Raw genomic sequence first — 144,179 nt, forward strand, 5'->3', positions numbered from 1 at the left:
TTCCAGGAAGTTGCACACAATGAGATAGCTGAGGAAGGGCCAAATTACTTAGGGTGGCCAGGTGGCCTCACACTTCCAATCCCAGCTCTTTGTGAGGCCAGGGTGGAAAGATAGTTCAAGGCCAGGAGTGCGAGACAAGCCTGGTCAACATATTGAGTCCCTGTCTCTACAAAAAATTTTAAAAATAGCCAAGCATGGTGGTGCTTGCCTCTACTCCCAGGTACTCAGGAAGCTAATGTAGAATTACTTGACCCCATGGAATCAAGCTGCAGTGAACTGTGATCGCACCATTGCATTCCAGCCTGGGCAACAAAGTGAGACCCTGTCTCTAAAAATAAAGTAAAATAAACTTAGGGCATTATGACCCATGTTAAGGATTTTCTTTATCCTAAAGCCATTAAGGGATCTTAATCAGGTTTTTCATACAATCAATATTTTGCACTTTGAATAAATCATTCTATTGTGTGAATAGGTTAAGGATGGTGCTGTGGGACAGAAGAGCAGATGTAAAAGCTAATATTTGAAGATTCTAGAATATTCTAGCAAAGCAATGGTGGTAGCTTACACTAAGGTGACATCGAAAGAAGTAGAGACTCAAAATACATTTTGAAGAGCGAATCAGTGAGACATAGTAAGTGTTTGGGTCTGGGGAGTGAGGAAGTGGAGTGAAGATGAACAAGCTTAAAAATTAAATAGAGAAGAATGAGGCCATAAGGGGAAAGGAAAGGAAAAGAACAGCTGGAGTTAGAAGAAGGGTGCTTTGCCATGCAGACTACAGAAAGAGAGGTCTGAAAAAAATAACCTACCTGGAATGCTGCTGCACATAGAAACTGTGCACTAGATTTAGGAACAGAAAGTAGGGGGCACAGTGACCCACAGACAACAGCTCCCTTCCAGTGGCATACATCTACTTCACCATCCAGCTGCTGTTGCACACTTGTTTTCTCCACAGGAACCTATCTCCAAGATCTTATTTGTGGCCTCCGAGATGCCTCTAAGATCCAAACTCATTGGCAGAACGTCAATTATCCATTTGTTCATGTGTTCATTCTATTTACCATGCTTAGCCACCAGATGCAGGGCATTACAAAGACAACAAAACATGTCTACAAAGTATTAATACCACATAAAGCATAATCTCTGCCCTCAAGTCTATAATCAATGGTGTGAGCAATTCAAGGCCAAGCAAAACACATACCAGTGGTGTTGACAAGAGGAAAGGGCTCATTCCGACGGCAGGGATTACCCACATGTGAAGGCATTCTAGTTCATTGGCATGCTGAAGACAAGTAGAGTCAAACTGTATGGAAATCAGGAGGGATGAGGGTCCAGCTGCAGGCAGTTCTCAAAAGAGAAATGACTGGCAAGGAAGAGAAACTGAGGGTACTGCCCACACTCATTAGGCAGTAGGAATGGTGGGTCACTCTAAATTTAAGAGTGATGTGTTGAGACACTGGGCCACAGTGCACAGGTGCCTGTGAGGCCCTACTGTGTAGTTCCCTTTCTCCCCAGGTTTTCCCTTCATACCTAGGGAGAGCCAGTGGGGAAAGTCTCCATAAGGTCACTCCTGCCTGAGTTGCTCTCAGCCCCTGCATATTGCATAGCCTATAGAAAGCCTCCAATTTCCAGCTCTTGAGGGGCACCCATCTACTTGTGAAATCTTTTTCAAGTTGGATGACCTCCAAGATGAGCTTCTTCCCATGTGTCCTGCAAGGAGCATGTATATCCCCTTCTCTTCCTCCTTGATGTCTGGGCTTGCACTCCCTCCTCTTCACAAGACAGCCCTTTCCTTCCTCTAGCAGCACGGCTGTCTGGCCTGGACTCTCAGACCACCCAGACACATGCCTTCTGTCACCTACACACCTCTCTTGGCTACAGGATCAGCCATAGTTGCCCTTTGTGCTTCTTCCTCAAACATAGTCTATCTACAGAGTATAAGCCATCTCTTTATTTATTGATTTTGCAGCCTTTCTTGCTAGCAGACTGCCTAGAAATTTCCCAATTCACCCAGGCAGCATTTGTACAGCAGTCTCAATGGAGAGAGTAAGGTGGAACAGAAAAGACTGCTATTTAAGGCTCATCTGGAATAATTTTTAATGCATGAAACATTCATGCATACACACCCATGCACGCACATGGTCCTAATACATGGCCAAGTTTCCCTTTTATGCCTGGATTATTCAGTCTCCCTTGCTAAACAGAAAACTGTACTATAATTCATTATATTACTTAATGACAATTTAAAATAACTGTTTTCTTAGGAATTTTCACTGATTAACAATGTAATGGGTCTTACCATCATGCAAGTACAAGTATGTGCCCCATGAACTTTCAGTCAATAATGGACTACATAAATGACAGTAGGCCCATAAGAGAATGGAGCTGGAGAATTCCTATCACCTAGTACTTACTATACTTGTTATTTTAGTGCATACTCCTACTTATTAAAAAAGTTAACTGTGAAACAGCCTCAGGCAGGTCCTTCAGTAGGTATTCCAGAAGGAGGCATTGCTACGTAGGAGATGACAGCTCCATACATGTTATTGCCCCTTAAGACCTTCCAGTGGGACAAGACGTGGAGGTGGAAGACAGGGATATTGGTGATCCTGACTTTATGTAGGCCTACGCTAATGTGTGTCTTAGTTGCTAACAAAGTTTAAAAAGTAAACAAATTTTAAAAATAGAAAAAAGCTTATAGAATAAAGATATTAAAAAGGAAAATGTTTTTGTACAGCTGTACAATGTGATTTAAGCTAAGTGTTATTACAAAAGAGCTAAAAAGTTAAAAGTTCACAAAAAGTTACAGTAAGCTAAGATTATTGAAGAAAATTGTTTTATAAATTTAGTGTAGCCTAAGTATACAGTTTTATAAAGTCTACAATAGTGTGCAGCTGCAGCAATGTCCTAAACATTCATGTTCACTCACCACTCACTCACTCAAAGCAGCTTTCAGTCCTGCAAGCTCCATTCATGCATTTTTAACTTTTATACCACATTTCTAGTGTACCTTTTGTGTTTAGATACATAATTACTTACCATTGTATTACAATTGCCTATAGTATTCAGTATAGTACAGTAACATGCTGTACAGGTTTGTAGTCAAGGAGCAATAGGCTATCCCATGTAGCCTAGGTGCGTAGTAAGCTACACCATCTAGGTTTGTGTAAGTAGACTCTAGGATGCTCACACGATAACAAAATGGCCATGAAGCATTTCTAAGAACATATCCATTACCGTATTACCAGTCCAGTTTTGACCAGTAATAATTTGATAGTAGACCCATCAGAAAATTGCACCATTTTAGTGACATCTTCCTTTCCTTCAAGGTCCTGCTGTGGTTGAACGCCCTGTGCCTTTCCAGAGCTCCAACACTCTTTTATGCGGACCTCCTGGTTCATGAGATGGGCTTTCACTCCCTACTTCTCCCCATGTATTAGCTGTTCCTGATAAGCCCTGGTTACCCTCCCAGACCTACAGTCCACCTTGCTTCAGGTCCCCAGGTGTCAGGAAAACATACTGATGGGTTATTATCAACTGCTTAAAGCACCTCCACATTTCAGAAAACATTTCACACAGAAGAGTTCAGAATCCTGGGAATCAGTCCGCATTTTATTTTATAGTACATTCATATAAGTTCCTGCATTTCCAAGGTAACCAGGTCACATTCAGGTTAGCACTGCTGGTAACAAAATCATACAACTACCCTGGCTTCAAAAACAAGGTAGGGCAATGCACATTAATACCTCTTTCCCTTTAATACTGCAGAAGACAATACATCACAAAATAAAATCTCAAAAATCACATGCCTTTTACAATCCAGTGTGAAGGCATATTATTTATGTTAAAATTAGACCACGTGGAACATGAGAATAAAGAGTTTGAAAGCTCTCTAAAATTTCTCCCAATGCCATCTTTCGCTTCTAACTGCCAGTTGGCACATTCAGCTTCAATGCCTTGGGAAGGGAGGGGCAGAGGAAAGCAGGGGGTCACTGAACTCCAAAACTCATGGTTTTCCAGGCTACTTCTATAGAGATTACTTAACCTAAAATTTTAAAGAGTTAATATGCATAAGGGATGGTAATATCAGAAGCACCTGAAAAAAATTCCTCCAGTCACTGATGGGAAATTTAAGCTGTGAATTTTTGTGAATTTTCAATTTCACAGAAAGGAAAATCTGTATCACATCCAGTAATATGTTAAGTTCTGAAGATACATTTTCATTTTTCTGAATAAAAACCCTATATGACCCATGTTCTGGTCTTGAACCAGGTCAGAAAAACACTGTAATCTCCATCTGCAATATTTCCTATAGGCCACCTAAAAGTGCAGCTGCCCCAACCCTTGAAAAGTTTGAGAAGTCAAACTGAGCTATAATAAAGACACAAAAAAATTAGGTAGGAGAAAATTCAAATAGGTGAGAAAGCAAGAAGTTAGATTTGTTTGGGTCTTTTTCCTAGATTAAAAAAATATATAAAATGCTTTGGACCCTAGTCCAACACAGCTGGAATGATAAGTTATTTAAAATACAAGTCCCCATCCAGAAAGACAGTGTGCTTACGTAGCACCTTTCTCTTAGAAGTTCAATGTGCTTTAGGTATGATTACCAATTAATTGCATAATTACATTATTCAGAATATACTCAGACTTACTGTTAACTCCAGTGACTAAAGAGCCCCTGCCACTTGCTGCCAAGAAAATGAGTCCTGAACTTACAAGGTTAGGAGTGAAATTGATATGTGTATTTTTTGACCCCAAAAGAAATACCACCCCTTTTCAAGGCAGAAAAAAATGAGAGAAGAGGGAGTAAGACACTTCTTTAAAAAGCCACAAAACATCTTATGAAAAACCAGAGCCAGTGCATATTTTATAATACAACCCCTGAAAAAAGCCCCCCAGCAGCAGGGTGAGCAGAGGGAGCAGTGAAGATTTTGAAACCAGAGTGACTTGCAGTAACTGCCTAACAATAAATTCACAGAGTAAAATGCAGAATAGTCGACATATAACCAAGGTTTATGTTGTATCTAGAAATATGTTTTATGCTTTAAAAAAAATTGCAATGCACTCCAAAAATTTTTTTCTGATAATTCATGTACAACAGAAGGCACTGTTATCCGCATAAATCCATTGATTCTGCATGGCAAAAACCTGAGACGTGCAAGTCTATCCAATCCTCTAAAACAATCTTGGGCATTCAGCCTGTGGAACATATGGTTTGTCCTTTTCAGTCCAATGATTGTTTTTCTTTCATTTCATACTTACAGTAGCTGTTTAAAATATATATTTCAGGGTGACAAAGATCAAAGGGGAAAGAGTAGATAAAAGTGCTGCCTAATGCCAGATGGTAACTGGTACAGCAGGAGGGCCCTAAAAGCAGCCCCCTCATTTCATCCCCTTGACCCTCACACTCCTTTTGTGAAATAAAATGCAGCGATGACATTTGGTCAGCTGATGTTCTTTCCTTCAGTTGTTGCTGGGCACAGTCCCAAAATTAAATGCGGAGAGGACTCCTTTGTTTTCAAAGGTGAAGCCTCCCTGTTGTTCAATCTTCTTCTTTGCCTCTAGCATTTTTCAAAAGAAAAGGGGAGAAGAAAAAAAAAAGAATGCTTAAGGTGACAAAGTTGGAGACGACTCAAAGGAGCCAGATTCTTTATATGCTTAGAACTGTGAAAGAATGTGACTGGTAGTATTAGTTATCCTGCCAAAGAATAACTAAGAATAACAGACCCATGTCAATAAGGTGGTATGTTCACTACCATCAGAAGATCTGCAAAAAACGAGTGAAAAGAAAATACATCTCAGAGGTGGATCCTACTTCACTGTCTCTACTGCTGAAAGGGGGCCCAGACTTCTCATATCAGGAGGGCTGACTGAGAATCTGCACAGAACTGAAAATCTAAGTCCATGCAGAAGAACCAGCATTCTAAACTCTAGATGTCTAGTTTGCCATGTTTCCTACTAAAATTTTTTTGTAACTACAAAATCTTTTCCAATGACAATCTACAAGTAACTACAATAATCAACATAGAATAATTCCTCCAGCTTAAAAACTGAAAGTCAACAACAAGAAACAATGTCAAATAAAGCCCAACAATGAGAAATGGAGAGCATTCCATTTCCAGGAACACAAGCTCCTTGCAAGAATTCGTCAAGTCCCTTTGGCCCATGGTTGAAATGTTTAGGGGAGTGATCCAACTGATTAAGTCTCCCTCGGCAAGACTTATCCCAACCCTTACTTTGTACCTTTGCCTCCAACATAGGATAAGAATGTGAATGAGAATACCACTAGGAGATACATATTAATGTGCAGGTTTTTGCAAAGCTAAGACATCATGACTGATTAAAACAATTATACAATAATGACAATTCCTTATTATCTTAAAGTGTGAGTCTCCTAACAATTTCAAAAACAGTGTTTAGGTGCCACCTGGCTCATCAAATAAGGCTGTCTGTTGGCACTCTGACACATGCACTCCACTCTGGAGTTTACTCTGGCTGACCTGCCACCGTCCGTCGGTGCTCTGCCAGTGTGTACACCTCCTGCAGTGCCGTCCTCTGATCCTCACTGAGTGGTGCCATCAGCAGCTGGTACCAGGCAGCATCTCGACTCTGCACAGCTATTGCATTTTGGGAGGAAAAGACAGGAGGGTACAGTGACTATTAATTTAGAGAACAAGTAGTAACATGATCAAATTACAAAGAAATTATCCCAGACAGTAAGAGACAAAGAGTATAGTACTACAACACACACAAGGTAATGAAACTTATGCCAACAAAGGATTATTTCTGAGTACCCACTTAGTACCCAGCTATGTGGGAAATCAAAGGAAGGTTAGGACATTGCAAATCTCTAGTCTGCCTAGTTCTCTGTCTGCTTTGCTGTCTTCTATGGATGTCCTCTAAAATCCAGAACACCAGTACTCACTCATTACCATTTTCCTCTGGAATTTTCATACTACCTGCAGCTTTAGCATTGCTACCACCCCAAGGACTCAAATCTGTACCTCTAGGAAAAACCTTCCCCTAAGCCTCCTGGACTGTTCCATTTGAATAGCTCATCTCAAACTCAACACAACTAAAACCAAATTTAACAATTTCCTCCCAAACCTTCTATCTCTCCATTTATCTCACCAGTTCTATTAGTCTCCCAGTCAACTACTGTACATCCTTAACATCCCTGAGCATGCCCTCTCCACACCCAAAGCTCTGCTTCTTTCTTAATGTCTTTCATCTATATGCTGCTTTCCATCAAATGTCACCCTCCCCATTCCAGGTCTCTATACATCTAAATTAATAAAGTGAACTTCTAACACTTGGCTCCCACATCTAGTCCTTTCCAGTTTTTTCTGCACATCATCCATCACCGGGTAACTCCCCTGAAGTGAATTACCACATCTAAAAGGTCACTGCCTCAGAACACAACTTTCAACACTATTCCAATGGGCAATGGGATGGACCACCTCAGTCCAGAATTCAAGGCCACTATAGCCCAGCCCAACTGTATTCCTTCACAGTCTTTAAGCAGTGGCCCCTACATGCTGGTTTAAAGTTGCTTGTCACTTGAGAAGCATCTTTAAAAATACATCTCCGGAGATTCTACTCAAGACCTAAAAGCTTCCTTGGTGATTATGACACACCCATGTCTGGAACTACACTAGGCCACATCCTCCATATTTCCATCTCCACGTTTATGCTGTTACGTTTCCCATGCTTTGGAATATAGTTTCCTGTGTTCTCTGCCTCCAATTCCTGTGAATTTCAATAAGAACATCTAGGTAGTTTTTTCTTCATTAATGTTATTTGTAGCAACACTAAAAAACACCAATATATTAAGCTAATATTGCCTTATTAGTAACAACATTTACATATAAGGATGTTCATTTTAATAACCCTCATAATGGTAAAAACATTGGAAACAATCTTAAATGTCCCACAGTGGAACTAAATTACAATATAACTATGGAAATACTATCTAACCATAAAACAAATAATCTATATTAATGAGATTTAAAATAATTTATTTAATAATTTTCCAAATATCCTCATTGGTTTGTTTTTATTCTGTAAATTTTCCATTTCCATTTTCTACTAGGTTACTGGTCTTATGCATTTGAGGATGGCCTCTGTACACTGTGTACATTACGCCTATTATGCATATGTGGCAAATATTGTCTCCCCCCAATCATTTATGAGTCCTGTAACTGTAATTATACTGTTCTTTGTTGTATAAAATTGGCAAATTACTTACAAAGTAAAAAGCCACTCTCTTACGGCAGCAATTTCATTCTAGGGATTGTGAATAACTAATAGGTTGTTAGCCACAATTTTTAAGCAATGTATGCCTGAAGCACTTCATTCTTTGCTATAAAAATGCTTGCCCATTTATGCCTAAAGGATGAACAATATACACAGATACTCCACATATTACTTTTGCAAGGATGACCTACAGGCTCACCCTGCTACTTCTCAATGATGAAAGCTGCTAGGATTGGGTGATAGGTGTTTCATTATTTTAATTTCTATCATTTCATGTATGTATGTTTGGGGATTTCTATCATAAGGAATAAACAAAAAATTTTTTAAAAGAATCTAGACCAATCTTGGGCAACTATCAAAACAGGAAGAAATGAAGAAAGAGTTTAGAAAAAAAAAATCAGAAGATGTGGGGAGTAAAGACATACTTATCAGAGCTTGTGTAAAAAACTGATATTCATCCACACTATTGTCAAGGTCAAGTGGAGTACTGAACCCCTCAAGCGCGGTTTCTTCCAATACTTCTTCATCCCAATCATCATCTTCCTCCTCCTCATCTTCACCTCTTCCATTATTTGACTGCATTGCTTGAGCAGTTACATTTGTCTCCTCTTCATCACTTGAAATCTCCTCTGTGAACCCATTAATTATTTAAAAGGAATCAAAACACATAAGGACAAAATATAAAACTTCACGACAAAAACCAAAGACTATAAAACTACACTCTGGAAAGGAAAAAATCTTCCACAAAATTTTAATAAAAATAAATCTTATCCCTGGTCTAAAGAGGAGAGTCAAAAAATAAAAATAAAAAATAAAATAAATAAACCTTATCTTTACTGTAGAGTTTGCTAAGTTGAGAATGTCCTTATCCTCCTCACTGAAAACAAGTTCCCTAAACCTGTTATCCAGATGAACATTACTACTGTTAGGCTATGGAAGTTCATTAATACAAGAATAGTATTCAATTGCAGATTTCAAAATTACCTTTGTTTAAAAAAAAAAGTGACTGTACAGTCAGTGCATGTGTTTTAAACAATGACTTCCTATTGAGAATTCAGTCCTCTTAATTAACTGAGTTGATTATAAACTGCTTAGAAATGCCCAAATGAGATCATTTCTGCCAGTAGAAACAGTAAAAATACAGATCCAGCCATCCTACTTCAGGGTATATATCTAAAATATTTTAAATCAATACGTAGAACAGATGTCAGCAGCCCTGTGTTCATCGCAGCATTATTCACAATAGCCAAGTTACACAATCAACCTAAGTGTCCATCAACAACAGATGAATAAAGAAAATGTGGATTCTTTAAAATGAAACACTATTCAACTTTTAAAAAGGTAATTCTGTCAATTCCAACAACATTGATGAACTTGGACATTATGATAAGTGAAATAAGCCAGGCACAGAAAGACACATACTGCCTGTTCTCACTTATATATAGAATCTAAAACAATCAAACTCATAGAAGTAAAGAGTAGAATGGTGGTTACCAGAGGCTGGAGGTGGTGGGAATGAGGGAATGTTGGTAAAAGGGTACAAAGTCTCAGGAAGAATTAGGTTTTTGTTTTGTTTTGTTTTGTTTTGGTATCTATTGTACAGCATGGTGAATAGAGTTAATAGTAAATGTACATTTCAAAATTGGCAAGACTGTAAATTTCAAATGTTCCCACCATTAAAAAGGGTATTTAAGGTGATGGATATATTAGTTTGATTTAATCATTCCACATTATAGTCACAAATCATAACATCACTTTGTACTCCATAAATATATAATTTGCTAATTTATAATAAAAAGAAATAGCAAAAATGTAAAGAAAAATAGCTACATGTCGCCTGAAAAGTTAAAAACTTGAACTACATTATGTATCACCATGGATTCTGTATCTATTTTCAGTGTCAATCTGTTCCTAGCAGTTAGATTGTAACTGAAATACTGGAACAGGAAGGCAGTAAATGCAGAACAAAAATCAAGAGAGAAATCCTGGAGTAAACCCAAACCAGGTAATATTAACCTAAAACCAGGTCTATTAGACACACCATATTGAAGCAGGTAGATTGAACTAGGTAGTTTTAGGAATAAGGCACTTAACCATAGTTTGGACCAAATACACTAAAAAATGCATAGCAAATTATAACTATTAATACAAAAAGACGGAGAAATACCTCCACTAGTTAATCATTCCATACTTTAGCAGGAAGTACAAGAAAGTCTGGGATATTACTAGAAAATTTTCCCTCAAGCCATATAGTATAAGCCAATAAAGAGTTGCCAAAACAAGAAATTAGAGATCATAACATACTGGAAAAAATAAAAGAATTCTACAACTGTTGACACACAGCTAAAAACAAAACAAAACAAAAATCACACATGCAGCACTTCTAATAAAGAAGCATTTCTTCAAAAGACCTACACAGATTTCAGGAAAACAAATTAGAAGCTGTATTTTGTGCTGAGGAGGGGAGAAAAGGGTAGTTTATAATCCCTGGTATATGAACAAACTGGGATGATGCCAATTAAAAGCGTTTTAAATCTACACATGCTAAAATCACAGAATTTAGCATCAAAAATAGAGCTGTATGTTTACCAGGAAGAGTTCTGATTTTTCTCAGCTAACGAAGTATCTGTTTTTAACCAGGAGAGGAAAAACTCCACCTGGAATTGGAGAATGCTACTTCCTAGTCTTTAGCAAGTAGCTCCACAATCTCATCATTAAACAAAACAAAGGTCTAATATTCAACTCTAACAATCTTATTCTGATTCTCAAGTATATCCACTTCATTTATGTACTTTACCTTAATTTATATTTAAATCACAAATATCTCTCTCAAATATAATTTTTGATGAGTCACCTAAGAACCATTCCAAAAAAAGAAAAAAAAAAGACACTCTCTACTAATCTGTGGTACTAACACTTCAGCTCTTAATGTAATGATTCATTTAACTCATAGCTGCTGCCTTGACGAGGCTGTTAGCACAAACAAGAAAGTTAGATACTAGATTGCTAACTTACAGTCAAGACCATTTGATTGTTATAAATGTGTTTCCTAATGTGTAACAACATCTATTAGGCTCCATAAAAAAATCACTGAGTATATTAGGTGTCAGAAGGTACACAAATCTAAATTTATATCACATGATACAATTAATAGCAAGTCAACCAAGCCCAAAATATTTGTTATACGTGTAGCAGGCCGAAGAATGTAAATCTGTTTAATGTCTCCATATAGACTAGTATTCATATAAAATGCATACACAAATCAAAATCAATTGTAACATTCATTTCAATTAGAAGACTTTACCATTTTCTTCCATATCAGCTTTCTCTGCTTTTGAACGATCTTCCCGGTTTACCAGTTGCCTAGTAGCACAGACCTGCTTTAGGCCAAGGAAAAGGAAAAGAATTGAGGGAACAATCTGTCCCACCACAGCATCTACTGCAGGAGGTCGATTTTGCAATTCCAAAAGGATACTCAGTCCTATTATACACATCTTCCGGTCATGATGCCTGCAAATTTTGAAGAAAAAAAAAATGTAGACATGAGAAGTGGAATAAAGAACAAATTCTGGAGAAACTACAAAAAGAAATGTCCAAGGCATACTCTAAGGTTCATCTGTTGGTATCATACAGAGACATTCCCTGTTTTGTACTGTATGAAATCCTATGTAAATCAAATTTTGTAAACCAATTATTTTCAAAGACCTACTGGGAGTCTGCAATTAACATGGTGAATCTTGCTATAATATCAATTTATGATTAATATAAATGTTATATATGGGCCTCGGCATAAGGAGTTTTAATAAAGCAGAAATACCTATATTTGAGAGCATAAAAGTCCTATACAATGGTGGGGGGGAATGAAGAGTTTCTTAGACTCTTCCAACATTATTAGATTGATCTACAAGGTTTCTCAGCACACATAATCTACCCAAACCCTAAGAGGTGAAAGATGTTTCAAAAACTCAGCATCTAGTAAGATAACTTAATTTAAGCAGTCTACTAAAGTCCTGTGTGCTATAAAATAGCATAAGAAAAATATAAGGACAAGGAAAATTTTATTCAGAAAGAAAAAAAGTTTGACCAGTAAACATTAGACATTTTTCTACTAAACACTTCCTCTAAGTTGCTTAAAACTAAAAAATTAAGAATTAAAAGATTACATTGGCAAAACATTCTTAAAATTGTGTGAATAAAAAATTCACTTGCAGTGATTCAATGTGTTTAAAGTGAGAATAATATAACAAATCCAATAATGAATATTCTACAGGCTTCTGTTATTCTTCATTATTTGCGTTCCTTGACTGATTCAAGTCACTAATGCCCAACTAGTATGCTGTAACAGAACTGTACTTGACCTGAGGACCTTCTCATCCAAGCAGCCCCTAAATACGTGCCACATGGATCACAGCAGAAAAGATGATTATCAAGCAGAGCTCAAAAGAATCCAAGGAAGCACAACCCAACGACTCCCAGTCTACACAATAGCAGGGAGACCGCTTCCAGTGCTAATAAAGACATAAGAGAACCAACCGCTTAACTTTAAATGACCAAATCTCTACTCCCTAAATCTTTCTCAGAGATAACTTTAACAACAATTTCTTTGAAAGTATGTTCTTCCCTTCAAGGTTTTAATAACAAATCTCAATCAGGGATAAATTCCAGTGTCCTGCAAGTAGAAAAATTAGAACACACATAGCAGCTTGTAAATACGTTCCCCCATTCCTAACTCCCCATCTTAATCCAGGCCTCCATCTTCTCCTGCCTGTGGCAGCAGTGTCTTAACCACTGTGGGGAGTCTGTTCCTCTCAGGAAATTTTTCTAAATGATCTCTCACAAAACTTAAAAAGAATACTATTAATTTCCAGTTAGATATTAGATAGTGTTTTAAAACGAATTAGACAGCTAGCTCAATTTCTAGCATAACACAATCACTAATCTGTGTTGGGTGACCTGAGGTGGGCACATAACACTAGTTGGAATCTCACTCTTCCTATTTTTTTGAGATGGAGTCTCACTCTGTTGCCCAGGCTGGAGTGCAGTGGCACGATCTCAGCTCACTGCAAGCTCCGCTCCCCAGGTTCATGCCATTCTCCTGCCTCAGCCTCCCGAGCAGCTGGGACTACAGGTGCCCACCACCACGCCCTGCTAGTTTTTTTAGTAGAGATGGGGTTTCACCGTGTTAGCCAGAATGGTCTCGATCTCCTGACCTCGTGATCCACCCGCCTCGGCCTCCCAAAATGCTGGGATTACAGGCGGAAGCCACTGCGCCCGGCCTCACTCTTCCTATTTTTGAAAACTAGGAGAGTGCTCCACATAAAACCAAATTCTCCTACTGGGGCAGCACCTCGGCTACAAATAACAAGCCTTCTGACTCCACTTTTGAGAACAGGCATCTCTGAGATCTGCAAAGAGTTAAACATTCTGTGACATTACATTAGATCTTTGCCAGAGGGGTACCATCCTTAGAAATCCAACTCCATTTAGAATATTTTTACCTACTGACACTTAATCATGGAACCCAGACAGACAATTAATTCTTGTTGCCTAGAGATACAATGATACGCTTGTGTTTAAAAAAAAAAAAAAACGGAAAAGGGCTACATCAAATTTTCAGAGCCTGCATTCTTTCCACTAGATTACCCTGCTGAAATGCATTCTTAATCCTCTAAAAATTAAATATTAAAAATACACTAAAAATAATTCCTAAGACATGAAAATTATCTTTGTACATGTTATTATATGCAAATATTAAAAAGCAAACTTTCCAGAAACAGAAAAGCAGTGTAAAATCCAAAAGACACATACCCAAGAAAACAATCTGTATCATTCATCCATTGATTTATAAACTGTACAGTGATAGGTCCAGGGTTGTGAGGCAACTGAATTCGTTCTAAAGTATGTAGCAGCAAATCAGGGTTGTAGTACAAGGCAGCAATCGCAACCTGAAGACACATAGTACGAAGCTCACTAGTTTTGACCCCTCGAGTTAATCTCTCCAAAACAAGTTGAACGAAGAGTGGAATGCACTAGAAGACAAGCAAAAGAGAGTCAACCACACAGATAGCCCAAGTAACTTTTATAGAAAGCTGAATATTGGCAGAGCATTCTCAATAAATAAGACAGTCTTAATGGCAATGAGACTTTTGACTAAATCATTTTAGAGGTATTTAAAAGATTTATATTATTATAAAAACCTAGAGACTAAATAGACAAAAACAAGTCCTATAGCAGTGCCAGAAAATCTCCTTCCTTCTTAAGTAAATTAAAGTCAGCTGAAGATTGTCCTGTAAGAGTCCACGCTCAAATAGTGTCAATAATCCCTATGTGGACACAGCCACTTGCACATCTAAGGTGAAATCACTGCATGTCATTTTCTTTGACAAATTAAATTGGAAATAAATAAATGGGACTGAAAATAATTATGATGTAATCAGATTGTTTTTGAGAAAGAAATTCCTGTTGATATAAGATGAAAAAGGCTGAAGAAAAAATGGTGGAGCCTGAACATTAAAATAAAATCTGACTCCAATTCTAAGGTGCAATATTGATGAACAAATTTTACTAGAACTATTTCCCAATAGCTATTTTCAGTTAAAGGGGATGAGCTGAAATGATTTGTATAAAATAAAATCTGAGGTCTTACTATAAGCCCCTTTTTAAATTACACTTTAAAAAAATCAAGGTTTTGTGTAGAAATTTAAGAGTTATATTTATTATTTTCTTTTTAGTAGGCCAAATTGGGTATATATTTGGGTCAGCAGACTATTAGTCTGGTTTAGGATAACATATTAAATCAAAATACATGACTACACATACTTTTAAGACTATAAAGCTCTTTACAAAAATGAGATAACTAGTTTAACTCTACGTCTACTTATGCTGATACAACATATTCTGTGTTCTAATTTGAGATAACACATACAAGCTATGTTAAAAATTATTACCATGGTCAAATAATTAGTTGTGGATAAATGCAGCCACAAGAAAATATAAATTAAGTTTGAAAAGCTCTTTTTGAGATGTTTTAAAACTAAAGTTCAAAATTACAGCTGGATGGGAGAAATAAGTTCTGGTGTTCTATAGCACTATGGGATGACTATAGTTAACGGTAATACATAGTTTCAAATAGCTAGAAGGAGGACATTGAATGTTCCCAACATGAAGAAGCCATAAATGTTAGAGACAATGGATATGCTAATTACCCTGATCAGATCACTACACATTATATCAAAACATCACTATGTATTCTATAAACATACAATTATGTCAATTTAAATAAATAGAAAATAAAGTTTCATTTTAACAAATATTTACTATTACACACAAAACCATAAGAACATAAAGGAATTGCGAAGTTTTAGAACTAGTAAAACTAAAAGAATTCCATTACATTAAAACAAAATCGATTACGGAAGCTGGTTGGACAACTACGTAAATGCACAATTAGAGCACTGTGCAGCTGCAGAAGGAATGCAGAATATCTCTGTATGCTACTATCAAGTGATCTGCAGGATATGTTACTTAGTGTAGAAGGCAACACAGAAAATGTATAGTATGCTACCGTTTACCTAAGAAGGCAAGGAGAGAGTATCTTTTTTTGTTTTTGTTTTTTAATGAAAGGATGAACTAAAACTAGGGGAAGAAACGGAGAAGGAGAAGAAGGGTAGAGGGATAGGGTGCAAGATGGACTTCTCTGAATATACCTTGTCTTATAAATTAGACCTTAGAACTGTGTCTATGGTTCACATATCCGTTACCAAAAAATTAAGCTATTTCTTTTTTTTTTTTTCTTTTTTGGAGACAGAGTCTTGCTCTGTCACCCAGGCTAGAGTGCAAATTAAGCTATTTCTAAAAATTAAGATAAATTGAAGTAAGTGAATCAACCAAATAAGGATTATTTTAATAACTTTAAAATTTAATTATTTGACTGTATTTTCACTGTATATTGCTAATAGATGAACATATCTTAGAGATAAAAAGAGCTACTAAAAAAAACAAACAGTAGTAACCATTTCTTGGTAATAATGTTGGTATAATTAGTCTGAGACTAAATGTATCCATTAATGGGATAAAGGAAGCAAGTAATTAAGATGAGAACCAGAATTTTTGGTGTGGGAGATACAGAACAGATTCAAGTAGGTTAAGGATAAAGAATGTAGTCATGAATCTGAATTAGAAATACCTGTGTGTGGCTAGGCGCAGTGGCCAGGTGCCTGTAATCCCAGTACTTTGGGAGGCTGAGGTGGGAGGATCACCTGAGGTCAGGAATTTGAGACCTGCCTGGCCAACATGGTGAAACCCCCGTCTCTACTAAAAATACAAAAATTAGCCGGGCGTGGTGGCAGGCGCCTGTAATCCCAGCTACTCGGGAGGCTGAGGCAGGAGAATCACTTGAACCCAGGAGATGGAGGTTGCAGTGAGCCGAGATCGTGCCATTTGCACTCCACTCCAGCCTGGGGTACAAGAGCGAGACTTCATCTCAAAAAAAAAAAAAAATCTGTGCATATTAGAGTATTAGAGACATAAAGATGGAAATAATAGGCACGGGGACTCCAAAAGAGGTAAAGGAGAGAGTGGGGCAAGGTTTGAAAAATGATCTGTTGGGTACCGTGTTCACTATCTGGATGACAGGTTCAATAGAAACCCAAACCTCAGCATCACACAATATATCCATATAACAAACCTGCACATGTACCCCCCAAATCTAAAATTAAAAACAGAATTATCTGTGTACATTAATGTTTTATTGACTAAAAAAAGCCAAACAACATATTTCTTGGCTCTATTTTGTAGAAACAATGACCAATCCAATATCAATGAATATATATAGCGATATATTAGTTATATACATTAATATGCATTAGTATATATGTAGCTAATTATATATCAATTTATTAACATGATATATAAATAGTACATATTTTATACATATACACACATATATACTATACATATATATGTTTTAGATATATATGTATGGCAATGAATATCCCTTGTGCCCAGCTTGTAGTCTTGAATACCATTTCCCAGGCTAGGACGAGACATCTATAAGATAAGCCTGGAATATCTAGTCATACCAAGACAGCAAGGAAACTACCAAAGACTATTAGAATCAGGTTAAAAGGGCTCATAAGACAAATTCAAGAGGCTCCCATGGGACAAAAATGAAACTATGTATACTTAAAATACACTGAAACACATAGAGTAAATTTGGATCTATACATTCATAAGGATACTAAAAATTTTAAACACCAAACAACATAATAAAACATTTTACTGATCATCTTTGGAGAATGCTAGGTAAGAAACTTATCTTGAATAATGGTAAATAAAGGGAAATACTCAAGTTGTTTCTCAGAGTAACCTGATAATTTATGAGAAAACATTTCCCTTTATAGCAATATTTCACCTACTAAAGAAGAAATGACAGAATTAGAAGATCACCATCAGCAACACTAACATCATGAGAGACCACCAGACATACTGTGCCTCCTAGTAAAATTACACACCATCACCCATGAAGTGCATGAGCCGAGATCGTGCCATTTGCACTCTAGCCTGGTGAGTCAAACCTGAATCCAAGACAACACTAAATGTAATCACTAATTTACAGGAAATTTAGAGGAATTGAATGCCAATCAATACAGTCCTTCAGCTGTACTTGAGTGCATTGTAATGGTAACCTCACTAACAGGAGAGATCACCTTGTGTCCTCAACTTTCTGATACACAAATTCTTGAATACTAACTACTATGGTCTCGATATGGTTTGTCCTCCCAAAACTCATGTTGAAATTTGATCCCCAATGTGGCAGGTTTTGGGAGGTGGGGCCTAGTGGGAAGTGTTTGAGTCATGGTAGTGGTCAACCCCTTATGAATGCCTTGGGGCCATTCTCCTGTTGTGATGTAATGAGCGACTTCTCACTATCACTCTGGCACAACTGAATTACTTTTTGTGGGAATGAACTAGTTCCCATGAGAGTAGGTTGTTATAAAGCAAGGACACCCCTGGGTTTTGCCCCTTCGCATATATCCACTTCCCCTTTGACCTTCCACCACGTTGTGGTACAGCACAGGCCATAGCTTGACGGCTTCTGGCATAGAGAATGGATTCTAAAGTCTTTGGTACGGATTTATTCTATAGTCTTCTGAACCTCTCCCCAACCTACATTTCCATTATTAAAGCCTATAGCTCAGAACCCTCCAAAATCCAGTCAACAGAACTAAATACTTCTTTAGCCCCACTCATGTCTTGTGCTTTACTACCTTCTTATTTTGTTAATATCATAATTTCTTTTCACCTCCACTGTATCACCTAAAAAGTACATAATAACAAAGGGGAAAAAGAGCCTTCAAAGATACCTGTCGGGGACAGCTGGTAGTTCACACCTGTAATCCCAGAACTTTGGGAAGCTGAGGCGGGAGGATCACTTGAAGCCAGGAGTTAGAGAGCAGCCAAAACCACATAGTGAGAACTCATCTCTACAAAAAATTTGAAAATGAGCTGGGCATGGGGGCATATGCCTGTAGTCAGTCCCAGCTACTCAGGAGGTAAGATGGGAGGATCACCTGGGCCCAGAAATTTGAGGTTACAGTGAGATACGACTGCACCATTGCACTCCAGCCTAGGCAACAGAGAGAGATCCAATCTCCATTAAAAAAAAAAAAAAGTTTTTTTTAATAAATATCAGTAAAACTTTATGATTTTTTAGAAAGGTCATAATTTTTTTTGTCACTAATACCCCAATAAAGCTTGGGCGTAGGCAGAAGTCATTCTCAAAAATAATGAAGATTTTGGTGGTAAGTAAATAATAGGAAGCTCTATTGAGAGCAAAAAGATGGGCCAGCAGTTCACCAGAGATGGCCAAGGAAGGAGACAGGCAAAGCAAGCCCCCTCAGGTCCAAACAAATCTCAAAGATGAACTTTGCTTTTTGGTTTTTTTTTTTTGGAGATGGAGGAATTTTGCTCATCACCTAGGCTGGAGCGCAATGGCCCGATCTCGGCTCACTGCAACCTCCGCCTCTGGGTTCAAGCGATTCTCCTGACTCAGCCTCCCAAGTAGCTGGGATTACAGGCGCATGCCACCATGCCCAGGTGATTTTTGTTTTAGTAGAGACAGGGTTTCACCATGTTGGCCAGGCTGGTTTCGAATTCCTAACCTCAGGTGATCCACCCACCTCAGCCTCCCAAAGTGCTGGGATTACAGGCGTGAGCCACTGCGCCCCGCCACAAAGATGAACTTTGAAAACAGCAAATCGGCCATCATAATGCTTAAAGAATAAAATAAACTACTGTTAAAGAAAGCTATGAGACAATATCTCAAAGATAAAATTACAGTAAAGATACAGGCATTGTTAAAGAGAACCAGGCCAGGTGCGGCGGCTCACGCCTGTAATCCCAGCACTTTGGGAGGCTGAGGCAGGTGATCACCTGAGGTCAGGAGTTCGAGATCAGCCTGGCCAACAAGGCAAAACCCCATCTCTACTAAAAAAACAAAAATTAGCTGGGTGTGGTGGTGCAAGCCTGTAATACCAGCTAACTTGGGAGGTTGAAGCTCGAGAATCACTTGAACCCAGGAGGTGGAGGTTGCAGTAAGCCAAGATTGCGCCACTGCACTCCAGCCTGGGTGACAAAAAAAAGAGAGAGAGAGAAAGAGAGAACCAAATAGAAATTCTGGACTTAAGAAGTGTAAGCAAACGTCTCAAATCAATAATCTAACCTGTTACTTTAAAACATTGGAAAAAGAACAACTAAACGAAAAACAAGCAGATGGGAAAAAACAAGGATTAGAGTGGAAACTAATGAAATGGAAAACAAAAATAGAGAACAAAACCAAAAGTTAGCTCTTTGAAAAAATCAAAATTGATAAACTTTTAGTCAATTAAGAAAAAAAGAGAGAAGACTCTACTAAACCCAGGAACAAAACAGGGTCATTACTATGGAACCTACAGAAACAAAAAGACAAGGAAATACTATGACCCACATGCAATGAATTAGATAAATTACGTTGAAAAATTCCAAGATGCAAACTACTGAAATGAATTTAAAAAGAAATGTAAATTATGAATAGATCTATAACAAATAAAGAGACTGAACTGGCCATTTAAAACTACCCACCAAAAGCAAAACAAAACAAAACACAGATAAAAATAGGCCCAGATAGTTTCACTGCTAAATTCTACCAAACATTTAAAAAAGAAGAGCAATTCTTCACAACTCTTTGAACAAAGAGAAAGGATGAACACTTCGCAACTCATTTAATGAGTCCAACAATACTCTGATACCAAAGCCAGATAAAAAACATCACAAGAAAAGAAAGTTAGAGATCAATACATATTATGCACATAGACACGAAAATACTTTTTAAAAACTACCAGGAAATTTAATCTAGAAATATATACAGAGATCATATTTGAAAAGTGTGATTTATACCAGGAATGCAAGTTTGATTTAAAATCTGAAAATCAATTAATGCAATACATCTCTATTCTAAAAGGACAAAAACCACATGATCCTCTCAACAGATGCAAAAAAAAGCATTCAGCAAAATTCAACACCCTTTCATGATAAAAGCAACAAGTTAGCAACAGTCAAGAACTGAATCTGACAAAAGGGCATATATGAAAAGCCCACAGGTAACATCAGACTTAATGGTGAAAGACTGAATGTGTTCCCTCCTAAGACCAGGAACAAGATTAGATGTCTCTTTTCATCACAGCTATTCAACGTTGCACTCCAGCTTCTAGCCAGGGCAATTAGTCAAAAAAATAAGAGGCACCCAAACTGGAAAGGTAAAACTCTTATTTGTAGATAATATGATACTGTTTACAGAAAATCCTAAAGAATCCACTAAACCACCATTAAAACTAATAAATCAGTTCAGCAAGGTTGCAGGATACAAGATAAACATGCAAAAACAATTATATTTCTATACACTGGCAACAAACCTGAAAATAAAACAACTCCATTTACAGTAGCGTCAAAAAGAAAATATATAAAAATATTTTAGGAATAGAATTGAAAAACTTATACTCTGATAACAACCAAATATTGTTGAAAGAAATTAAAGAAAACCTAAATAAAAGAAAGTCACCCCATGTTCAGGGATTGAAAGACTTTTTAAAACAGAAATACTTCTCAAACTAATCTACAGATTCAGCACAATGCCTGTCACAATCCCAGCTGGCTAATTTACTGAAATTGACAAACGGATCCTAAAACTCGTATGAAAATTTAACGGACCCTGACTAGCCAAAACAATCTCACAAAAGAATGCAGTTACAGGACTCAAACCTCCTGACTTCAAAACTTACTACAAAGCTAAAGTAATAAAGACAATGCAGTACTGGAATAAGAACAGATAAGTACATAAATCAAATAGACTGAGTCCAGAAAAAACCCTCACATTATAGTCAACTGATTTGACAAGAATGCCAAGACAATTCGGGGAAAAAATAGTCTTTTCCACAAATGGTGCTGAAACAACTTCATAACTACATGCAAAAGAATTAAAATGCAGACCCCCTCCTCACACTATGTACAAAATTTAACTCAAAATAGATCAAGACCTAAATGTAAGAAAAAAACTATAAAACTCTTAGAACAAAAGAGGATAAATCTTCATGACACTGGAGCTAGCAATGTTTCTTAAATGTGACAACGGCCGGGCACAGTGGCTCACACCTGTAGTCCCAGGACTTTTCTACAAAAATTAGCCAGGTGTAGTAGCACGTGCCTGCAGTACCAGCTACTCAAGAGGCTGAGGTGGGAGGATTTGGAGGTCAAGGCTGCAGTGAGCCAAGACTGTGCCACTGCACTCCAGCCCAGGTGATAGAATGAGACCCTGTCTCCAAAAAAAAAAAAAAAAAAAAAAAAGACACCAACCACAAGCAATTTTTTAAAAAAAATTAATGGACATCATCAAAATTAAAAACATTTGTGCTTCAAAGGACACCATCAAGACAAATTGGGAGAAAATTTTGCAAATGATACCAGATAACAGGCTTCAATGTAGAATATATAACGATCTCCAACAACTCAATAAATAGACAAATAATTACAAATGAGCAAATGATCCGATTAGACATTTCTCCAAAAAAAGATATACAAAAGGCTAATCAGTACATGAAACATGCTCAAGATCATTAGCCATCATAAAAATGCAAATAAAAACCACAATGAGACACTACTTCACAAATGAAATAAGTGCTGGCAAAAACACAAAGAAATTGGAACCCTCTATCATTGCTGTAGGAATGGAAAATGGTGCAGCTGCTTTAAAAACAGTTCGACAGTCCCTCAAATGATTAAACACAGAATGACCACATTCCACTCCTAGGAAATGAAAACATATTCACACAAAAACTTGTACACAAAAGTTCCTAACAGCATTATTCATAATAGCCAAAAAGTAAAAATAACCCAAATGACCAACAACTGATGAATGGATAAAATGTGATTTAACCATACAACGAAATATTATTTGGCATTAAAAGAAATAAAGTACCAATACACACTACCACACATATGAACTTTGAAAACCTATGACAAGTGAAAGAAGCCAGTCACAAAGGACCACATATAAGATGATTCCATTTACATCAAATGCCCAGAATAAGCAAATCTATAGAGACAAAGTCATAGTGGTTGCCCAGAGCTTGGGGCAAGTGACTGTTAATGAGGTTTTTGGGAGAGGGGTGATGAAATGTTCTAAAATTGTGAAACAGTTGCACAATTCTGTGAATACACTAAAAACCATGTACGTATACACTTTAAATGGATGAAATGTATGGAACGTGAATTATATCTCAAAACTATTATAAGAAATACATAAAGCAAAACTTATAGAAAAGAAAAATTCAATTTTACTTGAATATTTCAACATTTTTCTTAGTTACTGAACATACCACAATAGTATCAAAAATTGCATTAATCTTGTTGAAAAAAAGATTAAAAATTTATAACTTATGAAAAATATAAAGTATAAAATTTAGCCTTTTAAAATGGTCAAGAAATATTTTTTTCTATAGTGCCTTAATTTCTGGTTAGAAAAGATACCTAGGAGTATTTAAATAGGATACACAAAAACAAAGGGAACATGAAATCTCTGAGACTCCAACTGAGTAGAATTTACACATTTCCGCCCCTTACATTATTACGTATTTTTCTGTGCATACCTTTTTCAGCTACAATACAAGGCACAGTTTCCAAACTACCTGGCTCTTTTTGTCATTTAAACAGGATTTGCACCAGAAAGCACAATCTATAGGCTGTCCTTTCCATTTTTCATCATAATATAAATGAAGTCAAGCAGGCATGTAAACTTCAAATGTAACCGTCAAGTAAGGCACTTTCCAGACATACATTACCTGATCAATTCCCCTTCCTTTGCACTGAAGAATGATGACTTCCAGAAGTTTAGCTGCATGACACTCTGCATCTTCTCCTGCATCTCCACATAGTACCTGCAGTAATTACAATTTAGCTCAGCAACAAGTGGCACTGCATAGAGGTTAATCAAGTCCACATGCACAAATGTCCCATATAAATTCAGCCATAGGAACCACAGCTTTGCTTGCTGTGCAAGTTTACCTCACCAACCCAAAGAAGAATGGTCAAAATAAATTCCATCTATCATCTCATTTCTTATAAGGAGCAATAATTCACTTATTTGACCTTGGATTAATAAAGTAGACTATATGAGCTAATTTTCCAGATAAATGAAGCTTCCCTTTAAAGGCACCAAAACTACAAAATGAAATCAAAACCAAAACAAAATAATCTTCTTATTAAACAATGAAACTATTTTTCTGTTCCTTTTGAATCCTGGTCTATATGAACCCATGTTTTTCATAACCACCATAATTTCATATTACACACCTTTCAATTCTCCAACATGAACTTAATAATTAGGAATATTTTTCACGGACATTGTAACCATTTATAACTATACAATATGACAGTAGGTGAATATAACAAAGTTATCAGACAGTTCCCCTATTAATTCTGTATTTTCACTATTATAAACAATTCCACAATGTACATGTTCATACACAAAATGTGGAATATGACTGCCTTATAATAAGATTCCCAAAAATGTTCCTAGAGCATGCTTATATTAAAAATTGTTTAAGGTAAAAAGAATTAATGATTCAAATATAAGACATAAGAAAAAGAACAGACTTAAAGAAATAAGGGTGGGCCAGAAATTTAAAATATAGACAAAAAGAGGTAACAGAGAGAACCAAAAGCAAATTCATTGAAAAAAAGACTTAATGAAGTAAGCAGCTTTTAGATAAGTTATTTTTAAGAAGAAAAAAAAAAAGCAAAACATTACAAATATTAGGAAAGAGACAAATACAGACAAAAGACAGATTAGAAATAATACTATAAAGAACACTATATTCTTTACATTTAAAAACTCAGATTAGATGATTTTCTAGAAAAATAAAATTTAAGAAAAATGAATTAAGAAATTCCAGATAATTCTGACAGATTTAACATTCCCATTTAACTTCATTCTCTCCCAAAATGCTATCAAAATGACAATAAAAAGATTTTAAAGATGTATATATACAAAGACAGAAAAAAGTAGAGATAACAGCAATACACATTTTGGAAGCTGGAAAATAGTGAGCTGAATGATAAGCAGATATCAGGCAAAGCCAAGAGTCAACTGTATTTACATAAATTTAAAATGCTATCTCTAGGACAGCATATCACAGTCTAGCTTTTAAATGTGAATGGACTCTGGAACTAGGCTGCTTAGGTTCAAACCGCAGCTCTTCCACTTATTAGCTGTGTTTTTAGAAAAGTTACTTAACCTCTTTGACTGTCCCCATCTATAAAATGGGAATAAAAGAACCTACTTCACAGGGTCGTATGATACAGAAAGAAAAATAATTACTCCCTTTTCTCAAAATTGCATTTACTTGGGGACCATTTGTTTTGGTTTGCCAAAAGGAAAGAAAACAAAAATGTATCTTGTAATTTTTTAAATGGGCTCTGGAGTCAGATTAGGTTCAAATCTGGCTCCAACACATAGTAGCTATGTGATTACAACTATTTCCTAACCTCAGGCACAGTGCAAGAAATTATGTCTTAGTTTCCTTTTGATACAAATGTGATACCTTCCTCATACTGTCATAAAGGTTAATATTATAGAAAGTGCTTAGAAAATGGCTGGTATACAATAAGAATTCAACAAATATTAGCTAGTATTAAAACTAGTATTTCATATTCATAAAAGAATATGAAATATATTTTAACTACTTGATAAGTATAACGAAATCATTGTGAATATCAATTTTACTATATCTGCAAATATACAGGGAAGCTGTGAATTACTAATGGAATACACAGAACTGTTTTACTTGTTTTCTTTCCCTCTTTCTCTATCAGCTACCTCTCTAACAGGGAAAACTGAAGACTGCCCGGTGATTATGATTTAACAACATGGGTTATCCACAGAGGTAAATGAATCATTACAACTCACAGTTCAGCCCCTTCACTTTATACCTGAAGCAGCTTACTGACTTCCCAAAATTTCCCTGACTCTCTAGAACTGAACTGAGACCTAGACCTAAACCAGATCTACTGATTATCACTGCAGAGCTCTTACCAGATTTTGGGTACACCCGTTCTAGTGAGGAAAACAAAAGTGTGTTGGGGGGGTTGTACACTAGCTATTTCACTCCCAGCTCTACAGCCAAACTTTTTGGTTTCTGGTTATTTGAGCTTTATAAAATCTGCCTGCCAGTTTTATGCAATATAGTTTCAGTTTCATATTTATGTGTGTGTGTGTGTGTGTGTGTGTGTGTGTGTGTTTACTTATTTATTTACCTAAAGGAGAAGAAAAACATTATTTAGCCAAAGATCCCAAAAGATAACCAATACTGGGCCAAATCTATCTTGTGGCAAAGACAATATGGTAGACAATCATGTTTGTGTATAAGGATAACAGTAGCCATTATGTAGATTGTAGATTATAGATTATCTTGTTAAATGATGCTTTTCCAACTATTATAATTTTTATCTTATGTTGTTTATGCTCAAATTACCTACATCTAGTGACTTCCAATATATACATTAAATTAAAAAATAAAAAAGATCATTCCATTTGTCACTGATTAACAAAATGTGTGGTTAATTTTCCTAGCACTTTAATCAAGTAGAAAATTCATGTCCAAAAGAAAAAACAAAAAATAAAAAGTACAGATATAGAAGTGGCAAACATTCATAAGCACGACACGCAATATGAAACTTTCAAATCCCAAAGATCCTTTTGAAAATACAAATGAAAAAATATATGTTGATGAAGATAATGCAGAACTAAATGTGTAAGAAACAAACTGAAAAAGTATCCTGAAGCAAAACAGGCAAACATTAGTAAGAACCACTGAAACAATAGATTAGGACATGCTTACCTTCCTACACATTGTAAAAAGAATTTCTAAATGTTTTGGATTTGATAGTAAGGTATCTGTATCTATTGTCACATAATTATGCAGGAGAGGCATCATGTCTGAAAAAAAATCAAAATCCCAATGAGACTTGAGTGACAGGAATAGAAATAAATTATTCCCACTGAAACCATATTTCTGTAGCACCCACACATTAGTATCTTCCCATGCAACCACAAAAGGCTAGAAATGAAAGCAATAAGTCTGATGTGTATTTATAGATGGGGAAAATGTGGAGCAGAAAGACTAAGATGCTCATTATTTATGGAGTAATTGTGCGGAATTTTTTCCCTTTCTCCACTACACACTCATCCCTATCTGACATATTTTATATTTTCTTGCTTATTTGTCTGAGTGATTCTTGCTCATTTGTCTGAGTGATTCCCTACCCTCCCATCATCCCCATTAGAATGTAAGCTTCAAAAGGGCAAAGCCTGTTTATTTTGCTCACTGCTGGATTGCTAAGATTAGAATAGGGCTTGGAATATAGTTGGTGTCCATAAGATACTTATTAAATTAACATATGGATATATGTTCTGGTCATAAACTAACTTAAGACTCAATAAGAAATACAGCCTACCTCCTCTGCCCATATACCTAGGGCTGAAAAACACTGCTACAATAGCCCCAGCTTTTATGTGACCGGGAAATAAAAACGTTTTCTGATCAATATTGGAATCATATGTGTTTTTATTTCAGGTGTCGACAGGAAGTAATATCTAGACACAGAAAAGCAAAAATTTTATATGGTCAAAGCCATACCTGTAAAGTATTCAAAGCAATCCTGCTGAAACACTTCATATAGTATACCTAGAAGCTGCCACATTTGAGGGGAAATACTGTGGCAGGTTAAACTGTATGCCAGGGAAAGAATCTCTTCATAGAATTCTAGAAGAAAGAAAATCTCTAGTTAGAATGCTAGGAAATAGCAAAAGTTAAAACAAAGACCACACAGAGGAGGGTTTAGACTACCTACGCACACAGAGTCTTCCTCTATCCAATGTACTCATAAGCCTCCCTTTCTCGGTATTTGTATCTTCGGCTATGTATCTGTCTCCTTCCATTTCTTACCAAGATCTGCCCCACTGTTCAATAAGGCAAGGCAAAAATTTGTTTTCACTAAACTTTCTTATACTATTGAAAAAATAAAGTTTTTTCTATTTTATAATCTGTATTTATAAAACTGTATTAGAAATAGATACAAGAAGGAATAGATTGTCATTCCTTTTACGTCGAGGATTTAAAATGTACAAATAATTAATAGTATTCTTTGGAGAGCTTAATTATATCAGACTAAAGTATCTACCTAACTCAAATTTATACTTTTACTAACAACTATATACTGGGCAGTATTTTGTCAATTTACATTGACAACTTGTAAAACGTACAGTATTCTTCAAGTTAATCAAGACAAGACCCACTATAAAGTAGAAGAGTCAAAAGGAAATGTTCTTATACTCACAAATGTCATTATCCTCAGTCAAAAGTAAACTATATCTACATGTACAGCCAGGAAACACAAATCTCAACAAAAATTTCAAATAGTTCCTACTATACCACTGAGCAAAGAATTCTCACTTGAAAGGTTTTTCCTCTTATAAAAACTAGTGTTCACCCTGGAAACTTGATTAAAGTTTCTCTAACATTACTTAGAACTTAATATATTCAAAAGCTAGCAAAATAAAATGGAAATTACAAATATTGATAAATAATTTATGTAAGAAAATAATTTGAAAAATAAATTATCTAAATATGGAATTTCTAAAAGTTCTAGCATGGCACTGGGATAAAAACAGACACACAGACCAATGGAACCTAATACAAAGCCCAAAAGTAAATCTACCCATTTAGGGTCAATTAATTTTCAACAAAGGTGCTAAAAACACACAATGGAGAAAGGACAGTCTCTTCAATAAATGGCACTGGAAAAACTAAATATCCATTTGCAGAAAATCAAATTAGATCCCATCTTACACCATATACAAAAATCTACTTGAAATTAATTAAATACTTAAGCTTTAAAATCTGACATGATAAAACTACTAGAAAAAAACACAGGGGAAAAGCTTCATGGAAATTTGGAACACTGGTCCGGGGAATGATTTTTTTTTTATTTTTTTGATATGAGGATATGATCCCAAAGCACACACAACAAAAGCAAAAACAGACAAAATAGGATTACATCAAACTAAAAGGCTTTTGCATAGCAAAGAAAACAATTCACAGAACAGACAACCTCCAAAATGAGAGAAAATATTTATAATCCATATCAAATGAAGATTTAATATCCAAAATATATAAGGAACTCAAACCATTCAGTAGAAAGAAAATAACCCAACTTAAAAATGGGCAAAGGAACTGAATGGATATTTCTCAAAAGATTATATAAAAATGGCCAACAAGTATACAAAAAAAATTTAAAATCACTAATCATCAGGGAAATGCAAATCAAAACCACATCATATCTACGAGGATGTCTATCATCAAAAAAGACGAAAGTTAAATGCTGGAGGGGATGTAGAGAAAAAGGAAACTGTTGTATACTCTTGGTGAGAGAGTAAAAACAGCCACTGTGGAAAGCAGTATGGAGGTTCCTCAAAAAATTAAAAATAGAACTATCATATGATCAAGTCATCCTAGTACTGGGTATATATCCAAAGGAATTAAAATCAGGATCTTGAAGAGATAATGTGCCCTCCTATGTTCACTGAAGCATGTTTCACAATAACCAAGATATGAAAATACCTAAGTGTCCACTGACAGATGAACAGATAAAGAAAATGTGGTATATATACATGATGGAGTACTAGTCCATCTTAAAAAAAAAAAGAAAATCCTATTATTTGCAACAACAGAGATGAACACACTATGTTAAGTGAAATAAGCCAAAACAGAACTTTCAGAAATCCTTTATTAAAGGCCATAGTTTACATTAAGGTTCACTCTGCATTGTTCATTCTAAGGGTTTTGACAAATGTATAGTGACGTATTCATCATTATTGTATCATACAGAGTAGTTTCACTGCCTAAAACTTCTGTGCTCTACCTATTCATCCCTCCCTCTCTCCCATCCCCAAGCCCTGGCAACCACTGGTCTTTTTACTAAAAGATGTACTTTTTAAAAATATTTATTTTTTAATTGACAAATAAAAATTGTATCTATGATTTATACACCATTTTGAAATAAGTGTATTTCGTGGAATGACTAAATCTGGCATCCATTACTTCACATACCTTTTTGTGGTGACACCACTTAAAATCTACTCTTAGCAATTTTCAAGTATATAATACATTGTTATTAACTATGGTCACAATTTTGACCAAAATCTCCCCTCCCTCCACTTCCTGCTAACTAAATTCTGTTCTTTCTATGAGTTTGAGATCTTGTGGTATCTGTCTTTCCATGCCTGGCTTATTTCACTTAGCATAATGTCCTCCAGGTTCACCCATGTTATCACAAACGACAGGATTTCCTTTTTAAGGCTGAATAGTATCCCACTGTTTATATCTACCATGTTATATTCAAGTACTCTTCAAATATTATTCACATATATTAGCAGTGCATGCTCAACTTTTTACTAACAGAGTGAACAATAAAAAGCCTGGAGATAACTGCTCTTAATCAGAGACATGCTTTTCCTGCATCCTTCTATCTGAGTACTACACAGCTTGCATCTCTCTCACACCCACATGACGTGGGGCTAGCATCTTCAAAATGCTTGAATATGATGGAAGACTCACCTCCTCTACAAAATTCCCATCAGCTTGTAACATCTAGCATTAGTTACTGATTCTACTCAGAAGTCAGGTACCATAATAGATAGTAGGACAATTAATTCATACTTTGAGACAGGATCTCACTCTGTTGCCCAGGGGGAGTGCAGTGGCACAATCACAATTCATGGCAGCCTCTACCTGCCAAGCTCATGTGATCCTCCCACCTCAGCCTACTGAGTAGCTGGCACCACAGACACATGCCACCACACTCAGCTAATTTTTTTTATTTTTTGTAGAGACAGTGTTTCACCATGTTGCACTGGCTGGTCTTGAACTTCTGGGCTCAAGAAATTCACCCACCTCAGCCTCCCAAACTACTGAGATTACAGGTGTGAGCCACGGTGCCCAGCCATTTCACATTTCTGATTTTAAAAAATGCCTATTAAACATTTTTCAATCACAGATTAAGGTAACCTCACCTAAACCTCATCCCAGTTCATTTCTAGCAATGTACAATTTAAAATTACCGTCCTTTAAAATTCTAAAACCAAAAATTCTTCGTTGGATGTATAATTTTTTATCTCTGAATGAAAATACAGATATTTAACACTAGAAAGGACATCCAAAAATTAAAGTGATTATGCTTCTCTTTCTCAAAATTGTCCATCTTGTTAAATCTGAAGGGCTAAAATTATACTTTTTTGAGTTCAAATTTTTAAAATTTTTTCAATTTATCTTTTTATTTAACCTTTGAACTTACCAATTACATGTTTCTGCAGAACAAGATCAATGATCCGTAGACAGATATTCTCTAACTGCTGGGTAATCTAAAGATAAATTTTAAATATTAAGCTTAAAATTATCATAATTAATATATAAATTTAATATTGTGCCAATAAAAATATCAACAAGACATTTTTGAGATGGTAACGTGACAATTCTAAACTTCATGTGAAAAACTAAACATGCAAGAATAATCAGAAAATTTTGAAAAATAGACTGACAGAAATGGGGGTAAAATCCATAACTTAACAATTTACATTAGTTCCTTACCATATATTTTATACCAAAATAAATTCCTAATAGATAAAAGATTTCAGGGTGAAGAAATAAACCATAAAAAAAAAGAATAAAAAGAATTCTTGTATAATCCTGAAAAGGGAAAGTGACTCAAAGCCCAGAAATAAGAAATGAAAAGAATGAAATCATCTGACTAAAAAATTAAAGAATTTTGCATGGGGCATGGGGAAGTAAAAAAAAAAATGAGTGAAATATTTTCACATGGTATCACAAAGATCAAATTCCCCTTATATAAAATTAGTGAATTTTTAAAAATTGAAATACAGTAGAAAACAAATGTGTTTCTTTTTTTATAATCTTTGCCTGTGTTTATAAAAAGATGTTCATTATAATACATGGTAAGAGTACAAATTCCAAGTGCAACATTAACAATTTTGACCTATTAAGACTGGCAATGATCACAATTATGGGGCTGGGAAGAAAGACCCTGTTGTATATTGATTTCTGGAGTGTAAATGGTACACACAATGAAGGACAAGTTGGCAACATCCTTCAAACTTACCCATACAAATCACGATGCAAACCAGCAATTCCACTTCATGAGATTTACCCTTCACACATATTATGTGTGCAAAATGACACATAAAAGGCCATTCATTCATTTCAGCAATGTTTGTGATTACTAGCAATCAAATGTCCATTAAACGAGAGACAGTTAAATTATATCCACTAAACCGGGACTGGTGAAATAAATTTGACACATCATACAAGGGAATATTAAGCAACCATTAAAAATATATAACTTTATTGATTGACATAGAAGGATCACCAAGATATATTAAGTTAAAAATGGCAAATAAAAACTGTGTATAGCATGCTATCATTTTCGTAAAAGAAAAATATACACATTCACTTTTTGCTTGTATGTTAACAGAAAAATCTCTAGAAGGACCCAAAAACCTGGTTTAAAAAAAAGGAAAAAAATAGCTACTTCCAGAGAGGAGAATTAGATAGCTGGGGCGTTGAGTGAGAAGGTAAAATTTCACTGAATTTTCTTTTCACATCTTTTGAATTTTTCAACATATGTTTGTATCAAATATTTTAAAATAAGTTAAAATCCATGACGGGTTACATTTTTCATGTAAATGTTCTATTTCAACTGCCAAGTATATTCTAATATTCAACTTAAACTACTGTCTTAAGGTTCAAATGATCCAAAATTTCCCACTTTAAAAAACTGTCAATATGCTTAAAACCATTAAACAAAAATGCATATGCTTAAGCACCTATTTTAGATTCACAATTTTGTGTTTCATACACTATTTGTCAGTGTTTCATAAATGTGGTTTTTCCTTTTAAGGAAATATTGTTTTCAAAGTTTGCTTTTAATAAGTTAAAGCTCAAAATCTTGGTCAGGAGACCAAGATTCCAGTTGGTTTTGCCTGTAATTATTCATGGCCTTGGTAAAGCCATTTAGCTGAAGGCTTTAGATTTTTTTTGTCTTTAGGTAAGGATGCTATATTAGTGTGCCTCAATTTTCACCCATGCCTCTCTTGATAATCACAATAAGTTCACCTGTCCCTTTAACATTATTTGGAATTCAAAATAAATTTAATATCAAGAGAAAAAATAAAAACAGAAAGATGCTGTTTTGTTTTTAAACTATCCCTGCAGCTCATTCTACTACGCCACACACACACTTGTGAAAACTGGACGAGGTGATTTCTAAGGTCTCTTCAAATTTAAAATACAAGTCCTAAGTATAAGACAAAAGAACTATCCCTTAAATTTACTTGTAATTTAATTTGTAACATCTCACTGTTACCAAGAGGACCATATAGTTTCAATACAGAAGGACACAAAAATAAAATAATGAAAATAAATAAAATAATGAAAATGAAAATAAAAATTAAGCCCTTTAGGCAAATGAAGACTAGTCCAGAAGAGTATCAAACATTTTTTTTTTTTTGAGACAGACTCTTGCTCTGTCCCCCAGGCTGGAGTGCAATGGCACGATCTCGGCTCACTGCGAGCTCCGCCTCCCGGGTTCATGCCGTTCTCCTGCCTCAGCCTCCCAAGTAGCTGGGACTACAGGCACCCGCCACCATGCCCGGTTAATTTTTTGTATTTTTAGTAGAGACGGGGTTTCACTGTGTTAGCCAGGATGCTCTCGATCTCCTGACCTCGTGATCCGCCCGCCTCAGCCTCCCAAAGTGCTGGGATTACAGGCGTGAGCCACCGCGCCCGGCCTTATCAAGCCATTTTTAAGAACCAAGTCAGCCAGGCATAATGGCTCAAGCCTATAATCCCAGCACTTTCAGAAGCCGAGGCGGGCATATCACTTCAAGTCAGCAGTTCCAGGCTTGCCAGGCCAACATGGTGAAACCCCTTCTCCGCTAATAATACAAAAATTAGTCTGGCGTGGTGGCAGGCGAGCTACTCGGGAGGCTGAGGCAGGACAATCACTTGAACCGGGAGGCCGAGGTTGAAGTGAGCTGAGATTGTGTCACTGCACTCCGGCCTAGGCAACAGAGCAAGACTCGTCTCCGAGCAAGACTTGTCTCAAACAAATAAACAAAAAAAAAAAAAAACCAAGTCAGCTTCCATTGGCACGTCATAAACACAGGATAAACCAACAGCTACGGCTAGGCGCGGTGGCTCACGCCTGTAATCCCAGCACTTTGGGAGGCCGAGGCGGGCGGATCACGAGGTCAGGAGATCGCGACCATCCTGGCTAACAAGGTGAAACCCCGTCTCTAATAAAAAAATACAAAAAAATTAGCTGGGCGTGGTTGCGGGCGCCTGTAGTCCCAGCTACTCGGGAGGCTAAGGCAGGAGAATGGCGTGAATCCAGGAGGCGGAGCTTGCAGTGAGCGGAAACTGAGCCACTGCACTCCAGCCTGGGCGACTGAGCGAGATTCTGTCTCAAAAAAAAAAAAAAACCACAAAAATAAAAAAAAACCAACAGCTACATGGTTTAACAATGCTATTTATAGTAGCAGCAGCCAGGCATGGCGGCTCACGCCTGTAATCCCAGCACTTTGGGAGGCTGAAGCGGGTGGATCACCTGAGGTCAGGAGTTCAAGACCAGCATGGCCAACATGGTGAAACCCCATCTCTACTGAAAATATAAAAATTAGCTGGGTGTGATGGTGCACACCTGTAGTCCCAGCTCCTCGGGAGGCTGAGGCAGGAGAATTGCTTGAACCTGGAAGGTGGAGGTTGCAGTGAGCCAAGATCATGCCACTGCACACCAGCCTGGGTGACAGAGTGAGACTGTCTCAAAAAATTAAATAAACAAATAAAAGTAGTACTAGCACCTGCTTCCTAAGTGCTCACCTTGTAAAACAATAATTGCCATCAGTGCCAAACAAGTCAACTTGCACTCACAGAAGCAATGAACAAAAATCTAATTTGAGTTAAGGAGAGGCCATGGGATACTTGGGAAGGAGCTGTAGGTTTTAAATGGGGATAAACTGATACATTATCAATATGGTCTGTCTACAAACCCAAATGTACAACTTACTGGCTCTGGGACCATGAGCAAGTTTCTTAAATCCACCTGAACTTTGTTTTCCGCTTCTGCAAAACAGACTACCATTACCTGTGCTAGCTATGTCATGGTGGCACTAGTAAGATCATATCAGCTGATGGATGTGAAAGCACTAGATAAATAGCTCTATAAAGTCTTATCCCAATAACACTCTGGAATTCAGTTGAGTAAATATGCTTTTCAGCTCTTTCACTTATTCCTTTCCATTTTTACAGTACTTGTTATATCAGAATTCTGTTCCATTACCTAACACTTGCCACTGTGATTGAACTGCTGTCACTCTCTACCAAGAATTCTAGATTGTTGGTTCCCAGAAAGCTGGGCTCATTTCTTATTCAATTTGGTATTCCCCAAGAACCTAGCCTGGCACATAGCAGATACGATTAACTGAACTCAAGTTAATATAAAGGATTGTACTATATACTTTATAATATTTACATTATATTACAAATATTATGATGTAATATTATAATGTTACTCAGTCATTTTAATATGTTTCTATAAAACGTGAGGGCAATTTTTAAAGCCTAGCAACATAACTAAGTAGCAATTTAAAAGTGGAGACTTCAAAATTCATGGCCACTGATCACATAAATTTCAGTTAAATGCTACTATTATATCATAAACCACAAAGAAATCTCACCTCTTTATGATCTTCTACAACTGTTAAGATAGTATCAATGGTATGTAAAATTCCCATAGCCATTACTGTTTTGTCTTCAACTTCTTCATATTCATCACTTTGAAGAACTTTGCCAAATATCTCAGCCTATGAAAATAACATTAAAGTATTCCGCAATTAGTAGTACTGTTACGTCCCTGCTTTATAAAAGTTAGCAAAATGGCAGTGTCACACATCTGAAGTCTGCATTACTCAAACTTTGAAGTCTGCACTTTGCTGACTGAATCATCTCTCTTCTTAAAATAACAGAACTTGTCATGTTTTAAATATAGCTATTTACATTAGCTATTATATCCAGAGAGCTAATATTTAACTTCTGGTTGTCACTAAGCAAGTAAAATCACAATCTAGGACAAGTGAAATCAAGTAATAGTAAAAAGAAAAATGCAATAGAAGACTGAGAAGTCAAGGAATCACTTAGAAAATGAAAAAAAAAAAAAAAAAAACAGACATGGAAAACAGGAGGAAAAGTTTTTAAAAAAATTAGAGACACAGTCCAGATGTGATTCTCCACATCAGGAAATACAGAACAGAAAAAAAAATAGGAGAAATTTATCAAAAAAGTAAAACAATAAATTGCCCCAAACTGAAGGAAATGAGCTTCCTGATTCAAAGCCCAGAAATTAAAACTTTAGAAGGCACATATTATAAAATTTCAGAATATTCTAGATGAAAGAAATTATCCTAAATGTGATTAAAGTCTAATGAACTATAGAAATATCAGAATAATTTTTTATCAATATTTCAGTTACAGTCATGCGTCGCTTAACATGGATATATTTTGAGAAATGTGTCGTTAGGCAATTTCATCCTTGCTTGAACATCATTGAATGTACTTCGGCAAATCTAGATGGCATAGCCTATTGCTCCAAGGCCACAAACCTGTACAGTTTGCTAATGTAGTGAATACTTAGGCAATCATGACACAATGGAATTATTTGTATCTAAACATACAAAAGGTACAGTAAAAATACGGTATTATAATCTTAGGAGTGCACCATCGTATATGCAATCTGTCATTGACTGAAATGTTGTTATGCAGCACATGACTGTACAATAAAACTGAACTCCATATTTTGGAGTTTATTTAGATTACTCAAGGTTTCTAAACCAAATTAACATAAAACTGCCCGGTCTTACCAAGTGTTGGGTCATATCAACAGCAATTGAGGCTACCTCTTGACTGTATTCACATATCATCTTCTGGATGACATTAGTAACATCATCATTTTCTGTCTCTCTAACAATGTGCAACAGTTCCTGCATAATAGGCCTCACATGTGGCTTCATATATTCCTTAGCTAATTCAATAAAACAAACAAAAGTAATAAAATTACCATGCCCAGATGATAAAAGGAATTAACTTGGTCACAAGGTCAAGTGACCCAGGGTAATACCTAAATCAGGTTCTAGATACACACTTGCTCTGTGGTAAGTTACAAAGCTGTACCAAAATAATGTTCACCAATATATCAATTTCCCAAGAGTAATATAAGGATAAGAAGTTCTGCACAGGAGAGAACTGTCCTGTGCAGAAACTATCCCAAAATACTAATAGCCCCCACTGAGAAATTCTAATTATACATACACTTGGTCATCAGAATGACTTGGAAAACATGAATCAGTTCTCATGACAAGTTATAAAAAATCATGTACACGAAGACTATCCTGAATACTGATGGGGCCCCTTCCCTGCCCCAGGCCATCTCTACCACCCTCCCTTGCCATGTGTACAATATCCAATCCTCCCACTGAAACACTGTTGAATAGAGGCAAACTACGTTCATGTTCTTCATAAAGCTGAACTTACTTTCAAAGGTTTATTTGAACTTTGATCAGAACACTCTGAACAAATGAGACATCTGTTATACCTCACTAGAAATACTACTTGCTACTTTCAAAACTAGGGGAATCAGAATCCCAGAGGTGAAAGGAATCATGAAGTCATTCAGTCCAACTCCCCTATGTGGAAACCTGAGCCTTGACAGATCACACACCTTGCCCAGGTTTCCATGGCAAGTTAGGAGCAAAATCAAAACTGGGCCCAGGTCTCTTTATACCCAGCCCATCCTAGGGCCCCATAATGATTAACATGTTTCCTAACCTAAAATTCTAAAAACTACAGTCAATAGGAACACCTAAAAAGGACAAGAATAAATTCCTACAAAATTCTGAGAGGGTAAAACCTCAGAATTCCAAACCCTGAACCCTCAGACATGGAGATGCATCTTCATTAGGGAAGAAAGTAAATGAAATTATTTGAGAAAACGTCTAAAAGGTATTTTGGCTTTACCTTGTATCTGGTTAGAAATCAAGGACTGAAGAGCAAGGGCAGCTTCAACTTTGACAGGCATCTCTTTATCTTCAATCAGGCTCTTCTTTGCTAATTCAACTGCATTTCGTAGATTGAGCTCATTATGGAACTTCAAAGAACTAAATGCATGAAGTACCCAGCAAGACTGTATTATTAAAAAAGGTAAGTAGGGAGCTATTAGGATTACAGCATTCTGTAATGATATCACAGATATAAGAACTTCTTAGTAAAATATCAATTCTATGAAGAAATGTTTGCTTTTGGGGTAACATAGTATCCTTAGTTTCTAACTTCTACATCCCCCTTTTTACAAGTAAGGCATTTTCATTACTTCTAAATTACCCATATGCAATAACATTTTTCATAGGAAAGAGAAAAAGAAGCCAAATATGTCTTTGACAAAAATCTATTTACACTTTTAATAAATATTATAACTCATAATTAATTTGTTATATGCAAAAGCAACTCCAAACCAGTATCTGAAATTCATTTGTCAAACTTAGGTAAAACATTATTTTCCCTTACACTAACTGGTTTAGTAAGCTTCCTTTTTTTCACTCACATAGGTACCAAAAATTTTAAACCTGGTATAGATGATCACATTTTAACTATTAGACCACAGAATCATTATTATATTTTACTCTCTGTGTGCATCAAACACAATCAACAGAAATTAATTCTAGTTACTAAAGACTTTTAGCAAGAGAATCACAATTCATATAACTTCTCAAAGGTAGGAGCCCCACTGTAAAAATGCTCATGTGCCCTCAGCGTCCCTAGTCCACATTTGCCCAGATATTGCGCTAGTAACTATTATTTTATAAAATGCTTTCTAGTGTACAAGGCATTGTTAATATATGTTGTTTTTAGCAAGACATTGTGTTGATATATTTATAAAGAAAAATACTAGGCTCTTGAATAAAAGTCCTGTTTCTATTTCTCCATAAAATATATTGATTCTAAAAGAATATACACATAGAGCACAATTTCACATGGATTATTAATCTCTCCATTTCACTAAGGCAAATCTACCTAATATACTGAAAATCAAATTCAATCTTAGCCAATCTAGAATTTCATGTCATTTTATACACAAAATAAATCCATTAGTGAATTTAAATTGTATCACTGCTATAAAATCACCTTTCTCATTTCATGTTTTACATATGCAGCAAGTGAGGCTAGGGTGACAAATGAAATAAAACCAGCAGGAAATAAAATCCATAAATATTTTCCTTTTTTTTTGAGACAGGGTCTCACTGTTGCCTAGGCTGGAGTGCAGTGGCACAATCTCAGCTCACCGCAACCTCCGCCTCCCGGGTTCAAGCAATTCTCCTGGCTCAGCCTCCCTAGTAGCTGGGATCACAGGCGCCTGCCATGAAGCAAAGCTAATTTTTTGTATTTTTGTAGAGACAGGGTTCTACCATGTTGGCCAGGCTGGTCTCAAACTCCCGATCTCAAGTGATCTGCCCGCCTCAGCCTCCCAAAGTGCTGGGATTACAGGCATGAGCCACTGCACCCAGCCCATAAATCTTTTTCTTTAATAGTTTGTCCTTTATTCAGCTGATGTGACCATAGGCAGACATTCTAATTGACTCTATTTCATCTCAATATGTGGTAAAAGGTCAATTTATCCAAAAACATTTATTTGAATAATTATCTTATGAAGATTTAAGATACATGACAGAAATATGAAAAACTTACTCTAGCTCGAAGATATCCCAGGTTAGACAATAATAATGGAAATACATGATTTTGTAGAAACAACTCCATTTGGTCCTTGAATAAACTCTTCTATTAGGAAACAAATTTCAACTTATCAATTTATTTTTCATATGTAAGAATCGCTTCCTAATCAAGTATGTTTACTATGACTTGCATTTAATATACTTCTAATTTTGTAAAATTATTTGACCTGTATATTGCATGTTTTAAAACAAGACAAATATTACCTTAGATCAGTTTGATATTGATTGATTTTGTAGACATAAGATACTTTGTATCCCTTTCACATAGCAATAGTTTCATACGGAAAACTTTAAACAGTCAAATTTTCTTTTTAATTAAAGAAACAGGTGACAGAAAGGAGGACAGTTGTGAACTCAATTATCCAGAGGTAGTCACCAGCTTTAAATTAACCATAACTTTCATATTATCTCATTTGCCTGTGCTTTACAATGTTATTAAGTAAATTAAATTTTGATTATCTTAACCTTCAGTAAAATCTCAGCTAGGGAACCAATCACATGCAGGGCTCCATCTTTCTTCCTAGGGTCAAAGTTCGGGTCTGTTAGGATTTGATAACAGAATGCCATCATTTTTGGCAACACCTAAAGAAATAGAAGAATCCATTTAGTCTACATGAACTTTCATTGTCTTACTATAGTATTAACTATGATGCACAAATTTTTAAAAATAAAGCCATTTTATTATGTTTTATCAAGCAACTATAAGCTCAATAAGAAAAGTACAATTTATTAAGAAAACGAAATAACCATGATACCCCCTTTCCCCTCACCAGGAGAGGAAAAAAAAATTCTTAAGGTGACAAATTATAACGAATAACAACATAATTTCTCAAATACTGGGGATATACTAGAGTATCAAATCAACACAGGCCACCTTTCAGTTTTGGATTTAAAAACAAAAATGAAATACCTCTTTTCTTTTCTTTGCAGCAGTATATAAAAGAGTCTGGGCTGCTGTGGTGGGAGAAGCATAATCTTCAAAAATATCTAAGATTTTAAAAGGTTAAAACCATGTTAGTGAAAATATAATTACTTATTCTAGATTTTAAACCTGACTGACCGCTATTCCAAACCAAAAAAATAAAACCGTCCACATATGACACTGCTTGACAGCACTAAAAAGCTAAGGATATACAGTGGCACCACAACATTGCTGTCTCCTGCACAAAACAATGTTCCTCAAACTCTACAGGTTGTCCTTTCCAACTATTATATTGAAGAAAACAATGCATTTGCACATCTGTTTCACTGAGAACAGAAAAAGTGCTTTATCTCTATCAAAAAACAACAAAAATTCACTCAGCTCTTACTATGTGCCAGGTACCGTTCTAGACCCTGGGGATACAAAGATCAAACAAAAAGGTTCTCACGGAGCTTACGTACTGAGACAAAGAAACAGATTACACATATATACACACATAATAAGTCAGGCTAAGAACAAATGTAAAATAGGGTAAAGAGACAGAGTGACAGAGTATGGGGTGCTAGTTTAAATAGGGTGTTAGCGAAAGCCTCTCCAACTCTGTTAAGGTAACATTTAAGCAGAAATTGAATGAAATGAGGGAGAAAGCAATCCATGGATAAAGCACTCCAAGCAGGTGAAACAGCAAGTATAAAAGCCTTGAGGGACTGCTAGGACCATGCCTGGCTCTGTCGATACGAAGGTTTAGCAAGTTTTGTTGAGTATATGCCTATCTAAAACTTAATATATCACTTAATACCATGAACATTTTCACAAGTTTCAGAATAGGCAGTTTTACATAAGAAACTGAAATCTTGAGAGGTATCTGATATGTCCTTGTTTAAATATAAAAGATAAAACCATATCTAAGTCTACCTCAAAATATAAAATACAAACATAATAAGAACATTTTTGGAGTACTGTACTTACTCTGTGCCAAGCAGTATGCCACAGTTTTAGAAGCATCTAGTATTCTATGCTAAGCAGTTAGTTCATGTGTATTATCCCATTTAATCCTCCCAGCACTATTATCATCACCCGTTTGACAGCTGAAAGCACTGAATTTTAGAGAGGTTAAGTAACCTGTCCACAGTCACACAGCAGGTAAGTGACCAAACCAGCATTCACACCCACGCTATCTTAACATCAAAGCCTGAGCTCTTGTTAGTTCTTACCAAATCAAAAAACATTATTGGGGGAAGTGGGGAGATGTTGGTTAAAGAGTAGATAAAAAGAATAAACTAAAATATTATTATTAATCAGTCAATACATTTAGAGAGGAATGCTTTGTTTCACGTAAATAATTGCAAGTGCCAAACATATAAAAAGAAAACGCAGTAATTGTTCTTCCCTGTGGTTACCCAAAAGTAAAATACACATGTCAAATAAAAGCCACTGCATTCCAGTCTACAGAAGGAAACGATTAAAGAAAACTCACTTCAGCTAGTCAGTTTTGAATTACCCATATCCACTTTTAAACAATAAAATGTAAATTCCCACTGTTAATCAACAGACATAGAGTTCTTATTTTCTAAAAACTGGGATATTTATACCTATCTTATCAGATATGAAGAATATATAAATAATGGTAACTTTCTGAAAGCTAAACAAATACTCTGTACATCACAAAAACACATAGGTATTATGAAAGAAGTAAACACTAAAAGAATGCCTTGCAAGGCAGGAGGATCACTTAAGCCAGGAGTTCGAAACCAGCCTGGGAAATATAGGGAGACCCTGTCTCTGCAAAAAAATAATTAGCCAGGTGTGGTGGCACATGCCTGTGGCCCCAACTACATGGAGGCTGAGGTGGGAGGATCACTGGAACAACAACAAAAAAAAAAAAATAGAGAAGAATGGTTGGCTAATCACTCAAAGCAAACTAGAAAAGCAAAGGCATAAGAAAGGGGAAATAATAAGTTACACATATGAATAATGATTTTCAAAAGAAAAATAACAAATCAAGCAGATGATAAATGTTTCTCATTGATTTGCTTTTCTTATACTTTGTCTCCAAGAGAAAACAGGATCCTCAAATAATATAAACACAAAGCTCTGTAAAAACACAGCCCAAAAAACTAGCATCTGTACCAGTAGGTTTAGCTTACATAGCTAGACACACCTGGCTCAACTAAGAGGAAAGCACTGCTTTATTACAGCACTTTCAGCATGCAGCGCTAGATTTAGCAATCATTTGTTTCAACATTTATTGAAGGCATACTGGAGGCCAAGCACTAGTGGAGGAATGCAGAGGTGTAGAAGAGATAGAAAATGCAAAATTAAGCAAAGAAGGTAAAATTCCTGTCCTCAGAAAGCTTCTAAGTTGTGGGAGATAGGTATGCAAATTAATATTTTGCTATGTTAAGTGCTTGAGTGTTCCATGAAGCAATTAATACAAACTGGGAATAAAAGGGAATAAATCAGGCCACCTACACAATTCAACAGTTTCCAGGAAGATCCAAGTTAAAAGGACACCCAAAGAACTGGACCACACACAGTGGGGCCCCCATATGAAATTTATTTCCCTTGTGGAACACTTAAGTCTCTCAGATAAGCAAGCAAACCAAATTGGGGTACCCCTAAAATATGCAGAAATCCAAAGTATTTCCCACATGAGAACAACCCAATCTATAAATGAGTCTCCCAAAAGGCACAAAAACGGATGGTCCCTGCAGATCAGCATCACAACAGCGTAAGTAACAGATGGCTCCATGGGAACTTGAGCACCCGTAAGAGAGATGAATAAGGTGGCTTTTCATCTCCCACATCTGACAATCTCAAGTTCTCTAGTTCAACAAAATAACATCAAACTCTCAAAGTTTCAGATTATATCATGCAAAGCAGAACCTGGGAGATTTAACAAAGTAATAACATTTGCTTAAAAATATAAATTTAGTTATATTACTTTACATATCCAGCAACTGATGAGAAATAAAACCATCTCAATTACCAAATTTCATCCTTATATACTCATATGGATCTTCTTGCCACAGCTCTTCATCCTCATCTTTATAACACATCACAGAAAAAATCACATCTTCAGAGATATTCTAAAATGAGGGAAAAAAAAGTAACAAATGGGTATAGGCTATTCAAGTTTGAGGAATACTAATAACGTACTTGTTGACAGCCTTTATGATGTTAGTTTTCCAAACTCTGTGTGTGTAAAATGTCAAGTCAAGGTTATATTTACTATTATAGTCCTTATTTTGAAATTTTTTTTTTAACATTTCCATTTTAGTCCTAAATGTCCATGTATTAACAATATTAAAGGGCCAGGCATGGTGGCTCATGTCTGTAATCCTACCTCTTTGGAAGCCCAAGGGCAGAAGGATCACTTGAGGCCAGGAGTTCAAGACCAGCCTGGGCACTGTAGCAAGACCCCATCACCAGAAAAATACATAAAAACGTAGCCAAGCATGGTGGCGTGCATCTTGGAGGTCTCTTGAGCCTAGGAGTTCAGGGCTGCAGTGAGCCATGATCATGCCACTGCAGTCCAGCCTGTGCAACAGAGTGAGATTCCCCTCCAAAAAAATAAAAAAACAAAAAAATAAAAAAAAAAAATTGGAATTTTCTTTACTTCTATTCCCAAAAAAACTAATTTCCTACTCTACAAATGTAGGTTTCAGTTAGAGAAAAGTCCTATCTACTAGCCTCTCTGTGCACTGCTACTAATGTTCTATTAAGCCCTTTTAGGCTCTAACAACAATTTATATAAAAACAGGATCATCTCTTACCACTTATTCCAAATTAAATAATTCTAAGTGAAAAAATTCAGCCTAAGGATCAGCGTTTTCTTATTCCTACTTTACAGCTATGTAAAAATAAAGCCAAAGGTATGAAGTAAGAAGAAATGCTATCACAACTCACCCTTACTTTACAGGAACACAGCAAATGAAATCAGTATCTTTATTAATTGCAAAGAAATTATCACTATTTGATCAAAGTGATTAGTTATGTAGATATCAAATAGTTATTAAGATATCTACATAAATCAAAGAAAAGATATCTGTTGGTAAGACAGGTAATAACACTAAAATTCTGTCCTGGACAGCAAACAGCAAAGTGAAAGATTTTTCTTTTCAGATATCATTTATAAAATTTAAGAATTCACAGTTTGGGAGACAGAGTAGGTATTCAGTTCCTAACATTGTCGAATTATCTAATTATTTGTATACAAATAAGTATTTATTTATTAGTGGCCTATAATTTTCCATTCCCATTTGTTCTTTAGCTAAATAACAATGCTGAATTCTACCTTTAGGCAAACAATTGATATAGAAACAATGATGCTACTGAACTTAACAATCCAAGAAAAGAAATAAAAACCTTGCTCATACCTACAAAATAAAACGGTCACATATCAGTCTTCAATTCCTGCAAAATAACACTACCTTAGTAGAGCTCTGGTAAGTTTTCAAAATACTTTCTCACAAAATACCTTATTTAATCCTAGCAACTTTTAGATAAGGATAGAAAAACACTATGTGCCTTAATAGAGGAGAAAATGGGGCTTAATGAGATTAAGCAAGATCAAGTGAATCCAGGTCTCCCGACTCAAAACTTGAAGGCTTCACTTTTCTCAAATGCTTAAATTTCTAAGCCCTTTATATCTGACATAGGACTTCACTCATTAGAAATTATTAATGGTAAAATGTATACATATAAAATGTAAAATATAGGATTAGTAATACTAACTTTGTCTAGAAAACCTAATTTAACCAGAGAATAATTTTGGAGAGCTGCTCTCTGACACTAACCTGTATGTGTGGCTTCATCTGCTTCCAGGTTACAGAATGAACCACCCCTTGGTTGAGATAGTTGAATGCTTGCTGGAGAACACGGGGAGCTACATATTCTTTCTGTCTATACTGATCTAAAATTTTTAGTAGCACCTATAAGAAAATACAAAATACAGAAGAACATAAACAATTATAAGGTTAAAAGGGGGAGGTGCCATTTTTGGCATGACCTAAAATTCAGAATCCATAGAAAAATTAACAGATTTGGGAGAAAAATCAATCTTTTGTAAGAAAGCTCAGATAAACAGCTTTAATTATTAGATAGGTCCATGTTATATTGAACTAAACGGTGTCTCATTGTAACTTCCAGGCAAAGTCTAAATTTCTATTCCACTGCTAGCTCTTCAAAGTAAGTTAAAACTCCTGTTTACAAAATTACAATAACAGGGGCCGGGCGCGGTGGCTCAAGTCTGTAATCCCAGCACTTTGGGAGGCCAAGGCGGGCGGATCACGAGGTCAGGAGATCGAGAGCATCCTGGCTAACATGGTGAAACCCCGTCTCTACTAAAAACACAAAAAAATTAGCCAGGCGTGGTGGTGGGCGCCTGTAGTCCCAGCTACTCGGGAGGCTGAGGCAGGAGAATGGCATGAACCACGGAGGCGGAGCTTGCAGTGAGCTGACATCACACCACTGCACTCCAGCCCTGGGTGATAGAGTGAGACTCTGCCTCAAAAAAAAAAAAAAAAAAAAAAAAAATTACAATAACAGATCTGACTAAATAAACATTAAAAACTTCCATACAACAAGAGACAGCACAAAGATGTTTCATTATTTCATAAAGACTCCTTCAAATTAGAAGAGAAAAGTTGTTCAAAAAATAGTATTGGCATAACTGATTAGCCCTCTGAAAAAATTTAAATTAACTCCCTCAACTTCACACCAAAATAAACTTCAGATGGGGAACTATTTTAACAATGACAAAAAATGACAGCACAGGATTCCTTAAAGAAAACATGGGAGAATTTTCTTTTATAATCTCAGATCACAGAAGGTCTTTGTAAACATAACACAACTGAGAAGTTATTTTTTAAAAACTGATTTAAAAAAATTATTTATAAGGAAAAAGCCATGCCAAAGCAGCTCTGACTGGCTCAAGGACCTTTAGGCAACTTTCTTCACTACAGAAAGTTGCCTTCCAACTCCTGGTCTCCAGAGCTCTTCACCATATCAAGCTTATAAGTGAGTTGCTGAATAAATAAAAAGCATTCTTTCAAAATAGGTACAGAAATTATAAATTCAGAATATGGATTTTATTCAAGTTTCCTAAAACTCAGGTTTACCAAATTTGTCGGAAGTCCTGTCATCATGTAGAAACCCCTTCTGTGATGCAAGCTAGAAATGGATGATACTGAACATGATTCTTTCTAATACAGATGTGGCTCATACAAAGTAGGGGTGATGGGAGATGGGAAATGGGAGATTCTCTCCCTACACAACAGTGGGGGAAAGAAGAGTCCCTGATAAGAAAACTATTTTTAAGTATCAGGAATATATCCTTAAATAACCATGGTACCAAGAGTTTATAACACGGATATAATGGCATTTTTATATGTGTATACAGGTATACACACACATACATGTTTATGACACTGAAAAAAAATCAACTCACCACACTTCAAGTGGAAATTAACTTTAAGATACTTTAAGGAGTTTAACATTAGTGGACAGCAGTGGAAGGGGCAGAAGACAGCTGACCAGCTTCCTGATTGTCCTGGTTTTATTCACTAATTTTCCCTATAGATTGTCTCACCAGCCAACAAAATAACTTGTGAGAAATTCAACTACATAACTACAGCTTTCCTGAATTGTTGCATTGTACTTTTTAGAAAGCATTCTACTAGGCAAAATGATAACACATAAAAGGAAGTATTCCATCTCAAGACAACAGGTTCTAAGTACTTAACATTATAATGCTGACAATAAAGAGCTATTTCAAAAAAAAAAAATCTAGAGCCGGGCACGGTGATTCACACCTGTAATCCCAGCACTTTGGGAATCCAAGTTGGGTGGATCACTTGAGATCAGGAGTTCAAGGATCAGCCTGGCCAACATGGTGAAACCCCACCTCTACCCAAAAATATAAAAAATTAGCCAGGTGTGGTGATGTGTGCCTTTAATCCCAGCTACTTGGGAGGCTGAGGCAGAATTGCTTGAACCCAGGAGGCAGAGGTTGCAGTGAGCCAAGATTGTGCCACTGCACTCCAGCCTGGGCAACAGAGTGAGACTCCATCTCAAAAAAAAAATCTAGAAACACCTTCTATGTCATTAAAGCTTTTCCCTATGTCTAATTAGTCTTTGCTTCCTCAATATGGTCCTGACACAGCCAGTGGTCAATAATTAATAAATTGTATTGAAACATAAAAATATGATTTAAATGGCAACACTGATCAACCAATTTTCATGGACCACTTGTCCTTTGTAGCTTTTAAAATTTTTAAACATTATATCAACTTGGATTGTTTCAGGAACTAATTTTCACTATATAGAATGGTTCCCAAACTTCCATAGAAATGTTTAAGTTCTCAGCTAAGAGTCTTGATGTCTAATAAGCTCAACTACTCTTCATATAGACCAATTCATATTATATAAGTCTTCTAAAATAAAAACTTAGAACAAAGAGGTGAAGAAATAAAGATCAAAAAACTCATAAGAGGTCAGAGAATTAATAGAAGAACCCAATCTAATACTGGTGACTGCTACACCACTATCAGCTTAAAAGGTTTGAGTCCAGAGTCCAGGATTCAGTTCTGGTGGTGGCTGTCTCGGAACATTTGGTTCTAAAACTAATTGCACTGGAAACTTGGTTTTAAAACTAATTGCACTGTAATAGATTCCCAGAACTGTCCTTTCATCCTCTATAAATATGTAATGAATTAGTATGTTTGTAACCTACTTCCAGTAGATAGAAATGACTTTACTTTCAGTAGTAACCATTCTTCTATTTTAAAAGCATAAGCTTATTACCTGCTGAATGCCCACTGCATAGGTTTTCAAAAAGAATTCAGAAAATTCAAAGTATTCTTTTGTGACATTTCCTGGGCTTCCATATCTTAAATAGAAAGAGAAAATGTACAAATAACATGAATTTTACAAACAGCATGCTTGCTAATAATTTAAATATAGTCCCTTATTCAAAGATGGAATCTACTGGGACAGAAAACTAACACTGCCTTTTTTTCCCACAAGCCACAAAATGAAATCAAGATAACCTGTACTTAGACTATGGGCCATACTGTAAAGTTTCAGACAGAAGCTTTTACTTGCTAAACCAAGAGCTCCTAAAGGGTGAATATTCAAAATTAAAATGTTACAACTGACATAGATTTTTTTCAATAAATGCTTTTAAAATTAAATTTGACATTATTACGGAGTTGAGTGACCATGCAGCTTCTTGCATAATTCTTAGATATTACCAATGGGCTGAACAATGTTATTTTTCCAAGTTTTTCACAGAAGAATAGAAAAGATCCAGAGAAGACCACCCACTTCATTATGATCTCAAAGCCAATGATTAAAGTTAAGCTACTTTAAATAGAGTGACTCTTGGCTCTCGGTGGCTCTAAAGACAAATAATCATATCTGATACTGAGATACTGGCTGCATGATCATCAATGTAATAAACAGATAATTACCGTTCAAACAGCCGAGCTACAATATGCAGTGCCCACTTCTTACACTTCCACCATACCAGTTCTGGTCTATCATCCTCATCGATGTGCAGAGTCTCCTAACAGGACAAAATTACCAGATTAAAGTTCTGCATAGTAGAAGTATTTATGTGAATAACAAAGGCAAGATAAATCTTGATACAGGTTAAGTCATATTAATGTGTAGTTAGATTGCTATACAAATGAAAATTCTTACTTTATAGATTGCTAGGTAGGAATTAAATAAGCAAAGTAAATTTCAACTAACCAATGCTGCTGTTCACATTTACCTCCTATCTTCAAAAGGCCTAAATAAGTAGAGGACAAAATACAAAACACCATGGTTCCTTCAGGACACTCTGAGATGAGGAAAGGGTTCTACATTTTTATCTGGGTGATAACACAAGTGTATGTCAAAATTCACTGAACTAGTCATTAAGTTCTGTGCATTTATGTATGTAAGCTAAACGTCAAAATACTTTGTCTCACAATATGGACAAGAGAAATAATACTGCACATTTTAAGACAAACTAAAATTTTAATAGATACAAGAATTAATGTGATAAATTAAAGATAGTATTATTGCAGATCAAAATGAAACACTATCTTTTCCCTATCAAATGGACAAACTTAGAATTAAGTGTGTACCCATAACAAGCATCCTCAGTCACTGCTTATTAAAGTGTAACTGAGGGCACACTTTCTTGAAGAGCACTCTGCAAGATTAGTGAAAAGCCTTCCATGTTTCTAGTTTATCCAAAGAAAATAATCATATATGTGCACAAAAATTTAAGTACATTCTTAAGAGTTAAAACACTAAAAAATTAAAGCCTAAACATCCAGCAAGTAAAACATTCAACAAAAATGACAGTATAGGCAGGGTGCAGTGGCTCACGCCTGTAATCCAGCACTTTGGGAGGCCGAAGTGGGTGGATCACGAGGTCAGGAGATCGAGACCATCCTGGCCAACACCGTGAAACCCCATCTCTACTAAAAAAAAAAAAAAAATACAAAAAAAAAAAAAAAATTAGCCGGGCGTGGTGGCGAGCACCTGTAGTCCCAGCTACTCAGGAGGCTGAGGCAGGAGGATGGTGTGAACCCGGGAGGCGGAACTTGCAGTGAGCCAAGATCATGCCACTGTACTCCAGCCTAGGCGACAGAGCGAGACTGTCTCAAAAAAAAACAAAAAAAAGACAGTATAAAAGCATTCATAATCATAAAAATATTTGTAAGTTTTAAGTCAAAACTGAATTTCAAAATAGTATCAATAAATACTTCTTTTTTTTTTTCTTTTTTGAGATAGGGTCTTGCTCTGTCCCCCAAGCATAGTTTGCTGCAGCCTCAAACTACCAGTGATCCCCCCGCCTCAGCTTCCCAAGTAGCTGGCACATGCTACCACATCTAGCTATTTTTCTTTTTTCTTTACATTTTGTAGAGTCAAGGTCCCACTATGTTGCACAGATTGGTCTTGAACTCCTGGCCTCAAGTGATCCTCCCAGCTTGGCCTCCCAAAGTGCTAGGATTACATGTGTGAGACACCATGCCCAGCCAACATATACTACTTTTATAAATTAAATATGTTGTATATAGATGCAGAGGGAAAAAAAAAAGACTAGAGAAATAAATATAAAGTTTTAAAAACAGTTTTCATTTTTGGTAGGATTTAAATTGCTTTTCTAAGCTTTCTAAAAATGGTATTATGAATTATTTTATTAATTTATTTTATTATAGTAGTAAATTTTTTCAAAGAGCAGTCAGGGATAATGAATCAGTCTACCACAAACATTCCAAACCCATTTCCCCTATTTTTCTTGAGAAAAGCTTTTTCTTACAGGAGGAACGGTCCTGTCGATAATAGTTCGGAAGATCTCCATCCATGTTGTCATGGTTTGGTTATTCACTAGCTGAAGAGGCAACGCATACTGGAAAAGAGAAGAACAACAACAACATGAATAGTAATTCTTCCCATCCAAAAAAATCATCAATTTTATCTATATTGTAAGGCTAAAATATATGAAACGGCTAACATTTGAGAATGAAAATAGCAATCTTGTATAGTTCAACCTAACTTAAAATAGATTCATATGACTTAAATTTTTAAATTTAGAAGACTACCTGCCATGAGTTGTTTCTTGGGTCTACTTTTTGAAAGGAAAAACAAATGAATACCACTGAGGTCTCATTTATTCAGCATGAGATTCTAAGTGAGTGATGTTTATGACTTACCCCTTTGAGGGTCAAACTTTCCATTTTAACCACCTTGATGAAAATATTTATTTCATTAAACACTCATGAAACTTTTTTTTAATTACTTTCCTCTACACTGTAGCATAATAACTACAGTCCACTTTGTACTACACAGATATATGGCTCACCTCTGCTGTACTGTGAGTTGCAGAAGAGGGATATTGCCTCCACATGCATTCAGTACAAAACATGCTACATGCTACATGCTACAGACATAATAAGAGACAATCTTTGCCCTCACGAAGTTTACACTCTAACTGGAAAAAATGTATATAAAGTCATGCACCACGTAACAAATGTTTCAGTCAGTGACAGACTGCATATACAACAATGGTCCCATAAGATTAGAACAGAGCTGAAAGATTCTTATCACCTAGTGACATAGTAACCATCTTAAAGTCACAGCATAATGCATTACTCAAATATTTGTGGTGATGCTGGTGCAAATAAACCTACTGCATTGCCAGTTGTATAAAGTATAGCAATTTTATACAGTACGTAACTGGTAATGACAACTATACTACTAGTTTATATTTTTACTATACAATACTTTTCATCATTAGAGTGTACTCCTTCTTTTTTTTTTTTTAAGTTATCTAAAGCAGCCTCCGGTAGGTCTTTCAGGAGTATTCCAGAAGGCATTGTTATCATAGATGACAGCTTCATGCATGTTATTGCCCCTGAAATGAAGACACTCCAGCAGGACAGAATACAGAAGTGGAAGACAGTGATATTGATGATCCTGACCCTGCATAGGCCTACGCTAATGTGGGTGTGTCTTAGCTTTTAATGAAAAAGTTTGAAAAAAAATAAAATTCTAAAATATAAAACCTTTTAATATATGGATATAAAGAAAATATTTTTGTACAGTTGTACAACATGTTAATATTTTAAACTAAGTGTTAGTACAACAGAGTCAAAAAGTTAAAAATTTTAAAGTGTGGCCAGACGTGGTGGCTCATGCCTGTAATCTCAGCACTTTGGGAGGCCAAGGCGGGCGGAACACGAGGTCAGGAGTTTGAGACCAGCCTGGCCAACATAGTGAAACCCCGTCTCTACTAAAAATACGAAAAATTAGCCAGGCGTGATGGCAGGCGTCTGTAAATCGAGGCTGAGGCAGAAGAATTGCTTGAACCTGGGAGGCGGAGGTGGCAGTGAGCCAAGATTGTGCCACTGTACTCCAGCCTAGGCGACAGAGCGAGACTCCATCTCAAAAAAAAAAAAAAAAATTTAAAGTTTATGAAGTAAAAAAGTTACAGTAAGCTAAGCTAGGGTTAATTTATTATTGCAGATAAATTTTATAAATTTAGTGTAGCCTAAATGTTCAACATTTATAAGCATAGACTAACATCCTAGGCCTTCACATTCACTCACCACTACCTCACCCACCGCAACTTCCAGTCCTGCAAGTTCCATTCATGGTAAGTACCCAATACAGGAGTGCTTTTTAAAAAATATCTTATACTGTATTTTTAGCATATCTTTTCTATTACTTACCATTGAGTTACAGCTGCTTTCAGTATTTGGTACAGTAACATGTACAGGTTTGCAGCCTGGGAACAACACACAGCCTAGGTATGTAGCAGGCTATAGCATCTAGGTTTGTGTAAGTACACTCTACAATGTTCACAGAGGGACAAAAATTACCTAACAATGCATTTTCTCAGAATGCATCCCCAGAGTTAAGTAATACATGACTGTACATGTACAAAGGTAGGAATAAGAGAAGAAGATGAGGAGATGAAGGGCTTCATGGGCTATATTAAGAAGTTCCACGCTGGGCGCAGTGGCTCACGCCTGTAATCCCAGCACTTTGGGAGGCCGAGGCGGGCGGATCATGAGGTCAGGAGATCAAGACCATCCTGGCTAACACGGTGAAACCCAATCTCTACTAAAAATACAAAAAATTAGCTGAGCGTGGTGGCGGGCGCCTGTAGTCCCAGCTACTCAGGAGGCTGAGGCAGGAGAATGGTGTGAACCTGGGAGGCGGAGTTTGGAGTGAGCCGAGATCGCGCCACTGCACTCCAGCCTGGGCGACAGCGCGAGACTCCATCTCAAAAAAAAAAAAAAAAAAAAAGTTCCAAATGCACTTTATTCTAAGTGCATTTGGAAGCCATTTGGATTTGATATAGGGAACAGAAAAGTAGGCTGAGGGTTAGGCTGAGCTTATGTATAGAATATCCAAGTGTCCTGTACAAATATTATGCTACTTAGACAAGATCTGTTGTATCATACTTTTACTTTATTTGAGGCGGAGTCTCACTCTGTCACCCAGGCTGCAGTGCAATGGTGCAATCTCAGATCACTGCAACCTCCACCTCCTGGGTTCGAGCGATTCTCTCACCTCAGCCTCCAGAATAGCTGGAATTAGAGGCACCCGCCATCATTTCTGGCTAATTTTTGTATTTTTCTAGAGATGGGGTTTCACCATGTTGGCCAGGCCAGTCTTGAACTCCAGACCTCAGGTGATCCACCCACCTTGGCCTCCCAACGTGCTGGGATTACAGACCTGACCCACCGCACCCAGCTGCTCATACTTTTAAAAACAAAATTGTCTGCTCCTTCTCATATTATTGCTTTTTACTTATGTTGGCATTGTAATAGTGGCTCCTAATGCCTTCTAAATTTCTACTTCCCAGAGGAGAATATTAATGTATTAGTACATAATAGATTACCAAAATGGTTACAAATGTTGAGGTTTTTCAGGTTTTTAGCAAGTATAGACTGAGAAAAATATGTAGATTCTGTCCTCTTAGCAAACCAATTAGAGGTAGAGGCTTTAGAAAAATTATTTCATCAGCCTTTGTCTTACTTCCCAATTTCTAGCTGTTTCTCCCAATAGAAAAAGGAAGTCTGGCCTCTGAATATTATTTCAAAACAAGTGAGAGAACATATTTTCCTAGTATTCTAGTTTCTTCTCTTCTCACATTTGCCTCCTTCCCTCTTCTCTTTCCCTGCAAAAAGGCTGCTCTGGGGGAAAAAAAATCTGCCTCAGACTATCCCTATTAAAAGTTTAAAAGATGAAGCTTTAATAAAAATATAAATCTTTATTAAAATAAAATATTTTGAAATAGCTTAAGTATCTAAGTCAATGAAAAGCCAAGGATGGATCCAAACTATCTTGGTTTTTGAGCTCAACAAAACCATCCTCTTCTCATGACAAATTCAACTAGAAAGCATGTAATAGAGTTTAATTCATTCATCAAACAGTTAAGACTGAAAACAATTATTCTACCTCCAATCAGACCTAAATAATTTACCCAAGTCTTTCAAGGATTTGATGTTAAATATTTTTATATTTCAAACATATTTCATCTCTATCTTCTCATTTCTTTCTGGATTCCCATGTTGGTATCCCTTATAGCATTCAGATTTTTTTTTAGGCAGTATTTTAAACCAAGGAAAATGAGCCCTAAATCCTCTGTTAGCTTTGAGTCAAATGCAAAGAAACTACCATCAATATGATTTCCCTATAGAAGAGGGACTCTCTTCTTCTTTTCCTTCTTCTTCTCTTGTAATCATAACTAATCTATAGGCAGGAATGCTACAGGACAGATAAGTCAAGTAATCAGGTTTTAGAGCAGGTAGGTTTACCTACCCTGGTTCTGCTTTACACATGATTTCAGACACTGGAGTGAAAAGCACATAGGGGCAGATATGCCATTGAGACGATCTTGGGCAATTAATTTCTGTGAACCTGTTCCTCATAAGCATTTTTTAAAGAAATATATGGGACAATACAAAATAATTTTTAATAATAAGTGACACTTATTGAGCACTTTCCATGTGTCAGGCAGAAATACAGGACTTCATATTTGTTTTCTGCAATAGAAACCTACCTGAACAAGTGCATAAAAGATTTTCAGGATTTGTTTCTGCAGTAATACAGAATAATAGGAGGAATCAGGAAGGAGCTGCACGATTTGTTGCTGAATACGAGGCAGGAATATCTGCATTGCTATTATAAGAGGTTCTCTCTCTTCTGCTTTCTTATATCTACATAAGCAAAGACAAAAACAGAAAAGTAATTTTTCCCACCCAAAGAACCATCAACAATAAATTACAAAATATTTTTTAAATACATAAAACTAACAAAACAAAATCATTAACATTGGCTTGTAGTTTGTTTGAATTGCTAAAATTAAGTTGAAAAGAAATTTAAAATAACACATCCTGTTTTAGGCACAACACCTAAAATCTTTCTGGAAAGATTTAGACTAGTTTAAAACAATCCAAGACCATTTTGCAGTTTTCCTACATGAATGTTTCTAGTATTTAAATTAATTTTCATCCAGCCTAAATTCTTACTATAAAATATAAGTTGCTATGCTATTTTAAATAGACAAACTATGTAACAAATAATATGGGGGGGAATTTTTTTTTTATTATATTACCCTGAATTGAGCAGTTAAAATAGTTTACAATTTAGGTGCTCTTAGATCACTTTAATTGCCATAAATCTAAAACATGTTCTATAAATTCCATAAGTAGAGTAGGAACTAGCCAGTTTAAAAGAAGAACTACAGGACTTTATATACACATGTAGCAATCTTCCTAGAAACCAGAAAGCAATACTCTTAAGTGTGCTATTAGTCCTCTACCTACCCAAGCTGCTTTTATGGAAGAGAATGTCATTAGCAAAGAAACGTTAACATTTTCTATCTTGCATCCAAAAAAGTAAATGTTTTGGTTTACTTAATATACTCCCTAGAAGACAAATATTAAGGTATCTCTATATCAGAGTTTCCAAGGAAAGCTGTTAATAAATGGTACTGTGCAACTAACAAGTTTGAGATGTGCTTCATATTATATCACTGTCTCAGAGGTTAGCAATATCCATCAGCACATTAAAGTTTATTTCAATAACTGCAGCAAATAAACACATTTAAGCATGTTTAACCCAACATTTCCCAAACTAATCTGATAACCTGTGCAGAACATCCACAACAGACCACTCTTTGCAACTTAATTATTTCTAAGTTACACAAGGCTGCTTTCTTCAGCCAATGGAAACCAACTTACTCATATGTCTTCACCAGTTGATACAGGCATAACAAACTGCCAAGCCAGCTTGCACTGCTCTGTGATTGCAAGTAATAGTCTATCTTGTCGACCACTGCTGGCCAGTGACCAGGAAAATCATGTTTTATGATGGCACGGAGACACATTGTTAATTGGACTCTACAAGGTAGGGAAGAAAAGTCCAAAATCTAAGTAGTTATAAATACTATGTTTCAAAGACTGCTAATATTTTACATAAAAGTTTGTTATCTTCTATTTACCTGTATTATATATGTGGGGTAGGGGAAAAAAGACATATCTAAAAAACATCCTCAGTGGCTCAACTTGTTGAAAATAAACAGAATGGGTGAGTTTCTAAAATGAATGAAACCTTTCAAACTATCTTATCCTAAACACAGTTTAAAAAAATTTTTTTAATAGTTTAAAATTTTCAAAGAACTCCAATGAATCTACCTCCACTCTGTAAAATTTCCCAGTTTATTATATCTCATATTTTGGTTACCATATCCTAAATGGGGAAAAAAATAACACTTCAAACAGACAAACCTAGTCTAAAGATGGTACAAGTAAGTACAAAGAAGGCCTACATAATGGTGGGAAGCTTCTCTATGGGCCAAAACCTTGAACTCATCCATTATCAATTAAAACCCAACATCGTATGTTGAATCTATCCATAGCAGTCTGAGATACTAATTTTTGTACCCCAAGTATAAGAAACAAACATGTATTAGTGAGGCAATTCCTGAAGAGGAGAGCTAAGAGCTATTTCCAAAGAAATAAATGAAAAAGGCAACAGAAGAGACATAAAACAGAAAAAGGAAATATTCCTTTAATAAAACCACAAAGTTAAATGCTAAAATAAGTTATCTGATAACATAGATCAATAATCATTTCCTCAATGAGATTTCAACTTTAACTGGAACTGAAAAGAAAATAGGGGGAAAAATTTCTTTTCTACAAACTATCAATTCAATGTTATCACCAAATATGACCTTACGTGACATTTTCAAATGGTTAGAAAACAAACCTGGCAAAATTAGGATTCCACAGTGCAACTAAAAAAAAAATAAAGCATTTTCAGTTGAACAACCAGTAACTCAGATTCACTTAAACTGGTAAAATTAAACAAAATGATGCCTTTTCTTCACGTTATCAAATCTATTTGAAAAATCCCTTTGTAATACTCTTAAACTTTGAGAATAGGTGGAAGAAATTTCAACAATGATTATAATTAAGCCTTAAGGACATAAAAGCAGCAAAGCCACAGAGAACTGTCCCATAATAAAGATAAAAGATCTCCTTTAGTGCCAGTAGTAGCTGCTCCTTTAAACAATAAATGTCATATTTGTATACAATAAAACTGAAGCTTTTCATTTTTTAAAATTTCATCTTCAGGTTGATTCTCCCAGTCCTTTCTCATTCCAAGCAAAGGATGGTTATGAAAGGCCATCCTTCATGCATTACTGTGTAGAACCACTCGAAGATTAAGGGAGATCTGAAAATTTAAGATTTTGAAAATAAATGGATACATGATGGTACCACAGGGGTATCAGTCCCATGACTGGCATTTGGGCAACCAATGAGAATAATAGTGATTTTTTTTTTAACCAGCACACCTATTTTCTCCTCTTAACAAATTAATTGCTCTAAAAGTTCAATGTTTGTTCTCCTTCCTGTTACCTGTCGTACTTCCTTCCTTTTCCACTGCTTATGTCATGATGGCTATTAGATACTCAGGGCTAACGTTATATTCAACCTCTTGACATTAAAAAATTTCATTCCTCTACCTCTGTTTTCACCTATTTGTCCCTCCATTTTCAAAAGATACCTAATTACTATCTTGTATGTTGAAAAGAATTTGTTTCTCCTATTTTAAGATTGCAAAATTTTTATGACTCTACAGCTGCTCTGTCCAATAGAGCAGCTGCTAGTTACATATGCACACTTTAAATGAATCAAAAGTAAATGGAATTAAAAATTCAGTTCCTCAGTTACACTAGCAACATTTCAAGTGCTCAACAGTCATTGATGCCATGTGGCTAATATTAGATAGCACTGACACAGAACACTGTCACTGCAGAAAGTTCTGAGGGACACTACTGCTCTACAGCATCTAATCTATGACTGTGAAAAACTGGAGACAGTTCTTCTAGTTTATACCTACTCTATCCTGTCTTCTCTGAAGGAAAGCATGCTCAATTCATAAATGTGAATAAAAATACAGGGAAAGATTAAGACAGGTGATAGGTAAAAATTCCCAGAATCAATCTCTCTGTATCAAAGAAAAGAAAAGCAGGTAGTAAAAACACTCAAGAGACCATTACTAAGAATAAAGGTCATTTAAGTAGCAAGACTTACACAATTGTTTTGGTTAAGTATGATTTTTTTTTAAATCTTACCTCTTTTTGTGGCAACATATGGCAACAAAATCTTTTCCAAAATATCTTGAGGCAAAGAATTACAAATGCAAAGACCACTAAGTAAAATAATATTCTTTGAGTGTCCCTCTTTATTACTTTATCTCTTTAGAAAATGAAACATGAGGCCGAGGATTAGATCCAACAGCACCTACCCTCAGATCTAAGCATTTCATGCTTTCTAGTAATCATAAAGATATAGCACCACATACCTCACTAAATCTGGAGACCGAATTATTCCTTCCACAATGTTATCACGTATTTGCTGGCGATCGTTTTCGTGAATGTTGAATGGAAATATTGCTTCTCCTGGTGGAGGTTCTCGATCTGGCCAGTATTGTGTCACCATGTTCTTCAGGTAAATGGCAGCTGAGTTTGAGAAAAAATGCTAATGTAGCAGTACCAAAAAGGATGGCTTTAATTCAGCCTTACAGAGCATGAAAGTCCACACCCTTCTGTGTTAAACATGAAACCCAGCAAAAATGGATACTCTTACAGGTATAAACAACCAAATCAGGAAGGGAAAGTGGATAAGAATTTAAAGGTTTCACTTCAGCTAGTCTAAGCAGAAAACATTTCATTAAGTCAAGACCCAGAGCTTACAGGACAGGAAAATTATCTAGAAATAATGCATAGTAAACATACTTTGAGATCATAAAATCATACTTTTCGCAATGCCTAATTCTGAGGTAACAACAGGTAAAGTTCTACTTTCCTTCATGAAGACGGCTTTTTTTGTTTTTTGTTTTCCCACTGGCTACTATCAAACACTAGCATTTTGGAGTATCTCTTCTTTTTATAGTATTGGTAATTTTCATCCAACCTTTTTGAAATATTTACTACTTGTAAATATAATAGGGAAATGAACATCAGCCGTCAAAAATTTTTGGAAAAAAGCTCAGGAAATTTTTATATGTTCACATCTATCAAAATACATAATCTGATTTTGTTCTATTCTTTTTAATCGTTTTCTACCTTTAACCAAAGGCTTCTGAAAGAAACAGGCTGACACACTGCTACAGCATTTTAAGAAGGAATGTGAAGCTTTTCTTTTCTTTTCTTTTTGAGACGGGGTCTTTCTCTGTCATCCAGGCTAGAGTGCAGTGGCAAGATCTTGGCTCACTGCAACCTCTGCCTCCCAGGTTCAAACGATTATCCTGCCTCAGCCTCCCAAATACCTGGGATTACAGGCGTGTGCCACCACACCCAGCTAATTTTTGTATTTTTAGTTAGACAAGATTTCACCATGTTGGCCAGGCTGGTCTCGAACACCTGACCTCAGGTGATCTGCCTGCCTCGGCCTCCCAAAGTGCTGGGATCACAGGTGTGAGCCACTGCACCTGGCCAGAATGTAAAGCTTTCTAACCATCCCAGTTGAACAGTGAATGTAAGTAAATACTTAATGTGTGTGTGTGTGTGTGTGTGTGTGTGTGTGTGTAAAGAATAAAGATACATGATTTGCAAAGCAGCATAACTTTCTTCCCTTAAGCTTCTCTTCTTTCCCCACCCAACTTTTAACATATAACTAAATTCGTGACCCGGCGCAGTGACTCACATCTGTAATCCCAGCACTTTGGGAGGCCGAGGCAGGCGGATCACCTGAGGTCAGGAGTTCAAGACCACCCTGGCCAACATGGTGAAACCCCGTCTCCACTAAAAATACAAAAATTAGCCAAGCATGGTGGCAGGTATCTGTAATTCCAGCAAATTGCTTGAACCCAGGAGGTGGAGGTTGCAGTGAGCTGAGATCATGCCACAGCACTGCAGCCAGGGCAACAGAGCAAGACTCCGTCAAAAAAAAAAAAGAACAAAAAAAAAAAAACTAAATTGGGTAGTCAAAGCACTATACCATAAAGAATACACCAATACATTCTACATTAGCTAAAACATAAAAGAAATTTAGTGAAATTATGAACTTGACATCTGGTAAGCTCCTCTTTCATTAGTTTTGAGTAGCTAAAGTTCTGAAAAACTGTTCCATCTATGATTTCAATTTATTTGGGTGAAAACAAACATTATATAAAGGGGGATGTGTGTTAGGGCTTTCTTTTTTCCCTAACTTGTTTTTAATTCAGACCACACAGGCTCTAGACTAGGTACCATGTTGTATCGGGTATAGTCATTATATTACGTAACAGTGACTGGCAAAGAGTACACATTCAATAAAAATGTATAGACTATTCAAAAAATAATGAATGAATGATCTAAGGATATGAACCAACCTGTCAGCAGTTCAGACTGATTTCACAGGATTTAGGGGTTTTTTTGAGACAGGGTCTCACTCTATCGCCCAGGCTGGAGTACAGGGGCACAATCACAGCTCACTGCAGCCTCCATCTCCAGGGCTTAGGTGATCCTCCCACCTCAGTCTCTCAAGTAGTTGGGAATACAGGCGTGCACCACCACGCCAGTTAATTTTTTGTATTTTTGTAGAGACAGGGTTTCGCCATACTGCCCAGGCTGGTCTTGAACTCCTGGGCTCAAGTGATCCACCCACCTCAGCCTCCCAAAGTGCTGGGATTACAGGCATGAACGCCCAGCCTGATTTCACAGGATCAATCTTGGCAAAAAGAAAAATCAACTATATTATTCACAAAATCATTTTGATCCCTATAGAAATAGTCTTGAAAACAAAGAAAAGCAACCTTTAGACAGTAAAAATACAGACACGGTAAAATCATGGACTTATTTATGATTTAGTCATTAAATACTATTAATATTAATTTTATAACTGAAAAGTTATAATTTAAAAATTATGGTGCATCAAACAAGACAGGCTTTAAAAAAGGCATACTAATTTGTATATGCCTAAATAAATGTACAATGAGGTAAAATAAAATTGAAAATATATTAAAAAGAAAATTTTAATTACTATGATGGATAATTATGGATTACTAAGGATAAAGGAAAAATACCAAAGATAACTGTTACCATATCAACCAACAATCTAAAAAACCTCCCTTTAATCATTTAATTCAAGTACCTAAATACAAACCATTTGACAGAACTAAGAAACAAAGAACTAATATCATCTTAATCCAATTCATAAAGGAAATATTAAATTTATTGTATCTGTCTGGGTGTCTTAGAGCATCCTTGTATTTTAATAATAGATTAAATAGAGTAGAAAATTTACAAATGGCACTTAAATTTAGGATAGTTATAATGCAGAATTTTATAAATGTATTTCAGATTCTATGATAAAAATGGCTGCTCTAAGATAGTTTTCCTACAAAATCCACTCACCATTTTAAGCATCTAAGTTGAAATTAACTTTCTAAAAACACACACGCACTTTTCTCCTTCAGCACAATGAATCGTCACTTAAGCGCTGGACCCAGAGACACAGCTACAGAAGTCAATTGGGTTTCATAACCTCAAAGTGGAGAAAGTACTGTTATCTCAGTGGGCAGAATGTCATGCTTTTGAGTTGATGTTTGTAAGTCTTGCTGTTTTTCATTGTAATTTTGTAGCCCTTCTCTCCCTTATTACTCTGTGAAAGGCTAGATTAGACAACAAATGTGTCAATTCTATCAAAATAATATTAAATAGATTCTGAGTACAAGCTACAAAGCTTTCTACAAATAAAATGCATGAATGTTAATAAAAGCTTCTTAAAGTGCTTCTGGACTTTAACAGAGGCATCTTTCTGTTTATTTCTAGGTTCTGCACTCTGCAATGCTCAGATCAATCTTAACAAATAACCTCTAAACAAATAACCACAGAATGAATTGTTATATCTTCTCCCTGTCCATCCTTTGGAAATACAAACAAAAAGAAAGAACAAGGAGCAGGCAAACTTATAGAAATCAAAAACCATGCTATTTTTTTAAATGACAGTCCCACATTTGTCACCACTGATGACCTCTTCAGGTCTAATACCTCTCAACCACCATTTTTAAATCCAAACTACTCTCTCCTTCTCGTAGCAACTCCAAAATGCACTGAAGAAAGTACATTTCTGAGCCTAAATTTACATATATTAAAGAAATTTTACCAAAGAGTCTCTTCATTTCAGAGGTAAGAAGTAAAAAATTAGCAACAAAAGTGATTTGAAATTCCAGATCATAACTATCCTAAATTTAAGATAGGCTTCCTTCACCACACATGATAATATTAATAATGCTATTATGCTTATCAACACCTCAAAAGAAAAGCAGCAGACCAAACATTCAAATTTTTTTGTTTTGCTTGGCAACATCAAAATACTTAATTTTTTCCTGTTTCTTGAAAACTCACAGTAAGGTAAGAAAGGACATTCAGCAGTGAGCAAGCTTGATGGTAGCAAGAACACTTTAGACTGCCCACAAGCAAAAGAGAAAAAGTATTTTGCAGATGTATTTCCACTTAGCATTAGCATTTTTTTTTTTTTTTTACAGCTTTATACAGGCTTTCTTTTAAAGCAAAAATCACAACATTCTTTTTTAAGTGTCATGCTAAAGATAAATTATCTGTCTAGGTGTCTTGGAGCATCCTTGTATTTTAATAATAGATTAAACAGAGCAGAAAATTTATAAATACCACTTAAGTTTAGGTTATAATGTAGAATTTTATAAATGTATTTCAGATTGTATGATAAAAATGGCTGCTCTAAGAAGGCTGTCCTAATAAGTTAGGAAATAATCACCAAGATAAACTTTATCTTGTAGTTAACAGATTTGAAATCTAAATTATGAAAAAACAAATTATGAAGAAAAAAATGCCTTTCAATGCTGTTTACATTTTACATCAAAACTTCATTAAGTTGTACAGAGTTGGTGAGGATTTGGGGAACCTAGCATTCTAATGCACTGTTGGTAGAAAATGTAAGCAAAAGCAACTTAGTGAGAAGACTCTAAATTCTAAATGTCATGAATATCCATTAGCCAAGGATTTCCCTTGTTATAACTTATTCTATAAAAACATTCCCACAAGTACCTAGATACATATCAAATGACACTCATTTAGCATTGCTTCTATCAACAATGAAAAAAAAGACAATAAGCGAAATGTCTCTCAATATCAAATTGTTTAAGTAAACCATAGTAATTCTTATATAAGGAAATACTGCACAGCTGTTATAAAGAATGAAATATCTATGTGCACTGACTTGGAGCAATCTTCAAGGGTACATGGTTAAATGAAAAAAAGGAAACTGTAAAATAGCATGTGTAATATAAACAAAAGAATTGGAGAGCCATGCATCAAAGCTGATGGCAGTCATCTTTGGGTGTATTAAGAACAATGTAAGGTATAAACTGTGTTTTTCTAATGTTTCCATGTCATTAAAGGAAGACATTAATGTAAAAACTTGTTTTAAGATCTTTTAAAATGTTATTTCTTAAATGCTTCATAGGAACTTTACAATGGCCCTATAAACACTTAGGTTTTTAAAATAGGTTCCATTCAACAAAATGTTATTCCAGAACAGCCCTATTTTATAAAACAAAGATGAAACAAGTGCGAATTGTGGTTTCAAAAATTTACACAGAAGTCTTGTAAACCTTATAAAAGCAAAAAATAATTCCAACATCAGTGTTTTTCCATAGGATTTTCTTTTTTATCTTAACCACAAAGGGATCTTTTAGGAAATCATATATAGTGTTATAAATCTTCCCAAAGCTTAATATTTCTTTATCTTTTTATTCTATGTTCAAATTAAATACTTTCATCAGCATGTAGATTATGACCCCATTTCTCTGAAACTGTTCATCTATCCTTCTACGTGAACACATGGAAAGGCTAATGTTCACCTAACGTTAATGATGGTCATTTCTGAGTAATGATGGCCATTTCTGAGTGATGAATGTTGGGTAATTTTACTTCCTTCTTTGTATTCTTCTAAATTGTCCAAATTACTTACGTGTATATGTCACTTACATAACAAGTATTTTTAAATATTTATTTTTAATTAGCTATTGTCGTTTACCTCCTTTAGCTTTTGATTATTATCTTTTGAAAATTCATGATCCTCTAAGGCTCTAATTTTTAATCTTCTGGGCTCCAATGACCAGTCCATAAAAAAAACAAGATAAAAGAACAATGTACAACATCATGAAACAACCTAAGATCCCACAGACTTAAAAGTAAGTTTCATGTTTAAAACATAGTCCTGCTCCGCAGTCACCTGGGTTAGGAACACCTGTGCAACACATTACCTCCATGATTTGCCACGTAACAGAGCTCGAATTCACATATATAAATTCATGGTTTTAATCTATGGGCCCAGAGGCTAGGCTACCAGAAATCATAAAACATTAGAGAGATCAGCTATTAAAATTGAGGAAGCTAACAAAAATAAGGGCAAAGTTACAGAGGCAAGGAATTGGTGGGTAAAAGGGAGAGGAGGAAAAAAAAAAGAGCTAGAAGATATTTGAGAGCTCAGTATCTACGTCTAAATTTCTGGGGAAAAAGAAAGTGAGTTTTTAAGTCACTGGAAATACTTCATGAGTGCTAGTGCTTCCGAATTTTTCAATAAATTACAGATATGTAAAATTAAAATAAAACTCTCATTCTACTCTCACCTATAAATAAATTTATAAAGGATAAAAAACCAACTCACCTGCCTGTCGTACTGGGAATTCCACATGGTCAGAGACTATAATCCGAAGTAAACTGGGGGCAAAATTGATAATCTTGTAGGACTGAAATTACAAAGAAATGTTTTATAAAATAGGGCAATATAAGTGAGTAGCTTATAAGTTAGCACCGGTTACTGAATACGTTACTGTCCAAATAAAAGAAAAACTTTTAAACTGAGACAAACCCTTCAACGCAAAATGAAGATTACTAAAATACTTCAAGTCAAAAAACTTTCCTGAGCAGAAACTGATGAATAAAAGAATATGAACATTTTTATGTTTTTTTAACATATTGTCAGAATGGTCTCCAGAAGCAGTATACCAATTTACACTCCCAACAACAGCATATGATAGTGTCCATCTATCTAATACAGGTATCATCATTCCTTTGAAACTTTAAAATTTTATTAATGTTTTAAATTGCATTTTCTCTATTACTAAGGAGGTTGGATGTTTTCCTCTTTGTTGGCTGTTTTTTCTACAAATTCCTTACTCCCTTTATCCTTTTGTAAATGGAGTATTTGCTTTATTCTTAATAAATTCTAAGAGCTATTTATGAATTTAAAATCTCAGTCTTTTATTTGACCCATACATGGCAAGTATTTCTTCCTAGATTATTTGTGCTTCAATTTTGTTTATGGTATTTTTGACAAATAGAAAACAAAAAAACAAAGGCTACAGGAAATAGGAGATCCAACAGAGCAAAACAGAGAAGATAATGTTACAAAGTTGAGCATGAGCAATGGAGAGAAGCCAGTCCAGATTGGAACAGTGTGACTCACGAGACGGGGTTGAGCGCGCTGTCATCACCAGCTGCCCTCTACTGCTGTACTATCTTTTACAGTTAATGCCTAAGTGAGCCTGTGGGGATGAAGCTCCTGCTCTACCCTGTGGCCTGGGTCACTTCATCCCACAGGTGTGCTCTACTTTGATCTGCTCCTGAGTTTGGCGATGGGGACCTTCAAAGCAAAAAAAATACAGAGCATCCACTCCTTCGGATCACGTTATATCCAGATGTACAGTACCTGGACTATATTACAGTCCTGTCACATTCCAGAGTCCACATATGCCTTTGTCCACTGACATTCATTTGAAAAGACTCAAATTCCAGTGAGGCCAAACCAGACAATGACCCAGAGAGTCTGTTCAGCTCACCCCTCTCCTCAGAGCCTGGATCTGTGGGGGTATCCCTTTCAATACACAGCTAGGTTTGGGCATATTATTCATTTTTTTAAATTAAAATAGCATCTATGAAGGTAAATGTTTGATTAAAAAATTAATTTGGAGACAACTGGCATTTTAAAAGTATTAATCCTTTTCATCCAAGAACACTGTGCTTTCCAAATCTTCCTATATATCCTTCAAAAAATTTTGAATTATAATTTTCTTCCTTTCATCCTGTGTAGTCTTCAGATCGCAAATCTGTGGCATGTAAATTCTTTTTTATCCATAATTGAAACCATCAGAATTTTAAAGCAGTTTTTAAGAAAACAGATTTGTTTTAACAGTTGATAGGAGGCAAAATTAACACAGATTCACCCAGCCTTCACCTTCTACATATGCATTATAACTCATGTTTATAACTTTGTAAATACTGAAAGAGCTTGTCATGAATCAAAGATTAAAACATCTATACAGTTTATTCTAATCATAAAAAAACTGATTTCCGTTATTTGTTTTAAAAATCTTATTCCACACATACAAAATAACTTTTACACTTAAATAAATGCTACTTATTTGAAAGTAATATACCTATTGCAGAGACTACTTTTATGTCAACACTGTTGCCATTGTACACATTTTGAAACTCCCCTTTTTGCAACTGTTTGCCATTTTAAAAAATTTCAGAAACCTTGTCTTCTTTCAGCATTGATTCATTCTATATTAACTTGGCCAGCTAAAACATTCAGAGATAAAGTCAGATATATTTTCATACTACTTTACTCAGAAATAGTTACTCAATTTCTTTGTGCCTCTTGAGGCTTCAAGTTTCTAAAAAATAAATAAGACTAATTTCTCAATGATTTCCTGAGGATATTTTGTATCTGTGAAGTTTTCTGCAAATACCCAGTTTGCTTAACTAAATTCTGCATTTATGAGAACTCATAAAGCAAAAAACTGATGTCTCCTCCCATCCTCTGACTCACTGCTCCGCTTCATTAACCTTTCTAGCCCTCCAGCATGCCAAGTTGAGGGACTTTTCTGAACCGTTGTTCCTCTCTCAGCTCTTTGCCTGGCCCATTCCTTCACAACATCCAACTCTCTACTCAATGCCATTCTTCAGAGAATGGCTATACATCCCAACACTCTTGCTCGGGCTTTACTCTCTACAGCACTTACGACCTGAAATTATATTAGTTACTTGTCTGTATCCCCAGCTCCATGGAAACAAACTCTTTTACCAATATCTGCAATATATTAACTCAATAAATATATCTGTGCTATTTATATAAACAAATTATCTTAATAAAGAGTAATGAAAATGGCACGTACACATGCATGGAAAGCAGAGATTCCAAAGCTTGGCAATGAAAGTAAAAACTTATTTCCCTACCGAGGCCATGTGAAGGATAATTTACTAAAAGAGGACACATTTCTGGATGAATTACTTAAGCAAGGTACCTACCCATTCCTATTCCTCTATGCTGCCTCTAATGGGACTTCTGGTCTATAGAAAATAAGATGTATAGGGTTCACTCAATATCCTGAGATAAAACTACAAATACATTTTCCCACAGAAACAATATCACAAATAGCAGTCAGAAAACTACTCACTAGTAACAGAAAAATGCTGGCCTGAAAAAATTATATAGCTCCAAATGAGAATTTATCCATTGGAACACAGGCTGTGGTGCAGAAGCTGCTTATTTTTCTAAACGGCAACTGACAGATCCATCAGTATACCGCAGAAGCTGCTCCCATTCCCTATGCAGAACATACTTGCTAAGGGGAGACCTAGACTAAAGTCAAAGAGGTGGACCATAACCACTTATGGTGATTTACCCACCCATTTATCCAACAAAGTCGGATGTTACAGTGGTGGCAAAGGACAAGCAGGCAAAACCCATCATCATAAGCATGTTTTACTACACGGTTAGGTGACATTATATTTTGTTCTACTTACAGCCGATTCAAAAAACCTTAAAGCATTTCACTATGCTTTATATAAAATATAAATGCTAAATGAGTGGTACAGCAATAAGCTACCTTTAGAAATTGCTGGGGAAATCACAGTCTGTGATGAGGTGGGACACTATGGGGCAGGGCAGAGTGATGACGGAATGGATTTGGATTGAACTACCATCAAGAGTCTACAGCCATACCACCCTGAACGTGCCTGCTTTTGTCTGAAATACCATGGGAAAAAAAAATAGGATTGGGTCTTAAACGTCTCCTAGTTCTGCAGGCTTTCTCATGTACTTTTTCCACTTCTATAACATCAACTGTACTTATATACTGATGAACCAGAAAGAAATGAAGGTTAGGTGAAGGGCAGGGAAGTGTAACCTGATATCAAAGAAACACCTGGCCTCGTTGTGAGAAGGGGCTCATAAACAGGCCAACTCCCCTGTTCATACTAGTGGACTGCAAATTCAGCTCCTGCTTTGTTCTTCCTAACTAACCCCTGGATTACTATTCTTCCAGCCAGCCAACATACAGTACTTTTACTCTGCAAAGCCTGGGACAGGTACTGACTTTAACTTCCCCCTATTCTAAGTGACAGTCCATTTCTTTTTCAGGCACCAGTACATTATCTTTGGGCATTAGTTCAACCCAACCTCCTCTCCATTGGCAGTGTTTTCACTCTCCCTTTTATCTCTGGGGAATCCTGCATTTATACCTACTCCAAACTCCACCTAGATTTCCTATTAAAATAATCCTTTTCAAAGATTCCCAACACGCAGCTTTTTAAAGTCAATTACAACAGAAACATTTACTTAGGACAGTCACACTTTAGTCACACTTCAGGAGGCACAGAATCACCTGGGGGAGCTAGTTAAAAGACAACTGGCCCCACCCTCACAGTTTCTGATTCGTTAAGTCTGGACTGAAGCCCCGTAATTTGCATAATTTGTAAGTTCTCAGGTGATGCTGAAGCTCCAGGTCCTGGGCAACGCTTTGAGAACCGCTGATTTTGGAATATTTATATTTTACAGGTCATCACAACCTAAAACAGCTGTTGCTCCATCCCAGTGGTAGCTCTTAAAGCACCGGTAGGGAAGAAGAAATAAGCTGGAGTTTGGGATCATTAAAATTTTGAAGTGTGGGGGTAACGCTGGAAAGACGTCAAGGCTAATTAGGAAGAACAGGAGACGGAGGAAAAAAAAAGAAGTCTTACACATTTTAGCATTTATAAGAAATTTCTCCAAACACATCTTACTTTGATGTGTCTTAGATAAAGCAGTATCACCATGAAAACTGCCTATTCTTCCCAGAGCACTCTCCCAACAGCACTGCCCAGCGCTCCGGAAAACTCGGCCAATCGGTGTCAAAACAGTCCTGCCAACCCGACAGGAGGAGGCGGTGGGCAGCGTGCTCTACAGCAACACCTAAAAAGGGCTGGGTTTGGAGAAAAGCTGAACTCAGATTTGAATTGTAAGTAAAATTCCCACCTGCTCCCCAAGTCCGCGCACTTAAGGAAAAGAAATCACACCCTGAAAACACTAGCACAGGTTGCAAAAACTGCTTCTTGCGGACCAAGTGGGCAGAACAAACTGCACTGGAGAAGGAAGACGACACGAAAAGGTGCAAAGGTGGCCAACAGGTGCGCGAGCTGCTCGGCAAAGATCCTGGGAGCCCTGCTCCACTGGACCGGGGGGCAGCGGGGGCGGAGAGAGGGACCAGCCGTGAGGCGTCAGTCCCAGCCCGGTGGGGGTGAGGACGAGGGGCGCCGGGGAGGGGGAGCCCGGCCAGCCGGCAGGGGCGCCCCTTCGGCGGAAGAGGGTCGCCGAAGGCCCTCTCCTCACCTGGTTGAGCTCGTTCTCGGCTGCAATCCGCAACTTCGGGTCGATGGTGCCCTTCAGCGCCTGGATGATCCGGTTGAGGTCCATCTCCCCGGGTGGGGGCTCCGCGGCCCCCGGAACAGTAGGCCGGACTGCAGCTTTAGTTTTCGTCTGACCCTCTCAGCCTCCTCTTCCACGACCCCTGGATTACCTCACACCCCACCCCCCGCCACCGTCGCCACCTGCGGCCACTTGCTGCGCCACTCTGACTCCGCGCCCCCTGTCCTCCCTTTTTCCCCCCCACAACTCTCTCTCCATTCACCCTTTTACGACAGCCGGTGGGAGGCGGGAGAAGGAAGAAGAGGAAGCAGAGCTTCCTTTACGGCGGCCTCTTCCCCCGGGCGTGATGCCATGACCGCCTCCCGTCGGCGGCCGCCACGCTGCTGTACGGAAAACGACCTAGGCTTCTTTCCCGGAAAGGAACCTGCGCTCCCGAACGCAGGCAGGCGGCCGCCATGCTCCCGTACGGTAAACAGCCTCCCGCCTCTTCCCAGGTGAGGAAACTTGAGCTGGCCGGGAGTCTCCTTACAGCTGCTTCCAAATTAAGCATATCTGGATGGTGTGACACTTTTTGTTAGTCCGAGAACTGTATGGGCATCGCAACTGGGTCTGTTCCAAGATAGACTTGCTGGGACCTTCAAATCATGTACCTTACAGGAAGACAGGGTTCCTCCGTGTGTGGGAGTCATCTTTCATTCATTCATTCGCTTTCACTGAACATTTGTTAAACATATATTTTTGAACCAGAGTACTAGGATTTTTAGGTACCACATTACAACAAGATGAATTCCATGCAAGTTAACGTGAAGGAATTCACAACCTGATAGATGAGACAAATATAAAAAAGATATTTACAGTGTAGAAATGATAGGGGAGTGCTGGAAAGGGAAGAGCGTGGTCCCTTTAAATGATAGGGATGGGCGAAGTGAAGTGCTGGGTAGAGGAGTGTGTGGTCCCTAGGTCACCAACCTAGGTGAGGACTGGCACGTCTGCTTTCCAGCCCCAATGTTGCATTTCCAAAGACCACCCTGGCCTGCCACTCCCCCATACTGTGCCTATGAAAACCCCAGACCCTAGCAGGCAGGCACACAGGCAGCCAGACATCCAGAGGAGCATAAGAGTGGAAGAAGAGGAGCTCGCTGGCACATCCGCAGGCCATTCACGGGCAGAACGACGCGGAGTTTGGCCTGGGCAGTCGGAAAAGAGCCCGGGCCGCCAAGCGGCCCAACTCCACGGGAAAACCATTTCCCTTCTGGGTGCCTCATCTGCTGAGGGCTACTTCCACTCAATAAAACTTTGCACTCAATTCTCCAAGCCCACGTGTGATCCAATTCTTCTGGTACACCAAGGCAAGAACCCAAGATACAGAAAGCTCGCTGTCTTCGCGACAAGGTAGAGGGTCTAATTGAGCTGGTTAACACAAGCCCCCTATAGGCAAACTAAAAAAGCATCCTGTAACACACACCCACTGGGGCTTCAGGAGCTGTAAACATTCACCCCTAGACTCTGTCAAGGGGTCGGAGCCCCACAGCCTGCCCGTCTGTATGCTTCTCTAGAGGTCTGAGCAGCGGGGCACTGAAGAAGCGAGCCACACCCCCAATGCAGGCCGTGTGAGGGGGACAAGGGAACCTCTCCCATTTCAGAAAGACAAAGGTCACAGAAACTGAAAACTACATCCCTGAGAGTTTTATGAAAAATTTTCAGACCTTCTCAAAAATGTAGTGAAAGGTAAGGAGAAAAGTTATACTGTTTCTCTCCACTGTGGCCATATCTGGCGCCACAATTTCAATGGCATGAAAATATTAAGGAGCTGGTTTTTCCTGAGGTTAACCCAGAAGAGAGGGTTCTAATTACATTTAATAAAGATGATGATGTGGGCAAAACACAGCTGAGGGGATGTGATCTTTTCAGGAGCAGATAATTAAGATAGATTGGGTCAATTAACTGAGTTCAATCGACAGAGTAGAAAACATGCGGCTGAAAACTTGGTGGCTTGAAAGCTTCCCCCTCAGTTGGATGCAAAAGTGCTGCACAGTGAATTTAACATGTCTAATTGCTTCCAGTACTGCCCCTCTTTAATCCATTATTCACACTGTCATCAGAAGAAAGTTTCTGAAAAGTTAATATTACTATGTCTCTTCCTTGATTTCTCATCAATTTCAAGATAAAATATAAACTTCTTAGCACTCCAGAGTCTTATGAACACTATTTCACTAAACCACTCTCTTGGACATCATGATTGTCTAAAATTTTTTTTATCTCTGAAAATCTTAACTCCAATATCCTTTTATAATTAGAACCAATTCTTCCACTTCTCTCTTCCTCAAAAATTCTAAGCTTGTTTTCCAATTCAATCACTACTTCAGTTCTTAGTCTATCCATTACTCACTACACATCATTTTCTGCTATTAAACCCCCAATTCAGCTTCTTAACTCTAGCCTTGACCCACTGTGCAAACTGACATCAGATGTGTTATTTAATCAGATGCAACCATCCTATTCCTATTCCTTGCCTTTAATCAGCACTATCTTCCATTCCCTCAGTGGCGTTTCAACTCTCAGGACTCTTCTCAAGCTCCCTACGCCTTCTCACCAAACCCTGCAAAGATGAGCAAAACCCTCAGGCTCAACAACAAATTCATCTCTGCTTATCCCTCTTCATCTCCTCTCCAGTCTGAACCCCATTCTCTCCCATCTCCTCCAGGACCCTGTTCCATAAATCTCTCCTCTCTTAAGTACATTTTTCCTTAAAATAAATTTTAGTCATTATAATGTGCTCATTGTTGACAATGTGTAAGTTTTCCTACTTTTTCAGCCTCTTTTCCTCCACTGATTCAACCTCAGCCTAAAAACATTTCCCCCAGCAAAAAAAAATAATCTTCAGTAATGCTAATTATTGCTCATTCTTTTCCACTTCATTCCCAAGAATGGTCTTCATTCATTGTGTCAGCTTACTTCCTATTCATGCTTCAACCACCTATCCCCAGGCTTCTCCCCCTCATTTCCCACTAAAACTGCCAAGCAAAGATGAACACCGACCTCTTTAGGGGCATACCAACTGCAAGAGACATTTTTAGGTCTCATCTTAAATTTTCTGTCTCTCTCTCTCTTTCATGTGTGCGTGTGTGTGTGTATGTATAGAGAGAGATTGAGAGATTGGGGGGAGGGCGTCTCACTTCCATTGCCTGGGTTGTAGTGCAGAGGCATGATCACTGCTCACTGCAGCCTCGACCTCCTGGGCTCAGGTAATTCTCCCACCCAAGTAGCCGGGACTACAGGCACATGCCACCACGCCCAGCTTTATTTTTAGTAGAGACAGGGTTTTACCACATTGCTCAGGCTGGTCTTGAACTGCTAGGCACAAGCAATCTGGCAGCCTCAGCCTCCCAAATTGGGATTACAGGTGTGAGCCACCACACCCAGCCTCTAATATCTGGTATCATATTTCATACTATTTTTAAATTATCTCTTTTCTTGTTTTCTCTTATAGAATACATTCCTAACCCTTTGATTACTCAATCGCCCAACTCTTCGACGCTTCTCAGGACTCTGTCCTCAGCCATCTTCTCTTTCTCATCCACCCATTTTTCAGTCATTTCATCCACTTATATAACTTTAACCATCAACTAAACAAAGATAGCTTACAAAACTCGTTGTAAGATCTCTTCCCTTAAACTAAATATATCCAAATGCCTATTACATTTCTACCAATATCTATCCCTCAAATCACTTAAGACACATGTCTAAAACTGAACTCAGATAGCACTGAAGATGATAGTTTGGAGAAGGGAGAGACTTAAGGCAGTTACTCCAATAACATAAAAGGAGAGATCAAAAATGGTGACACCACCAAACGCTGGTGAGGATGTACAGAAACTGGATCACTTATATGTTGGTGGTAACACGTACAGTGATACAGCGTTTCTGAAAACAATTGGGCAGTTTCTTTAAAAAACTGAATATGCAACTACCATATGACACAGCAATTGCACTCCAGAGCATTGGTCCTAGACAAATGAAGCCTTGTGCTCATAAAAACAACCTTGTGAGCGTATATGCAGCTTCATTCATCATAACCCAAATCTGGAAACAATCCAGATATCCTTCAGTTAGTGAATGGTTAAATAAACATGGTACATCTATACCATGGGATACTACTGAGCAACAAAAAAAAGATACATGCAACAACCTTGATGAATCTTCTGAGAATTACGCTGAGGGAAGGAAGCCAATCCCAAAGGTTGCATCTTGTCAAACGCCATTTATATAACATTCTTAAAATTTAAACAATATAGAAGGATCCATGGTTGCTAAGGGTTAAAGTGGAGGTGGTGGCAAGGGGGGAAGTGGGAAAAGGGCAATATGAGGAATTCTGATGATGGAAATGTTCGTTTCTTGACTGTATCAATGTCCATATCCCAGCTGTGATGTTGTACTATAGTTTTACAAGATGTTACTGTTGAAGGAAACTGGAAAAATCGTACATAGGATCTATCTGTATCATTTCTTACGACTTCGTGTGAATCTACAATTATATCAAAATAAAAATTTTACCCAACGTACGTAATTAAAAAGAGCTGATGTTCCCATGAAAACTTTGTATGCTTTGGACAGACTCACTGAAGACAAGTTACTAAAATACAATGCTATCAAATTAGGGGTGGCCAAGAAAACAGGAAAGATCAGAAAAAGCCATGAGCTCTCGGATTCTGCTCTCAGATTTCTTGGCAAGCGTTTTAAAATGGTTTTCCCTAAACTATAATTTATGTTCAACTTACATATGACTCATTGTTTGAATCTTTTTTTTTCACTTTGCATAATGAGAGGCTTTCTATATTTATTGATACCTGAAATGAATTTGAACCAGTGATATTGTCTTGTATTTTCATGGTTTGAAATATGCCTCCCCTCTCTGTGCCTGTTTCCTCATCTGCTTCCAAGAGCTGTTGTGGGGACTAGATGAGATAAGCCCATGGGACATGTGCAATAAACACATCATTGTAGTCTATTTAAGAGAAGAGACGCCTTATTCAAAATTGCTGAATCAGACATCATCTCACACTATGTCTGGCACATAATAAAAAATCCGTCAGCACTGGTTGAATGAGTACGTGAATGCATGTGAGAGAGAAGGGGTCCAAAACAGGATATCCACAATAGGCATGAAGGCCAAAAGATATAAGCCATTTCAAAGAAGAATCAACAGTAATTCGTGATGGGTTAGGTATACAAAGTAACTAAGGTAAGTCAAGAATGATTTTAAAGTTTCAAGCTTTGATGACCTATGGAAGTCATTAACCAGGGAAAACATAACTAGATTTTGGAGGAAAGATGAGTTAGCCTTTGGATGTGTTGAACTAGAAGCGCTTATAGTTTACATGGCTAGAGATTTCCAGTGAATAACTCATCAATGAGCTGAGTGAGGAGGCAGGAAGCTACGGCCGGTGGAAGAGGAAGAAATAAAGGGATGGAGTTAAGAGAGCTGTAAGCCTTATGTGCACATAGGGCAGTTGACATCATAGAAGTGGATGGCATTACCCTAGAAATACAGCATACAGAATAACTGGCATGATTACAGCTCAAATTACAGAAAGTAATTTTTACTCCAAGCACTGACGCTGTGGACTTTTTTGAGATTTAACATTTTAGTCATCTAAATGGAATATCACACAGCTGTCCTCCCCATCTGTTGGCAGCAGCTCATCTGTTGGTGTATGTTAGTAAGCTTGAATCTAATCCATACAGTAAAGAGAAAATGAGAGTTAAAAACCAACACTTAAAAATCCTATCTGTAAGTTTAATAATGCATCTCTTAAATACTATGAAGTTTATCATTAAAGACCTCTGCTCCAAGTGTCTAAACTGAGCAGCGGGGTGAGTGGCTCACACCTGTAATCCCAGCACTTTGGGAGGCCGAGGCAGGTGGATCACTTGAGGTCAGGGGTTCAAGACCAGCCTAGTCAACATGGTGAAACCCAGTCTCTACTAAAAATACAAAAACTTAGCCGGGTATGGTGGCACATGCCTGTAATCCCAGCTACTTGGGAGGCTGAGGCAGGAGAACCACTTGAACCCAGAAGGCAGAGGTTGCGGTGAGCTGAGATCATGCCACTGTACTCCAGCCTGAGTGACAGAGTGAGACGCTATCTCAAAAAAAAAAAAAAAAAAAAAAAGTCTATACTGGCAGAGCTCTATATCATAAGCACTTAAAATATATCTCCTCATATGCCCAAGGGCTTGGTTCCAGAACATCCATGTATACCCAAAGCCGTGTATACTCAAGTCCTCTAGTCAGCCCGACAGAACCCCAGGATACAAAAAGTCAGCCCTCCTTTATATTCGGATTCCATATCCTGTGAAAATTCTATTTTCTATTGGCATTTGGTTGAAATTACATTTAAGTGGACCTGTGTAGTTGAAATCCATGTTTTTCCAGAGTCAACTGTATATGTGAGCATATATATATATATGAATTTAGAGAGAGGAATTTATATATATAATATATAGAGAATATAAAATACACAGGAATTGTTAAGAGGAATTTCTTAAAAAACAAAAAATCAGTGATACATAAGCTAAAGTAATAGGAGTTAGAGCAGTGTTACAAAGTTTCTAAACAGGAGCCAGCAACTTTCTTCTCCAGAGGCTACAATGATAGCAGTGATGGGAAAGGATGCAAGATACAAATAGTAGTACTAAATAGGACAGAAGAAAAAATATTTACTTTCAAATAAATTTGGCTTCAAGATGTTGTTTCTTCACCTCCTCAGGCTTTCCACTTTTCACATTGAAAAAGAGGCCATCCCCTTCCTCAGCTTCAGGACCTCTGAGAAACTATGACTTAAGACAACCTCAACTGAATGGTTCATATAGTTCACAAAGTGTCTAGTTTGCCATAGTGCACCAAAAGCATATGAATGAGACAGCAGTGGAAAATATGTTAACAGCTGCAGCACTAGAGAGCTAAAGTAGATACTGCAGAGAATTTTGCACCGTATTGGACTTGAGAGAGCTAACTCTAGCTCAGCACTTTTGATAGTGGCCTTAGAAAGTCAATCTCCAAGAGTTTCCATTTTCTTATCCCCTAAAACAATATCTACCTCACCAAGGCCACTGTAAGGAAAAAATAAGTTTACATATATGGGCCAGGCCTGGTGGCTCACGCTTATAATCCCAGCAATTTGCGAGGCTGAAGCTGGTGGATCACTTGAGCCCAGGAATACAAGACCAGCCTGGGCAACATGGTGAAACCTCGTCTTTAAAAAACCCCCAGACAGCTGGGTGTGGTAGCTCATGCCTGTAACCCTAGCTCTTTGGGAGGCTGAGGCAGATGGATCACTTGAGGTCAGGAGTTCAAGACCAGCCTGGCCAACATGGTGAAACCCCGTCACTACTAAAAATACAAAAACTTAGCCGGGCATGGTGGCACATGCCTGTAATCCCAGCTACTTGAGAGGCTGAGGGAAAATTGCACAAACCCAGGAGGCAGAGGTTGCAGTGAGCCGAGATCATACCACTGCATTCCAGCCTGGGTGACAGAGCCAGACTCTGTCTCAAAAAAACGAAAACAAAAACAAAAAACTTCCCAAAAATTAACTAGCTGTGGTGGTGTGTACCTTTAATCCTAGCCACACAGGAGGCTGAGGCAGGAGGATCACTTGAGCCCAGGAGGTCAAGGCTGCAGTGAGCCATGATCACACCACTGCACTCCAGCCTGGGGGGACAGAGTGAGACCCTACCTCAAAAAACAAACAACAAAAAAGTTACATATATGGCAGTATATTAAGTGAAATGCAAAAATTAGTGTATTGTGGATAATACTTAGGCTTTTAAGTACTTAGGCTTTTTTTTAAAAGTATTATCCCAGACTTGATAATTAAAATAAACCCTCAAACTATCCAAAGAAAGACAGGCAGGGTAGGTTCCCCTATAGCAACCTACCATTTTATCTCTTAGTTTAAAATTTTTAACAAAAAAGTGATATATACCTTTTAATTTCTAAAGTTCAGAATGAAAAGCAAGTCTTCCTCCCCCAACAAGCCCCAAACCCTTTCCTTAAAACTAACACCTTCAAATTTCTTGTACATCCTACCAGAAAAAGTTCAAGCAATCAGATATATGCTTTTTAAGATTTTTCACACAAATGAGATGTTATCGATTCTGTTCTACTCTTTGTAGGGCAAATTCCTAGCAGTGGAATTTCTGGGTCAAAAGAGTGTGTGTGTGTCTGTGTGTGTGTGTGTGTGTGTCTGTGTTTTACTTTAACAGTCATTACCAATTTACTCTCCAAAAATATACTAATTTTATTCCAAACTACAGCATGAATGCCCATTTCCCCACATGCTTGCCAAAGTATGTGCCTTAAAACCTTACATACGCTGACTGAAAATGTTTTCATGTATTAACTGCCTCTTCACATCCATTGCCCTTTTTTATTTATTGATTTCCTCCCACTGCAGGTGGCCATTTTGTCTTTTGATGCTGATATTTTCCTCCAATCAAAAGTCTTGTGGGAATAAACTCTGTGTGTTTAATTTATCCTTAGGGCTTCTGGGTTTTGTGTCCCACTTAGAATGCTCTTCCATACCCCTACATTGGTGTTCCCTACTCTGACAAAAAATAATGCTATCACGAAGCCCCAAATGAGTAAGCCCTACCTTTTACATTCAAGCTTCCAGTCATCTTTTTGGTGACCCATTCTTTTTTTTTTTCTTCCTGTTTTTTCCCCTTCATTTTAATCAACACTTCACAAAGTACAAAATATACTGCCTTTTTGGGAAACATTAGGTACTTTCTTCTCTCCATCATACAGTTACATGAATCTCGAGGGCTTTGTATTTCTTCAATAAGAACATAAGCATGAAGGCCCCAGGAGGTTGGGATAGGATGGTCAGTTCTCCCCTTCACCTAGACCTCGGGACCCATGAAGCATCATTGCTATGGATGGTGACCTGTGCATGCCAAGTGAGGGCCAGAGGGGGCCGTGAGCAGGCAGGAAGTCCTCTGTATCCCCCTAAGATGGGGCTCTGGACAGGGCTCCTCAGATCTCCACCATGCACCCACCATCCACTCATCCCTATCTCTCAAGATAAACATAAATTATTTTGGCATACAGCAAGATGAAGTCTTGAATTGTTTTGCTGTTAGCACCCTAATGTTTTGGAGCCAACTCTGCTCAACTCCTCCTGGACCATCTTCTGAATGTAGGTAAACTGAGGCAGTGGACAAGAAAATGTACTGAGCTTGGCCTGTCTTGAAACCTGAATTTGACCTGCTTTTCACCCCACACCAGAGTTGGGGTCTCCAACTTTGTTGGACGCCCTTCCAGGATGACCCCCCAATAGGTGTGGGGTTGGTGCTCCATTCTTAAACAGTCAGCCAATTATCACAAGATTCTGAGCAAATAAAACAATGCAGTTAAGTGAATAGAACAGAAAAAGTGTAGTAAATAGACTACGTAGGGCAAAAAAACCTTTTAAAAAACTATCCTTAGAGTAATGAGAAAATAACGCAATCATGAAACAAGAACAGAATACATACACAGGTCCCACATCCACAGACTGAAAATATTCAGGGAAACAAAGGATGCTTCCTTCTATACTGAACATGTACAAACCATTTTTTCTTGTCATTATTCCCTAAACAATCCAGTATAACAACTATTTACATAGCATCTACACAGCATATTATAAATAATCTAGAGATGATCTAACATATACAGGAGGATGTGTGGAGGTTATTGGCAAACACTACTCCCTTTTGTATCAGGGACTTGAGCATTTGCAGATTTTAGTATCTGTAGGGGTCCTGGAAACAATCCCCCATGGATGCTGAGGGACAACTGTATGTAATGAACATTCAGATAACAGGTCTACTTAGAAATTTTGAATGTTAATGAAAATTTAAAACTTCATAAAAAGGTAGTAAGATAAAGTCAAAGAAATCTCCCAATAAAAATCAGAAACAAGAGAAAAGATAAGAAAGTTATAGAAATGATCCAAAAATCTAGTTTTTGAATAGTAACACTTTCAAACAGAGAGAAGGAAAGGTGTGATAAAAATCAAATGAATAATTAAAGAAGAGACTTGCTCTCAGTGGGTGAAATGGACACACCTGAGGTGTCTGAATATTTGAATGTTGTTCATCTTTGTAGTCCCAGAGTCAGATACAAATCAGATCATCCAAATATTTGAAAGACTAATCATTACCAAAGTTTAGGGTCTTTGAAATAAAATGAGTAAAGGAATAATGCTTGAGAAACAGAATTACTGAGGCTAAGTCCACTTGGTATTAATAATGAATACAATCATTTTATAATCTAGCATTCAATATCTTGCACTGGTAGCAAATGAGCTGTACCTGTAAACTGTCAAAATGAGAACAAAGCTACTGTGGCCTAATCACAAAAGTGGTCAGTAAGAACACCCCTGATATAGAGTAGCAAGTAGAGAAACCAGAGAGCTAAATTTTTCATCAAAATTATTTAAAGTATTTGGCAGAGAAGGAGATAAGTCATACAGAAAAACATTTTATTTTGAGACAGGGTCTCATTCTGCCACTCAGGCTGGCGTGCAATGGCACAATTACAGCTCACTGCAGCCTCAACGCCCAGGCTCAGGTGATTCTCCCACCTGACTCTCCTGAGTAGCTGGGACTACAGGGGCACGACACCACACCCAGCTTATTTCTTTACCTTTTTGTAGAGACAGGGCTTCACCATGTTGCCCAGGCTGGTCTAACTCCTGCGCTCAAGCGATCCACCCACCTCGGCCTCCCAAAGTGCTGTGATTACAAGCATAAGCCACTGTACCTAGCAATATGGAAACACTTTGTATATGCTAACAATTATTTCACCTTTAAAATACATAAAATAACATCCTAGTTATCATAAGGCTCACAATAGAACACTGATCATTAAAGCTAAAGAGTTTAACTGTGCAAACAGCAAAGATTAAGAGTATAAAAACACAGTATGTGATGTCATAGGATTGTAAAAATAAAGCTATTATGGAATTGAGAAAGGTAAACAGAAAAATGGGATGGTTGACAGATAACTAGTACAGGCAACAAGTGAGCAAACCTCTCAAAAAACATCCTGCTTTAAATGCCTGCATTTACTCAAATCATTTTAGAGGAGATAAAAGTCAGTGGCTCACAACTTTGGGTGTAGGGAGGAGACATCACTTAATAAAAGACTAAAAGACTTAAAAAACTCTGAGGAGAATCTAGTAACAGGAAACTTATTTTACCTCCCTCATCTCTGCTTTTAGTAAAACAACTAAGTATTTGTATATTCAGATAATTATATGGAATAATTATATGGAATGTCTCTCCATGTCAGCCATATCCACAATAAGACCTTCCCAGCAAAATACAAGTTCTTTCCACAAGGTCCATAAATGGACTTTAGATATCTCTGGATCCCTACTCTATCTCTTACAAATGTATGTAAATTCTGTGTATGTGCACATCTTTCCGTAAAGACATCTGCTTTTAGTAATAGCTTCCAGAACTAGCTTCAAAGTTATACTGCTTCAGAATGAAATATCTTGTCCATTCATTCTTATAAGTCAAAAAATGTCTAGTTCATTATCTTTATACTTAGCAAAGTAACATTTCAAATACTCTCCTAAAATATGACTCTTATTGTAAGGGAATACCCTAATTAATGAATCTCTTGATGTTGGACACTTATCTCAAAAAAAATATAGAGTTGCCCAGAGTATTTTAAATAAACATTATGTGTGTAAGAAAAAAAATACGCTGAATACTTTAATGCAGTAGGAAATTCACAGCTAGTGAAAGGCCCTACTGATCACCAATTGTTCTTAAACATCAAGTTTTCCCCTCGATCATTTAATCATATTACCGCTTTTCTATGTGCTTTTTAGTTGTGTTGTGGACATAAAAGCCATGAGCTAATTTTCTTAACTGGAATACTATTATCCCTACCCTACAAAGTTCCTACCATAAGCTGAAAAAGTTATGTGAGGTACTGAATCAAATCACGTCTTCTATCTTGAGAACACTATACTAGCATTTAATGCCACGGAGAGTTAAACATGGCTTCAGGGTGTAATTGCTGAACCCACACCCAGCTCAAAAATAGTAACTGTAATAAACGTAATGCTCTTATACTACTTTCCTGAGATTACTCAACACCTCAGAGAGGAGGATCAAAACAATTATTGTAAGAGTTCAGACAGGGTGGTGGGAGAAATTATAAGAGGAAATTATAGAAAGAAGCAAACCTTCTTGGAAGGCCAGGAGGTTCTGCAAAAGCTTCAAAAGACAATTTGGCTGAAGGTAGCTGAATTCTCTTAAAAGCTTAGGTTAGATAACAAGGGAATGTAAAGAAGTTGATCTAGATAAGTTAGTTTACTCAGGCCTCGGAACCTGGAACCTGGCCTTTAACCATTCGCGCACAGGACTGCTCTCTTGGTGGGTGGGGGAGGGGAGCAGGCATGTTAATTACCCACAAGTGTGTTGACTCAAAGCCTTCGTCATTAAATCTGTACTAAATAAATACAAATATCGCTGGCTTATTGGGGCTTCACTCTTGCTGTACTCTCTCGTCAGCAGTGCTGAGCAGTTCAGTCCCCTCGTCACACTGTCAGGCAAAATACCTGTGTCAGCATACATTTTTTCATCTGTAGTTCAGCCAGAGTCTGCGGGTCAGACCCGGCAAATTATTTTCTGCCTCAGAAAATAACTTGCTTTAGTTGCTTTAATTGATGTGTAATAACGCCCTTCTCCAACCCTTAATATAATCCTGAAAATGCAACCAAAATGCTCACTTTTTAAAATTCTTTTTTTTTTTTTGAGACAGTCTCTTTCAGTCGCCCAGGCTGGAGTGCAATGGCATGATCTCGGCTCACTGCAACCTCCGCCTCCCAGGCTCAAGCCATTCTCCTGCCTCAACCTCCCAAGTAGCTGGGATTACAGGCGCCCACCACCACACCTGGCTAATTTTTGTATTTTTAGTAGAGACAGGGTTTCACCATGTTGGCCAGGCTGGTCTTGAACTCCTGACCTCTAGTGATCTGCCCACCTCAGCCTCCCAAAGTGCTGGGATTACAGGCGTGAGACACTGTGCCTGGCCAAAAATTATTATTTAAACTGAGAAATAAAAAAACTTATTACTGAAGAAGACATACAAGCTTTAAGTGTGAGAAAGTATCATATGGCTAAATTTTACTGCACTAAATTTTACTGCATTTCTTAAATGTGTATGTGCCAGGCACTACGTTCAATCTTTTAGATATATTCTTAAACTTCACAATTGTCCTGATGGTAATCTATCATCATTCACATTTTACATTTGAGAAACAGTATTTAAGAGAGAGAGATCTTAGAGGTAACATAACTTCTCTAAGATTAGCTACTAAGTGGCAGAATCAGGACTCTGAAACACAGCATTGCCTGACCACAAAGCCTCTGCTTTTTAATGTCTTAGCATTTTGCCTGCTCAAATTAAATTGAGAATCCACTAGAAAGTGTAAGTCTTATTGATGGTGGGCCAGTAGTATTACCTGTGTATCTCCTATTGTATATTACTACATATGTAGTAGCTACCCAAAGATAGCTAACTAAAGGAAGCCCATGCCCTACTGCAAAATAGAATAGCTTCAAGAAGAATGCATGATTTGGCCCATGGAAAACAGATCAAATGTTTTGATGAATGGCATGTATAATATCAGAGAAAAGTAACCCTAGAAGGAACTGTTATATATGTCTTATTTTAAAATAAGAGCATGAGCCCATGAAAAAATAACCATTCAAGAGTTATCAGTGATGACTATTAAAAAGCAGATCTTTTACCTCTCAACTAAATGTTTAATTAAATAGGAACACTGAAGGTGCATGTAACTTTTTTATTGAGGCACAACAAGGCATTGTAACTTGCCTGGACTTGAGGCAGTCAGTTTAGTAAGCTGAACGTTAATACAGTTAAGGATTAAGTGCAAACAATATACATTCACAGCTTGACTAGCGAGGCTACATCACAATTTATAAAGTGCCAGATTAGTGCTAATTGTCATTCAGCTTGATTTTTCACCTCAGGAAGGAAAACAAAAAAGTAAGGACCTCCTCCTTCCTCTAGGAACAAAAACATTTTCCTAAACCAATCAGTCATGAGGGCAAAGACTACTTTTCCTTCAATCCCACTAATTAGAACACCATCCTTTTATTGTCAATACTGTACTGACTTTCAATCTTGATAAAGAAGATAGCCTGAAAACGTAGAATATTTCCAGCTACTTCCATATATTGCTCCCCTGTGCAGACGTAACCATATCTGGTCTCCCTGGAAGAGCTGAAGAATTGCATGATTGCTAGCAGTTTCATGGTCTGGAGCACCATCATTGGCATAGGCTGATACCAAGACCTCTTCATTCTTCATGAGGTTGACATACAGTGGCACATTCACTGCCAGCTTTAGCATGTGAAAAATGAAAACATAAGTGCCATTCACTGGGCAATTAAATCTACCAAGCTGAAGATCAAAAGTTTCTCCTAAGTTGTTCAGAAGGAGATCAAACACAATAGGTTGGTCTAAAGTTCCAGGGGCCAGATTAGAGGTTCTGGCTGCTGAGAAGGCAACTCGCATCTGCTGAGGCAGGGGGTAGACGTGTACTGGCAGTATGGTGGCTGCTGGATTTGTCACTGGCACATCCACAGGGGTCATGCTACGGGAGTCTCCTTGTCCAGAGTCACCACTGTTAAAGGTTTCGTTGTCTCTTTCTGGGCTGCTCACCTGAGAAGAATCACTCCACCCTGCTGTTTTATTAGCAACAGTGAGTTTCTCATAATGAAGCAGTTAGCTTTGAACACAATATTTAACATTAGTCGGCTACTGAAACAGACAAAGATACATTTTATAGTAAATTCCAAAACAAAAGCAATATATAGCTAGATTATACTTTTCTAGATTTTTCTGGCACTAGGTTTTTACAATACTCTTCTAAAGCCAGAAAGGTCCAAGATAATCTTGTCTAATTGATCCTTTTTTAAGATTAAGAAAATGTAGCCCCCAAAAGGCTAGATAACTTAGCAAAGTTTAAAAGTCAGATCTGAACACTTTTTACCTCATCTTCCTCCCATAATTCTTAATTTCTCAGAGATCGTTCTACAAAGCAGCTAATGTAGAAGGTCTCAAGAAAATGAAGACTACATAAAAGAACCAATTTTTAGAACTACTAGCCACTAGCCATTCAGCGATATATTGATATGGAACTAAGTCCCATGATGAATGCTTGTTTTTTTTTATTTCCAAGTCATACACTTTTAATGTTTTAAGTGCACACAAAAACACTGCTCAGACTAAGGCAAAGGCAAATTGAATACCAGCTATTTTTTCGGAAGGAAAAGATTGCTTTCCTGTGACAAAGTTACTCTTCAATGATTTTTTTTCTCCCTTATACAAACTTTTAATAGTTCCTTCACATTTTAAAAAGTGTTATAACTATTCTGCTTTTGTCTCAAGTCACGGTGTCTTAATTTTTGCTTATTTGAATCTATTAATGCAGTGACATTACAGTAAGAAGTACCCATTATTACAAAAACCACCATACTGAATCACATGAAAAATATTTGAAATCAGCATAGTGAATATATAAGGTTAAATATGCTCTAGTGTCAAGCAGATTTTTAAAAAACATCACCCTTTTAATTCAATTTGCAATTGGTTTCCATAGCCTATCTAGTGGTCTAGTATCTCCCTTAGTACTTTAGTACTACATTCAAGCAAATTGAAAACCTCAACAAGATAAATGCTAAAAAGCAATGTGCTTTGGAAAGAACTTGGTAGAGGATGCAGAAAGAACTAGAGACATGTTCTGGGTAAGAAAACTATTCAGCTAATTACCCTTACCTCTCGAATTTGCTCGTGGACCACCAGATGTCCCTCCTCGCTTATAACACTGCTGGAAATTATCCTAAAGTGAACATATAATATTTACCTTGGCATTAAAAATTCAGGACTATAATTGGTTATTACACAGGACTACTGGCTGGCAAATAAGATTAGTCCCCTTAGTTCTTTACCTGGCCTTCCCCAGCAACCAAAGAGGCTCAGATGTTTCCAAACACTAAGAAAAACAAAGCAAGGGCAACAGTGGCATTACTTGCTTCGTCTGTTAATTAACCTGACCAATCAGATCTGTTAATACCTGAAAAACAGTAAAGCACTTGGAGAATACTATGTAAAAGATACAATGCTAGGTAATGAGAGAAATTTTTAAATGTGGCATGGTCCTCTGTCCCTCATCTCAGTATAAAAGGACATCATAAAGCAAGAACACAGATTTTTCTCAACCTTGCTCTATTTATACACCAAACTGGGAAGACTAATACCAACTATGTTGGGGTTTGGGAATTTTTTTTTAAGAAGTTGATAAAAAATTATATTGTATAAATATATTTATTGCCTAGAAATATAATCTAATATATTAAGAAAAAATGTTCCAGGGGCAGTACTTCAAACAAACTCAAGTATGAAGGAAGCCAAACTTCATACAACTCATGAAAAGAATAATTATTGGTGTCATTATTATATGCAATAAAAATTGAAACAGGCCAAGAAGGTACACAATAAAAATAATAAAGCCTCTTACTCCATACTCCCAGTCGCCCCTTTGCAATAGCAACTAGCATTATCAATTTCTTGTTCCTCAGGAAAAATGTAAAAGAGCACACAAAATACTGTAATAGTGGTATTAAGAAGAGACAGTTCTTTCACCTAAGTCTGTATTAATAAACATCCTCCCCTCACATACATTCCCTGAGGATCACATAATAACATCTAATATTTGCATGGCTGATATACACACCTGGCTCTGTAGTGCTAAGCACTTAGCTGCTTTAGTTCATTTAATTCTCAGAATATCTCATGGAGAAAACCTCAGTGTTAGATGAAAAACTAACAGATGAGGAACTAGAGCTCAAAAAGTTTTACTAACATATCTGAAGTCACATGGCAAGAGAAGTGATAAATGAGGGGTCAAACCCAAGGCATTTAGATTCTAAGGTGTTTCCCACTCTTTTTTTTTTTTGAGACAGAGTCTCGCTCTTCTTGCCCAGGGTGGAGTGCAATGGCACTATCTCTGCTCACTGCAACCTCCACTTCCCAGGTTCAAGCGATTCTCCTGCCTCAGCCTCCTGAGTAGCTGGGATTACAGGCGTGTGCCACCACATCCGGCTAATTTTGATTTTTAGTAGAGATGGGGTTTCACCATGTTGGTCAGGCTGGTCTCGAACTCCTGACCTCAAGTGATCCACCTGCCTCAGCCTCCCAAAGTGCTGGGATTACAGGCGTGAGTCACCAGGCCCGGCCTTCACCCTTTTCAATACTGCCTCTGTGTGGATATCCATCCTACCCCATGTAACTGTAAGTTCTTCAAGGATAGGTATTTTATACATTACCAACAGAACTCAGTATGGTACCATACACATACTCAAAGGCTTGTAAAACTTCAAAACTGAATATGCTGATGTATTATAGATTCAAATCCGTAAGTTCCCAAGGTTTGTTAAAGTGGAATTTCTAACACACTCTTATGAGTCTTTTATCATATGTAGTAAAGAAAATATGCTGGGTTCTTCAAGTAAGTACAAACAACAACAAAAAACTTACGAAAAAGGGCTTTGCTACATTTGCTATTTAGGCAAGTTAAGCTGAAGGCAATGTAGTAAAGTTAAAATCATGGGCTCTGGAGTAAGAAAGTCACGTTCTAATCTTAGTTTACCATTTCCTTGATGAGTGACCTTAGGTAAGTTATTTAACCTCTGAACCCATTTCTCCTGTGAGGTGGAAGAGCAAATGAGTTAATGCAAACAACATGATTAATAACGTCCTTAACACCTTCTAAGTTCCACATAACAAGCAATTATCATTTATCTTTCTTGGGTAATTGGAAAAAGCTTCCAACTCAACTCTTCTCCATAGGACTTACAAGTAGTTTTAAAACTAAGAGTGCACTTTCAGAAAACAAATTATGACTCTGCGATATACTTCAATCACCAGCTTAACATCAACAACTGTACCACTATTCAACTATGATAACAATTCTTACTTACCCTTTGGGAATAAGGTGCTCCAGAATACTCTCTAGCTGGGAACTGCAGCTGGCTATAATTTCCATTGGAAATTGAAGGGAGTCCTCTATAAGTATCAAAACCTAATAAATAAACAAACTTACATAAGATTATGGACAAAATCATATTAAGCTTTTAAACAGTCTAATTCTATATTGCTTTAAAAGTTAAATTGATTATATAATGCCATCATTAGACTTATGCCCTCTTTAAGCAAACTCTACTAATATTGCTTCCACAGTAAAACATATATTTATAGAACATTGCTGTCTTCAAATAAGCCAGGTTTATAAATTTACTACTGCTAAAATGCAGGGTGGGGTTGGGAAAGGGTGGTGGTAGGGCAGTTAGGTACTTAGGGCCTCTGTCTAAGGTTGTTTTGTTGTTGTTTGCTTTTTTATAGGCAGTGCCTCGTTCTGTTACTCAGGCTGGAGCATAGTAGTGAGATCACAGCTCAAACTCTTGGACTCAAGCATTCTTCCCAGTTCAGCCTCCCAAGTAGCTGGGACTACAGGTGCACAACACCACGCCCAGCTAATATTTTTTAATTCTCTGTAGAGGCAGGGTCTCACTATGTTGCCCAGGCTGGTCGCAAACTCCTGGCCTCAATGAACCTCCTACCTTGGCATTCCAAAGTAATGGGACGACAGGCATCAGCCACTGCACCCAGCCTGTCTAGAGTATTTTTGTTAATAAGTAGTGACTAGGATACTTGGAACCATAACAAAAGTTTAAGAGAATATCACTATTATAGCCTCAAATTCTATATTCTTCTTTGTGACATAATCTAAGAAATAACTAGAAATAACTAGAAAATGGGCATTTTGTAAATATGATACACTTTTAGCAGAGTTAAGTCAACAAAAGAAAAACATTACTCAAATATGAAAATTCATCCTTTGTAAAACAATATGGTGAAACTTCCCACTTCAGTAAGTCACAAAATCAATCTGCTTTTTATACAGAAAATTAGTTCCTCTGTTATGGAGAATAGGTATATTAAAAATACTTTATTATCCACAAACAGGAAATTCTCTACTAGATTGTAAATGACAAAAGGGAGCAAGGTTAGGTAAAAATGGTTTGAGTCAAGTAAACACACAGACAAAATAATTCAGTATAATTAAATTGTATTCGGGGCATACCTTTATAACCACCAGGGGACCGATAGGAATTGGTTATTAATCTCCCACCACGAGTACATCCTCTAACAGATCCCCGGCTATTGACAAATGGCTGAGTAGGTCTGGGAAATACATTCGTCTGTGCTGGGTAAAAGGCAAGGCTACCATTGCTTACTTGAATAGTTCCATCAGGATGATAATTTGCTGCTTAAGAAAAACGGTTTTAGGGTCCAAGAGTTAAATGGTAATAGTCTTTACACTTAAAAGCCAATATATATCAAAATCATTAATACAATTTGCTGCCTTTAAAAATAAATAGGAGATATATATTCATATATATAATTCATCTACATGACTCAAATACGTAATTCATATATATAATGGAATATTATTCAGCCTAAAAAAGGAAGAAAATTTTGACCCATGCTACAACATGAATGAACCCTTAAGACATGCCAAGTAAAATAAGCTAGTTTCAAAAGCACAAATATTGTATACCACTTATATGAGGTACCTAGAGCAGTCATTTTCAGAATCAGAAAGTAGAATGGTGGTTGCCAGGGGCTGGGGGGAGAGGAGGAGGAGGAGTTAGTATTAAATGATTACAAAGTTTCAGTTGGGGGAAGATGAAAAGTTCTGGAAGTGGACAGTGGTAATAATTACACAACAGTTTGGTTGTACTTAATGCCACAGAACTATATAGCTAAAAATGATTAAAATGGTAATTTTTACGTTATGTATATTTCACGACAATTTTTAAAAAGCAGGCTAAATACTCCAGATGAGGGAGTAAAAGAAAATGGATTCTAATTAATACTGTATCTGAGAAGGCACCTGACAAAAATATCCCTTACGTAAGTCACCTGCCCTGTCTTTCAACAGTAGAGGGGAGAATAGAATCAGGTCATCTGTGCCTAGGTTCCAGAATTTATATTACTACCTCTTCATCACTTGATTAGCCAAGTACTCAGAATGCTCAATTCATTTGCTCTGACTTCAGTTAAAAAACTCAATAGGGATCTGAAATACCAATACAAAAAAATCTACAAGTGCTTCTTAAATTTAAATTAAGAAATGAGTACAAAGTTACCTATTCTTTCATGATTTAGAACAGCATGAAAGATCAAAATAGCCTCCCATCTCTAAGCAAACAGTACAATGAGCATACTAAGTCATATCTTCACAGTCTTCAATCTTTTATTATAAGATAAAAGAGAAAAGGACAGATAACCATTTGTTAAAAGGATTAACAGAATGGTTTCAAAACCTTCATATAAGCAGCCAGATAGTGCCCATCTACCTCAATCACTGTCTGTGGTAATCAAAGCAAACAGATTTAAAAATACAAACCTACTTCAAGGTTAAATCAGTCATCTAAGTTCTATCTCTACGAAAATTAAAATTAATAGGTAAACTTAACACAGAAAAGGGCATTAGGTTTTTCTCAACACTGGAGGAACATGTGAAGAAATAATGCTTACTAGTCAGGAAAATACTTCTAAGTGTCACTACAGACTTGCTAGACTTGCTGTCCATTCAATTGGCTGTCCCTCTAAGTCTTCCAAATATCATATGCAAAGATCTTACCAGTCTCTTGAGAATGGACAGTTTGTTCTACATGTATAGATGGCAGTTGGCACTGGGGTGGTGTTTGTGTACTTGCTGTGGTAAAACTTTGATTGTAGCCAGGCGAATAAGGGGATTCTTTTATTTCTTGTTCTTTTCGTGGAGGCAGAGGTGCATTAACATTAAATACCTTAAAAGACAAGGACACACTGAGTCATCTGGGAGGTTTCAAAGAAAATGCTTGAGGGTGGTATCCAGCAAAACTGTACATTCAAAAACTTCTATTTTGCAGGCAAAGGACTTGAATAGACATCTCTCTAAAGAAGATAAATGGCAAATAAGCACATGAAAACATGCTCATCATCATTAGTCATTAGGGAAATGTAAATCCAAACCATAATGCCATAAAATTTTATACCCATTAGCAGGGCTATTATCAAAAAGACAGAAAATAAGTGTTGGTAAGGATGCGGAGGAACTGGAACCCTCATGCATTGCTGGCGGGAATGCAAAATGGTGCAGTCACCCTGTGGAAAACAGTATGCTGCCTTCTCAAAAAGTACAGAATTAACATATGATCCACTAATTCCATTCCTAGGTATATACCCAAAATAATTGAAAGCAGGACTCAAACAGATATTTATACACCCATGTTCATAGCAGCATTATTCCGAATAGCCAAAAGGTACAAACAACTCAATTTCCCAACAGATGAATGGATAAGTGAAATGAAGTACATACATAAAATGGATTATTCAGCCATACAAAAATGAAATTCTGATACACTGTATAACGTGAATGAACTTTGAAAACATTATGCAAAGTGCAGTAAGCCAGATACAAAAGGAAAAATGTTGTAGGATACCACTAATATGAGGTAGAATAGGTAAATTCATAGAAGCAAAGTAGAATAGAGGTTAGCAGAGCTGTGGAGGGGGTTACAAATAGGAAGTTATTGTTTAATGGGTACTGAGTTTCTGTTTGGAATAATGACAAAGTTCTGAAAGTAGTGATGATGATTGCACATTATGAATGTACTTAATGCCACTGAATTGTATACTTTAAAAAGGTTAAAATGGTAAATTCTGTGTTACATACATTTTACCGTAGTAAAAAACAACAAAAAAACACTCCTACTTATTCCTGACAGAATTTACACCTAAGAGCAAAAGTTAATCTTCCTGCTATTATGCTATCATAATAATGCTGAGAATAAAAGCTATACAAGGGAAAGGAGTCTTTTTTCAAAAACTAAAGATGAATGAAATATTTTACCATTTACTGAATCTTTACCATGTGGCAAGCAATGATCTGTCCTTCTATGACTCTCTAGCTCCCTGATTCTGCTCCATTTTTCCTTACATCACACAGCACCTGATATACAGGTATTTGTCTCCCTAGCCCTCCTACCTCCATACTAAACTGTTAAGTTTCCTGAGCATACTTTTCCTTTTTCACTGCTACCTCAGTGATTAAGAACAGTGCCTGGTTTTGTAACTATTCTTTAATCAATAAATGAGTAAGAACCAATGTGTACTGGGTAGGATTCAAACAGGCAGAGAACAGATTGGCATGAGCGAAAGGTACTGTGACAAGAATATATAAGGCAAGCTCACGGGACTAGTGTGACAGGTTATACCAGACTTGAAAAGGTACTGAGTGTCAGACAGAGGACTAAATTTCATTCTGTAATGGAACACTGCTTGCTTTTAATTAGACAAAAGAAAAGGTAAAACCAACATGGCTATACTGTGCAGGATGAACTGACAGGAAAAGAGTGAAAGCAAGGAACTATTCTATCTAGAAATAAGATATTCTAAGTGATAAGGTGAGTGAATTCAGCTGTCTGGACTCACCAGCCGATCTCCCGGGGTGGTGCCTGCTTTCCATGCTACTCCACTGGCCCCACTACCACCATCACTCCAAAGTGCTTGGAGTGGGACACTAAGCACCAATAGGAAGGGTACTTATTGGCTCATTAAGGCTTTTTCCCCCCCCAAAGAACTGTTTTATACTAGTCTGTGTTTAGAGAATAAACATACCAAACTAGCTGTAATACTATTTTTTAAAAAAGCCTTAACTACAATTTGTAGAAAAATATGTAATTCAAAACACCACATAAATCTGAACAAATCTCCAAAAACCATCTTGAGATCAGGATAAAATAAAATGAAAGTTTCAGCAATGACAGAACACCCAAGTATGTGTCCGGTATTTCAGGTTACTGATGTTAGGGAATAACACTAGTAATGATATTAGTAATGGTTAGTATTAATAAGCTGTTGCTAGAAATTCTGTTTCTCAGCCACACATTTTGTTTGTTTAATATGGGTCCTCAGCTTTGCCTGCTACTAATGCTAAAAGAAGGAATAATGCTCTGATAAAACACCCATTTAAAATTCTAGAGGCTGTGGATTTCCTACTCTTCTGCCACAAACAGTATTGCCATTGGCCAAATATAATTCTACCAACCCAAATAAATTTTACAAAAGGCAAACTTTTTACATAGTATCCAATAATTATGTAAGAGAAACAATGGCTTTTAACAGGAATAATGAACTGCAATCATCATTCATGTTTCATACTCACTGTCTGCATGGCTTGAAAGGGTGCTGTGTTAATGGTTACTGAACTACTACTTGCTGGAGGTGACTGGAAGCCCTGTTCAGAGCCCTTTGCCATGGGAGGATTTGGAGAAGCTAGTGAAGACGGTTGCTTGCCTGGGGGAATTGCTGCCTGGGGGGAAGAAATGCAGCATCAGCCAATCACCTGCCATATAACAAGCAGTTAACTTACTCTAAAACCCAAACTGGCATAAGTCAGCAAGTTCTTTAGGATGACATTTGGACACAGGAATGCAAAAGAACAGCTTTTGCTTACAATTTCAAATCTCAATTGCTGAGGATGCATACCAGTATTTGCTTTGCACAGCTTGCTGACTAAGTCAAAGAGTCTTACCAATAATCAGTCTAACAGATGAGGGGCTGAACTTTTTATATGCACCTAGTCCTTTTCAAACCCTGCAATGGTAATTTCCAGTTAAGAACCTAATATTATTCAAAATGTATACATCAGAATTGGATTTAAGAAAAAACTTGGGTTAGTTGTTTAGTGTTAATTTTTCTCTATTTTAAAGACTTATTAGTTAGTAGGTTTCTAAGTCAGCTACCTAAAACAGAAAACAACTCTGATCCAATTTAAGTAATCCTTACCTAAGGAAGCCACAAGTTCTTGACATAACAGATTATAAATCCAAAGGCTTAAAAAAAATACCAAAAACCAATCTCAACTAGATTGTGAAGCAGACAGCTGTGAGTTACTTGGTAACAATCACTTCTTCCTCTTCTTAAAATGAGGAATGAGATAATTTAAATTCAGATCAAGTCATCACCATAAAAACTAAGGATTATCTATATTTTCTTATATTCTATAATGAATACATATTCTTCTATAATAGTTAACAAAAAATACCTGATAGTTGCTAAATTACCCCTCAAAATTCATCCTATGTCCATCTCAAGGATTTACTCAAACTTAGTGAAAACTAACTTAGAATTGAAATTGAAAGCACAAACATAATACTGTTAAAATGCCTTTTTTTTTTTTTTTTTTTTTTCTGAGATAGAGTAACACTTTGTCACCCAGGCTGAAGTGCAGTGGCACAATCTCTGCAATCTCCGCCTCCTGGGTTCAAGCGATTCTCTGGCCTCAGCCTCCTGAGTCCCTGGGACTAGAGGCATGCGCCACCGCACCCAGCTAATTTTTGTATTTTTAGTAGAGACGGGGCTTCATCATGTTGGCGAGGCTGGTCTTGAACTCCTGAGCTCAAGTGATCCACTTGCCTCGGCCTCCCAAAGTGCTGGGATTGCAGGCGTGAGCCACTGCACCTGACCCAAAATATTTTTGACAAAGTTAGCCAAAACAAGATTGTAACTCATTCCAACTCAGTAAGTGCTAATATTAATAAAATAAAGTTATTGAGCTTTCAGTTATACAAATAAGAGACTTTTCTCCTAAAAGTCCTTCAGTGTAAATATAGTGAGAAATCTGACTTAATGCTACCTACACTTTTCATTTTTTTAGATTAAAAATGGACATTTATTGCACTAGATAAGGCAATACCATATTAAATCTATTTATATGGCAAAGCTACAATAAAGTTACCCGTATAAGTTCCAAAATCACAATATCTATAGAAAGTGATACATTAATAAAGTATAAATGTTACATCATTCAGCTAATCATGCCTGTAATTCATAAGGTAAACTGGTTCTGCTATTCTTTAAGACACAAAAGAAATTAAGACAATTAGTCTTTTACCTCAGGAGTCTCTGAGGTCATAAACTCTGTTTCAGATCCAGAAGAAGTCTGATCGGTAGTAACCAAGCAAGCATTTGAGCTACAAGTAACTGGAGAAGAAGTAGCCTAGACACAGGAAAATACAAAATATTGTAAAAGGCACATTTTGTTCACTTTATATTTCTTGGGCCCTGGCCTTCCTAATATGTTACTCTTACTGAACACGCACATGTGTCAAGCACTCTGCTAAACACTTTATACATGTTAATATATTTAATCCTAACAGTAATCTATGAGGTAGGTACTATTCTCATTTTATTGACAATTAAGCAGTGGCAAAGAAAGGTTAAGACATTTGCCCAAGATCATACTGCAATTAAGTGGCAGACCTGAGATTCAAACTCAAGCAGTCTGCTACACTGCCTGTCCAGGCCTGGTTACCAAAACTACACATCTCATCCCATGTTCACCGATTCTTGGCCCTGTAGTAGATAGCATTCACGGGAAGGTGAGCTCTGGGTACATTTAACACTGTAGGCACAGCTCTGCCAGAGATCATAGTAACTGTGCTTTCATGCTAAGTGCTATCAGCATCCTAAAGAGGCAGGCTGAAATATAAATAGGAAGAATAAGCTCTACATAAATCAGAATGGCATCAAAAATTCTAGTGAAAAATCAAAGCTGATAGCATATGTAAAATAAAAATTGTGAGAAAGCACATTAGGAAAAAAAGTTGTGACAACTGTAACCAACAGAAAATGAAAACAGTGGCTAGGAAAGAATTCTATCGCACAACAGGTATTCAAATACAGCAAAGAGACACCCATAAAAATCGGGCAATAGCAAGATTTAAAGTGTCCGTGAATCCACGCCTTTTATCTAAATGCTTCTATGTGGTTCTCAGAAGCCCAAGTAATAAAATAGGTGAACTGGAAACTAATGAAGGGTTACAAAACAGAGAAATTATGTTTCAGTGACCTTCTTGAAGGAGGCATTATGATATGTTGCTTTTTAGGAAGGAGACTGAGGATTGAGTTTTAAGATCTTATGGAAAAAAATATTTGAAATCCTTTAGGACATTTTATATTACCCAAGTAAATAGGCATAACTTATATCTGGCCAAAATATTAGAACCATTATAAGATTAGAGTGTTTCTAAAACTAGGTCTTTCTTCTGGCTCTGTCATTAAAGTAATGAGACAAGTGCCCAAGAAAAGTAGAACTGGCTGTTGTGGGAAAATAACTAACTCTGTTGCTAAGGGAAGATTCACAGATGCTAAATTAAGGCATCTTAGGCCACTTGACAGTTAATCTTAAAATGGCTTCAATTTCAGTTAAAAGGTTCATTTAATAACAAAGACATTTACATTAGTATTTATTTAGAAGTGATGGCAGTTCCTGCTTCCAAATTAGTGCTTTTTAAGTAGACCAGTTGGAGGTGGGTTATTGGTGAATAAACATGATATTTGAAACCAATGTTCCAAAAAATGGGTATGAAGATTCATCCAGGAGGCTTTTAAAAATATAGGCAAAACCCTAGAAAATTCTGCTCCAACACGTCTAAGGTCTTATCTAGAAATGTATACCTTATTAAAGTGACCAGGGGCTTCCGATGCAGCCATCCCACAGCCTCCACCAGAGAACTACTAAACTATACCAGTGCTTTTCAAAAAATTTAACTTGTCAATTGAAAGCCTTATGTAGAACCCTAAACAGCTAGAACAGAAAATGTAACTGCTTTAGTAAAAGCAGTGAGTGAATTGGAGGAAAGTAGGAAAAACCCCAATATACCCTGCTCAACAAATACAGTTTGAAAATTAAGGCTGAGTGCAGTGGCTCACACCTGTAATCCCAGCACTTTGGGAGGCCAAGGCGGGTGGATCACGAGGTCAGGAGCTCAAGACCAGCCTGGCCAAAATGGTGAAACCCTGTCTCTACTAAAAATACAAAAAAATTAGGCAGGTGCCTGTAATCCCAGCTACTGCCAGCCTGTAATCCCAGCCTGGCCAAGATGGTGAAACCCTGTCTCTACTAAAAATACAAAAAAATTAGGCGGGCGCCTGTAATCCCAGCTACTCGGGAGGCTGAGACACAGAACTGCTTGAATCCGTGAGGCAGACACTGCAGTGAGCCGAGATCATGCTACTGCACTCCAGCCTGGGCGACAGAGCGAGACTCTGTCTCAACAAAACAACAACAAAAATTAATTTCTTTCTTCAGACACTTTACTATGTTAATAAACTAAATTACTTAAGTAGCTCAAAAGAACATAATATTCTTAGACAAGGTACCGTCTGATTTCTTCAGGCTTGCTCTCTCCCCTTAACTAAAGTCAGCAAACCTGTATTATATGTTTTCAGCATAGTCATCAGGGAATCATTTTAGGACAAGTCGTATTTAATCTACAAAACTAGATATGCTTAGAACACTTTTAATAATTTCATTAGGTACATGAGAATCAGTAAGTCTGATTATTCTTTCCAAAGCAAGAGCTTCTTCCTTGAGTAGCAAAGAACAAAAAATTAATTTGGAAAGTTACCTGTAACGGCTCTTGAAGAAAATCACTTTGACTGGACAGATTTTGTTCTTTAGATGCTGCAAGGAGTAAAATAAACAGTAACTACTGAGGGAAGACAAAAGCTTACGCATATCAACTAGGAGGAAACTAAAGTTTACACTTCACAAAAAAGGCATTAGCTGGAAGGACTAGGTCTCAAATTCATCATGCACTTTCTATTAGAGTTTTAAAAAGAGAACTGTAGAAGAATAGAAAATACTAGTTCCATCGGTGACATAGAGTGATGCTTTAAGGTTAAATGGGCAAAAGTAGCATTTCAAGACTTCCAAAAGAAAAGAACTAAGACATTTAAAAATAACTGATAATAGTGACCCGGAAGGTAAGACCCAGGCTACCATGCATAGTAATTAACTGATAAACTTAAGTTTCACAAATTTCAAAGTCAATCTTATCTGGATCATCTATTCAGTTTTTTTCTGATTATATATATTAACATACTTTTCAATTATATAGTTTGTTTTGTTTCTTCTTGTTAATATCCATCACTTTTATTAATTACTCTCTATTTACTCTTACTTCACCCAGGAATTGCTACACCAATCTTCAAGCTGGTGTATACTGCTCATTAAAGCTGGACTAGCTTTATGTCACTCCTCTCTGGAAAGAAACAAACGTGGAGCAAAAAGCCTAAGCTTTGAAGCATCGGACCAGATTCAAATGCAGGCTCTTTTGTTAGTTACTGTGTTAATCACTGTTCTACACTTCATTGTGGTAATCACACCCGTAGTTAAGACCCAAAAGCCTCAACACTAGATTTAGAGTCCAAAGGAGTCAAGCAAGTTCTAGTCAGAATTCACTCCAACAACATAAATTACAAAAACAGCTATTGAGTATTTTCATTCACCCATCCAGAGCCTTTCTCCAAAAACTGAAAACAAGTCAGTTAAGTACACTAATGTCCTAATGGTAATTTACCCACATATAACTGGTAACAGATGGATACAGTTAGAATAAATTAATACACCAACATATTAGGACATCTAAAATAAAATTATTTGAAAAGGCAACAACAACAACAACAAACAGCTGTTCGCTCAAGACGTTTGCTCCAAGTCTTTAGAATGATTACATACCTACGGGGCTACCTGGAGTAGCTGAAGGCGGTTGTGACGTTGGAATTGCACTTGAAGGTTTGTCAAAGTCCAGAACAGACTCCTAAAGATACAATTTTAAATAAAGAGTAGAAACAGAGATTACTCATTTAAAAGCAATTACCATTAAATTATTCATGATGCTGCCTATAGTCTATTAGCTACACATATCTAGCTAAAGCTATAGGTATCTAGCTAGTCACTGTCTCAAGATGCCAAAACTAGTCCATAGAAAATGAAATTAAGAATTAAAAATAAAATCTAAAGTAACTGCCGTAACTTAAGGCTGTATAGAGTGCTAAAACCACAAGAGTAGGCCATGCGCAGTGGCTCACACCTGTAACCCCAGCACTCTGGGAGGCTGAGGTAGAAGGATCACTTGAGCTCAGGAGTTCGAGACCAGCATGGGCAAAAAAGCGAGACCTTGTTGCTACTAAAAATTTTTTAAAGAATTAGCTAGGCATGGTGGTATGTGCCTGTAGTCCCAGATGCTCAGGAGGCTAAGACAAGAGGATCACTTGAGCCCAGGAGTTCGAGGCTGCAGTGAGCTTTGACCACACCACTGCACCCTAGCCTCGGTCAGCAGAGTGGGACCCTGTCTTTAAACAAAACGAAAAGCCTACAATAGTAAATCTAAGGCCTACGTCAGAAAAGAAACTCTTGACCTTACTAAGGTCCTAAACACAGCCATCAATCCTAGTCTAATCAGAACCCCCATTTTTATTACACCAACCAAAGAGCATCTACTTATCTCAACCATTTACTAGCTCATGCTGTTAAAACACTTTCAAGATGAGAAATCACTCTCTTCTATCTGTCTATCTCGGTTCTCCCAGAAAAGTTTCCAGTATTTTGCATACTTAAGCTACACATTTGCAGGGAGCATTTTAGTTCTTACATCTTCAACTAATCTGATGGTATAGGCAATTCCTACATCTTGCAAATTAAGTGTTGGAGGTTAAATAAACAGCTGGTAAGTAACAGAATTTAAACCCAGGCCCATATTCAAAGCTCAGAATCTTTTACTAAACAAAAATACTTATTTGACTTTAGCCCTCAATAATCTCATACCATTCTCAAATTCTGTGTCTGTATCTCACAACTTAAACATATTGTATAACACAATTTATCATTTAACTATTGATTTAACATAAATTTACAATCTTCTACAACTGGAATATAAATTCCTTGAAGGCAATGAATGTCTTATTTTCTGTATCTGTACTACAATGGTATCTAACAATACCAGACACAGAGTAGGTTCTCACAGTTCTCAGTACTGATCATCTATAGCAGTAATGATACTTGAGCAAGTTAAGCTTTTCACATGCTTAATTCATTTTTTTTTGTTCTAACAAACTTAGGAAGTAGGAACAATAATCCTCACTTTTCAAATAAAGAAACTAAGGCAGAATCAAGTAATTTGCCTAAACTCCAGGCTAGGAGAGCTAGGAGGCAGCAGAGCCAGGACTTGACAGAATAATCTATGCTCTTAATAATTTCACTGTAATGTTTCCAATCAGAACCCCCATGAATATCATTTAAGATTCTGTAAATGACTCATACTTGCATAAAGTTACAAGTTCCTTGAATCTGAGTCATCAGATCCTGCAGTTTTTCTTTCCTCAATACTGGATCCTTCGGAAGGGTAGAGGAAGAACCTACAGGCTGATGCATAGGCTTAGGCACCTACAAGATAAAGCCATAATGTGTAAGAGTGAAATTCAAATTCAAGAGCCTAATCTAGGAAACAGCTTATCACTACATCTTAAAGGAAAAGAAAAAACAGCAATGTTCATTTATCACAGGTAAAGAATTTTCTCATAAATACCTTTTCTAAATAAGCAAACTTTAAACAGATTTTTCGCCTTCACAATTTTCATGGAACTGTTTCTAAAACACAAAATATTCCTTTTAAAGGGAAGATCTAGCAGAAGTTCCTTGTTAAGAGTGTTTTCCTTATGGACATGAGTTACCATATGTCCTCTAGGATAAGATGCCACTGACAATGAGACATACCAATGATTTTTTTTTCCAGGGCAAAAATTACTACCACATTAAATGTACATCCCATTTTAAAGATGTATCTGATTTCAGAAATCAAAATGTAAATACATATTAAGTACATACATACACATACCCTAAAATTGAGGGGGATACACTATATTTTGTTATAAAGTAAGTACACTCTTGGGGGCTACTGATATTCATCCTAAATTGCTTAAAATTGCTGCACATCCTGAATTAGACCAATTTACAGTTACTTGGTCTAATTCTCCACTAGCTCCTCTTCTTCACCTTCTAATTCTCAAAGATACACAGCTAAGTTTGTCAAAGGTACCAGATAAAATAAGAGTTAAGAGACTGTAAGTGAATACATATGGGACTCTTTTAGGAGGAAGGTATGAACATTAGTGATTAATTTCATGTTATCTAGTCTTTTGGCTTTGAACTATATTCTGCACTTGACTGTACTTAGTCAATATTCTAGACAGCTCAGATTCCAAGAAAGACAGAAAAATACTATATTACACATAGAAGTATCCCCTCCTCTCAGTAACTGAAAGATGCTACAACTTCAATATAAAGCTATCTGTGCCACAAAAGCAAATTAAATATGTTTTGACCTTTCCAAATATGTAACACTGATTTTAAATGCAATTCATCAAATAGCATGATAATATTCTGGTATGATAAAGGTTCTGCATTGCTACACCTACTAGAATTTTAAACCAGGTTTTTAAAAGCAGCTTTGAGATATTAAATTGGGTTTTAAATATGTTTTTCAAAATAATTATATTACAGTTACTGTTGTGTGGTATTTGGTTAATAAAACAAAGCTGACCATCTTCTGTAGGGTCAGGAAGAAGCTAAAATTAATATTAGCAACTTGAAAAGAGACAGAAAGGAGAGCAAAATAGCCAAATAACTCTAAAATTTTGTTCCCATACAGAAGAATTAAGCCAAGGGTAATTTACTTATAAAATGCAATGCTTTGCTTTCCCCAAGAAAAATGCTTTTCATATTATTATATTAGAGGGCCAATGGTTTATCAGAAAGCCTTTAGCTAAAATAGCACAAATGTGCAAGGAAGACTACTCTACAGAGATAGAGAACACCGGAAGCACAAGTTCACATATCTCAGCAAATGAGGTGGTAACAAGTTTGCATTATAAATAGTAGTAAATAAGTAATTTACAATTTAACAAAAGGCAATCCTAACATAGCACTGTACCCAAGAATTATTCAATGTAAGTGTTATCTACCTGAAATAGGTTATTTACCCTTAAAAGAATGTGGCCTTATATTTTAACTGAATCTTGTACTCCAAAACCTAACTACAAAATATTTAATGCCAACAGTTTTCCTGTCTTTGGAAAAATTCTCATTTTGAAATGGAAATAGAGAACTAATTCAAATCCTTCCCCTAATACTAAAATATCTGCAACCACCATAAACCTTCTTCATAAAGACCTGGGCTAAACTGAGTGACCATAAATGAGCAGAAGAGAAGCGAGAGAATATAGAAAAATATAACTTGTCAGAAAAAGTTATTCATATAGCAGGTAAATGACAACAAATGAAATACAATATCTCCCATTCTGTGACAAGCATTTACATTACTCACTTGTTCACATTATGGCATTATGGTCTTATTTAAACTATCTACTATTTTCATATCATGTTATATTGTTAAAATTTGGCATTAAAACAACATTTTATAATTGCAGAAATTTCATCTCAGATTAGGCTCAAAGACAGACTAGATTAACTCCCAGTTTTCAAGGGAAAACAATAAATCTACCCACTAAAGAGGGTGAAATATTTTATACATTAACTTCACATGGGTTTTGAAGAGAACTAAGGCCGGGTACAATGGCTCACGCCTGTAATCTCAACACTCTGGGAGGCCGAGGCGGTTGGATCACGAGATCAGGAGATCCAGGCCATCCTGGCTAACATGGTGAAACCCCGTCTCTACTAAAAATACAAAAAATTAGCCAGGCGTGGTGGCATGCGCCTGTAGTCCCAGCTACTCAGGAGGCTGAGGCAGGAGAATCGCTTGAATCCAGGAGGCGGAGGTTACAGTGAACAGAGATCGTGCCACTGCACTCCAGCCTGGGTGACAGAGTGTTTCTCCATCTCAAAATAAATAAATAAATAAATAAATAAATAAAAGAGAACTAAAAAGTCATTACCACAACACCTTATTTATGCCTACACTGACAGAAGCAGAATAATACAGATCAACTCACATCTTTGGGTTCCGTGTTCAACTTCCTGGGCAGGAGCTGGTCATTTGGTATGAGGCTTGCTGTAGCTACTCCCCAGGACTTTGGAGAAATCTGTGACTGTGATGTTAAAGAGTGTTTTTGACTCTCAACATTGTTTTCCCAGGATTTTGGAGTCTCTGGCTGTTTTGAATCCTGTTCTTCACACATGGGAGTGGTCCATGACTTGGTGGTGTTCTGTTCGCTCTGCACGGAAGGTGTCCAAGACTTTGGAGTTTGCTTCTTTGGATCTTGTTCTTTCTGCAGCTGAACTGGCCACAGCTTTGGTGTCTCCTGTTTCTTTTGTTCCTCTTGAACATACCCTGCTTTGGATTTAGGTGTGTCTTGCTTCCACTGGCTAGGAGATGGCTTGGATTTGGAGAACTCCTGCTTCTTCTGCTCTTCCGGCAGAGTAGACCTGAGTTTTGAGGTGTCTTGTTTCCTCTGTTCTAAGGAAACTGCAGGCTTGGATACCTCCTGGTGCTTACCAGAAGCCTCCCAGGACTTAAAGGATTCCTGTTTCTTCTCTTGACCATCTGGTTCAGTAAGCATATCCCAACGTTTTGGGAGATTTGGTTTTCTAGCATAATCTGCTTCCCAAGGTTGCTCTTCGCCTTGTTTGTTTGAATAATCTACTTCTGTCATATAGCGTCTGTTAAGAAACTAGATACAGAAACAATGCACTTAAGTCACAAAATTCATAGAAGACCTTGGAGGGAATATCCAACTCTATTAGTATTGCTATGTCCTTTGATCTAAGTTGTTGCACTAATATGAAATTTCTGTCCTTATTCTACTTGAAAAGACTTTCCTACTTCTCTTTCCTACTTTCCTACTTTTCTGTCCATTCCTTTTTCCTCAATTAACAGAAATACAGACTTCAATACCTCAAAAGTAGCAACTTCTGTTGGACTTGCCTAAGACTGGCAAGAATTGCTTGATTCGGATTCTTCTACCAAGGCTGTTCCGCCTTTGCCAGCCTTAGGACCCTTCTCCCCAGTTGACTCCCTCAAACATTAAAAGGCAGAAGATAGTTCAACTTCAAAGTTAAATTATGTAACCTTAAACCTGATGTTTCCTAAGTTACCAGTGTTTTCTTTATTTCCCTTATACATCAATTACACTGTTTTTGAATCTCCCGTTCTTTTCAGCTTCCCATGAATTTCAACGTCACTTCAGAAAGAGAACAAATACCCTTTTCTGCTACCAATGTGAGTAAATTCTGGAGAGAGCAAAGTCCTGCGCATCTTAAAGTTCCTCTAACACAGGAGCCAAAAATAGCTATCATTTGGGCAGTTCGTGTGCCAGGCCAAATTCTAAGTAATTTAGAATTTAGATCAACCTCTTTAATCCTCACAATAACCCCATGAAGTAGTCATTATCATTATCCCTATTTTACATATGAGGATAACAGACACAGCTGGACCAGATTTCTTGCCCAAAGTCCCTAAGCTAGTAAACTGCAGAACCAGGGTTCAAGCTCGGGCAGTCTGGCTCCAGAGCCTTAGCTTCCAACCACAACCCTATGCAAAAGGCTGAAAAATCAACATCAGCAAATTGTCTTTCAGTATCTCACCTCTTGTGGTTGTATCTCTGGCTGGGCAAATTCCATTAGAGACTCTGGGATGATAAAAAGAATTTGAATAAATACTAGGTGAACTGTAAGTTTTTAGACAGATTACAACTATAATTCATTCTAGCAACATATTTCAGAAGACTCGTAACAGAAAAAGGGTAATACAAAATCAAGTATATTGATGGCAAGAGGAATTCTATTGTTTATTAGTCCAAAGCATGTGGTCTGAGGCTACTTCAAACTAGTAGTTCTCCTTATGTAAGACACTTTACGAAAGTCAAGTTTCAGTTTAAAACTGATATCTGATTGAAAATAAGACTATTTCTTCTTACCCTAAAACACAGCTTTTTTTCAAGTTAGCATTATAGCTCATGTCCCATGGGGTAAAAATTGGTCATCTCAGCTTGAAATAGAGCCCTTAAAAACCTCTTACAAGCCAGTTTAAGGTTAGGAGGGGATAAGAGAGTGGAGATACTTAAGCACTGCACTTAGTATTAAGAACTAAGGGGAAATAAACATGGAAAATGGTTTGACTCTTGCTTATGGCTACCAGAACCCTGCCTGGACTACCTCCTTAGAAGAGATATTTCTTTAATAAATCCAACTTTAGCAAACAAAAGCAGAAGTGCCACTTGCTCAAAATATTTCTTCCCCAGGCAAATGGTAATTTTAAAAGTATATTTTCTTTACTGACTTTAGCACTTTTTTCCCCGGAATCGATATTCGATCTTAGGTTAATTACATCCTCATTCTACTACAGTGCTGGTTTCTACTATAACTTCCATTGTAAACAATTTTAAACAGAATTATCCTACTAGTAGTTTAACAGAGAAGTTTATTCAAATTCCATAAATGCCTCCTTTAACCAATGTATTCTTTTGGGACAAAGTACAAACTAGTATTTCTAGTAAGTTTCACTCGGTAAATCATGGTGATAAAGCCTAGAGATGTTTTATAAACCTAGGTTTATCCTGTGGTAAGTAAAGATTTCCATGCATGTAGAACCTAACAAATTAAAATAAAGCAATCACTGCACAATATGTGACTCATTTGGGGTATTAAAAAATGCAACCACTATAAGGATTTTCAGAGGTCACAACAAACCTGACTCTTTGACAGATTCAGTCTTCGATAATTGTGTTTTTTTCTCTGATTGTATTAGCATTTCTTCCTCCAGTGGTACTTCCTTTTCCTTGGCATTTTTGGGAACTGGGATACTTTCAAAATAGCCTGAGTTCAGCAATTTAGACAGTAGATCTTTCAAGTGTTTGTCTAAGAAAGAGTGATTAAGACTTAGTTGTCACATGACCTAACTCAAAATTACTGGGAATAGAAATCCTAATTATATCCTAGTTGTAGTACATTGTTACAATAGTTTACATTGATGTACATAGTACATCGTTACAACAGTTTACAAGTTTACATTTTCATGGTACTAACTGGAGAAATTGTCAGTACCATGAAAAGTAAATATGCAGTCCATCTTTATTTTATGCTGAATCAATATGAATTTTAATGAGATCAGAATCTCAAAAGTTCAGCAAGTCACTTAAGTTTCTCTGGACCTCCATTTCCACCATTTGAAAAATGACTAAATATCAGAGACCCTAATCAAATATGTCACAAAAGCACACATCTACTCCCTGAGATGAGAAATAAGTCATTTTTCCTATCTGCTCCCAAGACATCACAACTAGCAACCACTCTATCTTCCCCAAGTAATTAAGGCTTTAGAGAAGTAAAAGTCAGTTCCTCAAAATCTATCTATTAGATTGGGTTAGAAAATCCTATATTGGACAATCTCTATTAGATTACTAATATTATTAATCTATTTTAGAAAACCCTATCTTTTACAAACTCTGAAGTATTTTTAAACTACAAAACTCCATCATGAAGATTTTACTCGAGTTATGCTGTTTGTCATTCCTATCACCTGACCATTTGATGATCAAGAAAAACCTTAAAATGATGCTGAAGTCACTACACTACAAATAGGTCTAAAGTCATTTTATTTTAAAAATCCATTAAAAACATAATCCCAAACTAAGCAGAGTTTCCGTACTTCATTTGAGTCTATTATTCCTTTCACAGGAGTACTATGACATAGATTTTGAGTCTATTATTTCTTTCATAGGAGTACTATGACAGATTTTGTCTTTTTTAAAAAAAATCAGCTTTCAGATATAATTTACAGGCAAAATTCTCCTAACTGTACAGTTTTAACAGATATTTAGTTGTATTACCACCAGAACCATGATATAGAGGATTTTCATCAACCCAAAAAATTCCTTACTACCCCTTTTGCAATTAATCGTCCTCCCCTGACCCCCTGAAAACCAATAACCTGCTATCATCCCATTATGTCTTTTCTAGAATTTCATATAAATGAAATCATACAATATGTACTCATTTTATGTCTGGCTTCTTTCACTCAGCATAATTATTTTGAGATTCATCCATGTTGTTAAATGTATCAATAGTTCCGTCCCTTTTTTATTGGTGTGTAGATTCCGCTGCTTGGGTATACCACATTTTATCAATTTATCAGCTGAATAAAGCTAATATAAACATTCACGTACAAGTACTTATATGAACACGTCTTCATTTATCTTAGCTAGAAGACTAATTGCTTAGGGTTATAAGTGTATGCTTCATTTTATTAAAATACTGTCAAACTATTTTCTAAACTCATTTTGCATTCTAACCAAGAAATAAATTTTTAATTTTGATTTAAGCTTGAACGAACTTAGAAATCTTAAGATAGTTATAGATACTTGGATTTTTTTTAAAAAGGAAGCAATCACTGGTAACAAAAATATTTACTACCTTCTAGTGAGTTTTCATTACTCTAAGCTAGTACACAAAGCTATGTACTTCATATCCAGTCATCTGTATTTGGTCATTTGGCCAAAGTCTATTTAGCAAGCCAAAAGAACTCTCTTTCCACAGACCACTTCCAGATCAATAGACAACAATGTTTCAATACACTATAAAACCATTCATATATTCTTAGGCTGATCTGGTAGATAAGCCTTGATATTAACAATGTATGAATTTAAGATTCTTAAATAGAACAGGTACTACCACACAGAATAGAAAACTGAACCCCAAAATGATCAAGCTAGTGTTGAAGCCAGTACTTAGCTCTATTTCCAAATCATATTGACTTGCCACTTCAAAACTCTCCCTGAATTCCATTTTAGTGACTAGGGTTATACAATAGCTGCTTTTAACAGAACTAAACAAAGGGATCATTCTCCCAATGAATATAGTATTGTCAGACATGTAAGTTCTGATGGACTGACACAGTTTAGACCCTCAATATCATACTAAACTTCTAGACATAAAGTTTAGTATTTACTGCATAAGTCCAGAGTAGAGAAAACTCACATGTCGTTCCTACCACTGCTTTCTCACTACCTTCCAAAAGGTCCCAAAAGTACAAGGATGACTGCTCCATCTGGTCTTCAACACTGACAAGGAAAAGCAGCAGCAGAACAAAGTGGCTTTAGAAGTACATATATATGGAGCAGCACAATTTATGCAATATAACCCATTAACAGACAAGACATTCAAATGTTAATTTTGTCTTTTTGCTCTTTGGAAAGAAAAAAATTGAAATGTATACAAGATGACTAAATGCCTGCTTAAGGATTTCAAATGTAAGAATTTTTCCTTAAAACAACTAAAATATGGATTTTACCAAATAAACCTGTTAAAGAATAGACCAAAAAGAGTTTAAAGCTGCCAATGCAGTATCATTAGTTCAGGTGTATGCCCTACATAAAAGAACAGTGAAATTGAAATATTAAGAGCCGCATTTGACTTTAAAGAAAGCAGCTTATTTAACAAATTATGTTTTGCTTACATTTCACATATTAAAGTGAAGCTACATTCCCTGAACCCACAAAAGTGAAGGAAGCATTGTATAGATGATGATGATGGAGTAGACTATCAGCATGACAATTAAAAAATACATGGCTATACATAGGCAATTAAGAGTTCTATTAGGCTTCTTTCTGATCAGAGACTGATTTCTGGTAACCGTTGAAATCTGACTCTACTTCAGTAGAGCTAACAAATATGAAGCTGGAATAGCCTGCATCTAACAAAGCAAGAGCACAGCATCTGTCCCTAGCTGATTTACTCCATCAAAACAAAAAGAGCAATGGATCACTGTGAGGGAAAAAAAGCCCCATTTTGCAGGTTTTGTATTTTAAACTATCAAATGTATTTATCACTAGTTATTCACAGCATAATAAGAACACCAAATAATTGTTACTTTGAAAGTTTAATGACATCGGCCAAGTTAAATATTATTTACCTCTACTTAAGTATAGCAGGAGTAAGAAGGCAACTCTGAGAAAATTACTTCAAAAGTTTTAGAAATAGATATAATATTATACTTGTACAGGATTAAAATTTGATGCTCAGACCTCATTTTTTTAAAAATCAGTATTACAGTAAAGAAGCATGTTAATGAGACCATTCACATTCACTTTCCTTCCAGACAATCTGTCAACCCTGTCAGACTCTGGGCCAGCCAAGGTTTCCATATTTAATCAAATTAATACTTTCTTAATTTCTCTCTCCCCCTCTCTAACACACACACACACACACACACACACACACACACACATACTCTCACACCCCTAAAAAGCTAAAGTGTCAAGTGTTTCATTTCAGGAAAATCTTTTCATTAGCTTACCTCAAACTTTCATTTCTTTCAGGGCAGGTCAGTTTTGAAAACTTAATGAGGTAGTCAAGTTCTTTTGAAGGCAAATACACTGCACCATTCAAACCCCCTTTGAAGTCTTTCTGTACGTGTTCCTGTGTCAAGTTCTGCAATACATACTGAACTTGAAGTATAGTTCGAAGCTTTTTCTTCTCAGCCTCAAGTTTTAGCATGTGCTCCCTTCTCTGGGCCTTCTTCTGCGCTTTTAGTAGCTGTGAAAACAAATGGCTAATTAAGGGTAACAATTCTCTACCATCCCATATTAGCAATACGTGTTCTACAAAGTCTAAACCCAAATAGCTGAGATTAGATGATAACCCTCATGACTGTCAAACTACCAGTTTAGTCTGTCTCCTTTTTGAGCTAAAGAAGTCACTGAGTAATAAACTGGTATGTCTCAGGTAACCAGAGCCAAGGGGGTCAAATATCTGACTCCCAAATCCAGGATACGTCTAGTACCGCTAATATCACCATGATGAGTAGCGAAGTACCAATCATTGATGTCCATATTCATTTCAACATTTTACTCTTTCACATTTATGTGTATCAGTCCTTTCTGGACCTTTTAGGATTTTTTTTAAATTTCATATTCCAGGGGAAAAAATATTTAAACTAAAATGGTCAGTTTTCAATGAACCAAAGAAGACTGGCTAAAGCATAAGGGATTGAAAAGCTAACAGACATAAAATGTCTTCCAAGTGTAATGCCAAAAACCAGCCACAGCAAACATGTTATTTTGTTTCAGAAGTAAAATTAAAAATTTTTAAAATAATAATTTGCCCCATCAGTCTGGACGGAGCTATATCCTCCAATATTTAGCTGACAAAACAGATACAGAAAATAAATGGAGCTTAAGTTTTCCCTCAGGCGAGGCACAATGATACACACCTGTAATCCCAGCCCTTTGGAAGGTTGAAGAGGGTGAATCACTTGACCCCAGGAATTCAAGACCAGCCTGGGCAACATGGCAAAACCCCATCTCTACAAAAAATACAAAAATTAGCTGGGCATGGTGGTGTGTGTCTGTAGTCCCAGCTACTCAGGAGGCTGTGGTAGACAGATTGCTTGAGCCCAGGAGGTCAAGGCTACAGTGAGTGGTGACAGTGCCACTACACTCCAGCCTGGGCAACAGAGTGAGATCCTGCCCCCAAAAAAAAAAAAAAAAAAAGTTTCCCCTCCAACAATTTGTGTATATAGATTGAGCAGCCCTAGATTACTCTAAAGCTTAGAATTATAATACCTTAAAGTCTGACATAATATTCATGGGTCCCAGAAAGGACTTGCCATTTAACTAAAAAGTACTATCTCTTTCCATTAAGAAACCTAAAAGGTCTTTTCCCTCCACAGTTTTTCTGATTGTAACGTTTCCATCATATTGGATATTTCGCAAGGTATGAAGATTAAAATACAAAAAAAAAAAAAACTACTAAGATTTTTCCTATAGATGGGTCAAAGTACTTTGATATAGCATTGATATTTTAAATTATATAAAAGAGATGTTCACAAATCCTAACAGATTAAAATTAGGGGGGAAAACCTCATGAAAAAGATTCACTGTGGCATAATTAATCCCTTCCTAGGGGATGTGGAAGCAACTTAATAAATATGGTTTGTGCTACTGCTAGGGACAGAAAGATAGTAAGTGAAGATAAAATTTTGAGAATGAGAAATAGACTGGTTGAAGGTTGCATGGGCAAGCACATTTTCTCAGATGGGAAAGGCTCAGTAAGGCTTTTTCCAAGACCTCAGTATAGACTGCATCAATAACACTTACCAAAACTATAGGAGTCTCTGATCCTGCTTAAGAGAAGAAAAGAGGACGGAGGTGGCACTCCTACCTCTCCAAAACACTGGAGTTTCTCATGGTATAGGGAAAAGCAACTGATTCGCAGGGCATCTTCAGACAATTATACCACACGATTATCTCAGATTTATCTTTGGCCAGTCTCCCAAGGTAAGACTGGGTGGTCATATGGGCTCATGCCACCTTGAACTTCCCCTATCAAAGTATTTTTGGGTTTTTTGTTTGTTTTTGAGACAGAGTATCATTATGCCATCCAGGCTGGGGTGCAGTGGCACAATCAAGGTTCACTGCAGCTTCGACCTCTTGTGCTCAAGTGATCCTCCCATCTCAGCCTCCTAAATAGCTGGAACCACAGGTACATGCCACCATGCCTGGCTAATTTTTTTTTTTTTAATAGAGATGAGGTCTCTCTATGTTGTCCAGGCTGGTCTTGAACTCCTGAACTCAAGCAATCCTCCTCCCAAAGGGCTAGGGTTACAGATGTAAGCCACCATCCCTGGCTATTTTTTATTTATCTGCATCTATGATGACAGGGACTACATCTACTGTTTACCAACATTCACTAATGCCCAGCACACAATCTGACAAATATCAGGGCCTCAAATTTTTGTTGCATAAGATCAAGTATCAGGAAAGTCTCCCAGATCATGATCAGCTGTCACGAAAAGCCATGGACAAGAGCCAATTTCTCCTTCTTTAGATGAAAATTAGAAAGGTGGGTTACATTGTTCTCTTTTTCCAGTTGAGGACCAGTTTGGAAAGGAAACCACTCTCAATCAGTAGTACTGAATGATAAAATTGGTTTTCTTTTTTTTTTTGAGACGTAGTCTCACTCTGTCCCCCAGGCTGGAGTGCAGTGGCACGATCTCGGCCCACTGCAAGCTCCGCCTCCCGGGTTCACGCCATTCTCCTGTCTCAGCCTCCCGAGTAGCTGGGACTACAGGCATCCGCCACCACGCCCAGCTAATTTTTTGTATTTTTAGTAGAGATGGGGTTTCACCATCCTAGCCAGGATGGTCTGGATCTCCTGACCTCATGATCAGCCCGCCTCGGCCTCCCAAAGTGCTGGGATTACAGGTGTAAGTCACCGTGCCTGGCCGATAAAATCGGTTTTCTTAATCGAGACTCAAAATGATGAATCCCTACCAGGAGACAGAGCTCATGAGGACAAAGCAGAATGTAACAAGGTCGAAAAGAAGGACTTCCAAATTTACTTTGAAGGGAAAAAAGAAAATGTTCCACAAACTGCAAAACTGGCTATCATAGAACATGTCTGACAAAAGAAAAACTTAAAAGAGGAGCCCAAAAATTACCAGAGGGGAAAAAAAAACCCTCAAAAGTACTGCCAAGCACCTTTCAGGGTCTTGATTCAGTAAGGCAACCTCCAAAGTACTTTATCATGTCACCTAAAATGAAAGTAAATCTCAAACACAGGCAACTAAAAATAATTTCATGGATATTAACAAAATGTGGTGAGTTGGGAGCTACCTCTAGACTACAGCAACAAAGAAAAAAAAAAAAAACAGGTTAAGACACCATATTCATGATATAGAGAAAAAGTACCTAGGGCCAGATCTTGGCTCTATCACTTACTGGCCATATGACTTTGAATAAGTTCCTTTTACTTAAATGTAAAAGACAAAACTATAAAAACCCTGTAAGATAACCTAGGAAATACCATTCTGAATATAGGAACTGGCAAAGATTTCGTAACAAATATGCCAAAAGTAATCACAACAAAAGCAAAAACTGACAAGTTAGATCTAATTAAACTTAAGAGCTTTTATGCAGCAAAAGAAACCATCAACAGAGTAAACAGAGAACCTACAGAATGGGAGAAAACTTTTGCAAACTATGCATCTGACAAAGATCTAATATCCAGTATCTATAAGGAAGTTAAATAAATTTACAAGAAAAATAAACATTAAAAATGGGCAAAGGACACGATGAATAGACACTTTTCAAAAGAAGACATATATGTGGCCAAAAAGCATATGATAAAAAGCTCAACATCACTGATCATTAGAAAAATACAAATGAAAACCACAATGAGATGCCATCTAACACCAGTCAGAATGGTTATTATTAAAAAATCAAAAACTGACAAATGCTGGCAAGGTTGCAGAGAAAAAGGCATGCTTACACACTGTTGATGAGAGTGTAAATTAGTTCAACCATTGTGGAAAGCAGTGTGGCAATTCCTCAAAGAGCTAAAACCAGAACCACCATTTGACCCAACAATCCCATCACTGGTTATATATCCAAAGGAATATAAATCATTCTACCATAAAGACACAGGCATGCGTATGTTCATTACAGCACTATTCACAAGAGCAAAGACATGGAATCAATCTAAATGCCCATCAATGATAGACTAGATAAAGAAAACGTGGTACATATATACCATGGAATACCATGCAGCCATAAAAAAGAACAAGATCATGTCGTTTGCGGGAACATGGATGGAGTTGGAGGCCATTATCCTTCGCAAACTAACACAGAAATAGAAAGCAAATACCACATGTTCTCACGTATAAGTGGGGGCTAAATAATGAGAACACATGGACACACAGAGGGGAACAACACACACTGGAGCCACTTGAGGGTGGAGGTAAGAGGAGGGATAGGATTAGAAAAAATAACTATTACGTACAAGGCTTAGTACCTGGGTGACAAAATAATCTATACAACAAATCCCCATGACATGAGTTTACCTTTATAACAAACCTGCACATATACCCCTAAACCTAAAATAAAAGTTTTCTTAAAAATAAGTCGCGCATGTAATCCCAGCTACTTGGGAGGCTGAGGCAGAAGAATCGTGTGAACCTGGGAGGCAGAGCTTGCAGTGAGCCAAAACCACGCCATTGCACTCCAGCCTGGGCGACAGGGTGAGACTCCGTCTCAAAAAAAAAAAAAGAAAAGTTACTTTTGCTCTGAAAAAGAAAAGTTACTTTTGCTCTGAGTCTCAGATTCCTGATCTGTAAAATGAGACTATTTATAGCAACTTCCCAGACTATTGTAAAAATCAAGTGGAACTGCACAGGTGCCTGGCACAAGGTAGGCATTTTTTATACGTTTTTAATCTAAAAAGAAGAAAAGAATACCATATATTAGAAAAATATAGACCTGAATGAAAAACTAAATTGTTACTGGATAACTCTGAGTAAAGACAGAAGACAGAAAATTTTAAATATCATAAAAGTATACTTCTAACCATATTTGTAATCCTTCTTAGCCAAGAATTAGGATGGTAAATGTCTCCAGCCCAGAAGAATTTTTTTTTATTCCAGAGGAATGGAGAAGAGAATTTTAGTTCACTATAAAGAAAAACAGGCCAGGGCGATTGCTCACACCTGTAATCCCAGCATTTTGGGCGGCCAAGTCAGGAAGATCCCTTCAGCCCAGGATTATAAGCCTGCAGTGAATTATGATCACACCACTGCACTCCGGGCTGGGTGAGAGAACGAGACCTTGTCTCTAAAATGTAATAAAAAATATATAAATTTTTTAAATGAAAATATCCAAAAAAATAGAAGAGATTATCTTACGAGGCATGCTCTCCTCTCCAGGAATGAATTTATTTAAAAATTTCCGCAATTGTTGGAACTTGACCTTTGAAGGACCTTCTAATGCTGAGATTTGAAAAAGTAAAGAATACTTCACTGAGAAGTGTTTAAGACTTCATATTACTGATTAAATTTGTCAGAGATAAAAGTTTGAACTGCCAACATAGAGAACCTAACAAGTAGTGAGGCCAGATTTAACTCTAACATGAGTCATTAATTTTCCCATTAATAATTTTCATGCTTTCAAGAAGACTACCAACTCTGTTGTCTCATATGTTAAACAATGTGAAAGAAGCCTATCTTATATAAATTTACAAGCCTATATTCTAAAATATCTTTAATAAATATACCTTGTCAAAAGTTTGATTCCCTGTGTCAATGATTTCTATAATTCTGTAATTAAATAACGTACATTAGATAACTAATGCTTTATTCACAATGTCTCATATTCAGATGCCATTTGTGTTCTCCCTTGAGACTACAGAAATCTGAAAAAACTAGTTCTCCAACAGTTATCCTCAACCCTCCATCACGATAAAATATCAGCAGAAATTAGAAGAATAATAACCAAACACCATTATTAGACACTGACACACTGACATTTTCTCCAAGATCAATGGTTAAAACTGGTTTCAGGAAAAGCAAAGAAAACATACTCACATCTAGGCTCAATCCAGAAAAGGTTTTCTGAAGCTCCTTGGCAAATTCCAAATTATGTAGCACTTCTTCATATTTCTCTACTGCTTCCTACCAAATAGGATAAGAAAACATCAATTTTGTGACTGTTTAAGTATAAACATGTGAAAATAAGTGTTTCTTAAATACAGTAGAAGAGATTTAAGACCTTATGGCTATTTACTATACATACAAAAAAAAGTACTTGCCTAAAGAAAAAGGAGAAAGAGTATTAATACCAGTTATATTAAGTTGCATTTAAAAATTCTATTCTAATGCCAGAAATTCAATTTTTATATTAGAAATATGAGTCCTAATTTTACCCCTATAAAGTCTAAGATCAGAAAGCCCTGTTGGTTTTAATAGCACTGAGCCAATAGGATTTCTCTGTTAATATTCATTCACTACTCAAACATATTACACAAATAGCATGGTGAGTATCAGAGAGATGAACAAGCAACTTCGAGACATTTAAAATACAGTGGAAAGATTTAGAATAATTACCTGTAACAGACAAAAATAAATAAGTATTATAACAAACAATATGCAATGTCCTACAGGAAATTTAAAGGAGCAAAACTTTTTTTTAAAGACTTCCCAGATGAACAACATTGACAGAAAAGAGGGGGGCATTTCATGGGACTTTAACTCAAATCTATACAGAAGAGAAAGGACCAATCTGAAACAGAACAAGGTGGAGAACCTGCGCAACTGGACAAATACATATTATAAAGCCTCAGTAATTAAAATAGTAAAGTATTACACTCCAAGGTATCTACCCAAAAGAAATGAAAACATGTCCACATAAAGACTTGTATATAAATGTATACAGCAGCATAATGGCCCAAAATGAAAACAATCCAAATATCCAGCAACTGGTAAGTGGATAAACAAAATGTGGTACACCCATACAATGGAATACTAGTCAGCAATAAAAACAAATGAAATACTGATACATGCTATAACATGGATAAACCTCAAAAATATTATGCTAAGTAAAAGAAGCCAGACGCAGAAGACTATTTTATGCGAAATATCCAGAAAAGACAAATTTTTAAAGATAGAAAGTAAATCAGAGCACAAAAGAGAACTTTGGGGGGATGATAGGAATGCTCTAAAATGAGACTGTGTTAACAGTTCAATAACTCTACAAATTTACTATAAACAAATGCACACTTAAAATGGGTTTACTTTGTGTTAAGTATATTATACCTCAATAGTGTTGAAAAAAACAGACTGATATTAAGTCTTTATAAAGGTACAGAACAACAGGAACTCCTATGTAATAATACCAGTATTAGTATAAATTGGTACAATAATTTTGGAAAACAGTTCAGAATTTTTACCTATGAAGTTAATCATGAGCATGTCCTACAGCCTAATGATAGATATGTACCCTGAAAAAAAATCTTACTCCTGATTCTCAGTACTACCTAAAAGATTCCTCAAAGTAAAATTCTTCATAGTGACAAAAAAACCCCAAAACCTCAAGCATCCATCTATTTACAGACTAAAACTAAGTAGAGAGAACCAAATAAAATACAGGCATTTGTATTGATATAAAAATACTAAATATAATGAGTGAAAAAAGCAAACTGCAGAATATATAGCATGATACCACTTACTATAAGGTACAAACAAAAGCAACTCTAACAGGGAAGCAAAAAAAAAAAAATGCTCTTAAAAGCAAGGGAAAACTTCAGGGTCATGGTTACAAGAAGGAGAAAGTACCACACGAGAAAGGAGCCTCAACACTGTTGGAAACATACTATTTGAGTTGAGAGTTGGGTTCTGGTGCTTGCTTTATTATGTATTATAACTTATATGGAATATATTGTTTCAGCCATATATTTTATAATAAAAAGGTATAGAGATCTTCCTGCTACAGAAACAAGAATGAGCAGATAACATTACCAGGATATACAGTCCTCAGAGGGATGTAAAACTATAAAGAAATACTCCATATCTACTCCCAAATGGTATTAACTTAGACTCAAGAAAAGCAGCATCAGCTGGGAACTACCTCAACTTTCCATCATCTAATGTAGACCTATCCTTTCATTTTTCCTTTCTTTACTAAGTGAAGAAGGTATCCCCCCCCCCGCCCCGCCCCCGCTTCTACCTGTGCCCTGGATCCTACGGAATTGTGCCTTCATACAAAACTTTACTTTAGGATTCTGTCTTTAATGTCTTCTAACAAAGAGCTGCTCCCTCTCTATTGATGCTTAAATCAGCATTTTACAAGTTCATGTCATCTCCAATCTGAACAAGAAAAATTAATTCTTCTGTGACAACTACTTCCCTCCAGCCTTACACAAATTCAAACGTGTTTTCAGTCTCCAGTTCTTCAGATCTCATCAACCTGAATTCTGTTTCTACCATTCCACCAGAACTGTTTTAGCTGAAGTTAGCAATTGTTGATGCCATCCTTTAAAGCTATGGATCTTTCATAGCTCTCATTTTGGTTGACTTAGCAGCAGCCTTCAACTAAAAGGCACACTCCTGCTCTACAGACATTTCTTGTTTTTACTAACACTAAACTTTCATTTTTCTCCCATTTCTCCAGCTGCTTATTTACTAGCAATTTTTCCATTAGCTTCCCTCACCTGCTTTTAGCACCTGTAAAATAGGAGTAATAGAACCTACCTCACAAAGATGCTGTACAATTTAAATGACTGTGTATGTATAAAGCACTCAGAATGATGCCTGACCCTAATAAGCACACCGCATTTTTAGACGTTATTGTCCAAACATTAAATGTCAGAATTCCTCAGGATTCTGTCCTAGGCTTCTCTATTCTGCTTTCTATACTCTCATCCAAGACAGTCTTATCTCCTCTAATGGTTTCAAGTAGCGGTCATACAGGTGATATTTCTATCGGCTAAACTTCTCCATGCTCCAGACTCATTTACCTAAACACCTGGTACCAGACACTGATGTCTCCCAGGCACATTAAAATCAATAGTACAAAATTGAGCTCTTTATCCTACTCCATCCTCCCAAAACCTCCTTCTGCCCCAGTGGTCCCACGTTTAATAAATGGTTTTGCCATCCATCCACTGTTTAAGCAAGAAACCTGAAACCACTCTCAGCTCTACCCTCTACTCCTACAACCAGTTACCAAGCCATGCTGATTTTACCTCTCAAATCCAGCTACTTGCTCAAGTTCCTCTGCCACTGCCTTAGTAGGGTTCCCATAATCATTCACCTACACTACAAACAACTCTTTTCTAATTTCCTTACATCCATACACCATCTCCAAACCATACTTCACACTGCAAAGTGATTTTTTTAACTAAAAATCTGTAGTTGTTCTCTGCTTAAACATATCTGTACCATTTCTGATGCCTTTGGGAAAAAGTAATTTTCAAATGGTGTACAAAGACCTACCCCCTCCAGCTTCATCACCCATCCACGTGACCTTCTTTACAGTTTTTGTAAAAGCTCTTTGTAAAAAACCAAAAATCTGTTCCTTCTCAGAGCCTTTACACATGCAAGCATCTGCCTAGCCTTCTGTTCTTCTTCCTCCCTCCCCCCTTTCACTGGCTAAGTCTCATTCATATTTTAGGTCTTAACTAAAGTTCTTCCTTTCTTAAGGAAGCTGGCCTTAACTCTCTAGACTAGGATGGATCCTGCATTACAATCCGTTATCATCCTATACTTCACCTTCTTAACATCCATCATATCTGTATTTGCTTATTCCCACTCTCTTCCCCATTACATTATAGACTCCATGTGGTAATGATCACATTTGTCCCCTAGGTATTATAACCCTAATATTAAGTACAGCACCTCCTAGAGTAGATACTTAATATATCTTGTTGAATGAATAAAAGATAGTTCAGATGATCTTAGAGAGCATCAGATATGCTCAAGATTCTGAACAATTTAAAGCTTTTGAAAGAAATCATATACTGAGAGCTGTTTCAAGAAAAGGACACCACAGACAACAGGACTGGTGAACTGAAGGTAAGATCTCAAGACAAGGATATCAACTAGGAAGCATATGTAAAGTTTAGGTGGCTTGCCTTGACTACGCCAATAGCAGTAGAATTACAAAAGAGGGAAGATTTATATTACTTATTGAGTTTACTACAGATGTATTAAATGTAACACGGGATCACAGTTCAGCAGCAAAAATGGGTACCACATTCTAATTCTTTAACAACAAAAACTTCGGTAGAACCAAAGACATCAAGTTTCCCTTGCCTATTGCTTGAGAATTCACTTGAATCTCAGCTCTTTATTTCAAATCCAGATCTGAACCAAACATACTAAAGTTATAAAAGTAACAATTTAAGTTATTTAAATTATGAAGTTACATTAAATTACTACAAGTTAAAGTGACTCCAAAAACAACTTCATTAGACATTCTTTTTACTATTTGAAAAGAGAAATCTATGTTACCAATTTAACATAAACCTTATGTAGCTTAGCCTTGACAGATCCCTTAAGAGTTACTACTTCAAAGAGGCTGCAAGAGCCATATAGAACATTACAAGTTTTATTTACATTATTATAAGTACCTGTTGGGTTAAAGAAGAAAATCAAACTAAAACTATAAAACTTATCACAAATAATATTGAAAATACAATATCAAATCAAATACAACTGAACCAGTGCTTGAAGGAAAATTCAGTCTTCAAGAAATTTTAGAAAATTTTTACAATTTGAAAAAGCAAATAACCAAAAAACAAAAAAGCAGAAAAATTTTTAAAAAGTGGAATAAAGTAAGTCCAAAAGCTGATTTTGGGTGGGGGGTGGAATATGCCCCTAGATAATTTAAGAGTAAACTGAGGAAAGAAAACCACACAAAATTATAAAGTAACAACACAAACAAGCTGTATTAAACTTTTATTAAAAACTACTTGGCCCTAATCTATGCAAATAAATTTTAAAAACTGAATGAAATAGGTGATTTTCAATGAAGTTTTTAAAAACTGATGCCAGAAGAAATGTAAACAAAATCAATCTCCAAAGAAAAACATAGAGCATATTTTCAAAGAGGTCCCACCTCAAAGAGAACCAGGCACAGATAGTTTATCACACAATAATTCAACCAAACTTTAAAGACCACGTACAGTAGAAACACTGCCACAATATTAAAAACAACAACAAAAGAATTGGTGAATGAGTAGATGGAGCACGGAGAATTTTTAGGGCAGTGAAACTATTCTATATGATATTACAATGGTGGATACATTTGCATTTAACAAAACCCATAGAGCTGGGTGCTGTGACTCACGCCTGTAATCCCAGCTACTCAGGAGGCTAAGAGGATCACTTGAGCCCAAGAGTTCAAGGCTGCAGTGAGCTACAATATTGCGCTATTGCACTCCAGCCTGGTGAGAGAGAGACCCTATCTCTTAAAAACAAACAAACACACATCAACAAAAACCACAGAATGTACAGCACCAAGAGTGAACCCTAATGTAAACTCTAAACTACGAACTTTGGGTGATGATGATGTGTCAACGTAGATACACAGAAAGTAAAAAATGTATTTCTCTGATGAGAGATGTTGATAGTGGAAGAGGTTGAGCTTGTGTGGGGTGAAAGTGCTACCCCAGTGAATGCATGAATAATAAGAAAACAAATGCTTTGCTGACGTGCACAAGATTTGAGTGGTATTCCCTTAAGTCAAAACCTAGTCTAGAACAAGACCCTAACTCTCTTTTATTCTGCGAAAGCTGAGAGACTGAGGAAGCTGCAGAAGAAAAGTTGGGAGCTAGCAGAAGCTGGTTCATGAGGTTTAAGGAAAGAAGTCATCTCCATCACGTAAAAGTACAAGATGAAGCAACAAGTGCTAATGTAGAAGCTGCATCAGGTTAGCCAGAAAATCTAGCTAAGGTAATTGATGAAGCTGGCTACACTAAACAACAGATTTTCAATGTAGACGCAAGAGTCTCCTATTGGAAGAAAGTGCCATCTAGGACTTCCATAACTAGAGATGAGAAGTCAATGCCTGGCTTCAAAGCTTCAAAAGACATGCTGACTCTCTTGTTAGGGTACAATGCAGCTGATGACTTTAAGGCCAATACTCCTTTACAATTCTGAAAATCCTAGGACCCTTAAGACTTATGCTAAATCTACTCTGTGCTTTATAAACAAAATAACAAAGCCTGGATGATAGCACACCTTCTTACAGCACTGTTTACTGAATATTTTAAGGCCACTGTTGAGACCTATTGCTCAGAAAAGAAAAGATTTCTTTCAAAATATTACTGCTCATTGACAAGGCACCTTGTCACCCAAGAGCTGTGATGGAAATATACAAATCAATGATGTTTTCATGCCTGATAACACAACATACATTCTGCAGCCCACGGATCAAGGAGTAATTTTGACTTTCATGTCTTTTTAAGAAATACATTTGGCCGGGCGCAGTGGCTCATGCCTGTAATCCCAGCACTTTGGGAGGCTGAGGCAGGTGGATCACCTGAGGTCAGGAGTTCGAGACCAGCCTGACCAACATGGAGAAACCCCATCTCTACTAAAAACACAAAATTAGCCGGGCATAGTGGCACATGCCTGTGATCCTAGCTACTCAGGAGGCTGAGGCAGGAGAATTGCTTGAACCTGGGAGGTGGAGGTTGCGGTGAGCCGAGATCGCGCCATTGTACTCCAGCCTGGACAACAAGAGCGAAACACCGTCTCAAAAAAAAAAAAAAAAAAAGAAAAGAAACACATTTAGATAAGGCTAGAGCTGCCATAGATAGTGATTTGTCTAATAGATCTGGGCAAAGTAAATTGAAAAGTTTCTGGAAAAGATTCCCCACATTCTAGATGTCATTAAGAACATTTGTGATTCATGGGAGGATGTCGAAATATCAACATGAACAGGAGTTTCGGAAAAGCTGACTCTAACACTCATGGATGACCCTGAGGGGGTTCAGAACTTCAGCAGGGGAAGTAACTGCAGATGTGGTGAAAATAGCAAGAGAACTAGAAGTAGAGCCTGAAGATATGACTAATTACTGCAATCTCAGGATAAACTTTTAATAGATGAGGAGTTGCTTCTTATGAATGAGCAAAGAAAGTGATTTCTTGAGATAGACTCTACTGGTAAAGATACTATGAACATTGTTGAAATGACAAAACCTTTAGAATTTTACATAAACTTATAGTTGATAAAGCAGCAGCAGGGTTCGAAAGACTGACTCCAATTCTGAAAAAAGTCCTACTGCGGGTAAAATCCTATCTAACAGCATCACATACTACAGAGACATCCTTCATGAAAGAAAGAGTCCATCAACGTGGCTAATTTCACTGTTGTCTTATTTTAAGAAACTGCCACAGCCACTGCAACCTTCAGCAACCACCACCCTGATCTGTCAGCAGTAATCAACACTGAGGCAAGACCCTCCTCAACCAGCAAAAAGATTACAACTCACTGAAGGCTCAGATGATCATCAGCATTTTTTAGCAATAAAATAATTTTTAATCAAGGTGTGTACCTTTTTGACACAGTGCTGCACACTTAACAGACTACAGTATAGGACAACTGTAACTTTTACATGCACTGGGAAACCAAAAATTTGTGTGACTTGCTTTATTGCAATCTTCACTTTATCGTGGTGGTCTGAAACAGAACCCATAATATCTCTGAGGTATGCCTATACTGGTAACAATTCTCTGAAGACTCTATTTTTTTTTCCTTCTGACTTATCTGCATTTTCTAAATTTTCTACCTTACATATTGCATGTATGAGGTGTGATTTCTCAAAAGTACCACCAACTACGTGCTTAGTTACATCTAAAGACCTAACATTCATTTTATACTTAGTAAATCTATATGTAATAAACATTTTATTTACCTACTACATGCTACACTCTTTTCTACGCACTAGGAATACAGCAATGAACAGACAAAATCCTTACTTTCATGGAACTTACATTGTAAGGGTAGGAAAGAGACAAAATAAAACTTCATAGCTTGTCAGAGAAGTGCTAACTTCTATTAAGAAAAATTAAGCAAGGAAAGGAGCTAAGCAGTGTGAATGGACAAATGGAGGTATAGTGAGGTGAGAACAGATCTCACTGTGGGTACCTTCAAATAAAAGGCTGAAGGAGGTTGGGAATTGAGCCATTGAAACATCAGGAGAAAGAACACCACAAGCAGTAGGAACATCATATGCAAAAAACCCTGCAGAAGAGTGCCTGGGATGTCTGAGGAGCAGCAAGGAGGCTAGGGTAGGTAGAATGGAGTTAGCGAGGGAAAGAAGAGCAGGAAATGGAGTCAAAATGTGAAAGGAAGTGGGAAGGATATTCTGTAGGGCTTTGTAGACACAGTAAGGACATTTTACCACCAGATGGGAACAAATGGAGACTTCTGAGCAGAGGAATAACCATCTTGACTTGCATCAGAACAGGATCACTGAGTTTACTACGTTGAACAGACTTGGAGAGGGCAGAAATAGAAAAACCTGTGAGGCAGAAGTAATTACTGCTGTAATAAGTAATGCAGATGAAAGGTTATATAGCCTAGATGAAGATGGCAGAAATAGTCAGTTTCCTGATTTATCTTAAAGGGAGAAGTGAGCAGACTTGCTGATGAGCTAGATGTGAGCTATGAGGAGAAAGGAGATAAATTCTCCAAGATTTTTGCAAACTCTCTCTAGTTGATCAAGCCATCAACTGACATAGCTAAAATTAGAGGAGGAGCAGGTTTTGGGGAACAGGGAAAAATTATGAAGTGTCGGATAGGCAACTGGACACAGAAATATTGAGTTCAGTGGACTGATCTGTTGGCAATATAAATTGGGCAGTTGTCAGCATATTACTCCAGATATCAAAGTTCATACGTTTATTATAGAAGCAACATGTGGCTATAAAGACAGTAAGAAATACTGAGAATGAAGTTTGCCTGGCTGGAGCAATGAAATATAGCATGTCCTTAACATTTCTTAGAGAGCTACCATGGGAACAATCAATCTCCAACCCCCTCTCCCCGATGTTTCTTAAAAATAAAGAACACAACTCTATCAGGACACTTCATTCAAGAATATTTACACACAAAAAAGTTTTATCACTTTAAGAGTTATTGAACACACCATGACTTTAAAACAAAGCCACGCTGAAATGCTGCATGTCCAGCTAAGTCCTCTCCCCTGCTAAGTGAGCGCATCATTTGCAGAGCTCACACAATTCAAATATGTGTCTCAGCAAAATTATAACTTACTACATCATGAAAATTCTGGGTCAGTGAAGAGGAGTCACTATGGAATGGGAAAAGTCCTTGAATGCCAGTATCTATGATGTATAGCCAAAGATTTTAGTTGAAAAACATAAAGACAAAAGACCCACAAACAAGATGAAGTAATTTTCAAATAAATGTGTCCCTTCTTGGCCAGGAGACATGATCAAGTCAAAATGGCAAACATCCACAAAGCACTGTTTTCCTTCCGCGCTGCAAAAACTCTCCTTCACAAATTACATAAAATTTGCAATTACCAGGTATATCATTCAGAAGTTAACCGATGGAAAAAATGCAAGTAGCCTAATGTTTATAGTAAGTTTTTTTTTTTTAAAGGCCAGATATCTATCAGATAATATGCCTCCTGAGAGGGGACACGAAAACCCAGAATAGAAAAGTATGAAGAGACCATGAAAGGAATTAAGGTGAGGCAGCTAGAGAAAACTAAGGTAAGCTACAGTAAATATTCTTTCACAGTTTGGAGCAGAAAGACGTCAGGTTTAGAATATACCAGTGAAGAGCTGAAAGGTAGAGTATGCCTTCTCTTCTCCTTCAGTCCACTCTGGCACATAAGTTTAATTTAAATCTGTATGTTAACTCTTAGTGACAGTCTACACTTTCACTCCTGTTTAACAATCTACACCCCCATGCATACCATCTTCTAGTCAACAGAAAAAAAGTCATATCTGAGATCTAACAGGCACAAACAACAAAGGCTTCTGAAACAGTTTTGAACAAACTATGGATTTTAACTGTGTGTGTGTGCTATAAAGACTCCGGTCTCACTAAATCCATGTAGAGTTTTATTAAGAAAAGAAAACCAGCAAGTCTTACTAAAAGATCATAAGCCACTTACCAACTGGTCTGGATTAAGATGCTCTCCACTTTTCAGGCGATCCTTATAATCTTCCAGTTTGAGCTACAAAAGAGAAACTTGTATCTGCCATAGTCTGATATAAAATTCAGAAGCAAATAAAGTAAACGCCAGATCTTGTCTCTAGGAAACAAAGTCCTTGAAGTAAGCTATCAATCTGCAAGACTATCATTTTACTATAAGGCATGTAGCAACTGTAGATGAGTTCCAGTCAGGGGAGAAAAAATACACAGAATCACAAGAGTCTGGAATTACAAAAGCTAAGCAGTAATAAAACTATTTTCTCTTAATGACTCTATTAATAACAAACTAGACTACTTAACCCATGGGGACTTACCTAGTAAATCATATGTCCCCAACACAGTAGCTTCTCAACAGGGGACAATTTTGTCCCCCAAAGATACCTGGCAATATCTAGGGATATTTTTGGTTATCACAACTTGGGAGGGGGAAGGGAGGTGAAGAGTGCTACTGGTATCTTGTGGTTAGAGGCCAGGGATGCTGCTAAACATCTTAAAATGCACGGGACAGCCCTTTACAACAAAGAATTATCCTGTACGAAATGTCAGTGGTGTAGAGGTTGAGAAGTCCTACTCTAATCTCATGCTTAAACTATTAGTTCAGTTACCTGTTGAATTATGTGGCATTTTCCTAAAAGGAAACTCCTATTCCAAGTACAGAAACATAAAGAATTCTTTTCTATCATTAGAGTAGGCTCACCCTGAAGTTATTTTTCATATTATATTTGATACTTAAGGAAATTATGAAAAATAAATTGCATTTGTTGGCCCCATAATAATGACATAAACCCACTATGGTATTCTTTTTTTTTTTGAGACGGAATCTCACTCCGTTGCCCAGGCTGGAGTGCAGTGTCGTGATCTCAGCACACTGCAACCTCCACCTCCCAGGTTCAAGAGATTCTCCTGCCTCAGCCTCCTGAGTAGGTGGGATTACAGGCACCCCCCATCATGCCTGGCTAATTCTTTTTGTATTTTTAGTAGAGACGGGGTTTCATCATGTTGGCCAGGCTGGTCTCAAACTCCTGACCTCAGGTGATCCACCTGCCTTGGCCTCCCATAGTGCTGGGATTACAGGTGTGAGCCACTGCACCCGGACCCACTATGGTATTCTAAAAGCATTTTTTAGGCTTCTCCTGTATTGGCTTTAGTGGAAAAATTCTTTCCCAGAAGATTGAAACAAAAGTACTGGTACTATCAGGTATTCAAAATTAAAGAGGTACTATAGGTAAGCTAGACAGCATAAGTAAACATATATGTAGTTTCTCCACCTGAGGGAGGCTGCGTCAATAGATCCTGCTTTGACCATTTATCATAGTGATAGGGAATTTGTGCTGACCTGGCACACTCACCTTACCACACTTGTGATCAACTGCATGCATTAAAAAGATAAATGGTGAGAGCTACAGAGAAGCTACTAGCAACTTGCCCTTCTTTACTTTCTTAGGTTAAAAAAAAAAAAGAGTCAACCAGACTCTAAAGAGCCTCTTCACACTCCTCCATTAAAAAGCAACTTTAAGGTTTAACTAGGTCTTGGCACAAAAGTATTTAAGAGCACATAGGTCCAGATAGTCACTCAACCTCACCTGTCCAAAAGCAGAAGAGAATCGTAACACAGCAAAGCAACGTGCAGTCTGTTTCACAGGCTACATGACTCAGGAAATGAAGAAGGATTTAGATCTTTACAACAGCATTTTCTGTAGCTAGGCTTAACTCCTGGGTCTCTTTACAAGGCTGACTACCACGCTTTTACCTAGCAATCTTAAATCTTCACCTAACACCACAAAAGTCAGTGGTAAAACGTTTTCTAGTTCTACCACGGTTAAACCTTCCAACGACTGCAGCAGTTACACTGCAATATCAACTGCTGCAGAAAGTCACAAGGAAAACAAGCTAAAAAATCAGCTATTAACACATCCATGAAAAGAAACATTAATACTACATAAGGAATTAATCTGACCTAAAATAGCTAGCTCTTAAAGCATTTCAACAGCAGCATGCATAATTTAACTATGAAGATTATTTTTATTCAGTTGTTTTGACAAACAGAAAATGTTTAATATTTCCAACATGTAGCCTGCTTGTTTAAAGCAGCTAAACCTAAGGTTAGTTAAATTTTTAGTAAAGAACACCTATGAGCTCTGAAAGAAAAATGTCAGCTCCTTAATCTTTAAGATCATGCATATACAGGACTGGAAGAAAAAAAAGTTACCTTCTTTTTCTCGATGTTTCTAATTTTGTGTTTAAGGCATATGAGTCCATTTTCAATATAGGTCTCATACGCTTGGGAAGGAGATGCAGCAGAACTCAGAGTAGACTGCAGGGGGCTCAAGGCCCGCTGGCTTTCCCCATGCTGACTGTGGTTCACTTGGGGCTTGGCTGACTTCATATTCCCCTCTTTCCTCCTCTGAATGGCCTGAAGGTGACTGGTAACCAAAAGGGGATGAAGAGAGTTGCACCATTGAAACAGATGAGGCTGAAGGAGGTGGGGGAAAGTTAAGTATAAAATTAGGACTAGAGGGACACAGCCAGGCAATAACTTCCCTGGAAAGTCTAGACCACTCCCTTAAACTCTTTTCCACAGAAGTGAGCTCGAAACCCAATGATGCTTGAGATACTTGTACTGCCATCCTACTTTTAAAGTAATTAGTGCCGTTAGCCAATAAGGATAGCCTTTACGTAGGCAAAATCTCCAATATAGACGATGTTTCCAGAAATTCGATTTTCCTCATAGGGAGGAAGAACTGCAATGGCTTCAGAGTTCCTTTCTTCTCATGAGGGCAGATCACATTCTAAATAATTCCCATGGCCACGTGATGACACCAAAAGAATAAGCTTTCCACACTGGGACCTAAGGCAGCCACTCAAACCTCTTTACATGATCCCTCACCACCACCCCTAACCTCAATCCTGAACGTCTGAAAGAAAATCCCAAACTCACAACATTCTTTTATAGCTCTAAGTGAACCAGCAGCTTCTTGAACAAGAATGCTAACTTCCCCGATTGCTCTGGGGCCTACAAGGCAATCCATCACACTGGACATTTGCAGACAGGTACTCTCTCAACCTGCAGGAACCCCGCGTTAATTCTCGGTTGTTTGCTTTAAACTAGCCCAAAACCGCTTACACCCAACCAGTTTAAGAGCTCATTCTAGCGAGCCCTTCCCGTGCCCTAATCAGTGGCCCTTGCGCACTTACGTATCCATCTCTCGACCTCCAAGCACCCGAGGTATCCCTTTCTCCCCCCTTAGGAGCATCCCCAAAGCAAGGACAGAACAGGCCCCATGCACGCCAGCGCGCACCCCCTCAAGTCTCCGGGGGAGCCTGAGCGAAGAGCACCTCTCCCGAGCGGCCACGGAGAGCCCTGCAGGCACCGACCCCTACCCTTCCCACAGACGCCCCGGGGACGCAGAAGCTGCTTCTGCAAGGCCCCGGGGGAGGCTGACCTGAGGAAAACGCACCGGCCGCGGCCCTCGGGAGCCCCGCCCCGCCCCGGGGATGCCAAGCCGCCCCTCCACCTCGCCGCGGCGCCGACCGCCCAGACCTGCCCACCCTCGCCGGGTCAGCCGCCTCCCTCCGCCGCGCCGACCGAGGCCGCCGCAGCCCGACTTCACCTCCCCAGGCAGCCGAGGCCGCCGCTGCCGCAGCCCGGGCCCGCCTTCCAAACCCGGGGGGAGGCAGGAGCGCTGCGGAGGTGGACCGGCACCACCCCGCACTCGCGTCTCCTCCTCCTGTCTCCTCCCTCTCCCCTCCCGGGCCTCGCCCGCGGCCTCTGCAGCGCCAGGGACCCCACCGACTCTCGCTGCTCGCGCCCAGGCCCGCCCACCGCGCCGCGCGTGGCTTTTGTAGGCCGCGCCCCGCCCCGGCCCGCTCCGCCCCCGGCCGCCCCGCCACCGCCTCCTTCCGGTGCCCCTTCCCGGCTGCAGCTGGCCGCCCGCGCTTGTCGGGTGTTAGTTCCGGGCCCAGCTTGGGCTGGTGGTAGGTCGGGAGAGGGCGCGGTCTCCCAGCCTTTGCGCAGATTGCGGGGCATCAGGTGGGGCCGAGGCGACGCCGAACGCCGGCAGGCCGGAAACGGCGCAGCCCCGCTGGACCTCGCTGATTGCCGGCGGCACCGGTGGGTTCGCGACCTTGAACAGGTGACTCCAATACCAGGAGGGCAGCGAGCCCTTCGCGGAACTGCCAGAAAAGCCGAGCTTGAGGCTGTCGTAGCCTAGTGGGTAGTCGTGAAATGCAGAGGCGCCTTTGCCCCCCGCTCAGATAGCATCTTTCACAGTAGGATGGGGAAAAAACACCGTTTCCTTACAGGGGAATCAGCCTGTAAGAGCAGAATGCCCCAAATCAGCATCGCCATAAAACCGGAGTAGTTGACTTCGCAACCTGCAATAATAGGATTGAGTTTATTCAAGCTGTATTATTTGTTCATGTGAAACACATTAATTGACTGGCACGCAGAGAAAGCTGTAAAAAATCTTTGTAAGGTTACATAAAATTAAGAGAAAAGTCTGGAAATACATAAAAGTTTATTGAGGAAAGGAAGGTGTTTCTGATACCAAATACACACACACACACACACACACACACACACACACACACACTCAGCAATACTTTGCCCCAACATGTGTTTACTTATTACACCAAGTGGAGTTTTTTAGGTCCTGTCTGTCCCTGACGCTCTGATAAAAAATATTGAGACTAGCAAAAGAACAGAAAATTCAGAAGAAGAATCAAGGAAACAAAGGTCTAGTTTTAAAAGCCTTGGTCAACTTCACACAAAATTAATTTTAACATTACTTAATACTTTTTTTGGCATCTATTATCTGTGTTCTTTTCGGTCCCTGGTGACATAATGTACCCTCATGTTGCATTTTAACTTTGAATCTCTGAATCCCATATGTGTTCTTAAGGGTCAGAGAAATACTAGATTTTCCCTTTTTCTCATTGTTTATAACCAGAGAAACGCAGAAAATGCTGAACATGAGGAGAGGAAGGCTATGCCTTCACCTTTGGTAACACAAAAAACAGTGGCCATAGTAAGAAAAAATGTGAAGGACACACTGTTGGATCAATGAGTTGACACAAAGTTACAGCACAGCCTGAGTTGTAGTCCGAGCTAATGATGAACCTAAAAATGGTATTTCAGTCAGATTAATCATGAAATGTTTGTCCTCTGCCGGGCGCAGTGGCTCAAGCCTGTGATCCCAGCACTTTGGGAGGCCTAGGCGGGGTGGATCACCTGAGGTCGGGAGTTCGAGGCCAGCCTGGCCAGCGTGGTGACTCCCCATCTCTACTAAAAATACAAAAATTAGCCGAGCGTGGCGGCATGTGCCTGTAATCATGGCTACTCAGAGGCTGAGGCAGGAGAATCGCTTGAAACCCGGAGGCGGACGCTGCAGTGAGCCGAGATTGTGCCACTGCACTCCAGCCTGGGTGACAGAGCGAGACTCTATCTCAAAAAAAAAAAAAGAAATGTTTGCCTTCTAATCGGCCAGGCAAAAAGGAGGCCATAAATTTTAAATTTTCTACTAAATGGATATTCTCCTAAATGAATAAATCTATACAGATTCACTTCTCAACAAGGATTATAAAAATGGATCACAAAAGAATGCAAAAGCAAAAATAATTAAATTTCAAGTCCAGTAAGGTACAGTCTGTATACGTATGGCGTGACATTTATAGGAGAACATACCACAGTAGATACTCTTGAAGCAATGTCTTCTGAACAAGTTAAAAAGATGATTCAAATAAAAGCTTTTCTGCTAGAGGAGACCTTTAAAGTCAGTAAGTCTGGCTTACTTTGAAAGCGCATGTCCCCAAAACTTTTATTTGTCAGGAGTTTGGTTTATTTTACCCTCTCCCAATCCCTATTTTCTATAACACTGACTTTTCTTGCCAACTGTGAGGCAGTATCTGTGGCATGCCACCTCCAAGCTTAGCAAGGAATAACTATATTTGAAATATGATAAAAAGTGTTGTCTCAAATCATTAATAGAAGAATATATTCATTTATTCATTCAACAGATATTTACTTAGCACTTGCTATGTAGTAGGTGATGAGGCATAATGGTGACTGAGACAATATAGCTTCTGCCTTCGTGGAGCTGAGTGGGAATTCCGTAAGAGCTATAGATGTAAATGGCAAAAACAACCAAAAAACCTGAAAGACAAAATACTAAAGACTTTTATAATGGATGGTTTGATTTCTACAAAAACAGCCAGACTTTACATCCTTTGAAAATGTGAAGGTCTTAAATATGCACTGTCTGACAAATGTTCATTTGCTGCAGGGATAGTTATGCTGTAGTCACTTAAAATTAATATAGCTTCATATTGTTGAAACTGGAAAGATAAATCCATCAAAGGATGTGAAACCTGGTAGCGTGTTAGTAGAGATACGAGAAATTATCTTAGACATATTGTTGTGGGTGATAGAAGTCTGTTTCTTATTGGCTCTACAAGACTTTGTGGAGAATTGCCACCAAGAGACAGAGAGGGAGAAAGTCACCCAGAAAAATAATAAGAAGGCTAAGAAAGAAAAAGACAGGAATAATAACGTAAGGTTGTTAAAAAGATAGTACTTTTGGCCGGGTGTGGTGGCTTACGCCTGTAATCCCAGCACTTTGGGAGACCGAGGCAGGCAGATCACCTGAAATCAGAAGTTCAAGACCAGCCTGGCCAACATGGCGAAACCCCATCTCTACTAAAAATACAAAAATCAGCCGGGCATGGTGGTGCGCCCCTGTAATCGCAGCTACTTGGGACACTAAGACAGAAGAATCGCTTGAACCCAGGAGGAGAAGGTTGCAGTGAGCCAAGATTGCACCACTACACTCCAGCCTGGATGACAAGAGCGAAACTCTGTCTCAAAAAAATATATATATATTATATATATATATAATGTGTATTATATATAATATATATATAATGTGTGTATATATATAATATATATATAATGTGTGTATATATATAATATATATATAATGTGTGTATATATATAATATATATATAATGTGTGTATATATATAATATATATATAATGTGTATATATATATAATATATATAATGTGTATATATATAATATATATATGTGTATATATATAAAATATATATATAATTTGTATATATAATATATATATAATGTGTATATATATAATATATATGTAATGTGTATATATATAATATATGTAATGTGTATATATATTATATGTAATGTGTATATATATTATATATATAATGTGTATATATTATATATAATGTGTATATATTATATATAATGTGTATATATATTATATATGTGTATGTATTATATATATAATGTGTATATATATTATATATAATGTGTATATATAATATATAATGTGTATATATATTATATATATAAGGTGTATATATTATATATAATGTGTATATATTATATATATAATGTGTATATATATTATATATATAATGTGTATATATATATAGTACTTTCACACACTTGCTGATTCATAGAGTATCCAAATATTTGAGAAACTTTTTATGAAAGTAAAGAACTGAGAAATATAGACCTCAGGTAGGAAAAAAAAACTTGCCATAATAGAGTATTTTTAGAGAAATATCCAGTTTGTAAGATTAATAATTTGGTAGGCTTATTTTTTCATAAAATTATACATTCCTATTGGTTTTGTTCATACTGTTTTTCTGATATTGAAGTTAATGCATTAATAGTGCTCCACCATTAAGTACCTTTGAAATAAAAGTTCTTTAGAGGAGGAATAATCAGTGTAGAACTTGTGAATGTGTGTCATTAAATCAATAATATCAAGCCCATAAAAATATGATTTCTGTCCAACTTTGAAGTATTATAAAGTGTCAACAGCATGGGCTTTGGAGCCAGACACACATGGATTGGTTTCTTGTTCCTGCCCCTTACTAGCTGAATGATCTTGGGCAAGTTACTGAAATTCTGTGGGCTTCAGTTTTTTCAGCTGTAAAACAGCTGATAATAAAACAGACATAATATTACCTATTAACAGCATTGTTAAGGATTTCATTTCGTTTCTGTAAAAGCATGTGTCTAGAGACTAGGCCATGAAAACATATCCTCCACTGAGATACCTGTATTTGCTGCTTTTGCCACAGTACGAAGCCCAGCATTTCTGCTAGTAGCCAAGGAGAACTAGAGAACTGTGGAATTTATGGCTAAGGAATCCCACCCCCCCTTATTTGAAAGATAAGGTATGTAAAGCTGCTGGACATTTGTGAGTTTTCCAAGACCTAAAGAATCTAGGTCTTCTGCCCTCTGATGCAACATGCACTCCAGGCCGCTTCATCCCTTTCCCTTGCTGCTTCCATGGAGTAAATAAAGTATAGAAATAGGCAATTAAACTTGAAGATTGAAACCAAAAAGAATAAGCAATTCAGTGTTACAGTGTCTTCAAAGGAATTCATTCAGGAAGACATTTTAAAATATTCATATCTTTTGATCCAGTAGCCTTTATTTTAGGAATCTCCCCTATCAAAATAATCAGAGATGCAAACAATCATTTATTTATGAAAATGCTAGGCACCACATTTTTTTAAGTGGTGGGAAATTGTAAACAACAACCTAGATACTCAACAATAGAGAAATGGCTAAATAATGTGACTCTAAGCCATGAATTTTAATTCAAGTAGTACAAATCATCTTTTCAAAGAATATTCAATGACATGATATTATATGAAGTGAAAAAAGGGCAGGATAAAACAAGGTATAAAACATTTAGTAAGATTGCGACTTTGTAAAATATTTCATTTTAAATATGCATGGAAAAGGCTGAAAGATGTTTTCACTTTATTTTTATAGCATACGTTTAGTTTTTATACCAAACCAGAAAAAGTATTTTCCCAAAAACATGAAAACTGCCCCTTCCATAGATTACCATTATTAACTTTTTGCTTAGATTCTTCTAGACTTATTTCCAAGAAAATATCTATATAATTTTTTACAAAAATGGGAATGTACTAAACATTTTGCAGTTGTGCTATTTTGACAAAATATAGTGAGCATCTTTTTATTAAAATAAACTTGGTGCAGTGGCTCACGCCTGTAATCCCAGCACTTTGGGAGGCCGAAGCGGGCAGATCATGAGATCAGGAGATCAAGACCATCCTGGCCAAGAGGTGAAACCCCGTCTCTATTAAAAATACAAAAAATTAGCTGAGCGTGGTGGCGGGCGCCTGTAGTCCCAGCTACTCGGGAGGCTGAGGCAGGACAATGGTGTGAACCCGGGAGGCGGAGCTTGCAGTGAGCCAAGATCATGCCACTGCACTCCAGCCTGGGTGACAGAGCAAGACTCTGTCTCTAAATAAATAAATAAATAAATAAATAAATATAAATAAAATAAAATAAACTTTAACTTCGGATTAGCTTTGGGAGGTAGAATTTCATATTAGTTTAATTATATTCTTTTTACTTTCTGTGAACAAGTTAGAACTAACATTATTTAACAGAAATGTTAGTTATCCAAATAGGAATCACAGCAATATAATACACCAGTAACTATTTGAATAAATGGTAATCTACATAATTATTATTCTTGTACAAGGACAAGAATCCTAAATGAAGCACAAAAAAGTGACTCTAGAAAGAAAGCCTAAAGTGGTACAAGTTATTTTGTGATTTGAAAAAAATACTTCTTATTCACCATCACTTTGTTAGCCTAGAATTTTTCACATAAACGATTTACTCATTTTTGATAAACAATATGTTTTTAAAAAGTTCTGTTTCTTAGATATGGCATCAAAAGCACAAGCAACAAAAGAAAACATAGATAAGTTGGACTCCATCAGAATTGAAAACTTTTGTGCTTCAAAGGACACTATCAAGAAAGTGAAAAGACAGCCCACAAAGTTGGAGAAAATATTTGTAAATTATATGTAAGATACTTGTATGAAAATATAAAGAACTCTCTTAGAACTCATTAATAAAAAGACAGCCCAATTTTAAAATGTGCAAAGAATATGATAGGCATTTCTCCAAAGAAGAGATAAAAATGACCGATAAGTACCTGGAAAGATGCTCAACATCAGTAGTCATCAGGGGAATGTAAATCAAAACCACAATGAGATATCATTTCACACCTACATAGGTGGTCATGATAAAAAAAGATAATAACAAGTGTTGACGAGGATGTGGAAAAATTGGTTGGAATCCTCATACATTGCTGGTGGGAGTGTAAAATGATGTAGCTGCTTTGGAAGACAGTCTGGCAGTTCTTCAGTTAAATATACTGTTACCATATGACCCAGCAATTCCATTCCTAGGTATACTCCCAAGAGAAATGAAAACACATATGCACACAAAAGCTTGAACACACATTTTCATAGCAGCATTATTCAAATCACTGAAAAGTAGAAACAACCAGGCCAGGTGCGCTGGTTCATGCCTGTAATCCCAGCACTTTGGGAGGCCGAGGTGGGTGGATCACGAGGTCAGTAGTTCAAGACCAGCCTAGCCAAGATGCTGAAACCCCGTCTCCACTAAAAAAAAAAAAAAATACAAAAAAATTAGCCAGGCTTGGTGGCGGGTGCCTGTAATCCCAGCCACTCAGGAGGCTGAGGCAGAGAATTGCTTGAACCCGGGAGGTGGAGGTTGCAGTGAGCCAAGATTGCACTACTGCACTCCAGCCTGGGCGACAGAGCGAGACTCGTCTAAAAATAAATAAATAAATAAAAGTAGAAACAACCAAAATGTCCCATCTACTAATAAATGCTTAAATAAAATGTGGTATATCTGTACAATTGAATATTATTCAGCCATTAAAAGGAATGAAGTACTGATACAGTATGTATGAAATTTAGAAACATTATACTAAGTGATGCCAGGCACAGTGGCTCACATCTGTAATCCCAGCATTTTGGGAGGCCGAGGCAGGTGGATCACTTGAGGTCAGGACTTGGAGACCAGCCTGGCCAATGTGGTGAAACCTCATCTCTACTAAAAATACAAAAATTAGCCAGGCATGGTGGTGGGCGCCTGTAATCTCAGCTACAGGGGAGGCTGAGGCAGGAGAATCACTTGAACCTGGGAAGTGGAGGTTGCAATGAGCCAGGATCGTGCCACTGCACTCCAGCCTGGGCGACAGTGAGACTCCATCTCAAAATAAAATAAAATAAAATAAAATAAAATAAAATTATATTCCATCTCAAAAAAAAAAAAAAGAAGCCAGCACAAAAGGCCACATACTGTATTATTCCATTTATATGAAATGTCCAGAATAGGCAACCTATAGAGACAGAACATGGATAACTGGTTGCCTAGCACTTGGGGGAGTGTTGCAGGGAAATGGAGAGTGACTGCTAATGCGTACAGGACAGGGTTGCATTGTGGGGCGATGAAAATGTTGTAAAGTTGATATAATGATTGCACAATTCTGTGAGTATACTAAAAACCATTAAATTGTATACTTTAAATGGGTGAATTGTATGGTGGTGTGGGTTGATTTGTGTCCACTAAAAAGATACGTTAAAGTCCTACTCCTGTACCTTGAATATCACCTTATTTAGAAATGGGATATTTGCAAATGGGATCAAGTTAAGATGAGGCCATACTGGATTAGGATGGGCACCTAAATCCAAGGACTGGTGTCCTCATAAGAAGAGAGAGATTTGGGGCCAGGCGCGGTGGCTCATGCCTGTAATCCCAGCACTTTGGAAGGCCAAGGCGGGCAGATCACGAGGCCAGGAGATCAAGACCATCCTGACTAACACGGTGAAACCCCATTTCTACTAAAAATACAAAAAATTAGCCAGGCGTGGTGGCAGGCGCCTGTAGTCCCAGCTACTCTGGAGGCTGAGGCAGGAGAATGGCGTGAACCCGGGAGGCGGAGGTTGCAGTGAGCCGAGATCGCGCGCTACTGCACTCCAGCCTGGGCGACAGAGCGAGACTCCATCTCAAAAAAAAAAGAAGAGAGAGATTTGAAGACACAGAGGAGACACAGGGAAGAAGGCCATGTGATGACAGAGACAGAGTAAAGCTATGGAGTAAGAGCCAAAGAACACCAAGGAGTGCTGACAACCACGAGAACATAGAAAGGAGGGAAAGGATTCTTCCCCAGAGCCTTCAGGAGCATGCCCCTGCTGACATCTTGATTTTGGATGTCCAGTCTCCAGCACTATGAGAAAATAAATATTTTCAATAAAATAAAACAATATTCTGTATATTCTGTAAATGTAAAATAAAACAAAATTCTGTAAATATTCAATAAAATAAAACAATATTCAATAAAACAAATTCTGTTGTTTTAATCCACCCAGTTTGTGGTAATTTGTAGCTATATAAAACTAATATATATGGTATGATATGGTATGTGAATTATATACTAATAAAGCTTTTTTTTTAAGGGCTCTGGCTTTATTTTTGTTTTAAGTGGAAATGTGTATACTCATGGCAGAGAGCGTTGGAAGTCCAGAAGGCAAAAGGTGAAAAGGAGGCTCTATTCATGCAGATTTCTGGGGGGCAGAAGCAGGAGTGAGGGGAAGGCATAGGCCAGAGCCCTTACTGGGGCTCTGCAGCAAATGCAAGGCAGAGCAGGAGAAACAGTTTAGGATTGGCTAGTTTGAATAATTCCAATAGGCTTTGGGCTATAGGGGTGATATCTAGTTGCCTGACACCTGGCCCTGTGATGATTTAGGGCAGGGCAAGCAGTGGCTTGGTATGTGAGAGTTAGATAAGAAGGTATGTGGAGCCACAACCTTGGTTCAGGTGGTCTGCACATGAGTTCCCAGCAAGCCGACTTACAGGACAAAGGTAAATATGGTTTACCATATTTACTTATGGTTTGACCCTGCAATAAGTGGATACCAAATAGACATACAGAATCTAAGAAAATGCAGTTAAAACAGGTAGCCTGATACCATTTACCTTCAGACTGAGTCCCCTACCTACTCAAGTACATTCCCTGACAAGTTAATAGCTGAATACTATTCACTGATTGGAGCTTTGGCCCTGGGAACTAAACTTTGGTTCCTTCTCTATCCAGTCATTCTCTCTCCCTTTAGGCTCCCTGAAATTCTGCATCCCACTCAACTGCCTGTCCATCCCAACAGGTCTGATCCCATATTCAGTGAAAGATTAAAACAAAATTTAGCAGGTCCCAACTGCCCCCAAGATGCAATGTTCTTTGTAAATTATTTACATTTTATTTTTGAGTAGCTAATAGAATACAGTTGCTATACGGAAGGAAAAGTATCCCCTCACTCTTGTCCTCAGTTCCCTTCCTCCGGGTTAACAAGTGTTAACTATCTTCGGTGGGTCTTTCCATAGATTTTATGCACATGTAACAAATATATTCTCCCACCACCATCACCATTTTTTTAATCCAAATGTTCACATACAAACACTGCTACATCTTGCTTTTTTCTCCTAACAGTTTATCTTTGCAATCAACCCCACACCATTATACAAGGAGCGTCCTCATTCTTTCGAACAAGCATAGTATTGCATTTAAATGTATCATAAATTACTTAATGGGCACAATGTAAGTTGTTCAGGAAATGAATACCCTGAAAGCCCTGACTTGATCTCTAGACAATCTATGCATGTAACAAAATTGTACTCGGAACTCATAAATGTATACAAAAAAATAAAGGTACCATAATTTAACCAGTCCTCTAGTGAAAAATCTTAAGGATATTTCCAAACTTTTGCCTTACAATTATGCAATTAATAACCTTATTCATACATCATTTTGCACATTTATGAATATATCTGTAGGATAAAACCTTCAAAGCAGTATTACTGGATCAATTATGCTTTTGATAGGTGTTTCCAAATTGATTTTCATAGAAGTAGCCACATGTAAACTCCCATCAGCAACATATGCAACCTGTTTATCCTCCCCATCATTAACACAGCATGTGTAGCATTTGCTGCCGGTGCCCAGACCTGTCAGTGTGTTCCTGTGACTTCCGACTGTCAATATCTGTTCAGTCTCTGTGCCTGAGAGTCCCATCCCCATCTGAACAAGGCATCTTATGGGATTATAGGAAGGTCAAAAGCACAGAAAATGAACACCACTACCTTCAACCCCCCCACCATACACACAAGGCACAAGGAGCAGCATTTATCCCTGACTTTGCAGCTCCATCATCCCTCTAGTGGGATAATTTTGAGGTTTGTATGTTACATTACCTCCTAGGGTTTTTCCACATGGTAGCTGGTAAATAAAGTACCTTCATTGGCTGCCTTACCTTTTCCCTACTTCTTTTTCCAGTCTCCCCTCCCAGCTGCCCCATCTGAATTGCCCTCCTAGGATTCTTTTTGTTTGTAATTAGTATCAGGCAGCAAAAGTAGGGATCAGCAACATTTACCTTCCAAAGATAATTGAGCTCCTTATTTGATCTGAGTGTTCCTACATCTGTTTCATCTTGATCATAATGTTGATATTTTTCGGGCTATTGGAAACTAGTCTCTTTAAAACCATGCAACATTAATTAAAGCTTTAAAGCAGATGTCTGTGCCAGAAAAAATTCAGCAAATTATTTACTTTTAGAATAAGAATATTCCCCTTAATCTCAGCAGGAATCCTGAGAGCATGCATATTATTCATGTAGGTTGGCACTGAAATTATCTTGGGGCCATGGAGAAGAACGGAAAATAAACAATATGTTGATTTTCATAGGAAATTTTAAAAGATGTATACTTTTAAAGGCTTCATAATTTTTTTTTCAAAATGCCTAACAACTAGTAAGTAAAACAACATGGGGGAAAAAAGACTAAATGGAACTTCACTTAAATGCTCAATGTTTCACTATTGAGGCAAATTATTTTTTTCCAGGAAAGAGAGTTACCTTCAGATGCAGGTAAGTAAAACTACTAGCTAATAAGTCCGCTTCTTAGAGCTTTAGTTTTACTTCCTCTGAAATGAGATTATAATTCATAGAAGTGTTTTGATGATTAAATGAGCTAATAGATGTAAAGTACTTAGCACATTGCCTGTCATATCATACTCAGTAATTGGTCCTTATTCTTACAAAAGCAGTTTCCACTCATGAGCCATTATCTACTCTAAAAGTAGCCAAGGAAGAATATATCCCATGAAAGGATTAGGACAGCCTAGGGAAAGGAAGTAGGGCACTACATAAACAATTCATAAGACAAAAACCCCATATCTCAGGACAGCGCAAATCAAGAAGACAGCATAGTCTCTTTTCCCATGCTGGGTAGCTTGGGCTACCCAGACTTCTATAAATATGTAGAGGGGGCATCACAGGAGTTTAATGCAAATGCTGGAGTAGGCATGTTTTCTCTAAGATCATTGCTTGTGCTACCCCTACCTGACACTATCACTGTTAATGTTACCAATTCTGAAAACATTATTTAGAGTAGCAGCAACAATGCCTCTTCTTCAGAGCAGCCTGTGCAATGGTTATTTGTTTAAAGCAAAATTTGAAGGTAAGAGGTAAAGGGCAGGCAATGAGAGTTGGTATAGAGAGGATGTACTGGATATATCATGCATCTACAATGGCATAGTAGAAAGAGAACGGGACTAAGAACCAGGCAGGCAGAGTTCTAATTCTAGCTCTTCCAATGATAGTTTGTGAACTTGGGCAAACTACTAAATTTGTCTGTTAACAGTCCCCCAATAAATTGTCAGCAAATGCTATCAACTCTACCTTGAAAGCATATCCCAATTCTGTCCACTTCTGTCTATATACACTTCCATTGAAGCCAGGCCACTGTTTGCTCTCTACAGCAACAGCCTCCTATGAATTTCTTGTTTCCCTGCTAACCCCACTACAATCTCTCTTAGACACTGAAGCAGAAGGATAGTTAAGAATTTAAAGTATGATATAATCTCCTGCTCAGGTCTCCTAATGATTCTCTACCTCACTTAGAAAAAACAAATTCATACTATAGTACTTAAGATGGTGTTCATGATATAAACCCTCCCCCAACCTCCACCTCTGTTTCCTCATTGTGGCTGACAGTCCCTAATGTGGTTCCCATGATCCCCACCTCCAGGTATTCATCCCAGTGTAATTCCCTCCCCTTGAGTGGGCAGGACCTGGACATGTTTTTAACCAACAAAATACAGCCAGGGTGATGGGCCATCACCTCTGTTATAACCTTACACAAGACTGTAACCTCTCTTGCTGGGAAACTCTCTCTCCCTTGCTGGTGTGAGGAAGCAAGCAGCTATAATGGGAAGGCCCCCACAGCAAGGAACTGAAGGCAGCTTCTAGCCAACAGCCAGCAAGAGATTGAGGCCCTACGGCCAAGAGCCTGCAAAAAATTGAATTCTGCCAACAACTACTTGAGCTTGGAAGCAGATTCACAGATGAGCCTCCCCTGAGAACCCTACTTTGGCCAATACCCTGATTGCAGCTTTGCAGAGGACCCAGCTAAACTGTGCCAGGCTGCTACATTTGTGGTAATATTGTTATATAACAATAGATAACGATTACACTTCTCTTCCATTACACTCCTTCTCATCTCTACACTGGACCTTCTTGCTGCTCTCCCCATATTTCAAGGCTATTCCCTCCTCAGGGCCATTGCACTTACCATGTCCTCTGCCTAGGAGGCTTTTAACCCAGCTCTTTACCTAGCTGACCTTTTCCTGTCATTCAAGATCTTAGCTCTAATGTTTATTCTTATCTAACTAATCTAAATAGCCATTCTGACACTAGCACATCACAATGTTTTCGTTCTCTGCATAGCACTTTTTATTACCTGTAAAAAATGTCTTTATTCTGTTTCTTTACACTAGAAAGTGAGCCATTTGAGAGCAAGGACCTTGTCTATCTTGTTTCCCACTATATGCCTAGAAACTAAAATAGTAGCTGGTACTATAGTAACATTCAACAAATACTTGTTGATTAACATTGAATGAACATTGGGCAGTATTTAAGCTCCTTCCCGTGCTCAAATAGTCTCAGGTCCATAGTCTCAGGTCACATATGTCCCAAGGGGACATATGCAAAGATGTACATTGTAACAATATTTGTGGTACAGTGAATAGATAACCTTGGTGTCCATCACTGGAAGAGTAGATTAGCAATAGATCAGATTTTCACATTGCAACATGACTGAACTTAAAGCGTAATGCCCAAGACTAAGATGTATATGATGCACTTTTTTCGTAAACAAAAATACGCATGCATACAAAGATATCTGTTTTGTAAGAACTATTTAAAGAAACAAGCAAAAAAAAAACCCACATTAAAAAGACTAGAATGTTTGCCTATAGGAGAGGAAGGAGATGCAAGTGGGAAATGGGGTTAATAGGGAATAAATAAAACAAGAGAAGGACCTTGCTCAGATTAATGATGATAATGTGCTAGGAATCGAGCTGTGTGATTAATTCAATCTTCTTCATCAGAGAGCCAAAATTAAGGCAAAGCAACATTGTGTGATTCAGAGGTCATAGGCAATATCCAAATGTGTCACCAGCTTAAAGATTAAAAAATGTTGGATTAAATACTGGAAGGTGACCTGCACTGGGAGTCTCGCATCATTCTTCACTCCTACCCTTCCCTTGCTCTCCTTATGGAATCCAGGGTCTGGGGGCTTCCAAATTTTCTCTCAATTTACTCTCCACCTGTCTTAGGTTTCCATCATGATTAGACTTAAGCTTAATTTTCTTGACACTGCTGCTTCACAGCTATGCCCTTGCCATGCTCTTGCAGTAGGATGTACACAAAGTATGGTTATCTCTCTTTTGTGATGTTAGACCTATTAAGGACCAGTGCCACCAGTCTTTATGTCAATGCCTCTCTACTCATTTTGCTTATCTGAGGCTAATTTTCTAGTACATTCCTCAGGAGGAGTTCATGGGAGCAATATTCCCTGAGATCCTAAATGTCCATAACAATTGATCTGTAGGCCTTATACTTGAAAGTCAACTAAGCACAATATATAAATTCTTGGCTCACATTCTTTCTGCTAACATATATCTTTCAGACTTTTATGTTACAGCTTATACCTTTCTACACTGGAATGTTCTTCCCACTCATCACCTGTCAAACTCTGTTTATCCACTTATACCCCGTTGTGGCTTTCTACTACTATGAAACCTTTCCTATCTCCTCCTGACAGGGTTAAGTTCTACTTTCAAAAGTCTTCTTATGCAGCTTTATATATTTCTCTATGGTATTACTTAATACATCTTATATAGCTTTTTTTTTTAAAGAGACAGGGTCTCACTATGTTGCCAGGCTGGACTCACACTTCTGGCTCAAGCAATCCTCCCAAGTAGCTGGGACTACAAGTGCATGACACTGACCCTGGCTTGCTTACGTATGGCTTTTAAAAAACATCTCATTTTTTCTTCA

General features: G+C 37.3%; 2 protein-coding genes and 2 long non-coding RNA genes across 55 annotated transcripts; 2 read left to right on the plus strand and 2 right to left on the minus strand.

The window, feature by feature from the left end:
- Nucleotides 1–3,588: 3,588 nt before the first annotated feature.
- On the minus strand, nt 3,589–70,807 carry IPO8 (importin 8). 3 transcript variants are annotated; one of them, XM_054442468.2, is made up of 25 exons: nt 70,376–70,807; nt 65,390–65,471; nt 59,061–59,217; nt 56,432–56,590; nt 55,249–55,405; nt 50,995–51,084; nt 49,148–49,242; nt 48,480–48,564; nt 45,473–45,607; nt 43,663–43,762; nt 40,662–40,738; nt 40,217–40,333; nt 39,708–39,797; nt 37,983–38,148; nt 36,830–36,990; nt 35,651–35,776; nt 31,195–31,261; nt 27,480–27,605; nt 26,682–26,779; nt 23,625–23,720; nt 14,062–14,282; nt 11,558–11,763; nt 8,679–8,882; nt 6,498–6,614; nt 3,589–5,558 (listed from the first exon to the last, which is right to left on the minus strand). In XM_054442468.2, the coding sequence occupies exons 1-25, from the start codon at nt 70,457–70,459 to the stop codon at nt 5,461–5,463; spliced, it is 3,114 nt and encodes a 1,037-aa protein (XP_054298443.1). In that variant the 5' UTR covers nt 70,460–70,807; the 3' UTR covers nt 3,589–5,460. The 3 variants fall into 3 exon arrangements, with proteins under 3 accessions (XP_054298443.1, XP_063528631.1, XP_054298444.1); XM_063672561.1 differs by lacking the exon at nt 45,473–45,607 and having other exon boundaries at nt 70,376–70,679; XM_054442469.2 differs by lacking the exon at nt 56,432–56,590 and having other exon boundaries at nt 70,376–70,676.
- LOC134740366 (uncharacterized) lies at nt 38,060–50,148 on the plus strand. The gene is made up of 3 exons (XR_010127782.1): nt 38,060–38,165; nt 44,977–45,121; nt 48,702–50,148. It is a non-coding gene; the product is annotated as an uncharacterized LOC134740366 (long non-coding RNA).
- Nucleotides 50,997–65,278, plus strand: LOC129009497 (uncharacterized). The gene is made up of 3 exons (XR_008492786.2): nt 50,997–51,160; nt 62,157–62,287; nt 62,512–65,278. It is a non-coding gene; the product is annotated as an uncharacterized LOC129009497 (long non-coding RNA).
- A 13,464-nt stretch (nt 70,808–84,271) lies between the features above and the next one.
- CAPRIN2 (caprin family member 2) lies at nt 84,272–129,718 on the minus strand. Of its 50 annotated transcripts, none has more exons than XM_063672586.1 (20): nt 129,679–129,718; nt 128,098–128,311; nt 125,848–125,910; nt 115,781–115,867; nt 109,721–109,959; nt 108,403–108,485; nt 106,117–106,284; nt 105,013–105,056; nt 103,422–104,099; nt 100,732–100,854; nt 99,148–99,229; nt 98,036–98,091; nt 95,518–95,622; nt 93,787–93,933; nt 91,219–91,387; nt 89,653–89,835; nt 88,490–88,590; nt 86,459–86,502; nt 86,286–86,349; nt 84,272–85,192 (listed from the first exon to the last, which is right to left on the minus strand). In XM_063672586.1, the coding sequence occupies exons 2-20, from the start codon at nt 128,272–128,274 to the stop codon at nt 85,166–85,168; spliced, it is 2,640 nt and encodes an 879-aa protein (XP_063528656.1). In that variant the 5' UTR covers nt 128,275–128,311; nt 129,679–129,718; the 3' UTR covers nt 84,272–85,165. The 50 variants fall into 50 exon arrangements, with proteins under 50 accessions (XP_063528656.1, XP_063528659.1, XP_063528652.1 ...); XM_063672589.1 differs by having other exon boundaries at nt 84,272–85,236; XM_063672582.1 differs by having other exon boundaries at nt 128,098–128,361; nt 129,679–129,705.
- Nucleotides 129,719–144,179: the final 14,461 nt, after the last annotated feature.

Source organism: Pongo pygmaeus, chromosome 10, assembly GCF_028885625.2.
Source record: "Pongo pygmaeus isolate AG05252 chromosome 10, NHGRI_mPonPyg2-v2.0_pri, whole genome shotgun sequence".
Taxonomy (NCBI): domain Eukaryota; kingdom Metazoa; phylum Chordata; class Mammalia; order Primates; family Hominidae; genus Pongo; species Pongo pygmaeus.

Excerpts from the sequence above, each read along its gene's own strand:
- CAPRIN2 (XM_054442471.1), bottom strand. The coding sequence starts at position 128,274 with ATGAAGTCAGCCAAGCCCCAAGTGAACCACAGTCAGCATGGGGAAAGC. Across the intron at positions 115,868-125,847 it reads ATCTTAATCCAGACCAGTTG|GAAGCAGTAGAGAAATATGA; the intron begins GTAAGTGGCTTA and ends CCTATTTGGTAG. Across the intron at positions 88,591-89,652 it reads GTCCCCTGGTGGTTATAAAG|GTTTTGATACTTATAGAGGA; the intron begins GTATGCCCCGAA and ends TTTATTTATTAG.
- IPO8 (XM_054442468.2), bottom strand. The coding sequence starts at position 70,459 with ATGGACCTCAACCGGATCATCCAGGCGCTGAAGGGCACCATCGACCCG. Across the intron at positions 48,565-49,147 it reads GTAGCTCGGCTGTTTGAACG|ATATGGAAGCCCAGGAAATG; the intron begins GTAATTATCTGT and ends TTTCTATTTAAG. Across the intron at positions 35,777-36,829 it reads TTGATATGACCCAACACTTG|GCTGAGATATTTGGCAAAGT; the intron begins GTAAGACCGGGC and ends TTATTTTCATAG.